This window comes from Maylandia zebra, linkage group LG19 (assembly GCF_041146795.1).
Source record: "Maylandia zebra isolate NMK-2024a linkage group LG19, Mzebra_GT3a, whole genome shotgun sequence".
NCBI lineage: Eukaryota > Metazoa > Chordata > Actinopteri > Cichliformes > Cichlidae > Maylandia > Maylandia zebra.
The window spans coordinates 26,503,399-26,624,511 of record NC_135185.1 but is presented as its reverse complement, the minus strand read 5'-3'; the positions used below and the strand labels follow the sequence as shown (position 1 = coordinate 26,624,511).

At 40.7% G+C, this 121,113-nt stretch overlaps 9 protein-coding genes across 16 annotated transcripts; 4 read left to right on the top strand and 5 right to left on the bottom strand.

Annotated features, from left to right (window-relative positions):
- Window positions 1–12,995: 12,995 nt before the first annotated feature.
- htr1b (5-hydroxytryptamine (serotonin) receptor 1B) lies at window positions 12,996–15,705 on the bottom strand. Its single transcript, XM_004540483.3, has one exon. It carries the CDS (start codon window positions 15,302–15,304, stop codon window positions 14,171–14,173), a length of 1,134 nt encoding a protein of 377 aa, XP_004540540.1. The 5' UTR covers window positions 15,305–15,705; the 3' UTR covers window positions 12,996–14,170.
- An 11,929-nt stretch (window positions 15,706–27,634) lies between these two features.
- LOC101464742 (snake venom 5'-nucleotidase) lies at window positions 27,635–37,680 on the top strand. Its single transcript, XM_004540481.5, has 9 exons — window positions 27,635–28,034; window positions 28,219–28,438; window positions 28,720–28,908; window positions 29,089–29,286; window positions 30,906–31,060; window positions 31,252–31,360; window positions 31,462–31,611; window positions 32,286–32,486; window positions 36,220–37,680. Exons 1-9 carry the CDS (start codon window positions 27,657–27,659, stop codon window positions 36,375–36,377), a joined length of 1,758 nt encoding a protein of 585 aa, XP_004540538.2. The 5' UTR covers window positions 27,635–27,656; the 3' UTR covers window positions 36,378–37,680.
- Window positions 36,767–56,295, bottom strand: LOC101465029 (sorting nexin-14). Of its 5 annotated transcripts, none has more exons than XM_012922164.3 (31): window positions 55,746–56,295; window positions 55,381–55,551; window positions 55,155–55,275; window positions 54,886–54,959; window positions 54,438–54,516; window positions 54,296–54,339; window positions 54,123–54,210; window positions 53,956–54,040; window positions 53,721–53,877; window positions 53,506–53,581; window positions 53,243–53,287; window positions 52,310–52,390; window positions 51,970–52,084; window positions 51,626–51,781; window positions 51,382–51,506; window positions 50,713–50,771; window positions 50,260–50,286; window positions 49,349–49,495; window positions 48,549–48,681; window positions 47,421–47,607; window positions 47,204–47,287; window positions 46,824–46,924; window positions 45,094–45,205; window positions 44,840–44,880; window positions 44,569–44,688; window positions 42,417–42,540; window positions 40,620–40,784; window positions 39,795–39,890; window positions 39,575–39,666; window positions 39,193–39,249; window positions 36,767–38,061 (listed from the first exon to the last, which is right to left on the bottom strand). In XM_012922164.3, exons 2-31 carry the CDS (start codon window positions 55,515–55,517, stop codon window positions 38,020–38,022), a joined length of 2,970 nt encoding a protein of 989 aa, XP_012777618.1. In that variant the 5' UTR covers window positions 55,518–55,551; window positions 55,746–56,295; the 3' UTR covers window positions 36,767–38,019. The 5 variants fall into 5 exon arrangements, with proteins under 5 accessions (XP_012777618.1, XP_012777620.1, XP_012777625.1 ...); XM_012922166.4 differs by having other exon boundaries at window positions 36,767–38,058; XM_012922171.3 differs by lacking the exon at window positions 49,349–49,495 and having other exon boundaries at window positions 55,746–56,294.
- Window positions 56,296–56,923: 628 nt separating this feature from the next.
- On the bottom strand, window positions 56,924–65,947 carry LOC101465316 (heterogeneous nuclear ribonucleoprotein Q). 3 transcript variants are annotated; one of them, XM_004540482.3, is made up of 12 exons: window positions 65,790–65,947; window positions 63,854–64,010; window positions 62,774–62,892; window positions 62,400–62,507; window positions 62,127–62,240; window positions 61,669–61,845; window positions 61,282–61,417; window positions 60,694–60,899; window positions 60,405–60,554; window positions 60,181–60,302; window positions 59,717–60,039; window positions 56,924–59,255 (listed from the first exon to the last, which is right to left on the bottom strand). In XM_004540482.3, exons 2-12 carry the CDS (start codon window positions 63,996–63,998, stop codon window positions 59,227–59,229), a joined length of 1,629 nt encoding a protein of 542 aa, XP_004540539.1. In that variant the 5' UTR covers window positions 63,999–64,010; window positions 65,790–65,947; the 3' UTR covers window positions 56,924–59,226. The 3 variants fall into 3 exon arrangements, with proteins under 3 accessions (XP_004540539.1, XP_012777636.1, XP_012777637.1); XM_012922182.3 differs by having other exon boundaries at window positions 56,924–59,252; XM_012922183.3 differs by lacking the exon at window positions 63,854–64,010 and having other exon boundaries at window positions 65,790–65,927.
- Window positions 65,948–76,463: 10,516 nt separating this feature from the next.
- cga (glycoprotein hormones, alpha polypeptide) lies at window positions 76,464–77,948 on the top strand. Of its 2 annotated transcripts, none has more exons than XM_076877418.1 (4): window positions 76,464–76,539; window positions 76,767–76,878; window positions 77,113–77,297; window positions 77,724–77,948. In XM_076877418.1, exons 1-4 carry the CDS (start codon window positions 76,486–76,488, stop codon window positions 77,796–77,798), a joined length of 426 nt encoding a protein of 141 aa, XP_076733533.1. In that variant the 5' UTR covers window positions 76,464–76,485; the 3' UTR covers window positions 77,799–77,948. The 2 variants fall into 2 exon arrangements, with proteins under 2 accessions (XP_076733533.1, XP_004540537.1); XM_004540480.3 differs by lacking the exon at window positions 76,464–76,539 and adding an exon at window positions 76,590–76,677.
- A 1,861-nt stretch (window positions 77,949–79,809) lies between these two features.
- znf292a (zinc finger protein 292a) lies at window positions 79,810–93,515 on the top strand. Its single transcript, XM_004540873.4, has 8 exons — window positions 79,810–79,974; window positions 81,704–81,858; window positions 85,035–85,113; window positions 85,439–85,574; window positions 85,735–85,937; window positions 86,254–86,390; window positions 86,684–86,825; window positions 86,931–93,515. The coding sequence occupies exons 1-8, from the start codon at window positions 79,825–79,827 to the stop codon at window positions 93,081–93,083; spliced, it is 7,155 nt and encodes a 2,384-aa protein (XP_004540930.2). The 5' UTR covers window positions 79,810–79,824; the 3' UTR covers window positions 93,084–93,515.
- A 1,099-nt stretch (window positions 93,516–94,614) lies between these two features.
- Window positions 94,615–100,742, top strand: orc3 (origin recognition complex, subunit 3). Its single transcript, XM_004540477.3, has 20 exons — window positions 94,615–94,763; window positions 94,870–94,924; window positions 95,017–95,114; window positions 95,495–95,633; window positions 95,786–95,890; window positions 95,980–96,143; window positions 96,239–96,378; window positions 96,507–96,666; window positions 97,125–97,238; window positions 97,348–97,481; window positions 97,670–97,733; window positions 97,828–97,944; window positions 98,081–98,160; window positions 98,509–98,642; window positions 99,146–99,237; window positions 99,344–99,441; window positions 99,526–99,667; window positions 99,802–99,918; window positions 100,160–100,239; window positions 100,544–100,742. The coding sequence occupies exons 1-20, from the start codon at window positions 94,740–94,742 to the stop codon at window positions 100,647–100,649; spliced, it is 2,163 nt and encodes a 720-aa protein (XP_004540534.2). The 5' UTR covers window positions 94,615–94,739; the 3' UTR covers window positions 100,650–100,742.
- A 781-nt stretch (window positions 100,743–101,523) lies between these two features.
- On the bottom strand, window positions 101,524–103,997 carry LOC101463865 (akirin-2). The gene is made up of 6 exons (XM_004540478.3): window positions 103,791–103,997; window positions 103,282–103,455; window positions 102,725–102,868; window positions 102,486–102,635; window positions 102,291–102,362; window positions 101,524–102,143 (listed from the first exon to the last, which is right to left on the bottom strand). The coding sequence occupies exons 2-6, from the start codon at window positions 103,451–103,453 to the stop codon at window positions 102,133–102,135; spliced, it is 549 nt and encodes a 182-aa protein (XP_004540535.1). The 5' UTR covers window positions 103,454–103,455; window positions 103,791–103,997; the 3' UTR covers window positions 101,524–102,132.
- Window positions 103,998–106,156: 2,159 nt separating this feature from the next.
- On the bottom strand, window positions 106,157–109,558 carry LOC101464170 (cannabinoid receptor type 1B-like). The gene is made up of 2 exons (XM_004540479.3): window positions 109,258–109,558; window positions 106,157–108,729 (listed from the first exon to the last, which is right to left on the bottom strand). The coding sequence occupies exon 2, from the start codon at window positions 108,659–108,661 to the stop codon at window positions 107,231–107,233; it is 1,431 nt and encodes a 476-aa protein (XP_004540536.3). The 5' UTR covers window positions 108,662–108,729; window positions 109,258–109,558; the 3' UTR covers window positions 106,157–107,230.
- Window positions 109,559–121,113: the final 11,555 nt, after the last annotated feature.

Below are 121,113 nucleotides of genomic sequence, written 5' to 3'. Positions count from 1 at the left end.
GATGGATGGACAAAATCGAAATGATGGAGAATAAAAAGTTTGGATGAGGAAAACTAATGAATAAATCAAATGAGTTTCATTGTACGAGCTGGGTCAGATGCAGTTTTTATTGAATAGATTTTACATTGGGTTGGGTTTGTCTCACCTAATGCTAATCCAATCACAATGCAACTCAAATCCAATCAATCAGAATATGATAATGATGCAGAAGGATAATTTATTCGAGAAGACAATGATTTCAAACACTGATTACTTCCATCACTGGAGACAATGACAAAATCAGCTCATACACCAGGGAGCACTCTCTCAAATTAGCAATCATTAAGTTATCTGTGATATGTGACAAAATGAACATCATCAATGACCCTTTCAATATCCCGTGTAATTGGAGCTTAAAAAGGCTTGTGGCTTCTTGGGGGAGTTTGTTGACAGGTGGAAGTCTAGAAATTAATTCTTCATGTCTTTTTTCTCATAAGAGGTGCCAGTTTAGATTCCCGTGAGGTTTTCCTCATGCTCTCTTAGTTGGAGAGAAGTGGAAAGCCTACACCCCCGTGTTCTGAGAAGCAGGATGGAACTGTGGCTCCTGGTATCCGGTCTACTGTGTTCCCAGTGAGCAGAAAATATTGAGAAGGGGAAAAAAGATTTACATGGAAGAGTTCAAAAGAACAATAAAGGCCAAAGAGAAAATAAAAAAGGAGGAGGTCAGGTCAAGTAACAGTCCATCAGGGTAAATCTCTGTCCCACAGCAGGATGACACAGGCAGCACGGAAACCATGACTAAATCAACCTCAGAATATAAACGTGCAATATAAAGCTGCATCAGCCACAGGCCAAAACATATATCTGTAGCGCTGTTATGACAGGATTGATTACAGCAGAGTTAAGCATGAAAAGTGACGAAAACATGAATCAAATACAGCGACCGATGCGACTGATGAATTTCACGGCCATCGAAGCAGACATGTGCAGAAGTACGCAGCAAACCCGAGACTGCCGCACAGGTGATGCGCGCTCTTGTTCCCGTGCGCATCTGCTCATTTATGTATGTTTTCGCGTCTCCTCCGAGATTAAGTGGATCAGACATTTTTAATCTTGTCAGGGGAGCTTTACTAGAGAGCTCTTGCTTTGTCTGGAGATCCTCTGCATCTTTCTCAGTGCCTTTGAAATCTTAGTAGCGAAACACGATCTCTTTAACATAAGTAAGAATACACACTTAAAATAGGGCTGACCAAAATGTTAACTGCTAACTGAGCATGAACAGTTTATCATAGCATGTGAGGGGTTTTTATTTCAACGTGCTGTAACAAAAAAAGACCTTTTTAAAATAACCCTTTGATGACATTGATCTTTAGATCACAGCCATGTGTCTTTTTGGTTGTCAAAGCTGTGACTTTACTGGTTAATCTATGTAACAACCTGAGATTTGAATAATAACCTGAATTATTCAGTAAGGAAGCGAAGAGGGAGTACTAGATATAACCTCAGGCTCTTCAAAGAAATACAGCATTACTTTCATTTGATTTGATTTTTCCATTGGCCCACATCTTTCTCCTCTTTGAGACATTTCAAATCGATTATCTACTCACCCATCACAGTCATGAGATGTGTTAAGCAGAAGCAGCGGGGTTCCAATCAGAATTTCTAATGGCAATGTTGCCACTTCCTGCCCCTCTGGACACAAACCACTTGAAATTAGGGTGAAATCTTTTTTTCCCTCCACGGTGGAAGGCCATCGTCAAATCAGGAAGGACCTGCAGCTTCAAAATGTGTAGTTAAGATGAATTTGTGGACCTCAGAGGTTTTTTGTGGACCTCTGAGATAAGGCTGACCTGGAAAAAAGCAACTATGAATGGAAACACACTGCACCCACATCCTACACTGGAGCATGATTTACAGCTATAACATTTCAAGGTGTAGTACTTTATGTTACACATGTTTCAAGTGGGTGTGGGTCAGTCTCCACAGTTTTGACTTCATTTAAACCTGATAGACAAAATTCATCAGTTAGCAGAAATAAAAAAAACTGGAACCTACTAAAACTCTACAAAAAATGTAGCTCCTGAATAAAAACAAGATCATTCCTTTTATCTTTTTGCTTCGAATATCTCAAATTGGAGAACATGATTAATTTGTTGAGATAATATGATAACCACAACACTTTAGAAGTAATCGGTAAAATAATTGAGAAGTGATGCATTTCTAAGTCTACCACTCCAACGATGATTAAAAAGTACTTTTGACTGCCACCTTATACATAAGAAGTCACAACACTGGTATGTTAGATTTTCTCACACAATCCTCAAGGGATTTGTGTCTTCCTCCTCGAAATGAGCCAACAGCTCATTTCGAGGAGGAAATGAATTAATGCTTATGATAGGACACACCATAGATCTGGTCATTTTACATCAGAGGCCTTGGGATGATGGAGTAGAACACCACGTTGACCCGTGCTGCTGTGAGCTTGGACATGCGGATGCTTCGGCTGAATACTCTTATTTGGTCTGAAGCTGGTGGAAAGCTGGGTCAGGCAGAAGCATCGGTTGTACATATAAGGTTGATTAATAAATGTGAACATGCCAGTGAGCAGAATGGAGTTTCAAGGAAGAAACACAGCTGGAAGTCATCCAGAGGTGCACAAGCAGATGATTCAGAGAAGAGATCTGCCAAGTTGAGATTAAGCGTGTTTTTTGCTTTTTATGGGCAGAGCTGAGAAACCCGATTTGGCTCAGTAAGTATATTTTAATCCTTAGGATGATCGCAAAAGATTGGTTTGAAATGGTCAGCTTCTTTTTATCTCCTGAGTATTAAAAAGAAAAATAAAGTCCTAGTTCTTCTTATATACAAGGATGTGTGTCATAGCTACGCAACAGAACTGCTGTCCCGTTCTGCCCTGTCAGTGAAATGAAGAAAGAAACCAAAAGGTCAGTGTGGTCAGACGTTTGCATACACTCATCATGGGCATCGAGGCCATGGTATTTTTGAGATTTTAAGGATTTATTTGAACTGTCCACAACAGTGGAACGATTGTGCAGCATCCATAATGTTTCGTCTTTATTGGATAGTTTGATGCTGAAGATCTGGTATTTGGTCCTTTGCTCACCCACTGAGCTAAAGTGGTGCAAATTCAAATTTATTTCAGATTTTGTCTAATACACACAGGGTCAAAATAATAGAGAGGCTAAAATATATGCATGTAATCACTTAAATATTTTATGGTGCTGAAGGTTCCATAATGTTGTTTAACCAACTAATATTAACTTTATGATTATGACTGACTATAACTGGTAGTTTACAGATTTTTTTTTTTTTTTTTTTGGTAAATGATAAGTGGACATGTTTTTTTTACTTTTCTATCTGAGCACTCAAAGCGATTTACACAACTTGCTGTATTCACCCAAGGACTTTTTCTATGCTCTTTCTATGTAATTGCTTCCTATCTAGCATTAACACACATTCACGCTCCAATGGATACATCGGAGAACAATTTCAGGTTGGTATCTAGCCCAAGGATATTTTTGGCATGCAGACTGGAGGGATCGAACCTTGAACCTGGAGATATAAGCAGAAAAATTGTAGATTTTAAGTTGAGAAAATATCTTGGAGCCTTTATAAACAACTGAAGATTCCAAGATCACCAGTTCAAAAAATTGTATGTAAGTTATTCAGATGTGTCACACTTAGCCGAGGTCTAGAAGAAGACCCAACCTGTGACCCTCAGATGAGAGGTAATTGTTTAGGATGTTCAAAATCAACCCAGGAACCACCAAGACTCAATCCTACCAGAAAATGGAAACTGCTGGAATGCCATAGTGGAGCCAATTTGAAATCGCCATGGACAGGGACACAAAAAAAAAAAAAAAAAAAGAGAAGAAATTGCCATGGACTGTATGTTTGGAGCTGTAAAGATGAGCTTTTCAGAGCTAAGAACGCTATAGCAACCGCATGCATGGTGTTAGCAGCATCATGCTCTTTGGCCGGTTTGCTGCCAGTGGATCAGGTACCCTGCAGAAAGTGGATGGAATAATGGAGAAGCAGAACTACCTCAAAATCCTTCAACTAAACTGCAAGACAGTTGAAACTTGGATACGAGTGTTCCAAGAGGACACGGATCGAACATTAAAACTGGTTTTGTTAAAGAAGGCTGACATCGAACTTCCAAAACAGCCTTCCCAACACCCCAACCTCAACCTTATTGAAAATTTATGGATTATGATTCAAAGCCAGGCCTATGCCGGGAAAGTAACCATTTTAAATGAACGCAGCGTGGCGCAGCGTGTTTTGGGGTTTAAAAGCCACTGAGACCTGGTGTTTAGAAAAAAAGTGGAAGCAGAGCAACTACGGACGAAAGTTTTGGCCTGTCTCAGCAATGCAAAGCCCCCAGCATCCAACATCACCATGGAGGAGAGGAAGGCACTCACATCACTTAGTGATGACAACAACATTATCATCCTTCCGGCAGACAAGGGTAGGTGCACAGTATTGCTAAACCAGAAAGACTATCATGAGAAAATTTTGTCACTACTCAGTGATGAAAATACTTATGAGCCCCTGAAACGAGACCCAGGAAGTGGCTACAGGAAGAGGGTGATAGACTGTCTGAAGCAGTTAGAACAAGACGAGGCTATTGACCGGACCTCATACCACAGGCTATACCCAGGGGAGTCTACACCAAGTCTGTATGGTTTACCAGAAATACATAAACAGGATGCACCTTTAAGACCGATTGTCTGCATGATCAACTCTGTCTCCTATAACATCTCCAAGTTTCTGGCTTTGATCCTCAACCCGCTGGTGGGCAGCTCTGAACACCACATCCAGAACACCCTGGATTTTGTTGAGAAGGTGAGAGATGTTACATCTCTCTTCACTTGCATCCCAGTCACAGAAGCGTTGGAGGTAGTCCGTAAGAGATACAGGATGACACTAACCTCAGCATCAGGACCACTCTCAGCATTGACCAAGTGTGTTTGCTTTTGGAACTGTGTCTTCATTCCACCTGCTTCACACACAAGGGTCAGTTCTACAGGCAGAAACACGGGTGTGCCGTGGGCTCCCCAGTTTCACCCATCGTGGCCAATTTGTACATGGAAGAAGTGGAAAAGAGGGCTTTGCTATCCTACCCTGGGACACCACCAAGCCATTGGTTCAGATATGTGGATGACACCTGGGTGAAAATCAAATCTCAGGACGTACCACAGTTCACGGATCACATTAACTCGGTGGACCGACACATCAAATTCACCAGGGAGGATATGAAAAGTGGCAGGTTAGCCTTCTTAGACTGTGAGATTTCCATCAGGAATGGGGGACATCTAAAAGCTGACGTGTACTGTAAACCTACACATACGGATCAGTATCTAAGGTTTGACTCTCATCATCCACTGGAGCACAAACTGGGTGTCATCAGGACGCTACAACACAGAGCGAACACCATCCCCACAGACACAGCGGCCAGGGAAGCAGAAGAACAGCACATCAAGAAGGCCCTGAGTAAATGTGGTTATCCCAGCTGGACTTTTGTCAAAGCGGGAAAAACACCTAAAGAAAGCTCCAGCCGATCCAGGAGAGAAGGACAACCGCTGCCCGAGCGAAAACCTGCAGTGATCCCGTACGTGTCAGGAGTATCGGAGCAGTTGAGACACATTTTTTCTAAACACCGGGTCTCTGTGGCTTTTAAACCCCAAAACACGCTGCGCCAAAAACTGGTCCACCCCAAGGATCGGGTCCCCCGACACAAACAGAGTAACATAGTGTACGCTGTTAAGTGCCAGGCGGATTGCCAGGATTTATACATCGGGGAAACCAAACAACCTCTGGCGAAGCGAATAGCACAACACAGAAGAGCTACCTCGTCAGGCCAGGACTCTGCAGTCTATTTACACCTACAGGCCAGTGGACACTCTTTCAATGATGAGGATGTACACATCCTGGACAGGGAGGCCATTTACGTGAAAAGGGAAAGACCATCTCTGAATCGAGGAGGGGGCCTAAGGGTACATCTTTCACCATCTTACAATGCTGTGATTGCAGCCATTCCCCAACTCTCTGTGTGTTCTAACACACAGAGAGTGGGTTTTGGTCAGTGGTTGTTGATCAGTGGTCATGAGAATTTGCATAATTATGATTAAGGAACTGACATTGTGCAAATGTACTGTTTATAAGACTGGGGAAACCTGCAGTCAGCTAAGACTGAAGAAGTCACTTGGATGAGTGACGAAACGTTTCTCCCACAAAACGCTACGTCCAGATGAACAGAATCAGCTTTTTGGCCATTTTAAATGAATTCTACCAATTTTGCTATGAAGAGTGATCAGATATCCAGCCAAAATAAGGCTAGTTCATGGCTACCAAAAGCATCTGGTCAAGGTGCAACTTGCTAAGGGACATTGAACCAAATATTAATTGGGGTGTATGTATATATTTGAACTGGTATACATTAAAGAAACTAGTTTCATACTTGTGCATTCAATTCTTGTTTTTTAAAATTAAAAATGTGTGCTGTTCAGTCATTCAACCCCAGAAAGAGAAAAGTTCAAATAAATCATTAAAAGCCCCAAATTACCATGACATATACGCACATGATGAGTGTATGCAAACTAAAGATTAATATAGCTACTTTAAAATAAATGGTCCTTAATTCAGTCTTTTAAATACCAAACCATAGTTTAACACAGGCAGGAGGCTTAACTTAAATGTTTTTGTAAAGAGGATGCTCTTATTCAAGTGTCACAACCTTGGGGGTGTTTGCAGACGAGCAGAAAAAGAGCTGAATTAGGTTATGTCAGGCAAATTTCATGCTAATAGCTCCGGTGACATTTTGCGTTATTATTGCTTATGAAAATGGAAAATTACAAATATGCTACTCAAGTTTCCATCTCAGTGCACCTTCTCATGCTTAATATCAAAAGGTTAATAGACAATATGTAAATGACTCCAGAAGAAAAGGGGAACCCCTCATTTATATTCTTCAAAGTTCTCAGTGAAACTGAAATCCATATGTGGGTGATGGGTGTATTCATCACGGTGTTGGAGAATATGTGACTTGTGTAGCCAAACAAGTATAAGACAAAAACTTACTTGCGTTGTTAATAGTCTTATACAAGCCTCTCCTTGCAAACGAATGCAAATAAAATGGGGATTTTGCACTATGTGATAAAAGAGAGATAAAAAATGACCTTTTTAAGTTGAACTGCCATCTTTGTTGTTGTGGCAGTCTCTGCTCTCTGCCTCTTAACGAGGACTGAATAGAGTGTGGTGAGCTTGACCTCTGAGCAGGGCCATTTCAAGTTCAGCACAAATATCAGCTGAGAACAAGACATCTAACTCCCGCTAGTTCTTTAGGTCTTACACGACAGTTTACTTTCCCCTCTTACTTTTAACTTTGTGTGCCCTGAAAGCCTCGGTAAACAAAGAACACAGTCTGGAGTAATGTCAGTGAACCAAGCCCATCCTGAAAGGAAAATATTCAGATTTACAAATCAAAACTAAGAATGATCAAAAGGCACTTAATACGTAAAGTTAAACTCCTTATAGCATCATAAATAGAACGTCAACAATTCAAGCAGTTGAGATCTACATCTGTGAATGAATAGAATTCATCATTACCCCCACCACAGCCACAAGAGATGCTGGGTGTAGCTACTTGCTACCTAAATTCCTGTCTTTTGTGCCTTATATACACTATATGGACAAAGGTATTGGGCCACACCTCTTAATCTTTGAATCGAGGTGTTTGCAGTCCTATTGCACCGGTGTACAGAACCAAGCACCCAGACATCCAGTCTGCCTTTACAAACATTAGTGAAAGAATGGGTCATTCTGCAGAGCCACAGCTCTGTTTGTGAAATTTCTTCCCTCCTAGATATCAGCTGTATGGTGGTATTATTACCACAGCCAAAGAGGTTATGTTCTTGGTAGTGCTTGCGTGCTTACATATGTGTCCTTCTGTCTGTAAGCACGACAGTTCAGAACAGAAATTCTGATAAATCTTTTTAGGGATGTAGACTTGACGTCCACTGACGTCGCCAACGTCAACTTAATTATTTATTGGTGAAAAAACTGTGATTTTTACAAGTGTGATGTGTATTACCAACATATAGAACGTACCATATAAATATTTTAAAGTATTATGTCACATTTGACCTCTCCTTTAAAGTCAATACTTTGCTATAAAGGTAAAAGTGATAATAATAAAGAGCTGTTTAAAACTATGTTGTTTTTTTGTTTTTGCTATTGTTTGGGCTGAGAATACAGGCATATAGGGAATGGTATATGAGGTTTCTAAATATCACATTACTTTTGACCTCTGATTTATTCTTCAAGGTCAGATAAGTTTTAAATTTTTTAATCTTTAAAATGTCTCTAAATTCTACTGCCTTTGTCTGCATAAGCAAAATTTGGGAAACGACACTGTGGGTTCTAAATATCAAGTAATAGTTTGCATCCAAATGTGTCACATTTTACCTCTGATCTCACTTTTATATTTCACATCTGTGTTTCTTTCAAAGTGAGCTCAAAATGCTGTATTGCCTTAAAGAATTAGAAAGAGAAAGATGAGCTGCCTTAGTGGAAATTTGTGTTCTCGATTCATGTTGTTCAAGTGGAAGTGTTTAGGAAAACCCAGTATTACGCAAAATGTTTAATACGCACACCGGTCCACTGTGTCCATTTCACGCTTTGCCGCTCCAAAACATGAAATGGGCATGCATGCAGAAGCTGCATTACCAGCAGGGGGAGATAATTTATATAAAGCCAAGAAGTTGGTAGTGAGCAAAAAACATACAAAGTGCATTCCAGGGTCCTTAATTGTCTAAATAATTAAGCGAGGTGGCTAACACGAGTTAATGATGTCTGTTTAAACGCTTTCCAATGATTGTTTTCATGTTGGCTTCAAATAAAATATCTCCCTCTGCTGTTACTGCAGCGTACTGCACCTTTTCCATCCTCTTTTCACACTTGGGAGAGGCAAAGAGTACAATGGACACTGTGGACCGTAATGTCTATTACACAGTATCGGGTTTTTAAAGAACCATACCAAGTTGCATACTGCATAAAAGTCTGACTCAGTAATTGCAGAGCACAAAACTTCCTCTGCCGTTAACATCAGTACAGAAACTGTGACCCAGGAGCTTCATGGTATGGGTTTCCATGGCCAAGCATCTCCTGTAGCTCTAATGTGTAGGTGGCCCAGTGCTTTTGTCCACTGGGCCACCAATACATTACAGAAAATACAAAGGGTGTCAGCTCACCTGTTATCTTTACAGCTTCTCCCTGTTTTCCTCCAACAGAAGCAATGGTGGGTCATCAGAGACGTGCCTGAACCTGAGAGGTGGAAGGTATAAAGCCTGGTTCTTCAATTCCTTCTCTCTGGGATGCTTTGTCATGCTGCTTTGTTAGGTTATTTTGTCTCTTGTACCCTTGTTCAGCATCATCCATTCACAGCATATACCGCTGACACCCAACACTGTCATGTGAAACTACATGTTTAGTTATATAAACTGGTTGGCAAATTGGACTGTGCGGATTTGTTATTTGCCAGCCTGAGCCAAGCTGGTAACAATAAACAGAATATTTTCCACTGCAGAAAAATATGTTAATGCTGAAAATTTATACAGCTGATTTGTGTTTGAACATTTACGATGCTGCATGATACAAATAACCAAGAATCATCTCTGCAGAGTCAGAGCTCTGTAGCTTTTTTTATCAGCTTTTTTAGGAAATTGTAAAAGTTTAGAAGAGTTTAATGAAGTTTAAATTGTGCAGAAAGTTACCAGAACTTCTTTATTAAGGATTTAAACACACCCAATATTTTGAATTATGAGATTTTTCAAATGAGAATGAGAAAGTAAATATAGATCACGCTGTTACTAGGTGATAACGGAGCAGCCATTACCAGTGATGCACACACAGTGTAGATGGATGGTTCATAAAGCAACCAATCTTCAGCAGTATGTGAACTTGTTATGTCACTATCTGGCTAATTTGATGATGTATTGCTTGTCAGGTAAAAGCTTATATTAAGTGTGACAGATATGCTAAGCTCTGATAGTAGTCCTACAAGTGTAAACACAGTCACACCACCAGAATGATGACATTATTACAAATACACTACGCCCCAATCTCCTTAATGCAAAATAGATGGCTTGCACAGGTGACTCGTTTTCCTTCCTGCCAAGGTCAATCATTACCACCTTGGAGAGATAATTTATTAATAGCAGATTGCCCTTTGTGCCTCCATTTTTTCAGGTGATGAATGCTTCAAACCTCGTTCAACCTTTGTCAGAAAGAGTGAAACGATAAAGCTGCTAACCAAAACTAGATTCAGTCGAGGAATATTTTACAGGTTCATCATCCATGTGTTCGGCCTCACTAGCTGTTACATCACCGGTGTCCTTCTCTCTACAGGCATATATGTGGCAGATTAGTAATGGAAATAGAAAAAAAGGGTGTGTGTAATTAATGTATTTGCTTCCACAATGCAGTCGTAGCATGTTAATCACAGATGCGTGCTGCTCTGCAACTGGTTTAGCAACTGTACCTACGGTACATGTATCATGCAAAAAAGCTTTTTAAACATCAACAACCAATTGCAAGATAGATTTATGCGATGCATTATGAATCCACTCTACTCTGCATCATTCTGTCCCTCCATTCAGCACTACAGTATGTGGCTTTGTGCTACACTGCACAATGACACAGCAAAAATGTTTAAGGTAATGTGTATGTGAAAAATGCTGCAGGAATCCTGACTTTAGGGGGGAACCACTCATACACGCACATACATGATGGCATTGTAGGTACCAGACTTCTGTAACCTGCTGTTTATCTCTACTTGAGGCTAGCTGCATGGCAGTACATTTGAGCGTCCAATCTGCACTCAGAGGGCACCCAGAGGGCTTTGGGTTGTCAGTTCATCAGGTACATGAGGGCTTCTCACAAACATTATGAGCCCCTTATTCACATACACACACACAGATCAACTTTGTCTGAGGGAAACAGCCACAGGTCACAAAGTTATGGAGTCAAATACAGAGTTAGCAGAGCAAAGCAAAAATCATAAAAAATGGTAATTAAATAAGAATTAAATAGAATTAATTACCATAGTCTAATAGAGTTTAAATAGAAAAAGTAAACCAACTCCAACATTAGCCCATTACTGTATGTCTTCTCCATTCTGAATGGCAGGTGGTCATTAAGTTCCTTGGCCAGTAAGAAAGTGTAAAAGTCTCAAACCTAAAACAGAACGAAAATGTTTTGGAATTGTCCTTTTGAAGTTACGCGACACGTCCCACAGCGCTGTGCCATTCCCACGAATCGCATTTTGAGCCTTTGCAGTCTCTTGCACTCAGCCGCTTTTCAGGTGAAGTCAGTTAAGTCTTTGGGGGTTTAGAGCTTAGGCCTTTGGATGGAGACTGGAATTGGACCTAGTATAACACACTGAAATCTCCAACTTATCTGTCTGCTGTCAGTTCTCATTACGCTCGGTGCCAGTGCCAAGTTTTTGAAATCTTTGCTAGATATTTCTGGCTCCGCTGCATCAATTTTTATACTTTGCATGTATGCTTTGTTAAATTTTTTCACTGGTCTGACAATTGGAAGAATTGTTTCATGCAGACAAGAAAACCAAAAGCTCAACTTGTACTTTGTACTTGATTGCATAACCCCCATTGTGTGCAATTAAATTCCTCTGCACAGTACAAATATACTGTATGCCACAAAGAAAAGCTCATATATGATATATAGCATGCACAGTCGAGCATATCTTACCTTTTCTGCAAAGATCTTTTTCATTAAATGCAGATTGTCTATAATATAATACCTGTGTAAGGCATATATTTGTGTTTTGTCATGCATAATATCCACACTGCACTCAGTTTTGTTTAGAATGTTGCATAATTTGTGTTCAGATGGATGTTTGTCTGATGAAGATCTTGTAGGTTGAAACATTAAAAAACTCCCTTTGGGGACAACATTTTCCTCTGTCCTGCACCCGAACAAGCACGAAAATGTTTCTTATTTTTGTGGCAAAGCTCAACCCAAAGCTCAGCCCTGGTAAAGAGTGTTTCTCAGTTCATTTTATTCAATTTGTTCGTCGTCTTATCCTTAGCTGACCAAAATTTTGAGACTTTTTGTATTTATTATGTGTTTTATAGTCAAATAGTTTCAATAAAAGCATTTATTGTAGAACTGAATAAAGAATATTTATTATTACAACATTAGTTCGTGTTGCTGAAATCTCTGCATGGAGTTAAGACCTCTGATTCCCTTTAGGAAACATAAATAATGTGAAAGTCACAACCACAAGCAAAGTCTTTAAATATATAGATTACAGATATTACATTGTGTCAGTCTTGAACGCACCTGCGTCTGCCTTAGAAAATTGTATAAAATTCTCTGAATGACTTCCTGTTCAAGTGCAATCCTCTGTCAAGTGTTATGGGTCATGTTAAAATTCATATATGGAAAGCCAAAAGATGTCAGCGCGTGTGCTTCCATATGTCCTGACAACATGAGTGCCCCTTTCTGCATACGTGAAGTACACTAGAATAGCATCACTTGCGCTCGCTGTCATGACTTATTGAACTATGAAAGCAAAGACTTGTTCTCCTGCAGGAAGGCGGCAGAGGAAGGGCAGGGAGATGGTGAGGAGATCAAACAGCAGCGAGCTGCAGCGCAACCTTAAAACATGAGGAGGAAGTGATGCGAAACGACACCCTCTTGTCCACATTGATCCGCGCTGTTTAATGCTTTCCCACATCTCCGAGTGCCTCGAGAGGTTGTTGGATTTCAATTTTGATGTCATCATAATGTTTTCTGGCCGTGACTCTAATCTCTCATTAGATTTCAAGGTAACACCTCACAACAGGGAGAAAACTGCAAGTCATCTGCCACAATATAAACATGGCAAAACACAAATGAAAGGACCAGCATGGCTCATCTTTACTAAGAACTGCATTAAAGCTCTTACTCAAAGACAAATATTTGAAAGCCTTTATTACACAGCGCCTCTGAATGAGAACAAATACTAGAGCAACAAACTTTGTTTTCATTTTATGCTGGCAGATCTTCAGCATTTTTTATGTAGCTCTGCAAGCCAGATTCTACAATTCAGATCACTCTATGCGGCCATAAGATGGGGAAACCATGTGACACACGAACAGGACATACTGAAGAAACAGACTGAATGTGGCAGAAAACAGGCCCACCCATGCACAGTTAAACAAGATTAAGTTTGTTCAGCAGAATTGAATTTATTATGAGTGATCATCAGCTTTGCTGCATTAATATCAGCTGCAGATGAAGCTTTTCTTAAAGCCCCAGAAGGAAAGCAGACTTCTCACTCTTCCTTTCAACTGCATGGGTGTGCCTTTCTAAACAAAGATAACCACAGCATCGAGCGGCCCAAGACTATGATCAAAATATAAACCTATGGTTATTTTCAGCATACATAGACATATAACTGAACCGGCAACCTTGCTTTCAGGTATTCACATAATCCCAAAAAAAATTATCCAGGGTCATTTATCCAAAAGGTATTTATGAATTCAAAATCATGTCTGTTGCTCCTGATTTCTGCTGCTTATTCACATTAATGGGTCAGGCATCATGGGAGTAAGTGCTATGCACTGCATTAACATACTTTACCAGCCAAATAGGAATCCACACAGAATAATCCATCACTTAACTGATATGTGAAAGGTTAAAGTGAAGCAGTGTCAAAAAAATTAGAAGTTTCCCACCACCACCCTCAATGTGCAAAATGCCTATCTTCACAAATGATTTCTCTTTGTATTAAATACTAAATCAGGTCTTTTGTAAATAAAAACAAGCTTCTTTTTTTTTTTTTTACTTTTTTCTAAATTGGCATTTCTCCTCATCATGGCTTCATTGAATTAGAATTTTTTTTAATGTATTTAGATAATGGAAATATTTTTTACAACTATGCCTTTTATGTAGAACAATTTCTCACCACTTTTTCTTTTTTTGTTCAATAAAACTGGCATTTTTTTTCATCTCCATCCCGATTCAAATGAAAAAAGTCCCATTTTCACATCCTCATAATGCCTGTGAGTCACAGAGAGCTTATTATTTGAAGGATTCTTGTTTCAGAAGTTCATATAAGAAAATAGACACATAAACAAAAGTTGTCAGTAACCGGAGGTGCTGCAGCTCACAGCCTGCAACATCTGAAGCGCGTGAGTTTGTGAAAAGCTTTTTTGAAGTCCTCGTTTGACATGGTGTATATGATCGGGTTGATGAGGGAATTGAGATATCCCAGCCAGGTGAAAAAGTCAAATAACTCGGGGTTAAAACATGTGTCACATGTTGCCACCAGCAACGTGTAGATGAAAAACGGAAGCCAGCAAATAATATAAGCGCCGAGGATTATCCCCAGAGTCTTCGTCGCTTTTCGTTCTCTTGCTGCTGAAATTCTCTTTTTCTCCAAAACCGCATCGGACAACGTCACTTTCACCTGGTTCTCGCTCGTTGAAGACCCGGTGTCGCTGGACGGAGCGTCGTGTCTCCCGCACTGCAGAGAGCTAGTGGACGCCGCGGACCCAGGGGAGTTGGAGACCAGGTGAGCCGATGTTAGTCTCTTCCCAACCTTCTTCGGGGACTGCTTCAGGATCCTTTTCCGAGCCTCCACGTATATCCGTCCGTAGAGGACAATGAGGAGCAAGGTTGGGATGTAGAAAGCCCCAAAAGTGGAGTAAATGGTGTAGAAAATGTGATCTGTGTTGACGCTACAGCTTGTTAATTCATCCGCTTTCACCTGTCTCCAGAAGAGAGGCGGGAGGGAGATGGAGATGGCGATGACCCAGGCTGTGGCCACCATCCCTGCCGCTCTTCCCGTTGTGCGCTTTTTAGAGTACTCCACTGCGTCAGTGATGGCCCAGTACCTATCCAAAGCGATTACGCACAGATGGAGGATGGACGCAGTGCAACACGTTATGTCCGAGGAGAGCCAGATGTCGCAAACTATTTGTCCGAGCGTCCAAGTGTGGATCACGGTGTACAGGACGCAGATGGGCATCACTAGGATAGACACCAGCAGGTCAGTGACGGCCAGAGAGGCGATCAGAAAGTTTGCGGGAGTTTGCAGCTTCTTCGACTGGGAAATCGTTGCGATGACAAAGGCATTGGATAAAGTGGTGGCGAGTGTGATAATCGAGAGAATCACAGCCAAGCTGATCTGATAGGCGAGACTCTCTGCGCTCTCATCCACAATGGATGAATTTGTAGTAAAACTGTCGTTTGTGGTGTTGACCGGCTGAGTTGGCTCGACTTGACCCGAGAGCTCCATAACTTTTAGTCACTTTTATCATATTTTATTTGCACCCTCTGATGTCTGGCATTGAATGAGCTTTTTCTCGTCGTTAGCGTTGCCTCATCCGTGCCATGCGTTCAGAGTAGTGGCACAGTGGAAACAGAAAAACTCACTCTTTTCTTCTTCATTTTTTCATCTTACATCAGATTTTAATGCGCAGATGTCGAAATATGGAGGCAAGTATCCATTCATCGCAGAAATGAAAACTTCTCCGGGTTTTAGCCATGAAAAGAAAACTTCCTAACTGTGGAAGCACGCAACAAATAAAAAGTATTGTGCATAAATGTTGAGCAGTGCGCCCTGATAACCCAACATCTGGGAGGATGTCACAAATAATCCACATGTAGGGCAGAGGTTCTCGAGAGCTATGCCTTTGCAGGCCCCTTGTGGTTGAATGCTGAGCCAACCCCGAGTCTCGATTTTATACAGACTCTGACATCAAACAAGCGCCACCGATCACAGCTCTCTCTCTCTCTCTCTCTCTGAAGAGTAGACTGCCTTCTGGGTCATAGTGCCCAGTGTTTCCCATTTGCCACATACCCTTCCAGATATATATATATATATATATATATATATATATATATATATATATATATATATATATATATATATATATATATATGATGCCCCCAAGGGTGGTGGAGAATGACCGAGCTAAGATCCTGTGGGACTTCCAGATACAGACGGACAAAATGGTGGTGGCTAACCAACCGGACATAGTGGTGGTAGACAAACAGAAGAAGACGGCCGTAGTGATCGATGTAGCGGTTCCGAATGACAGCAATATCAGGAAGAAGGAACACGAGAAGCTGGAGAAATACCAAGGGCTCAGAGAAGAGCTCGAGAGGATGTGGAGGGTGAAGGTAACGGTGGTCCCCGTGGTAATCGGAGCACTAGGTGCGGTGACTCCCAAGCTAGGCGAGTGGCTCCAGCAGATCCCGGGAACAACATCGGAGATCTCTGTCCAGAAGAGCGCAGTCCTGGGAACAGCTAAGATACTGCGCAGGACCCTCAAGCTCCCAGGCCTCTGGTAGAGGACCCGAGCTTGAAGGATAAACCGCCCGCAGGGGCGTGCTGGGTGTTTATATATATATATATATATATATATATATATATATATATATATATATATATATATATATATATATATATATAAAGAAACATCTTGGATTACAAAAGACAAAATGTGCTGTTGTCACCACACCAACTTTTAACATCCAACTTTGTAAAGCATACAACTATAGGTAATTAATGAACCATTAGAAGTATGAATAAATCTTAAGTCATTAGTATTGAATGTTAATAATTCAATGCGCCAAGTCAGTTAGTGTGCAAAATGCTCTCATTTAACCAACCATATTGGAGTTTTATGCACTGGTTACATTTGAAGTTGTCCATCTTTGTTTAGGGACACAACTTCTAAAACAACTTTGATCAAACATGATATTGATGTAGATGATCCAAAATCCAATTCAACAAAGATTTAAAGTAAGTCCGATTCTTACCCATGGCCTCGCCTTGGAGACCATATTGACCAAGCTGGTGCACCGCAGTATAAGAGGAAGTCTGATCTATTAAAGGAGCACTGCCAAGTCCCATTAAGTCCTTATAGACTGTAAGCATACCATCATTGGATTTGGTGCCAAATGCACTGGCTACATTTCAGTGACTTTTAAATATGGTTATTAATGAGCTGCAACGTTGTGCTGATTTTTTGGATGACGTGCTGGTATATAGTAGTGCCTAGAAAGATCATCTTTACCACATTTGTGTTTTGTGTTTTTACGAATAGCTAAATCTTGCAAAATAACATAACATGTCATCTCTTGGTAAGGTTGTGAGCCAAAGTCATGCGAGACCTGTTGATGCCAAGGTGTTAGCCATCAAGTAGTTCCCTGTTTCTACCACTATAAAGGAGCTTGTAGTTTGTTATTAGCATTATTTTTCCAACAAGGTTTTGACCATGGCATCATCTTTTGACTGATTTGCTAAAAGCCAGCAAAAAGAGCAAAATTGACTTTGTCTACTTTACAGCCAGCTTCTGTTAGCATCAAATCACTGTTGTGCTGTGCTTCTGTTTTGTTTGCACCCCACTTGGATGGACCATTTAAACTGCATGTGGATGAGGCACTCATCCAAGCTGACAAACAAGACCTTGAATGTCCGGTTACAGCTTTCCCCCCCAAGAAGTTCCATTTTTACCAGCTGAATTATTCAACCACAGAACATTTTTTTAATTATTATTTTATTCAGCCTCTGAGCATCCTGATTTTGCTTCTCAATCAAATAGCTTCAAAAACCATGTTTTTAAAGTGCTGTATAAATAAAGGTATCTGCACACTGTTTTCTAGTATTTACGAGGACTTGTGACATCAAGTATTTACGCTGATTTTTCACATTGTGGCGATGCTAATTTTCAATTCATGGATGCAAGATGAAGGGTGAAGAGTTCACACACATTAAGCACTTCCTCTTTTGACACTTCTGATGTGTGAAAGTAGCTGTCATTGATATTGGCACAGAGTCACTGCTGCATGTGAGGCTGTGAACTTCATGCTCTCATTTAGAGCATCATATCAGAGCTTTTCAGTCAGGTCTGGAAATACATAAACTGTACTTTAACACACACACACACACACACACACACACACACACACACACACACACACACACACACACACACACACACACACACACAAGAGCACTGTTAAGTTTCCAAACTGAGAAACTACAATAACTCAAAGCAATGACTCTGCTGTTATATATTCCTTTCTCATCTCAAACTGATGTCACATTCACCCTTCTACACTATTATACATTTTCCTCATCAGAAACTTTTAATTGAAATTGACTTAAGTTCTGCTGGCTGGGTTTCCGATTCACATTAGACCACCTTCGTCTGCAGTTCTCAGGTGGTTTTGTTAGGAGAAGTTCTGGGCCAATATTGTAGTGCAAATAAAGCTTGTGGCATTTTCTTTTTACTACTTTTCCCTAAAACTCATAGACGACGTAACACAACTGATCATGTCTCAGATATTAAAGTGGCATTTTTATGTGAATTAAGTTTAGCAATTAAACCTCTAAACAATATTTAAGTACTTATTTATTTAATATAATAAGGAGGTATTTCATGTGCTAAAATTTCCATTTCTGCTTACTAAGATTGTATGATTGCCTAGAAAGTGACTCATCAGTCACTTTATAAAATAAAAAGTTCAGCTGCAAGATAACACAAATATCTAACCAATCACGTGGCAGCATCTCAGTGCATTTAGGCATGGAGAAATGAGACGACCTGCTGAAGTTCAAGCTGAGCAATAGAATAGGAAAGGGCAGTGAGTTAACTGATTAAGCGACTAAATGATTAGGTGCGGCATGATTATTTGTGCCAGTCTAGCTGATCTACTGGGATTTTCCCACACAGTCTGCCCTAAGGTTTACAGAGAATGGTCCAAAAAAGAAAAAATGTCTAGTGGGCAGCAGTTCTCTGGAGGAAATGGTTTGTTACAGTTTTTGCCCGTTGCTTGAACACTATAAACCCATGCTCAGACTAAAGTAACACAACGTGAAGCTTTTGTTACCATACCTCAAACACATGTACCCATACCTTAAACAAAAGCGCTGCTTTGCACCCCAGTACCAATTATGCAACACTCCTACTCCTTTATGCAACACACCTACCCCTTTATGCAACACACATGGTCCTGCATGCTACACTCTATGTCATACATAAGACACTTCGCTCACAAAATGAAATGTCAGGGTGCCATTCGGAAAACACATGTATCCAAAATACAAAACACATGGGGTAATTGCAACCACGCAAATACACACCTGAAGGCACTTACTTGCAAAACCGAACACCAATTAGCCAACTACAAAAAGCCCTCAGCCTAGCCATTTCAAGAACTTCGCAAGCATGGATGGAGGGAGAGCAAGAGGAAGAGGAAGAGGAAGAGGTAGAGGAGGAAGAGGTAGAGGAGGAGGAGGAAGAGGAGGAGGAGGCCGAAGAGGCCATGCACGGACCCATATTTCCGATGAAATAAGAGCAACTTTGGTGGACCATGTCATCAACCATGGCCTGACTATGAGGGAAGCTGGGCAGAGAGTCCACCCACATCTAAGCCGCTTCACAGTGGCATCTATAATACGAACATTCCGACTAGAAAACAGGTATGTCTTCACCTCCATACCTTCTGCTCTACTCAGATGGTTCCATAGCACTGTTCTACAGTATATCACATTACCATATCAAGTGTACGGGGTGCTAATGCTCCTTTTGCAGCCAAAGTGGCTGATTCCTCATATTGAAGTACAGTGTTGTACAGTGGATGACACAGTACATACAGTAAAGTACTGTATGAAAAATAAGCAAACCGATGACAATATGTGGTTGTATTCCTCCAGAATGACCCGAAGACCTTCTGGGGGTGGACGGCAACGCCTGTTCACACAACAGCAGGAACTTGCCGTTGTGGACCTAGTGAGGGCAGACAATGCCATCCGTCTCCACCAGCTACGACGGACAATACTTGCAGACAGGCAAGTGTTCAGCAACATAGACCATGTGAGCATCACCACCATCAGACGCATCTTGGGTAAACACAGCATCACCATGAAGCAGCTCTACAGAGTCCCATTCGAGAGGAACAGTGACAGGGTCAAAGGACTTCGAGCTGAATATGTACGGGTACGTGTAACTGTCCCTTACATTTACAATAGAGTATTGGTGAAGTCCAGTAGCAGCTGAATATGTACCATATCAGTACCACATGGATCTATTCTGAGAGCTACACAGGTACCTGTGTGATGGGGTGAGGGTGCTGTATGTGTAGCACTGTAGTACAGTGACATGTTCCCCTTTTTTTCAGAGGATCATGGCCATGGATGGAGCTGCACAGCCTCATGAATACATTTTCATTGATGAAGCTGGATTCGACCTGAGCAAAACAAGACGACGGGGTCGTAATGTGATTGGCCACAGGGCAATTGTGCACGTCCCAGGGCAGCGCGGGGGAAACATCACATTATGTGCCGCCATATGCCTTCGAGGACTTCTGCACCATCATGCAATGCTAGGTCCATACAATAGCCAACACATACTCACATTTCTAGATGCTCTCCATAACATAGTTGTACAGAACAGACCAGATCAGCCCAGGTTTGTGGTGATATGGGATAATGTCAGTTTAATGCTCTGGTCCAGGCCTGGTTCACCGACCACAATCAATTTGAAGTGGTATACTTGCCCCCTTACTCACCATTTTTAAACCCTATTGAGGAATTTTTTTCGGCTTGGAGATGGCGAGTATATGACCGCCAACCACATGCCCGCATGCCTCTTCTGCAGGCAATGGAACAGGCCTGCGGCGACATTGAGGTGACAGCGATCCATGGATGGTTTCGGCATGCAAGAGGGTATTTTCCCCGGTGCCTAGCGGGAGAGGACATAGCTTGCGATGTTGATGAGGTCCTGTGGCCAGACCCCAACAGACGGCGGGATCCATGAGCCCACTTATGCACACTTGTCATGGTTTTTTGTGTTTACAGTATAGTGTTTTTTCTATTGCAGTATTATTGTGTTGTGGTTTTTTTTTTTTTTTTGCTTCATCTGAATTCATGGTACTGCGATGTACACTATTGAGTAGGTCTATTTGCGTTTTTGGTTGTTTGGAAATGTGTCTCCTGTAAATGTGCCTTCTGAATACACAATGGAAATCAAGGACTGCAGTGTTTTATGTAAAGAAGACTAGTGTGTTCCCCCTGATCTGTAAGTGTTTGCATATGATGCAAGTATGTGTCATTTTGTCAAAAGAGTTACATTTTGACAGAGGAATGTTAGGTTTTGACAGCAGAGTTTAGGTTTTGGGAGTGGAGTTTCATTTTGGCACAGATGTGTATGGTATATTTCCCAGTGTTGTGTCGTGTTTACTTGTGTTTAGAGTTTTGGCACAATGAGCGACGTTTTGCCAAATGTGTTCAAGCAACGGGCAAAAACTGTAATGCCTGAGGTCAGAGGAGACTGGTCAGACTGCTTCAAGCTGATAGGAAGTTAACAGTGACTTAAATACCCACTCCATACAATAAGGTATGCTTAATGGCATCTCTGAACACTCGTCATGTCAGTCTCTGAAGTGGGTGGATTACAACAGCAGAAAACCAAAAGAGCAAAATCTCTTAGGCATGTTTCCAACACCTTGAAGAATGTATCTGATGAAGAATTAAAGCAGTTAGGAAGGAAAGAGCTGACCGTTTAAGACATGAGCAAAAACAAGTCTAAAGTCTTTGGCCAACGTCATAACATGCATGTAGTGCAAGCCTGGCTCTGCCTGGGGCTTGAATCAAAGATGTTCTTGCTGAGACACAACAGATCATGTATATGAGATGACTGTATAACATTCTAGTTTTGCCGTTGTGTGTGTAGTTAAACTCACAAAATGTATTTTTGCACCAGCGCTCATAGGTCAGTAGGTTGTTCCACTGCACCACACGTGTAGCAAGCTGAGAGAACAAAACAAAAAGCATCTCCACTTAGTGGCTGCGTTACCTAGTTACAGCATTAAGCAGTAAATGCAAATGCTAATGCGGCGCAAGCAATAAATCACTAGCCATTAACCTTGTTAAATATGCAGATTTACCTCCCATCAGAATAAACTATTTCTACAGGGGTAAACACAAATTTTTTTAAGCTTGAGTAATCAATGCAAATACATCGAGTGTCCTGAAAAATACCAAAACAAGAAGTTTTCCACCATCCTTGAAGGTGTGCAAAAATGTAAATAAAAAATAATCTTTTCAATGTCATAAAAAAGGGTCAAGAACGAGCAAAAGCATTTGTGTCAGACACCTGAGCTACATTTAGAGTTTCATATACCGTGACGGTGTCATGAGGTGGAGATAAAGTGTGCATTTGTCTGAATTTACAGGAATTTTAACAACTGATGTATGACGGGGAAAAAAAATAATTATTTATTTTTTGTTGTTGTAATAAAATCTTAATGAGCTTGTAGCAATGTGAGTTTAGTTCTGGGGAGACTGAACATTACCTATCGCTGTTTTTTTTTTACTCCTAAGGCATGCAAACACACCTCTGACACCTTTTCAAACCAAATTCGCAATTTGCATTATTGTGATCCTGATAATTGCTTTTAGTGTTCTTTTTTTTTTATTCAGGGAGAGCTGACTGCATCTGTTAGAGAAAGCCTTTATTTAATTTGCAACAGCGTTGTGATTTCTGGTGTCTAACACTTGAATTCCCCTACAGTACAAGCACTGACAAGCAGCAGGCATTCCTCTGTGTTTGAGCTCTGTAAAGAGTAATCTCAGGCAGCACTCAGTCCAAAACAGACCCTCCTGTGAGTTCATGATTGTACCCCTTCACTGACCATGACTGACTGGCACTGCTAATGCACAGGAACTGGACACAACCCAGCCAGTGTTGTCACTGTTTACACAAAACATGCAGTCTCGTTTTTGCTTTTTTGTGTTTTTCACATACTCACTTTTACCCAAAAATGTGGAGAACTATGTTACCACCAGCTGAGGTGAGGTTGGATCAACCCTCTGGTGAGACTGCAAGCTCTGACTGTGAGATTTATGTAAGGACACTTGGAAATGCTCTATTAAATAAGCAGAAAACACACAGGTGCACTCAAACCTTGTATTTGAACAATGTTACCAGAATCATAAAGCGGTGTATTGTTTGTTTCCTGGTTGATTTTTCTGTGTTAAAAGCCTCCCTGTGGCCCACTTTGACTGCAGCAGCAGTAGCAGCATGGGGGGATTTCTATGACTCTGTTTGTGTTATCTCCTCTCATCTCTAAACGCATGGTAGCACAGCACATCAGAAAGTGTGTTATATTGTGAGGTAAACATCATACAATAATGCAGAAAAACCCTAACAATCAAATTATCACCTAAAAGTAGGCACTTGGCAAGAGCAGGAAGGAAAAACTCCCTTTTAACAGGAAGAAACCTCCAGCTGAACCAGACTCAGGAAGGGGCGGGGCCATCTGCCACAACCAATTGCAGGTGAGGGGAGGGAGACACAACAAAAGACTGAAATTGTCTTTTAAATGAGAAACATTTTCTTCCACTTATCCAATCCAGAGGGCTAGAGCTTATCCCAGCTGTTGTTGGGCAAAAGGTGAAGTACTCCCTGGACAGATAGCCAAATATTTACTTAATTGTTATTTCCTGGAGTGGGCCAGGATACTGACTACATCCTTTAGGTCATGGTGGTGAAGCCCACTGAGGCTGTGATGCCAGGAGCCCTGCTGGAGCGGGGCTGCAGAATTGTTTCCATGGCTGTTTATCTTTAAGATGGAGAAACCTAGTTATTTATTTAGTTATTTTTCTCCAGTTTAACTCTTTACCTTAGCTTGAGTTTGCCTTTAGTTTGACCAACTAATATTCACTGTAACTATGCTGAACAAAACTCCAGCTGTTAAGAAAAAGGGGAATAAAAGAGAGTTTGACTGTTGAACTGTTTAAAAGCTTTTTATTCCTCAGCCATCCTTAACAGACAAAAACCCAAATGAAATTAGCTGGTGGTTAAATGTGTGACACAAAATGTCTATACCAACAGAGATTTAAAAGAAAATCTAGTTGAGTTATTGCAGCAGGAGTGTAGTCTGTGTGATGTCCTTCATGACTGTGTCAAGGAGATGCAACATGGATACAAATAATGAAAGAATTAAAGCTGTGCAGGGACTCGGTAGATTGTATCATCGTCTACATTCATCAAACCTGGTGTCATACCCAAGTTTATTATGTTCATTCAGTAAAGTGCTGCTTGCAATGAACTTGCAGTCACACAAACACCTTTACAGCTGAATGTTTCTCTTAGAAAGATGACCTTGCACAGAGAGAGACATAGAAAGCCAGCAACACAGTTTTTGACTTTCGGCTGGTGACTGTGGCTCCATCCACACATACATGGGTATTTTTTAAGCCAGATTTTCTGCTTTAGCATTGCGTAAGTATTCTAAAGGCCTCACATAATAAATTTTTTGAAACAATATATGAGAGAAGTTTTTTTTTTCATGGGTTTACCTCAGTTTAACTGATTGAACGGTGATACATCCTGACTAGCCAGTTTAAAAATCAACCTCCTGCTGACTAGTACATTTAAGAGAGAATAGCCTTTTTATTGTCATTGTACATGTACAATGAAATTATGGGAGTATGGAATCAGCTATTTTAAAAAAAAAGTCATCTCAAGTCACCAACTTTATCAAACTAACATTTTCTAGTTGGTAGGTACTTTTTGGGTTTGTTTTGTTCTCACTGAAAACAGCTTCCTTCCTCATTTCCTTTCAGAAATGAGTGATCCAACACATACACCCAGAAATGCAAAACAATGGTGTGAAAGACTAAACTGCTCTGAATGGTTGGGGAGGAAAACACAGATTAGTGCAGCTTTAATTGAAATGCTGCAAAAGTAATTGAGAGCAGGCTGTTCTGTCGACCTGCTAAAGACACTTAATTTCACTCTTACATAGTTGCACTTTCTCCATCAAGTCCATCAAGAGCACTTTTTGAGGCAACCGTTTAGTTATTGTGGTCAATTCTTTTTATTCGTGATTAATGACAGCTGTAGCAGCCGAGGCCAAATGGGGCAAACCCGAACCAGGGCAGATCCCTTGTTGTCGTGAGTGTCAACCCTCCCTCTCCACCTACCCAAAATTACTGCTGCGGGGAACTGCTCCTTCTTATCCAAGTGTTTATGACATGAGACACAAGAGAAGTGACCAAGCTGAGCAGCTAGGTCAGCCACGTTTGGAAACTGGAGCCTTAAATAATCCCCAACTGCTGAAGTAAATATACATAGCTCATACAAAGAAGAGCTATTGTATTAAGACCTGATATGCACCGAAGTGCTACATGAATAATACTGAAGTAACCTGAAATCTATTTCCATAAGATAGTTCATCATAAAATGCATATTTTTATACATTTGTACAAACAAAAAATACTTATTTTTCTTATTCTTAGAGATTATGTAACAGATTTATTTGTTATATTGGAATCACATTAGAGTTTCTACTACTCCAAAGAGCATGGCAAAGGAAAAAGAAAGCATCTATATATACAGCACAATATGATCTTATGGATTGAGTCTGCATCATAAATTAGAGAAAAAACAATTAAATATTGCAGAAATAATAATATAATAAAATGATGTGTGCAAGAGTGAAATCTGATGACTTCTTTCACTGCTTTGTATGATCTGAAGGCTGGACTGGAGTACAATGAGAAACTCAAATATAGGACACATGTTGAGCGGCAGAGTGCGTCCCACTGCAGCGTGCTCCAGTCGGGTCTGATGGGATATGGTGCCTTCTGCTCTGCCAATCGGCTCTCGAAGGTCTCCATCTAAAAATGTATTGGGAGAGGTACTATTTACAACTGGAGGTTCGCTAAGCTCAAACTTTCCAAATCCGATGATCATATGAAGGCGTGATCGCCACCATGTAGGGGATTGTGCCACTTTTTAGAGGGATGTGTCCCATTTTTTAGGAGACCCTCGCTGTGCAGATTCTGTAGGTCGCTGAAGTGAAGCATTTCAGCATGCGACTGAGGCAAAAGAGGAAAGAACGTCAGCTCTAAATACACTGTGTAAATCACTTTTTTTATTCCCTTGGAGGAAAATATGACAGGAAAAGAGCTAAGTGGTGATGATAACTGTTGACTGCTAAGGCTGGTGTTACTGTGGTCAGACTCATTTTAGCTGAAGTGGAAGCAGCCAAATCCATTTAAAAACTGAATGTCTAGATAGGGAATTCACTTTGACCAGTAACTGGTTTTATCAGCCCTTTTAAAAGCTGGAACCAGTCCATACTTTTAGCAGGAAAGGTAAGATGCATTTAGAAGTGGTAAAGATTCTGCAGTAAGATGCAGAATAGTATGCACAATGCACATCGTTCTCTTTCATGCCACTACAGTGTCACAGATGGCCTCATTTTAAAATGAAAGGAGGGCTAGCTTGGGAGACAGACTGCAAACATTTTTAAGGGCATGCCGCTCAGAGATATGTGGAGAAGAATAAGACCTTATAATGTAAGTATGTGAGGTGAGATTTACTGGATTTACTGCCTCCTGGAGGTATAGGCTGTCTGATTTTGAGTGTGTATGTTTGCTTACACGCTCTATGTGTGAGGCTTGTGTGGTGAAAGAGACGTGGGGTGACAGCATGAAGAGGTGAGCAGCCTAATCCTCTGTGGGCAGACAAGTGCTAATAGCACACATCAGTGCTGGTGCGGGTGAAGCCTCGGGGAGTGTTAAAACGAGAGGTTATTGAGCAGGACAGACACAGGGTTCATGTTTGGAACAAGCATGGCTAAAATTGCATCAGCTTATCAGCAGTATCTAAAAATCAAGGCTTGGAGAAACGTGCTAGAAATGCAGGATATGTGAACTGGAGCTACACATTTCAGGAACAATGTGCATGAGACTGCATGAACAAAACACTTCTCTGCTCATTTCCAGTGAAGACTCACTTTCATCAAAGAGTATTTGCCCACTCTGAGCTCCAGATCCTGAAAGTTTGCTCGTCATTAAAAAATAAATGATAATTACAAAAAAATGTTATCAGCGATAGATAGATAGATAGATAGAGAGTCACGGTGCTCGTTCGTTCTAACTCATCACTTTTAAATGTTTTTGTCCTTATTTGTCCACTAAGGGGAGCTGGTGGGTGAAGGGCATGTAAGAAATCTGATTTCTTTCACTGCTTTGTATGATCTGAAGGCTGGACTGGAGTACAATGAGAAACTTAAATATAGGACACATGTTGAGCGACATTCAATGGTCAGAATATACAGTTTGCAGTTTGCATAATGTAAGAAGTCATTCACTGCTGGAAAACACTTTAAACAATAGAGTGTGGTTAGTTATGTCATGTTGTGTTATGTGATGTACAAAAGTACAGGATAAAAAACATACTGAAGTCAGTACTACAGAACACAAGAGTAATGTTGTACATGTACAACATTACTCTTGTGTGTACTGGAATGACAGCATGCAGCTTGTGTCTTTGCATAGATGCTGTATGTGACAGCCTGACCCAGTCAAGGATAATGTTAAAAAAACAAGATAATATAGATTTAAAAGTTGATAACTTGACATTGTTTCACCTGGACAGACACACACACACTGCAAACTTTCTAAGCTGTTGTGTTCTGCTAATCAGTACTCAAGTCTAATAAAACGACAAAAGACAAAACGACAGTTTATAAAACTTACAGAACGCTTTCTCTCACTAATTTTCTATGTCGGAATTTCCTGGACTTTTTCCTCCCTCTGTACTAAGCCGACGCCTCCTTCAATGTGCTATACATTCTTGGTCACAAATGCGGTTTTTACGCACGGAGACATCATGGGTTTGCGCGCTCTCTTGACCTCGCTCTGCCTCGTTTTAAACTGCTGGAGCGGAGCGTCGACCTTCGAGCTGACAATACTCCACACCAATGACAACCATGCACGAATCGAGGAGACCGGCAAGGACTCGGGAAAGTGTCGAGCAGAGCGTCCCTGCTTCGCTGGTGTGGCCAGGAGGTTCACGAAAGTGACCGAGATCAGAAAAAAAGAGACGAACGTGGTGTTTCTGGATGCTGGAGACCAATTCCAAGGGACTGTCTGGTTCAACTACTATAATGGCGCTGAAGTCGCACACTTTATGAACAAACTTGGTTATGATGTTATGGCAAGTATTCTTTTAATTTCTATGTTGTTTGGAAACTTTTTGTGTGTTAAAGTGGTTCAAGTTTGTATTTTTCGAAGATAAGTTTCTTTAAAAAGTCAATTATGTGTTCATTTTTAAATTTTAGTAAATCATTATATTTAATGAGTTAATAAAGTAGTTGAAGTTCTTTTTTTTTGTCACATAGGCTTTTGGAAATCACGAGTTTGACAATGGAGTGGAGGGTCTCATTCAACCCTTTCTCCAGAATATAAATTTCTCTGTGGTCAGTGCAAATATTAAACCCGACCAAACCCTGGCAGAGCTTCATAAATACTACAGTCCCTACAAAGTTATCAGTGTGGGCTCAGAGAAAGTAGCTGTGGTTGGCTATACCTCAGCAGAGACGCCATTCTTATCCAGGCCAGGTAAATCTGTTCCAATGATGTCCCGCCCAATGCCCATGCTTTGTTTTTCCAGTTCGTGGATGAAGCTGGATCACAATCAGGATAATATCACTCAAATAAAACTCTCTTTCTTTATAAAGCGTCGCTGATTGTTGGTGTTTTCAGCTACATTACCAGATGTCTTGCCTTGTAATAACAACTTTCAAATTGTTATCCAGTATTTAGACGTTTTATTCACCAGTGTTTTGAAATGTGCACTGCTTGCTTGCACCCATCCGTCCCCTATTTCCTGTGCGTGTTAGGCAAACATCTCAAGTTCAAAGATGAGGTGGAGTCACTTCAAGCTCAAGTAAATAAGCTGGAAAGTCTGGGCTATAATAAAATCATTGCCCTGGGACACTCTGGTTTTGTTGTGGATCAAGACATAGCGAGACGCGTGAGAGGGGTGGATGTTGTTGTTGGAGGGCATACCAACACGTTCCTCTACACAGGTATCTCTATCCTGTTCTATTGTTATTTATTATAGTGTTTATCCATCTGTCTCCAGACACAAAAACTGCCTTTCACACATGCAACAAACCAATTTAAAGGAATGGCATGCTTCTAACCTCACTATAACAGAAAGAAAGAACCACTTAGGCTACAAACCACAACATTTTCTTTCTCTGCAGGAACGCCCCCATCTTCCGAAGTGCCAGCTGGCCCATATCCTTTTATAGTAAAATCCAACCATGGAAGAGACGTGCCAGTGGTCCAGGCTTACGCCTTTGGGAAATATCTTGGACACTTAAAAGTGACTTTTGATGATGCTGGCGATGTCATCAAAGCCGTTGGAAATCCCATCCTAATGGACAGCAGCATACCTCAAGGTAGACTAAAATATCAGATTACACTGTACACATGTTACTGTTTGAAAAGTCGAAACCATTCACTGAACCAAATAAGATTTTATCATGTTAAAATTTCTCAGTGTTCCTGGAAGTGTATTAAGGATTTGGGAAATGAGGCAAAAGTTTTATCTCTGTGAACACAAAAGAAATTGGATATAATCAGAAGCGGCAATGAGACTAAATTACTCTGAAAGAGAGAGAAAACTTTTTTAAAAGCTGGGTAAGCTCTTTAGTAAGCATTCCTGCTCCTGACGCAGAACATGAACTTTAGTGATCATTTCTTATCTCATATTTGTTTACATTACCAGGTAACTTGTTATTACTGGATTTTGATGCACACACCCATCCTTGAGTGGTGGAAAATGTTTGCACATACTTACAGCAAAGTGGGGCAAAATTGCATTGTCCAAGACTCATCACAATATCAACAAATCTTCAGTGTTAAATTCCTTTGCTGACAGTTGAACATCCAGTGGTACATAGAGGTAAAAACTGCTTTAGCTCATTTGTCTCAGTATGAAAAGAATAACAAAAACACAACACAGGACTCAGGCTCTCCCATCACATCCATTTTCTAGTAAAAGTTTACATGTGCTCACACAAATAAGAACTTTAACATTACTTACCTTTTTGAAAGATACTTCTTGTTGTTTAATGAAGTGTATTATACTCATTAAATTAAACTAGTTAGCACCTTATATCTTATATAATCTATGAATATATGTTGCAGCCACTTTCTTGGGTACAACTGCTCACTAACACAAATATCTAATCATCCAATGACTTGTTTTGCTTTTGTTTTGTTTTTTTGTCTGTCCTGTTTGGTTCTTCAGCCGTCAGAATTGATGTCTGAAGGCCAACAAAGATACCCAATGGATTTACTTTACCAAGTGGATCATGACTTGCCGTATTGGTCCATTTGATCGACTTTTGTTGTTATTATTTATTTTATTTTATTTTCAGCTGTTACAAACAGGACAGACATACCTAGGGGATAGGAAAGGGAGAAAGAAAGATGAAGGAGAAGAAAAACAGGGGAAGAGAGACAGTGAGAAAGGTCACTTAAAAAGAAATGCAAATCTGTGCATTTTGACATGTAGACATGGTTAAGATGACCTGCTGAAGTTCTAAGTGAGCACCAGAGTGAAAAAGAAATGTGATTTAAGTGACGTTGAATGTGGGTTGGTTGGCACATGGACTCGGCTGACTATTATAGAAAATGCTGATGTATTGGGATTTTCCCACCTAAGCTTCCTTTCCCGTACAGCCAGGCTTACAGAGACAGAAACAGTAACAATCACCATTTGTTACAACCAAGATCTGCAGGACATGTTGAACCTTGAAGCAGATGGCTACAGCAGCAATATGTCATTCAATATGACATTGTAACTATGATTTGCAATCTCATATTGAAAAAGTGGAGTTGTTCCTTGCTTTACAAATGCAATGTTACCATATTTGTGTAAATTCTTCATTAGAGCTCCAGGATTATCTATTTGCTCTCAGGGATTTACTCAAAATCCAATAATCTAGATTTTTTTTCTCCAACAGTCACGATCTGTGTTTTTTTTCTTCTTCTTTGTTTTGTTTTGTTTCAGATGCGGAGATCCTTGCTGATGTTAATAAGTGGAAAACAGACTTGGCTCAATACTCGACTAAGTATGTGGGCCAAACCTTAGTCTACCTCAACGGGTCATTTGAAGAGTGCCGATTTCGGGAGTGTAACCTGGGAAACCTAATCTGTGATGCCATGGTAAAAGTTACAGGCATTTTTCACTTAGTTAACATGAGTTAAGTGTGAATTAGTGGTTATAAAAGGACTGCGTGATTTTTAAGGAAGGTGATTGATCATAACAGATATTTATGATGATAAAAGGTGACGACAAACAGCCAGAAGCAAAGAGAATTTCTCTGTCATATAATACGTCTCTTTTGCATTTACAGGTGTATCACAATATGAGGCATTCAACTGGGGAGCAGTGGAATCATGTAAGCTTGTGTATGCTGAATAGTGGGGGCATACGGACAGCGATAGACGAACGCTACAGAAATGGTAGATTTTTTTTTTCCTTTGTGCAGAATTGCCGAGTTCTTAATTCACCTTGAAGTGTTTTGTAATCTGCTGTTATTTACCTTTATATGTTGTCCTTTTAGGCTCCATAACAATGGAGGAGATCCTCACCGTGTTACCATTTGGAGGAACCTGTGACTTGGTCCAAATAAAAGGCTCAACAATAAAAAAGGCATTTGAACACTCTGTTCACAGATATGGAGGAAAGACTGGAGAATTTCTTCAGGTCTCAGGTCTGTGCTCCTCTGCTAACACAGAATAGTTTAATAATCTTTTATAACAAAGGGTTAGAAATACATATCTAACATGTGCTTACAAAAGTTGCACTGAAAGCATTGCTCAGCTGCAGGTGTGCCTAGTTTTGTAACAGGACATTAAATAGCATGTTATATGAATCAGTTCCTAAAGTAACCGTAATGCACATGTGTATTTAGTGCAGTGTGAAAACAATAATCAGTGGCTTTATGAGGTAGTTGAGGTAGTGTTTGTTGTCTCATCTTAGTAGACAACCCACTGTCTCCAGCCTTACACTAAACATAAAATGCTGTTGATGTTCTTCCAAAAGTATTTTAATTTGTGTTTTACTAATTCTAAGTAAACAGGACTGTGGTGGGGCGTGGTTCGTGGTGCGGCTGCGGGGTGAGGCTGAGCTCAGTCAGCTCATCACGCCTCCCCTGCATGAAAGAAGAATGAACTGGGTCCTGACGTTGTTGTTGTTGTTGTTGTTGTTTTGTACGTGTGGCTGGAAAGCTGCAGCCGAGAGTTGTAGAGAACAACAAGTGGTAAAAAAGAGAGTGAAACGTGTGAAGAATGTGGTCGAGTTTGTCATTGCATCGCATGCCACAAGGACACACTAGTCTCTTTATATAAATGTAAACACTATGCCATTTTTCCCTTAAATTTCCAGGCATTCATGTGAAGTACGACCTCTCCAAGCCAGTGAACCAGCGTGTAGCATCGCTGTCATTGCTCTGCACAGAGTGCCGCGTGCCCAAGTATGAACCATTAGACCCACAGAAGACATACACCGTGGTCATGCCTTCATACATGGTGGGTGGAGGCGATAACTTTACAATGATTAAGAGGGAGTTACTGAAACATAATTCAGGTGGGTGGCAGACTCTTGTTCTAAATTTATAAGCAGTTTACCTCAGGCACTTAAAAGGACCTTTACTGCATCCAGCACCAGCATCCTCTTAGTCAAAAATCACACTGACCTCATTAAAAAATGACATTTTCAATTCAAAAGGTCAAAGGTCAACCTCACACTAACATCCCTAACATCATAATCAACTCGTAGCAAAGTACCTGGCAGCTGTGAGATCCCTCTACAGTTCCCCTTTCCTTGTTTTGCATAAAGCACAAGTTTTTCTATTTTGGAAAATGAATTACATCTTTTTGTCACGAAACCTTCGTTACTCACCTTGGTTACCGGATACACGTCTTTGGCAAATCGAATGCAAACGTGTTAAGTTTCAGTGCACCTTTGTGAGCTGGATGGATACGCTTACACGCCCTATGGGCTCGCTTTAATGTTCGATGTTGGAAAAGTCACGTTAGCAACTGTTCTGTTGTTTTTCCCTCGCCTTTGTGCATCCATCAAACTGCAGATAATGGTATTTCCACGCAATTGACATAACCGCACTCTTTGCATACATTTTGTTCTTATCGTGAAGCCAAAGTATTTTGGAAAAAAAACACAATCAAAGGATATCTGCATATCTTTATTTTAACATAGTTGTTGTTTCTTTGCATTGCATTGGAGGAGCGTGCATTTTAAATATCACTTTTGTGTAACTGTGGGAAGCAAAGATTGCAATTGAGTTTAAAACTGATGCACGAATAATGATTATTTGTGCATATTTGTGCATCACATTTGTTTTGAGACTATCACTTGTGATACTAAATTTGGGTACTGATTTTTTATATCGTCTTCGCTGCCAGACTGAATACTTGTGTGTTTGAAGCATCCAAGTTTAGACTTCTTCTTTGAAGGTGTTTCTGCTGCTGTGGTCCACTCCATACTCACACTCCCTTTAGAAATACATATAATCTAAATATATAAATAGAACAAAACAGAGGTGTGGACTCGAGTCACATGACTTGGACTCGAGTCAGACTCGAGTCATTAATTTTATGACTTTAGACTTGACTTGAAAAAATGTTCTAAGACTTGTGACTTGACTTGGACTTTTACACCAATGACCTGGGACTTGAATTGGACTTGAACCGGTTTACTTGAAAAGACTTGATATTTCACCCCAAATATAAAATTTAACATGCATATTATATAGAGATTGAAAATGTGACGTCATTCACGGGTAGAACCGCAAAGGATTCTGGGAACTCGTGGCAAGCGGTACTAGCGCACGCAGGCTTTCAATTAAAATCAGTTATACAGCGATAAAAAGAAACACAAAAATGTCAAGAAGCTGTTGTATTATTAACTGCAATAGCCGGTCGCATGACAGCCACGGGAAGCCGACGGGTAAAGAGATCGGTTGTTATCGGATTATGTCGTTGAAGAGAAATTGTTCAATCATGTTTCCGAAGTAACAAAGACGCGACGGGTGGTCTGGATCGCAGCCATTCAAAGATCAAATATAACGTCCCAGAACACTCCAGCTCACAGGTTAGTCTGCTCCAAGCATTTACACGAAGGTCAGTGTTTTTTAGTAGTTAATACGTCATTTTTCTTAACATAATTGGTGATATAGGTTACAAGCAAGTCTGGCGCTGAACAGAAATTGTCGCGCTATGCTCCTGTGTTTATTGTGCATAAATAGTGAATTGTCCTGACACAATATTGCGTTTCGCTTCTGTTATTATGGTACATTGACAAAAACACATACTTTTATTCACAGGATAAAACAGGTTTTTTGTATCACTAATTGCCCAGTACGATTACAGCATACAGTATTATTGTCACTGCTACATTTCTGTGATGCTACCAGAAATGATTTCCACTACTAATTAATTACCGTTGAGCTCAAAGGTCCTATTAATAAACGGTTTAGGAATGTGTATTTATGACGACAATTTGTGAGACTGGTAAACTTATGATACGTACGATGGTCTTTTGTTCTACACGGTGCATTTCAAGGTCCTGTATCCATCCGGCGGTAAGCTGTACCTGGGCTTGTTGCAGTGACCGGAAGTTACTAAATTTCATGAGTGTGTGCACTCACTCCAAGAACCGTATAATTATAAATATGCATATAAATATGCTAAGATGAGATAGCTGACTTCATCTAACTAGCAAATGTTGTCCAGGCTACGTTGGTGATGCAGTTTTTTTAATGTGTATGATATTTTTGTCATGCGATTTTAAAGCCGGTCCTACAACCGCATCCAAGAATAACATGCAGCTTATCTCAGAACTGTCGGTGAAAATTATTCTTGGAGCTAGGTTTAATTGAGCTGCATTTTAAAGAGGTGCAATTTCACAATTTGTGTATATTTTCTAAGTTCACTATTTTGTCATGTGTTGAGAAAAACACAGATTTTAAAATTACATGGTCTAATATTTACATTTAGCATATAACTGCAACATTATTTTTTCATTATTTTTTTTTAAAGACTCGAAAGGACTTGAAATTCAAAGTTTCAGACTTGTGACTTGACTCGGACTTTTACACCAGTGACTTGAGACTCGACTCTGACTTGCCTGACATTACTTGAGACTTGACTTGAGACTTGAGGATAAAGACTTGAGACTTACTTGAGACTTGCAAAACAATGACTTGGTCCCACCTCTGGAACAAAAGAGCTCATTTAGCAATCACTCCAAGACTTGGCAGACTGTTATAAAGGTTTGCAAACTTTAATGTTTCATAGTCATTTGTCCCTTGCTTTTTTTCTCCCTGGTGGAATGCAACCTGAGTCATGACCATTAATGTTTTTTTAAATAAAACATCACAGGAAGGAGCTAGACAGTGCTTTTCATGAATTAACTGGATTGTCTAAAGTGAAATTCTAACATCCTGTCCATGTTAAAATGGATGAATTCATCTGATAATGCCTAAAGTGAGAAACATTTTACGAGCGGACACTGAGAATTAACTGTGGCGCACTTGTCTGTGAAACGCATGGAAATGGGGAAAAACAACATATGGACCACACATGGAAACGCAGCCATATAACATCTGCTCTCAAGAGTTTATTCTGTGACTCAAAGTCCTGCAGTTGTTTTTAAACTTGACAACACACGTTGCAGTAAAATATCTCTGTAGTGGTATAGTGGAAAAGTTTTTGTTATCCTCAAGGCCGCACTAAAGAAGAAAAGAATAGCAGGATGTGGCTTGTGACATTTTCATTTCCAGCATTGCTTTAAGGGTTTTTGGCACTCTGGCACAGTTTATCGAAATGCTGAAACAACCATTGGACAGTTTTGCCGTAGCGCTTTGTATTAACACTTATGATTCTAAGCCTGAAAAGCTGATGATCTGCTGAGGGACATAGAAATCCATTGTTTTTGAGGATGGTTGAAGAACTCATATTAACTGTGGCAAACTTTCACACAGAGGTTGGATTTTTTTTGTTTTGTTTTTTAACTTTTTTTCCCACCCATTATTCAGAGACAGAAATGAACAACAAATCAAAGCCTGCTGTACCTGTAAACTCTTTAGTTCTCGATCTTTACTCTTGGGATTCTCTCCAGCAGGGATGTTTAAATCGTTTAAATATGTTTCTGCAGTTTTCTTTAAATTTTACAAAAATCACTCTTGAAATCGAGAATCGAGCATCATGAAGATGTTATTTATGTATTTTAATGATGTAATATTGATTCATTTAATGCCACTTTGAGATTTTTTTTAAAAAAAATTTGCCTTTTCTTGCAGGTGACTTGGACATTACCGTTTTTTCCAAGTACATCTCTGACATGAAGCGCGTGTTCCCTGCAGTAGAAGGCCGCATCACTTTCAGGAACTCTGCTGTCATTGCTTCATACAGTATTGGCTTGTTGCTGCTGAGTCTGTGTCTGTCTGTGACACTTTGATTGGCTTTTTACACTCTGGTAAACTGTGATAAATTGAAAAGCTCCAGGACTTGGTTAACTGTCTTTTCAGCTCGCTGCCCTCAAAGCTAACTAGAAGACAACAGGATTACAGGTTCAGCCTCGGGGTAGCCAGCATCCAGGTTGAAACTTATTATAACCCACAACGATTCAGCAACCCCCCAAAAAAGCATGAGCGACAGTCTTGTTTACTCAAACCGACACACAAATGTACCAAAAGAAACAACCTAAATATAAAAAGCAAAGTTATATTGAATGATAGAGCTTACTGATTGAAAGACGAGGGAGTGTATGAAGCTTGGTCAATTTTCTGAATGAGATTATTTTACAAAATAACAGTGGATAGTAAAAAGCACACAAAGCAACAACTATTCCAAATGATTTTCTTTAATTACCATTATTCAAATGCCTGAAAAACTGTGGTCAGGCAGAATGCACGTCATCTTTAAAAAGAATGATGTTTTCATCGGGTTACAAACATGAATGCATTACTGTGTAGAAACTGTGAGGACTTGTAAACAAGCCAGTGATTTGTTGTCATGAGGACCTGTTTGATCTGCATATATGCAAAGCTGAAAGATTCATCTGCACTGAGTTCATGAATTTGTCAGTACATCTAAAATTCATATTTACAAAAGTGCTTTTAAAATTCTAAGGATTTTTTTCCTACTTTTATTTTTACACATTGAAAATACCAAAAGAAAATCTATTATTCATTGTGCATTCTGTTCATCTTGTAGTCATTCCAACATAAACTTAACTTTAGTGGGCAAATGATTGTGCTCTTTAATGAAATATTAGTATAGTGATATGTATTTGCTTGCTATGATAACTCCTTTATTAGCAGTCAGCTATTAAGCTTGTAATATTTTACATTTCTCTCAATCAAATGCCATCTTCAAACTGACTGATTAGACATAAACCCAGCCTCAGGTTAGTGCATTCCTAGTGTTCTTCTTAAGCCCAGATAAATAAGTTGGGTTACATCAGGATGGGTATCCCATCTAAAAACTGTGCCAATTTAAATCCACTGTTTGGACCACTTGGAAAATGCAGCTGACAGTGCCTTTGCCTTCCCTCCTTATATTCCTTTCCACAAGTCTTGTCTCCCTATTCCTCCTGTCTGTCCTTTGTGATTATCTACCCACCCTGGTGCCTGCTTATCCCCTATCTGTTGGTCTGCTGCTCATTATTCATACTTCTGGTTTCCCTCAAGTGTAGGTTTTGGATTTTGTGTACTATGGATTTTTCCTTAGCCCAATAAAGGCTTTCCTTTTGCTGTTTATTTCCCTGCCTTGGTCATTTGTGTCCTCTCCACCTCCACCACACCTGACAAAACTGTTAAATCACTGTCTTTTACTGTTAGCTTCTACTGCTAATAATAATACAAAGAAGAAATTGTCAGTTAAATTCTGACTTTTTATTTAGTATATACTTCATGTATGTATTTATTTTACAAATTAATGACAGATGCACCAGGGGAAACCATCTGCCTTTCCTCCTGTTGTGGGAGCAGGTATCCAGATACAGTTACTGTACATGTCAGTTATGAAGGTCTATGCGTTGGATTTAGTCTAGTGTCAGATGAGCTCGGGCATGCCAAGCATGTTGGCTCATGTTTATTTTACATCCATGGAGCCATCACAGACGTCTCCTTCTGCACCTGCTGAGAACACAAGAATGCAGGGTTAACTCAGAAGCAGATGTGTGTTGCTGTGGTTTGGTGTTTGATTTAAAGAAAATGTGAAAAAGCTTTGATTGTGTACAATCACATTTCCATAAAGTTGGGACACTGGGAAGAATAAAAATGGAATGCAGTCACATAAAGCACACCTAATTAAATATAGAAGAACAATTTAAAAAACATAAAGTGTTTATTATGGCTTCTTCTTTGCCTGATAACATGTGATTTCTGGAAGTGTTCCTGAGCACATGCTGTGATTTGCATGACAGATTCTTTCCTGTTTTTAAAGCATTGCCACCTGAGGGTCCAAAGATGCTATATTGATTTTCAGCATTGTCCCTTGCACACAGAGATTTTTCCCAATTCCCTGATCTGTTGATGATATTATGTACTGTAGATGATGAGATATTTAAACCCTTCAAAGTTTTATATTGAGGAACATGATTCTGATATTATTCAACAATTTGTAGGGGCAATGTTTTGCAGACTGGTGAAATTCCGTCTTCTAAATGCTCTTTTTATGCCCAATGGTCTTGCCAAATAACCTCATTAGTTGCTAAATTTTCCTCCAGCTGTTCCTTTCTAGTACCTCTTACGTTTCAAGCCTTTTGTTGCCCTCTAACCTCTGCTCTAACCTAAATGCATCCAATTAAACCATTTTATATATATATATATTCAAAAGCAGAAGAACAGAAATAAATCCAGATATGGGGATAGGGGTAAAACAAATTCAACATCAGAATTATGCTCATAATTTTTGAGATTTTGGTGCGAATCTTCACTCCAATTGCAGAAGCATTACTGTACGACTATCCAGGTAAAGGACTTTGGCATACTTATTAACGAGTGATATGTGTGTATTTCTCCACTAAAAATGCAGTTATTTAATCTTGTATTCATTTAACATTGAACATCATCATGCAGTCTCATTCATTCACTTATGCAACGATTAACAATGATATTGCTGATAGTTATTGACTGCATGTTTTTTCATTTTTCTGTTCATTTTTTGGTATTTGGGGTTTTTTGGGTGTCAGGATATATTCACTCTCCATTCTGCGGAGGATAAGAGCCTATAGATGGGTGGGTGAACAAAAATTAATATGTGTTTACCTTGTTTAGCTCTGGAAAAAGTTCCTGAATGACGATGTCCAGCAGCACATATGTCAGCTGAGGAAGGCAAAGCAAAAAAGGTAGGAACAAGATGAGAAGCATTAAGGTCAGTCGTGTTTAAATAAAGATGGAAACACAACCAATATGCAGAACGGCAGAGGAAACTGTGTTTCAGCAAACTGCATGTTACATTGCGTACCTATTATAAGGTGCGAATGTTACATTCAGAGGTACCCCAAGTCAATTTCATTCATATACCCATCTGTCATATACTAGCACAGCTTTTTTTTCATGTCCTATCACGTTTCCTATCAGCGAAGTGCAAACATTCTGAGAAAGCAGCGAGTGTGTCCTCGCTGTTTGTGCGTGTCTGTCCTTGTACCTGTTTGTTGAGCACTGGCTGCTGTAGTCCATCAAAGAGGAGACGCACTCCTTCATACTTGGCCTCTTCTCCGATACATTTCCCCAGAAAGTCTGAAGATAAATCAAGGACAAGCCCCCAGGCGGCAATTTAAAACTCACCACTTGTCTTGTAGGTTTAGATGCCGACTACAAGTGGTCCATAAATTACAAAAGGCGACTTGGAAGAACTAAATAAATACCTGGAATATAGCTCATCATCTCCTCGAACGTCTTCTTTGCTCTCCTCTGCTTGTCTTGGGCGGGGCGAGGCGGGCTGCTTTCACAGAAAACTGAGTCTATGAGGGCAAAGATTCACTGCATGATTTCACCTCTGTTAGATTGTATTGTTTATTGTCATTTATGCTTAGAAATATTTAACCATATATGCTTAGAGGTGTATAATCGATTGTGTAGTGATAGGATGTGTGATCCTTAATAGTCTGCAAAGGCTTTGTGTGCATTCCAGAGTGTTCTGGCATTCACACCCACATTCTGGGAGCATGGGAGAGGGCATACCTTCTCTTATTGTTTTATGACAGGATAAACGTATCTATATCTGTTTTAGTCTACGTGCCTTTTGTTTAGATGAACTGCTGGACTTCCAGACCAGCCGGTTTAGGGAAGTCATTTATGGGGTCACACTCTGACCCCCCCCCCCCCCCACACACACACACACACACACACACACACAACGCACAGGCAAGGTACTCTTTGTATGTAGACGTCATATGTTAATGAACCTATGTATATTCATGTAACCTCAATAAAAGAGCAGTGTTACGGGAGAGCGGACGAGAGCAACTGGGGTCAAGCGAAGGAACGGCGTTTGTCCGGTTCTCTCCCGTGCACGAGAAACATGAAGAACTTTGCCTACTCGTGTCTTGCTTTGCTGTGTAATTACATTGTCTTCAACGTTTCAGCAAATAGGTTTAAGCTACAAACCTATCAACCTCACTTAGTTTGTTTGTTTAAAGTTCGAGATTCTCACAAACACGCAGACTCTCTTCGGTTCCTTGGCCGTGTACCTCTAAGCAGGGTGATGAGCGAGACTAGCCGGTGCTCCTGGACCACTTGGTTGAGTTTGTACTGAAGATAATAATCTGTGTAGGCCTCCAGTGTGTTCTTGAACAGGATCCTGCCACCCATTAGCAGGTGGTGCAACCAATCAGGGACACGAAAGACGACTCTGCCTAAAAATCAAGAAGAAGAGAGAGAGCACTGATCACCTACATGACCTATCTTTTTAATATACACCAGTCAGGTACAGCATTATGACCATCTGTCTGATATTGTGTTGCTCGCAGCACTTAAACAATCAAAGCATAGACGCTCGTACCAACAAGTCCTATAAGCTGCGAGGTGAAGCCTCCATGGACTGGAGCACATCCCACAGATGCTCAACTGGACTTACATCTGGGGAATTTAGAGGCCAATTCATCACCTCAAACTTCTATACTATACATTTTTCACAGCCGTCAGGGAATACAGTTTCCACACATGTCAAAGTAATATCCACAGCAATGGCAGGACCCAAGGTCTCTCAGCAGAACACTGCCCAAAGCACCACACTGCTTCTGCGAGTTTATACTTGCCTTCTTGCCATAGTGCATCCTGGTGTCCGGTGTTCCCCAGAGAAGCTTCACACATACACGTGATGTGACAGAAAATGTAATTCGTCAGACCACGCCGTCTTCTTCTTACTCCATGGTCCAGTTCTGATCCTCACATGCCCATTGTTGGCACTTTCAGCACTGTACAGGGGTCAGCATGGGCTCCCTGACTGGTCTGCAGCTATGCAGATGCATACACAACAAACTGCAATACTCTGCGTGTTCTTACACATTTCTATCACAACCAGCAGTAACTGTTTCTGCAATTCCAGCTACAGTAGTTCATCTTTGCTCCCCATCAATGAGCCAATGAGCCATGACCCTGTTGCTGACTCACTACTGTTCCTTCCTTCACTGCTTTTGATAAGTATTGAGCGATTCAGACCAGGAACACACCACGAGCTGCAGTTTTGGAGATGCTCCGACCCAGCTGTCTAGCCATCACATTCTGGCCCTTGTCAAACTTTCTCAAATCCTTACGCTTGCCCATTTTTCCTGCTTCTAACACATCGACTTCCAGGACAAAATGTTCACTCACTGTAATTGACGTCACCTGTCAGTGGTCATCGTTATGCCCTATCAGTGTAAACTGTGTGTTTTACAATCTCTCTTTCCTCATCCCCTATTTGCCGACCTTATGGTTTCTCATTTGGTGTAAACTTAACACTGTGGACATTTTTCAATTATTTGACCTAATATTTCTTTTTTAGCAGCATGCACTTTCAGCCATATGTTTCATGGTTCTAGCGTCTGTCAGCTACACAGACCAAGACGGATGAAAGAATAAGACAAGCGGTGGAAATGGGCTTCCTCTGAAGGAAGCGAGGAGAGATAAGAAGAGGAGCTCAGTCATTCAAGAGGGAGTCAGAGTAGAGACGCTGCTTCTCTGCATCAAATGGAAGTAGTTGAGGTGGATATTGTGTCTCTCAGCTGGTTTGGAAATGTCCCTGTGCCTTCAGGGAGACGCCGAGAGAGGGTATCTCTGCTGTGGCACAACCCAGAAGTGGTTTCACAGCAGATCCACAAATGGCACATGTGGAGTATTTCACTTTAGTATTTTACCTCGCAAAACAAGTCCTTTCTGAAACACTTTCCAATAACATTTCAACCTGGTACAAATCTATCCACATCCTATGTTTAAGCATGGAAAGGAAACATCATAAATTGTGTCTGCAGAACAGACTGCAAAAAAAACCCCAAACCTCTACTTACCAACATACATCAAGTAGTCATAGACCCCTTCAATGGTGATCATTTCCATGAAGTAGTTCTGATTGTGTCTCTTCTCTGTCATCTCTGATCGGTTGGCATTGTTTTTGAAGAGGTCATTGAAGAGCTGGGGGTGAGACACTTGCGTCAGATTTTAAGACTGAAGCTCTTTCAAACACCCACTGTCTCTATCTGAGAGCATTTCCAGTTATGAGTGACTCACAAAACTCTGGCAAAGTAAATATGTAACGTCCCTATTCTTTTAGGAATATATTCAGATTTTATGTTAAGTTAAGTGGACGTGTTTGTTTAAGCACCACTTGCAAAAAGCTGTTATGATCTCATCAGTTCAGCCACTGGCAAGTTCTCAGATTAAATGCCCGAGGCCTTTCTTGGCAATGTCAGACCTCATTTAAATTTTGTGAAGTGCTACTTCACAAAATTTGTTGCAAAAATAGCGCATGTGCTGATGTTTTATTCTATTGTGTCTGTAATACTAGAATCACCATTGGCTGATTTTAATCCCATTAAACTTCCTTTTAATTAAAGACAGAGGAATCTAATAAACACTAGAGGAAACAAAATATCAGCATAAACAGTTCCATCAATAGTCAATAAAAATCACTGTCTTTGCTTTAAAAACTTTATTTAGGGGATTATTTAATCCCCTGCTCAATTTGTAAGTTTGCTACAGGGGTAAGAAGTTGCTTGTAGTTGGCACCAGGTTTGCACACATCTCAGGAGGGACTTTGGCCCACTCATCTTTACAGAAATTCTAAATCCTTCACTTTTATTGGCTGCTGCTTGGCAACTCAAAGCTTCAGCTCCCTCTATGGATTTTCTATAAGACTAAAGTCTACAGACCAGCTAAGCCACTCCATGACCCTAATGTGCTTCTTCTTTAGCTGCTCTTTTGGCACCTTGCTGGTATGTCTTGGGTCACTGTGTTGCTAGACGATGACGACGACCCATCTTCAGTGTTCAGGTTGCGGGAAGCAGGTTCTTGTCCAAGCGTGGCCACGTTCATTGGACCCTCAGTGCGGTGAAGACATCCTGTACCCTTAGCAGGAAAACAGCCCCAAAGTATAATGTTTACACTCCATGCTTGACTGTGGGGAATATGGTGGAGGCTTTAGGTCATACTCAGCATTTCTCTTCCTCCAAACACAGTTGATGCCAAAGAGCTTGATTTTGGTTTTATCTTCCAACAGCACTTTCTCCCGACACTCTTCTGAATCATTTTAATGTTCACTGGAAACTTAAGACAGGCTTGTAACTTCTTGAGTGGGGGGACCTTGCAAGAACTACAAGATTTCAATCCATTACGGCGTAGTGTGCTACCAATGTTGTTTTTGTTGACTGTGGTCCCTACTGCCTTCATTAACAAGCTCCTCCCATGTAGGTTGGGACTGATCTACCACCACTCTCATGATCCTCACATCATGAGGCAAGATCTTTCATGGAGCTCCAGACCGAGGGTGATTGATGGTCTTTTTATTTTTATTCTGAACAATCGCACCGGCAGTTGCCACTTCCTTCCACCAAGCTTCCTGCTGATGGTCTTGTAGCTCATTTCAGCCTTATGCAAGTTGACAATCTTGTCCTTGACATCCTTTGACAGCCTTTTTATGTCTTGCCCATTGTGATGGAAATCCATTCGGTTGGCATTTGTGCTTTATATACATAAGTTGAGATCAGAAGTCTCGACAATTGATTTTAATCTGTGTGCCACAAGAGCAGGCAGCCAATCTCTGGGAGGCAAAATTCTGTTTAGGTTGTAGGGGATCAAATACTTTCTCCACTCAACGACATGCAAATCAGTTCATAACTGTTATGCACTATGTTTTTTTCTGGATTTTTGATCAATTTTCTGTCTCGCTCCATTAAAAAGAAATTACCATAATAATTAGAGACTGATTTGTTTCTTTGTAAGTGAGCAAACTCACCAATTCAGCAGAGGCTCTAATAATCTAATTATTTCCCCACTGTATATCTGTAAAGCTCAGCTTGTGGACTTTTGATCAGACAGTTGTAACAGGAACAATTAATTGCAACTGAGCCTTAGGGAGGACTCTACCAGTACTCAGGATTCTCCTCAGGCTACTCTTTTAAACAATGCAGACAGTCAAAAAGCTATAAAGCCTCACTTGCCAACCTTTTTGTCATTCTCTGAGGTGGGACTCAGGATAGTGAGCTCAGGTCGGCTGGGTTTGGGTTTGGGAGATTCACAGGAATTGAAGAAGGACTGGATGAAAGGTTCCAGGTGCTGCCCTTTCTGCCATAAAAAAAAGCACACGTGCAAAATGTATATTGGGTAGTTATGGTTTCAAAAACACAAAGCTGACATTTAAAAACATCTGTATTGTGAAAGATGAGACACAAAGCACATCCTACATATTGTGTCCCAGAATAAATGCATTTCTCACCTCTTTTATCAGTTTGCTGGGGACCGACTTAATGATTTTACCTGTGAAAAATAAAAAACCTTATCTCAGTGATGTATGCTTCTGTCACGTTGTGCCTCTTTTCCAGACACATCTCTTCTCATCCAACCCAAGGTCAGCCTGATCAAACATTTCCACAGGCTGTTTAAACATCATCTATTTTGCACATTTGTTTAAACAAAGCGTCTGTCACATTCTCTGCAGCCAGGTCAGAGAGAATGTGCCTCATACTGTACCGAGGTTCACGTCAGGTAACATCCTGTCCAGGAACTGAGACTCCATGCTATGAGGAGACAGGAAGTCGGCCAGTAGCTGGCTGTTGCTCAGCTCTGGGTGCTGCAGGAGTTTCTGCAAAGTAAACAGATAATGAAAACACAGATTTGTTCTGTAGCTGAAAATCAATCACAGGACTGCAGATTTATTGTGTATGATCAAATGTAAGCAGATACAAGTGCTTTACTCGTTTTTAGAACAAAGCAGACTGTGGATTTTCAAGGGCTTTATGTGGGTTTTTCTTCTTATAAAGCCTCCCAACCAAGTTTGGATTAGTGCTTACTACTTTCCACAGAACATTGCAACTTTTTAAATTAATTCCCAAGCTTTCAAAGCAGCCTCTTGGTGTGCCTTGAAAAAACTTATTTCAAGGTAAGTAATCCATCACAGTGAAAACTTTTACTGCTTTTTGTGTTGTCTCTTGTGATTCTGTACTGATGGTCCTCCAGGTGGGGACCATTTAAAAATCTTTCCTTGCCGAGTTTTGTCATTTTTCTCTATAAATGTTCAACAGTTAAGACTCAAATTTTATTCCTTGAAGTGTTTAAGGACCTTGGCAGCAACTGCAGAGACTGAATTGTGTTTTATTCAGTTTTTTCCTCTGTGTTTTTGAAAAGCTGCTCTTAGAATCACCAAATGAAGCAACGACAAAGATATTTTTCTCTCTTTACAAGAAGTGACTCAACCACTGACTAAGACTGATTAAGATGACTTTAAATGTTTCTTTTTTTCTGAAACCTAATTTGAAGTATTCTTGATAAACGCATACGCACAGAAAACTACACCCAAAAACCTTTCAACAATGTGTGTGTGTGTGCGTACGTATTTCAAGCTAATTTGTTCGTAACCTTCTCACCAACCGCCTCCCCTCAAAGTCATTTTCTTAGTTTTTATTATTTAGTTATTTGAAGACGTTTTCACAGTACAAACCATGATTCAGCAACTTTTAGAATCACCTCTAGCAGCAATAAGTTGAAGTAAACATTTTCTGTATTTTTTTTTTATTTATTTGAGGTTCGTTTTAAAATTACACTTGATGCCCCCAGGTTATATTCATCAATTTTACTATATTTACTCCAAACATCTTATATTAGGAGAATATTCTTTTAATTAATACTAGAAAGTCATCAGGTTCCAATATATATTTTGCAGAAAATGCATAAACTAAATGCATAGTGCTAAATGTCAGGTTTTGCTATTAAAATTAACAATAGGATGCACATTTTTGTATATTATGTTTATGATTATTAGGGTTGGGTACATGTAGACATAAATATATACATACACTACAATCATCATAGTACGATTATATAAAGAAATTATATAGCAAAATGTTAAAAGTGTAGCTACACAGTAATTACTTAAAGCATGAAACTTTTAAAAGTGATTATTGTAGCTGATCAAAACCTGTTATATTGCCTAGGTACAGTATATATTACACCTATCTAAATGCTACCTCATTAAAAAAGCATTTGCATTTCAACATCAGAGATGGTCACACTTACATGATCCTTTCATCAAGTGCATTTGATTGGACTATTATTAGCATCATAATTTCTATGGAAGCAGTAAGGCTGTACTCAATGTTTCACAGCACTTCATGGAGTCCTTTGAAAACTTTCTTTTTCACATGACTGAGTATCGTGCCTAGTGCAATTCAGAAGAAAAGGCCAAGAGAAGCGCAGATATCTACCTGAAGATATTCCTGAAATTCCTCCCTCTTCGATGTCAGAAATTCGTAATTCTTGGGACCAATTATTCTCTTTGAGGGCAGCTGCGCATCTGGAAATGAGCCTGCAAATGGTGTAAGATTTCACAAAGACAAGTGTTAAAAATGTGTCTCTCTTTAACTGGAACATAACAGCCGTGTAGTTTCCAAGTCCCCAAATAAGGCAACAGGCCCATTCAATGTTCTTCGCTTCTAAAATGTAAGTTTACTTGGAAGTAATAATCTGGGATTTTTCTGTGGAGTCGACGACGTCATTTTCATGGGAAAATTCCTTCCTGATGGCCTTGAATGAAAAACAGAGCAGTGCACAGGTGCTCTAAATTAGCATTATGTAGAAAACCTACCATGAAACTCGGTGAGCTTTGACTCTAGGACATAGAACTCCAAATATCTCCTGTACACAGACCAGTGCTCAGTCTCATGTCCGACTGCAGAGAGTAAAACAACAAGGTTTAATTAATGACCCCAAACCAAAACAGCTCGTCACACTAGTTAATGGTTACCTAATAGTATTACAGATTATTTACAAGTACGCTTTAATGAAGGTCCGCACAGCCTCACCTGCCTTCCGGTCATTGCGCTCTACATCAATACAAAACACTGGAATGCGCTCCCTCTTTACGTCGTCATCGTAGAAATCAATGTACGGGATTGTGATGTTCCAGGCTGAGAGGTTTCGCGGGGTGCTCGGGGTGGAGGCCGCCTCCATAGGGGGGTCATCTTCCAGCACCATCATGGCTTCCTCCACCTTGAATAGAAGGAAGTGAGAGTGGTTGAGGTCAAGGCTTTGCAGAGTACACGATAGATGAACAACACGACCACTTTTATGCTGCAAAACACACAAAGGTAGAGGCCTGACTTTGTGTATGTTTTTTTTTTACCTTAACCATATAATCTACTCCTATCAAAATTACTATTAAATTGAACAGCAAATGCGAAGATCAGGGACAACTAAACAAAAAAAAGGTGACTGAGACCTGACCACAAGTAAGGGAAGTGCAACGTATACACAGGATATCCCTTTACAATAAATGCCGAACAAGGAATTAACAGAGTGAAGACAGTAAAGTGCTGTAACAGACTGTGTTTGAAGTCACATCAATATAAATTTACAAAAGCTCTTAAACTAGCGGATTTTCATTCATCTGACACTCTTTTTTTTAAATTTCTTTCATTTAAGGTAGATATTTAGTCATTTTCGCAGGTCATCTTTGTGGTTTCACAGGGAAACTCTTGCTCTTTAAAATCAACACTATCTACTGTAAAACAGGCAAATTCATGGACTCCACCTCAGAAAACGCCAGAACCCAAACATTGGATTTAAATATTGGAAAAATAGACAGATATTTTATTATGCCTGAAGAGATCAGCAAAAAACAAGCTTTGTCAAACTCGGCAGAGTCTGCAAATTGCACTGAAAACCTTGAAGATTTGCCCATAAGGTAGAATTAATAGACTCTGTGGCTTTGTTTTCTTTACTCACCAGCGCCCCCATGTGGGAATCACTTCAGGAGACCCTCAATATGACTTGAAGACTCTGTTTGCAGTTACTTCTAATAAATTTGACACGCTGCTTTAAATTTGACATGCAGTTTAACCCTAAAAAGCAACTATCACCACGTGAGCATTATTTTATACACTATCATCATCTTATAATGAATGTTTAGGACACTTTTAGATGTGCCTTACCATATCATCCTCCCCCTCTACCAGCCCATAGGATGGCAGCATGGCTCCTTCCATCGTTGTGCTCTTGAACACTCCTTTGATCTTACTGCCAATGCGGCTAATCCCAAAGGACTCGCCCCTCTTAGACGTACTCCTGCAGTTCAAACAAGGAGGCTATTAAACACGGAGCAAAGGAGGAGATGCGCTTGGCTTCAGCAAAGCGCATGCAGCTTCAGAGAGGTGACAGAGCAGGGACTGTAGGGAAGAAGAAGCAGCTTACTGTATCTGTATCATGGGAGGTAAAAGCTAATCTAGCCAAACCAATGAGAACGTTTAACTTCACAGTCAACAATAATCAACACAATAAAATGCCTGCGTTATTGGTAAAGCGCTGCAGAGCCACAAAAAACACACACACACACACACACAACAAAGCACTGAGCAGTGATGAACAGATGTGAAGCTTGGAGGGGATATTTTCAGGGTGTAAAAAATGCTGATGATGATCAGTTACCTGACAACCGATAAAAAGCACACAACATCACAGTTGCTCTGTGTGAGTGCCGGTTTGCTCACGTAAAATAAAAATCACCACATGACGCACAGAGATACGCCTACTACACAAGAAGCCGAGCACAGAAAAAGTGGCTGCGGTGTCAAAAACAAGACTGGAGGAAACAAAACGACAAATTAAAACAGGATCCCGTGCATAGACCCCACCATGCAGGCGTCCGGCTGGGACTGGGGTCACATGGGTGTGAAACTGGATAGCATGACATCACACTGAGCGACCTGTGACAGACAGATGGACCCTGACTTACTTGGGTGATGAGTGGCGGTGGGATAGCGAGCCATATGGGAAGTTTGTGAACGTGGACTGGGCATGGAGGGAGTTACAAGATGCAGGTGAAGAGCTGCCAGAGGCGGTGAACAGTGAGGACGGGGACTCGGGGCTCCAGTCCCAGGAGCTATAAGCAGAACAGGGTCACATCCCCACGGGCAAGAGGAGGGAGCGGATCGTGGATCATACCAGGGCAGGCAGTATGGTGGTCACAGAATCAGAGTGGACATACGGTCACAGACACAGGCACGATGGTGGAAATACACAGATGGGCGTAATGGGCAGACAAACGGGCAGAGGTGGAGAAGGTTTCTTAATCGCAGGTATGGAGGAAGGTTAGCCTCGAAACTGGTCACATGTGATTGTGGGCTGCGAAAGCAATTATATGCTATCCCAGCTATCATTTTGAGTGGCGTAATTTATGCTGCTTTGGAAACTGCCTTTATAACAAGTTTGCTTTCAGGTGTTGGAAATGAAACAGAAAATGAGTTTTCCTTCATTTTAATTCTCTCATTTTGGATATAATGCTTTTATTAGCTTTATCTGCTCATAGGCTTACTGGTGACACATGCTATGATTAGCTCATAAAGGTCAGTTTACTCAGTGTTCTCTCTTTTTGCAGCTACAGCACACTCACCAAATAAAACATGTATTTAGGGGTGAAATGAGATGAGTGCTAAAAGATTATATATCATTATCGCAGTATCAGCTAGTGCTTATGAAACTGAAGCCCTCCTTGACGGCTCGGGCCCAGGCAGGGCACAGTGATTCTGTTAAAAAAAAAAGGCAGCACATCTTTAATCTTAAGTATGAAGTGTCTTTTGGAATCTTGCGTGCAGCACTACTCAGCCAGCCACTGTTCTGATCAGCACACTGACGACTTGTACTCACCGAATGTCATCCAAACTGACGCTATTTCTGGAACAATATGCACAAGGAGTTAGTGGCTGGGCCGCGTGGCCACGTACACACCACACCCCGCGATAGAAAACATGACAGTCGATCCATGGCTTCAGCTCAGTTACAGCTATACTGCAGTGGTCTAATATAACTTGCATTACAAGAAAATGGGTTGCTTCTATACAGCTTGGTTACAGTTATGTTTATGTGTGACGCAGCTGGCTCATAGCATATCCAGGGACAGGGATTTATGTACGTTTAATAGGGAAACCAGGAAAACTGGACGTGGAAGAAAACACAGAAATTTACTGTGTGTCTAAAATCTTAGTTAACAGTGAATTTGTGTTTGCGCTGTTTTCTGTTTCTATATTTTCTGAAAGTCCACCTGTGCATCATTATGCTAAACTTTTATGCTGTTACACACAAACATAAAGTGAAACCTACCTGCTCATTTTGGAATTTCTGGCAGGGGACTCGGCCCCTCTGAGAAGCTGCCGAAAGTACTGTGGAAAAAAGGTCACGGGAATCAAACAACACATATGGAAAATCTGGTACAGTATGCAAGCTAAACTCAAGGAACATGCCATATCTATTGACCTCTTAATGCCTAAACAATAATAACCACTGATGCCCAGTTTATTTGGGAGCAAGAACAGGGGTGGCAACTAAGTAGAAAATAACCTCGCATTGTTATCCAGACACTATTCACACAGGGCTATGGCCTGCTCTGAACAATGGCTGAGCTCTGGTCCACCCAGCTGAATTCAATGAAATTGCTTCTGAGGGGTGAAATTCAGCTTGGCAGTTTGGCATAATGCCAGCGCCGGCTCATTGGCCGGTTGCGCGTCTGATATTGATGACAGGGCCGATAGCGGTTGGTAGCTGGGGGGATGGAAAAATGGGTCTGAGTCAACAAATTCCAGTTGAGTTTGAGTTTAAGCATTTTACAGATATCGTTTTGGTACATCTGAGACAATAAAAATACTAAATTTAAGGAATGATCATTCAGTCTCAACTTAAAGACCCATAATTTAGACAGGAAAATGCTTAAATCTGGAAATCAAGCTGGGTGACAATAGGCTTAGTGGTTTCTATTGAGGTGTGGGCGCTAACCTCATCGCTGTGGCAGAACATGGGGGTGAAAACATTCTCCAGAAGAGAGAGGACGTGCTCGTAGGCTTCAAACAAGCACCTCATGGTCTGCAGTTTCACCACCTCCCCATAAGGACCCTCAGCAACTAGGACGTTCAACAAAAACACACAAGCGAGTTAGCATACTACACAGCATGCATACTCATTAAGGCACACCTAGGATGTTTAAGACACTTTAACTTCAATAATGACTCCTGTCACATACTGTTGCGTATTTCTTCCACTATAAAGGGGTCAAAGCGGATTTTGTCAACACTCTCGTCCAAGCAATAGGTCTCGTAGATCTTCTTCACTTCCTTATGGAGCATCATCTTCTCTGAATCCAACAGCTCAGGGCACAGAATCCTGTCGTTGAACTCCTCTGAGAAGTTAAGAGAGTCAGACATCAATACGTCACAGTGATAGGTTAACTCTGCCACCCATGAGTGGTAATTTTTCCTGATAATTTCAGATGGGGTGATGAAAAGCTGTTGACTGACAGAACTGAGTAATTAAGGTAACAACAATGATTAACAACTACTAACAATTTAGAGAAAAAACAATACTTGCCAACTGCGAGACAGAATTGGAGGACATGGACAGCGCCTTCTTGCTTTAGGAAGTTCATAAAGCGAAAGAGAAGGTCTTGCTGTTCTCGAATTTCCTTCAACTCCAGCTTTAGCACCTGATACAAAGGCAGGAAAAAATGGATTAATATACTCTATAAAGCATTGCCTGCTATATTCCTCCTGCTTCTATTAGGCTTACGCTGTCCCATATACCAGCTACACATTGTCACTAGGTTTTTGCTTAATGCCAGATGGCTTTTGTTTCAAAGACGGCTTGCAGTTGAATTTTTGTAGGTTTTTAATGAATTACTTCACTCTCCTAGATGAAAGCAAACACTTACTGAGGGCTTTTTGCTGCGAGTATCAGAGTACTTTTGTAGGAAAGGAACCAGTGTTGAAGTGGGCTCTGTGGCTTCTTCAGGCTGGAGTGAACAAGTCGGGAAAAATTAAATACACGTTTAAAATTCACAGAAGATACACTCACCCTTCATTCTGTTAGGTATGCCTATGCCAGTTCGGAAGAAGAATCAGAACGGAGAAGAAAGGAGATTTAAGTGGATTTCTATGTGGCATGGTTGCTAGTGCTAATACAGGCTGGGCTGAGTATTTCAGAAACTGCTGATCTACTGGGATTTACTCCACACATCCATCTCAAGAAAATGGTCTGAAAAAGAGAAAATATCCCATGAGCAGCAGTTCTCTACATGAAAATGCCTTGTGGACGTCACAGGTCAGAAGACAGTGGCCAGACTTCTGGCTGCTTTGAGCAGACAGGATAGGAGGGCGACAGTAACTCAAATAACCACTCATTATAACCAGGGTATCCAAAACAGCATCTCTGAATGCACAACATGTTGAACACTGAATCAGATGGGCTACAGCAACAGAGGACCACACAAAGATTCACCAAAATTGGACAACAGGAGATTCAAAAGACATTATCTGGTCTGAGTCTGAATTTCTGCTGCGACACTTAAAGGGAAGGGTCAGAATTTAATGTAAAGAGCATGAAAGCATGGATGCATCCTGCCTTATACCAATAACTCAGACAGGTGGTGCTGGTGTAATGGTGTGGGGATATTTTCTTGACACACACTGAGTACTGCTGCTGACCATGTCCATCTTTAATAACCCAGCCAACAAACCTGCTTTATGCCACAAAAATTTGAGTTCAGAAAGCAAAAGATCGACCTGACTTGTTACTAGAAAGGTGAACCAAACAGAGTGACTGGTGAGTGTAAATGACAGCCAGTTACAGTCCAGTATATACTTACAGGTGAGTTGTCAATGAATATCAAAATTAAATGATTCGCTGTGTCCTGAATTAAAAAAAAAACCACACAAAAAAGCAGTCAGTAAGTTTCAAACTCAAGTGTAGCGCTGTAAGTAATGTTTTGATTTGTCTTTTATTTGCATTCTCATAATACTGCACATTAGCACTGGTTAAAGGACTATAAAAGAAATATCCTGTTAGACTGGCAAAGATAAAGACACGTTCAAGGGAAAAAACAGCTTTGGATTTCTACTCTACACTCACAGGATCAGCCAAGTAGTCCATCGAAGGAAGGAAGACAGAACCAGCCAAAACCTCTCTTATCAGGAGTGTAAGAGATCTGAGAGAATGACGAGATACAGAAGCAGGAAGTAAGAGAATGAAGCAATAAAGAATCATGCTGTGCATTCCTGTTGTGACTTAATTGGGTAAATTTATGGTTGCAGTGCATGGGCTTTACTTCCAGAGCAGTCAGTTACCTGCAGTCTGTGGCCTTGGGCGGCAGGATGTAAGGGAACAGTATTTCAGTCAGCTTCCTGAGGTAGAGAAGTTCATCTCTGCGACTGCGAAGAGCCACGTGGAGATCAGGACCATATTCCTCCAGGGCAGCTTGTTGAAGATACTCTATGTTTTTTACTGAAAAGAAACCAAAAAACATTTTTATGATAAAAGAAATAAAAAACAAACTGCTCTGTGTGATTATATCTGCCATACCCTTCTGCCTTGCTTTGCTAATAATTTCAATGTGCTTCATGGAAACTTTAAGGAGCTTTTTTGTGATGAGAGATGCCACATCCACCTAAGAGAGAGAGACAAGTTTATTTAAAAATGATGAAGACCAGTTTAAAAAGTTTTTTGTCTTTATAGAGTCTAAGTTTCACCTTCTGAGTCCGACGAACCAGCACGGCTGCAAAGAAACGCAAGGTCACTCTCAGCTCGTCGACAAACGCCTCGTCGTCTGTGATGTCTCTGAAAGGAAAAAGAAATCTGTCCCCTCACTTCACAGGACACAACACAGTTTGAACTTCGGAGGAAGGATACAAGAAACTCTTACCTATACCAAGGATATACAAAATTTTCCAGAACAAGCTCTAGAATCTAAAATAAAAACAATAGATTTTATTGTGCCATAATTTGATAGATTAATTTAATGTTTATTTAAGAATAATGACGTGTGTAACAAATATGTCTATTACCTCTGAGAGTGAGGCATCCACTTTAGAAGGAATTTTCAGGTCAAGCCATGGCTGATAGTTTTCCAGTAACAGAGTCGGTCTATAAATATGAACGAAATTTTTTTTTAAAAAGGAATGAAATGGAAAAAATTCAGTATCATCAGCAGAGGAAGACAGAAGAATCCAGTCTGGCCACTAGATGGCATTGCTAAATCTCCCATGACCTAATAAGTAGGTAACTTATTGTTGTCAACCCAGTAATGAGGTTATATATATATATGTATAGCATACGTAGTAACACAGTGATATGGACTTGGTCACAGATAATCTGTAAACAACATCAGGCATTAAGCATTTATTATGCTAAATATATAACTGCTGCTGAAATAGTTATAAGGTTTCAATAAAACACAAGTCAGCTTCTGTCCAGTCTACGACCGTTGCACAACAGCATAACCACGTCACTCACCTGTGCCTTTTGCACTTGATTTTTCCACAAACAGCACAGCTGTGGCCCAGCGGAAACAGCTCCTGCTGGTACGACTACAAGATAAAGTCAACAGCAAAGATTATGAACTGCTGCTGCTTTTGTGCCTTTTTATTCATCATCATCAATGTATAAGTAAGCAATGGCATGCTTCCAACAAGTGATAGACATTACATATATTTCTATCAGTTGTGGCACTCAGAGTGTGGAGGCTGTATCCTCCTAATTTGTTCAGTTAAATTCTAACAGACCTTGATTCTTGGTTTAATGGAGACTAAGATGTTAGGCAGCAGAGACTCAGGCCCCAGGGAGCAGTAGAAAGTGACGACTCCAGCCAGGAACGACCAAAACACCATTATAATGTGAATATATCTGTAGTAAAAAGGAGGTGTGAGGTATAAATGAATAAAAACATGGTAAGCTATGAAGTGAAATTGAGTGGGCTGCAGGTTTGCCTATGTAGAGTGAACTAGTTACCTGTTCAAAAGCACAGTGGAGAGAAGCAGGACCAGCAGAAGGAAGCAGAACACTGGATATTGTCGACCAAGCTCTCTGAGCCGGTCCACCTTTACCCTGCGTCTTAATTTCTTCAGATAAGCCCGGATGCATCCCATCTTTGTCTGTCAGCATCCAGCCTACTGCATATTACTGTAAATAAATAAAGGTCGCATTACGAAGTGGCTGCAGGCTACAAATAAATAAGGGCGTGTAGCAGGAAGCAAGAGCTCCTTACTCAAAGTCACAGTATTTTATTTTATTTTTTATTTTTTTTAAATCTATCTATTCCGCTTAACATACGTATCAGGTTGCACTGATTTTAACATATCGACTCAAGCACTTACTGTAAGTGTACGGCGGACGATATGGGCCATTTTTCACTGTAGTTCAGGCGCGACACCATAATGAATTTGCAAAAACAAAATAAATACATAAGCAGGTTGCCTGTGTGCAGGATGAGCGCAGAGAGCAGAGCCGCGCACAGCTGTGAGCCACAGCAGGATTAGTGGCAGTTACACAGCATCATTCGTGCGTGGACCGTCCTAAAACTCTGATAGGTTGCCGTTTTGGTTAATGGCCGCGGTCCTGTCACGGGAATAGCTGTCCATTGAGGAGCAGCAGCAGCGGCGGTGGTTGGTGCCTCGGTTGTCAGCGCTGGAGACGTGTGATGTCACCTCCGCTGCGCTCCCAGCAGCAGTAGCTGCTACTGGCTCCTGTAGTTTAGCTCTGAGGTAACGGACGTGTCCCCCACATATTCCCCTTGAAATGAAACCCACGCCAAGGTGCCCGGATCAAGGAGACGAGTCCCGGAGCGGAGTAGTGCTCACTGGAGCGGCCATTATTTATATTATTGTCACATTTAACGGACTCGAAGCGAAGCACCATTGATTTGTGTGTGTGGTAAACAGCTTACAGTCGTACTTTGATCGAAGAAACTGCACAAGGGAACATGGGAAATTGCGTTTTTTAACGTGGACTTAAATTGGGTTAACCGGCAAATAGCCCTCCTACAGTAGCTCCATCACTCGCGATGACCTACTTTCAGTTAACTGACACAAAGGCGTTTAGAGCTTTTAACATCAGGCTGTAGATTACTGTAATAGTAACTATACTAACGCAGTATTGTTACATTTGACGACTCAATGCAATAAATACTGTTTAATTTATTCAAAGGCACCAATACTGTGCATGTATGCCTGTCCTATGAATCTAATAATATAAGCCTTATAAATCATATACACTATTATACACACACAAAACATACATATATATATATAAAGATGAAAAAAGATACATAAACTGTAGCATATTAGATCTTGTCTATTACACACCCCCACTGCGCTCGTCAACCCGTTTAGGAAAATATTTATTCGAAATCTTGCATTTTAACATGAAACTTTAATGCAAATCTTTTTACATGAAATTTAAAATACCAAAATCCAAAATGATCGACTGCCTCCAGTTAATAAAGTCCTTGCACCTCATGAAGGCTTTTGTTTTAATCAAAAGAGTAAGACACAGATAAAAATCAAAAACTTTATTACAAAAATAAGTTACACTCACCTCCATTTTACAGTATAAAACAATTTATTTGCAGGAATGCAAAAAACGTTGTTGGCCACCAACAATAGTTTAAAACTGCTAACATTTTTTTTTCTCAAAAGGTGGTTGTTATGATTTTACTGAGGGAGTTAACTGTATAGAAAACTGGGATTGAAGAGCAGTTTCCTTTATGCTATACCTGGAAGTAGAAATCGTTCACTGCAGTATCCCTTCTACCACTGTGAGACCATGATCCCTCACCAAATCATAGCAGCTAATGTTAGGCACACATGCTCACTGGCTGGGCAATATGGCAAGTCAGTCATCCAATAAGATTAACTCCAGAGATCTTCTACATAGTTGCTGTACTGGGGAGGGATCATTCGAGATTAACACGATCTTATAAGAGGAAGGATTGGATTAGGCTCTTACATTATTCCGATGCTGTCTGAAAATGTGTTGTATTGATATAAAAACAAACCCACTGGAAGAATACAGTGGCACAAAAGGGACACTGCAGGGCTTTATTTTTGTTTTGTTTTTTTTATTGTTTTTTTTTTAATCAAAGGCAGTTGGATGCCCGTGATCTTGAAGCCTTTACAAAAGTAACATTTTCCGAAAAACTATACAACCAGTAACTACATACTCTGAATAAGCAAGGCAGCTAATTCAGTTCAAAATAAGATAAAAGCAGGGCTTGTTCAGACTCATCATATGAGATTGTTTTGCATGCCCGGTGTGACTGTTTGCAGTCTGCAGAGCTGCAGCTAAAATGACTATATTACATTAAGTACATCGTTTTTGCGCTGCAGCTCTTGTGCATATTTTGTATGAAAACAAGCCCTGCTTTCATCGATATAGTTTCCCTATTTACAGTACAGGCCGGGTAGTTTAGTCCTCTGTACTGAGGTAGTCAACCAACCCTTTAAAGACAAGTTCTGAAAAGAACCACTTTCCTGGAATGCCTGACTTATCCATGCCAGGTGGGTACACCCTAAAACCCTGCAAATGTTCTCTTTCAAACATCCAGATCAAACAATTAAGATTAACATGGATATTCCGACAATAAAAATTCCGATTAGCACAAAAATATACAATAGCATCAAGCTCCTTTGAGCCACTTCAAACCTAAGAACTTAAAAAGTGCAATTTCGTCATTAATTTAAAAAAAAAATTAAAATGGCATGTTCAGGGACAGGGAAGGGGTAGATTGTAAGGGCAATTCATAGGTCCCCGTCTAGGAACAGGGACTCAGCAAAGAGGCTGTGGCAAGTATTCAGACTCCTCCAGTCATTTTATAAGGTGGCAGCTTCAAAACAAAAACAAAAAATGAGCCCTTTTCAGACATGCACTACTCTCCAATAATCTGAACATGGTGGCTTCATTTGCATGAGCACCCAGGTCACTTTTCCATGAAAGTTGCATTGGTAAGCTTACTAGGTTGGACCTAGTAACAAGTCTTTAAACACAGCATAAGGTTGAACTGTACACAGTAACATTAACGGATGGGCACACCCAAGATAGACAGTTCATGTTGACGCTCTAAACCAGGGCTGCCCAATCCCAGTCCTCGAGAGCTACTATCCTGCAGCTTTTAGATGCATCCCTACTCCAACACAGCTGAATCAAATAGTTTGATTACCTCTTCAGCATGCCATCGTGTTTGGCAAAGTCCTGATAACAAGCCATTCATTTGATTCGGGTGTGTGGGAACAAGGATGCATCTAAAAGCTGCATGACGGTAGCTCTCGAGGACCGGGATTGGGCACCCCTGCTCTAAACTGCTCGGCTCACAAAAGAAAGTGTTCAAGAGCAAAACTTGCCCTATGCCCTCTTATCTGTTTGGTTTCCAAATATTAAGACATTTCTTCACGATCCATAAGAGATGCATCTCCTACTCTGCATGGAAAACCTTAACAGCGCAGAGAGCGCAAGCGTTCAAAAACGTGGTTACATTTTGAGTTGATGCTGACAGAATTTGTTGCCATAAAGTAACAATTCTTTTGCATGCATTATCGTAGGCATATCTGAATGATGCCATGATGAATATTAATGTAAAAGTGACCCATGTCTGATTGGCAGAATGACACCACTAAAGAGATTATAGTTATGCATTAACCCATGTCTGAAAAGGGCTAAAGTGAGTTAAAATATAGAGGAGGGGAGATGCTTCTTCTGTAAGGCTGGAATATCATTGGACCTTTTTCTCATGCTTGTTGTTTCGACATCCATTGCAGCTTACGGTGTAACCCCACATATCAAGTCAGTATCCACTGTGACAGGTCAGGACCGCCCTCGGCCCCGTTTCCCTGCTGGACCAATAGGAAAGAAAGATGAAATTAGCACAGGAAACCAATGTTGCACACATTTGCCATAAATCAGACAATTAGAGCAGACATCCGACATTCACACCAGTGGTCTTGCCACTTATGTGGGCATCAGCTGGCCTTAAAAATGCTATGAATGACCCTCTCTGCTGGCAAACAAGCTGACTCAAAGATCCCACCAGAAAACTGGAGCCTTAGAATATGGCCAAGTTCATTTGAAGATAATCGCCCTTAACTTTTCACAACTATAGCTGCTTTCATTTTCTATCCATCAGTCGTTTCATTCACGCCACTGCTCTTAACTTTGTGCTTTAATTTCTGACCCAATGTCAGAATACTTGCTTACAGCAAACCGAGCTTAAATGTATTTTTAAATTTGAAAATAAAAAGCACAAAGTAAAAATGTGGAGGTGGGGTGGGTGGTCACACAGGAAAAAGTCATTAACCTCTGATTGTTCCAAGGCCTCCTCGTTGGGAGAAGCCCACTCGACCCCTTGGGGTGATAGCACCACGGCCCCTGGTCTGATTGGCACCACCACGGACTCCTCTTGCTCCTCTTCCTCTCCCAGATGCTTGGAAGTCCTCATAGCCATAGTACGGGTCATCGTAGCCGCCCCGGTAGTTGTGGTAATTATATCCATAGTAATCGTAATAGTCTTCATATCCATAATAATCAGGCGGATAAGAATAACCTCCTCTACCGCCTCGTCCTCTGCCTCTTGTTGGTGGTGGCATGTGGGGGGGACCGTAATAATAGTAATCATCATACCTGAGAGGGGATACAGAGTTCTCATCAGGAAGCCATCATGCCATATAACATAATTTTAAATTTGACAGTTTTGGCTAAAAAGGTTGTTGGATTAATTACACACAACACAAACCTAGTTGCAATTACAAAGTTCTTGCTTACATTTGTGTTTTAGCGGCTTGTCTCTGGGCTTTACGCTCTTTCCTCTTCTGGTCAGGTGGCTTGGCAAAGACAATTTCAATGTGCTCTCCTTCGAGGTCTTTGCCATTAAGATCAGTCAAAGCCTATGACGTGAAATCGAGACAATAGTGAAATACCATTCATACACAAAAATCCCAACGGGTTAAGTACAAACAGTCTGATTCTGAGACAGTTTCCCCTCATACCTTCACAGCACTTTCTCGTTCCTCAAAGTGTATGAAGGCGTAGTCTTTCAACTTCTTCACTCGCTCCAGCTTGCCGTGTTGGCTAAAGGTCTTTTCAAGTATCTCCTCTGTAACAGTGCTCGCCAAGTTTCTCACAAACAGCACCTTGACCTGGGTAGAGAAGCATGTTTTGTTTATTCCCCATGCAGAAATGCAGTGCAAATCCAAACAAATGCACAAGTCGAAAGAGGTTGTGCGTGCAAATACACTCAAGGTTACATTGCTGAGGACTTTTCGTCCTGTGCCTTACCTTGGCCATGACCTCTGGGTCTGGGTCCTCAATGGGATCAGCCCACTCCACTGTGACCAAATTTCCCCAAACTTTGACCTTGCCACTCATTAGTCGGCGCCGGGCCTGAGCTGCCGTCTTGTGATCTTCATACTCAAGGAAGCAAAAACCTCGATTCTTTTTCTTGTCATCTGGCTGGTGGTACAATATGACATCATTTAGACCCTCTGTAGAGAGAAGAAACAGGAGAGAGAAGTGTAGACAAAGAAGCAGTTAAGTCAAATGTTCTATGGAAAGCATAAACCTAAAGCCATAAATGCTTGATTCAAAACATGAAATGATCAAAATTAGAGAAATAAAATTTGAAAAACGACGTTTTCTGCAGTTTGTGTCCAGTCAGATCTTAGCGGTAAACCATCAGAGTAATGTGAATCACTCAAGTACAGTCATAAGATCATCATTTGGACCAAAAAAAAAGTTTTAAAAATACCTACTGGACAAGCTACACCTGCAAACGTGCAAGGTGTATCCAATCAAATATACAAGCAAAGCGAAACCCATTCCAAGATGGTTAATGGATGGGAAAGGTTAAAAAACAGTTTGACTCACCTGTTACTTTCGCAAATTCTTCAACAATCTGCTCTTTCGTTTTACTCTTGGGGATGGAGCCAACAAACAGTCTATTATTGGCCACAGAGATGCACACTCCAATGTGTTTTCCTGGTCGAATTTCATTGTTGTTGCACTGCAAAAAGACGCAGGAGTATAAGAGGAAAAAATATATAAATAAAATGAGACAGTCAAGTCTAGTTAGGAGAGCTTATTGCAACTGGTGGTGATGCTTTAAGATAATTAGTCGCCATTGACAAACATGAGGCACATGCATGCTGCATAAATATATTCCTTTATTCTTCATTTGAAAAGTCCCCTTTGTTAAAACAAAGCCATAGAATAACTCATTTTCTGGTCATAATTAGAGTATTACAGTAGACCTACCAATTTGACAGCCTGCTGTGCAGCTTCTTTAGTGCAGAAAGTGACAAAGGCATAGCCTCTGTTCAGGCCACTTAGGGGATCCATCATCAGGCGCAAGTCCCATATGGGCCCAGCTTTCTCAAACAGTGGAACCAGTTCATCCTCAAAAAGATCTCTGGGGATTTTTCCTACAAAAATCTGCCAGGTTGACAGGAAAAGGAGGTGTAGCGCGTGAGATCAAAGTACTCATTTAAGATGCGTGGTACAAAGGGTACTAACATTGTGGTAAATGGTATCCAGTCAGGTCTTAGCGGTAAACTATCAGTGTAACCAAAGTTACTACAGCAGTGAATAGTTTCATCATTTGGACACCATAAAATAAATTACTGCACCTCATACAATTAATCTCAGAACACACTAATATATAAAGGTGCAGCATATTAAATGGCTAAATAAAGGGATAAGTGATTGTTTCATACCTCGGTACCAATGGTGGGTTGTGCCCCTGAATGGGCAGACTCTGGTGGGGGACCACCGTACTTCCTCTGTCCTGTTGTCACATCAAGTGTGTAGCCAGTCCTCTCCAGCAAAGCCTAACAATTAAAAAAAAATAAGGGAAAAAAGAAAAAGAGGTGGAGCAGAGACAGAATTATTGCATTTTTTGGGCCCAAAAAACATTCATTATTCAATAGTGTCGAACGAAGCATGAAATCAGTTTTAGAGTGATTTTTAAATGAACCATCAGTTCTCACTTTGATTTTGGCTTCATCTGGTCCTTTGTTGGTGTCTGACACTTTGGTCCCTTGTTTCTCTCTCTGTCTGTACGTCTTCATCACGCCACAAAGAAAGGCACTTTTGTTCTGAAAGACAAACAATTTAAATGGGATCAAACAGTAACTAAAAAAATTATCAATTTCACTGTCAAATATTAATATATGAAATTTACCCTTCAATATATATGAGCAGGCAGAAGGAACAGGAAGCTTAATGACAATTAAGACCTATAGTGTAGTTGCACATTTCAACATAATACTGTTATTTCATTACACTAGCACTCTGATTGTGGCTTTGCATTGAGGTATTCAAAATTATGTAAATAGCACCAGCAGCAGCACCGCATGCATACCTGAACATGTGAGAGGTCGCTGTCCTTGAATTGCAAAAGGACTTGGAGAGCACCTTCCTCGTTGAATTCTTTCAGAGCCTCAATCGCTCGATCATCTAAATCACTGTGTGACACCAAACCTGCAGGTTGAACGACACACACACACACAAATAGTGAGCTACTAATAAGGGGGGAAAAAAATTACAAAAATGATACATAATTGACAAAAGTGCAAGGACCTAAATGAAGTATTTAAACGGGGATTATTTTGTGAAACCAATATAATGAATGAATAATGACTTGTACAATTAGGAGTGAGGAGTGGGACGAGCATAATCTAATAGAGCCGTATTCAGTAGTCGGGCTGTACTTTACTCCTCAACCAGCAAATTTTTGCAGAACTAATCACAACAGATGTGACAGTGCAACTCGATATGCTCATGCCCCTCTATACTGTGGCTGGGAGTTTCTAATGAGCCAGTCTACATTCTCCTTTATGGAGAGGCCGTCACCTGTCCCAGGCAGCCATATACCAGACAGCTGCTGCCATTGTTTCTGCCTCAGTTCCATCTGGCTGAAAAGGCCAGACCAGTACTTTTTCTAGATGTGGCCAACCAAACAAGTCCTAAAATGACCCCCCCCCCCCCCCCCCCCCCCAAAATTTGTCATTACAGTTCATCCCCATTTGATCTTCTACTAAAAATCAACAGTTATTTAAGCTGTAGCTAGTGTCCCATTTAGTCACTGCTCTGCTATAATTTTATGGGATGCAGAGAAACCTCACAGAAATTAATAGCAATACTGAATAGGCTCATCAAAAGACTCCCAGAGAGAGAGAGGGAGAGAATTCATTCGCCCTGACACCAGTGTTCATGCAACCATGTTGGGAATGCAAATGCTGCAATCATTTACACACTCTGGTAATGTGTAATTTAAAATTCTGTAGCACTGCAGTACCCATTTTGGTAGGAAACCACAAAAAGTTGCTTCGGGATCCCAATTCCCCCATTCAAAAATGTGATAAAATGACAATACATGCAAGAAATTGCTAAACATAAAAATTTGCATACTGAATATGCAAGAGTATTCATGGTGCCTTACCTGCTAGGTAAATTTCATCTAGTTTTTCAGCAACTTTCTGTGGTAAACCAGCTTCTAATAAAGTCTGGAAGTGCTCAGAATGGGTAACTGCAGAGGTGTCCATTGGTTCTTCTGGACCATTTCCATTAATATGTTCTGTGGCCATGTCTCCAGAAATCTGTGTAAATGCAATGAGCCAAATTAATCCTGGGTCAAGGGCAACAATTGTGATGTGCTCAAAAGAGTGTGAAGTCTCAGACTTGTCAGGAAAATCATTTGGGGGAAAAATCACTTCACCAATTGTAATGTTTGCTGGAGTGCAACTTTCATACTAATAAAACCCAATTTTAACAAAGGAGATGCTGACATGTGCCGAACCAATTATCATGGTCATGTGCTCCTTCCCAGTCTGGAGACTTTTCACTATCTTGACTTAGCACTCAGCTTGAACTAGAAGCTCAAAAGCCTGATCTAGGCAGTGTGACACTGTGTGCAATACATTGGGTTCAGGACAAGCACATACCAAAGACTTCACCAAAGAATTCACCTCAGCTGCATATTACATATGTATAATAAAAAAAAAGAAGGGGGAAAAGGTTTAACTACGAGGTTCGTGGCCATGTGGCAGTATTTTCATTCTGGTTTGTTCTGAGCTAAAAAAAAAAAAGTTGAGCAAACGGAGCCAAGTTTACGCGCTAACGCCCGAATCTCAGTCTTCTCCTGCCTGCTACGGTCTCTAAATTACATGTTAGCTTACCTTCTCACTACTGACTTCAGCACAGGACAGATAGCTGATACACGTGTTCCATCAGAGAGAGTGAACCCCGGTTTCCGGTGACTGACCAATGAACAACTATGCATACTTTAGCATTTTGTTTATACCTTCAACTATTGTTACACTGAACACAAACACTCCAATAATCGTGTTAATGACCAACCCAAACACTGCCTCTCATTCCTTTGTGTGGATAGATTTTGGGGTACTAACAGCAGCAATCTACCTGCTCACTGGTCACAATGTCTATCCGGCAACGGCAGACTCAGCGAAAACGTGGACGGCAATCTTATGTTTTGGCCTAACATTAACAGAAGCTCGTATTGTCCAGTCGATGTGCTATACTGACTGCTAATCAATCTCGTATCGGTAGGCACGTGCTTTCTCCGTGGCAAAAACCTTTCTACTACGCCAAATGCACGAGTGAAACCCATTTACAAATTGATCTTAAATTTTTAACCTATTCACGTTATCGGTTTTATGGAAATGAATTACCCCCGCAGTCTCCCCTCAAACTTCTACCATAATGTTAGGTTTGGGTTAGGTTTAGCGGGGAGGGACCGACTCGCACACGTTGAAGCTAACTAGCGAGCGGGCTAGTTTGCATGGCTAATGTTTCAGCAATCAAGCTAGGGGCATTAATCGGGACAATAACATGAGGCGCTTGTGTGCATTTACTATGAACACAGCTATAGTTATTCTTTAAGTATGCAATACACACATGTGTTAGTAAAGTACTAAGGGATGATCGCCACTTCTTACCAATATAACCGGCCTTTGCCAGCTAAGTGCTGTTAGCATACAATGACAATGAGCATGTCATTTTCGTGATCTGTCAAAATGGGTTAGCCTATGCTAGCATGCTAATTCGAACGGAATTTCAGTGAGGCCATTGTTACAACGTCATTTGTCGATGAGGACTTAGCCAATTGACAAAGCATAGCTTTTTAAATACAATTAGATCCAACGTGGCCTTGGAAGCTAGAGGATTAGCCTGCTAAATGCGTGGTCTGTCAACGTGCCGCCACATAGGAAGAGTCCATTTTCAAAAAGCCGGTCTGGAGAACTCGTTCCCAACCACCACCAGTTTCCACATTGTTTGAAACAGCACCGCACGATTCACACTTTTTTAGCACTCAATTAAGCAACAATAACGTTATCAATTACAAGCATTCGCCCTACCTGCCGCTGGCACACCAACGTGTATGGTGCTGATTATTTAGGAAGATAAATGTGATACTGAAAAAGAGAGAAAAGTGTAAAACTCCCGGCACTGGTCCGGCTTCAGTCATTCACTCTTGATGATGTAAAATGGCTGCCACGTTCACGCCTCGAGTTTTGTCTCGTCGATGGGGTTTCTTGGACATCCCTGCACGGGCTTGCCTTGTATGCATTTTACAGTAGAGCAGCAGGTCATCTGCAGCATCCGTCATAACTCCAAAAGAGCAGTCGTTTCACCGCGTCGGAATCGTTTATTGATGGTGCAAGTGAACAAAAAAACAAAAGGGTGGCACAAACAGACATCAAATTTAAACACGAAAGTAAATCACGAAACAAGGAATTACACAAATTAAACATATGTGTTGTTTTTAGACTACTTAACTAATAATGTACTGTCAACCCAGTGATAATAGCATTAATAATGAGTGTAAAATGACGGTGAAATCTGGTAAGTATGTCCCACTTTTCACCACACTGTGTCAGTCTTCTCGTAGATATAGCACTTGCCCATTTCGTAAACACAATAAAGAGACTGTGTAGGCTAGTTGAGATCCAACGTATATATACCGAAACAATATGACTATATGTTGCAAAAAAACAAAACAAAACTGTGAGTTATGAGGCTGCACTCTTCTTTATCCATGCAAAGTTGCATCGTAATATTTACTGAGCAGTAATGCGCATAAAAGTGACAAACGACATATGTAAAAAGAGGAAAAGTCACAGATCAAAGTTGATAGCCTATATAAACTCGTACTAAAGCCTTTACTAATAAAGCACTACTCTTGCGTGCATTGGTGTTGCAGAAAAATCAAGTTCGGCACTGTTTTACTTATAAATTTGGGATTCTGCTAACAATTTACCATTATGATCCGAAAGGCATTTATTTCAGTGTTGAGCTTTAATATAACTTAAGTAATTGCTGACGCACAGAGCGTTTATGAGGCTGGAACACTTCAAGGTTGAAGAAATAAAAGTTTGTGGCTGCACAAAAAAAAAGCATTTTCTGTCATGGGTTGTGAAGTGAAGGACCCAAATACAGAAATTAAGCCCAAAAATGTGTTTATTGGATTGTAAGTCAAGGCAAAGTCCACATTGGAAAAAAGCGCAGAACTCAAAATCCATGAGAACTTACACGGATAATATAACAAAGTCTTGGACTATCTGTTCAGTACACCTTGGGGAAACACCTCAGGGAATCAGACACAGTTGTAGGCAATTAAGACAAAGCAAGACACACACAAAAAAAACATACCGCCGATAATTACTAAGCACATCTCTGTTCAGAAAAGCGCAGTCTCAGGAACGGCAAAGATACTGCGCAAGACCCTCAAGCTCCCAGGCCTCCGGTAGGACCCGAGGTTGAAGGATACAGACCGCCCGCAGGGACGAGAGAGGGGATACAGTCCTAAAAACCTATAGATAGGCTACCTTAGCATTTTTGCAATATGCGCAGTTTTTATTTCGCATACTGCAATCGATGTACCCCAGAGAAGTCAACAGGTTAGGTTTATGTCCACTTTGAATTTGTGGAATAGTAAAAAGCTCACTACTAATGCCCAAAACAGGTCACAAATGTAGTTTAAAGCATAATTCAAAAACTGTTGTTTCAAGAGCTACACACACAAAGAGCTCATTAATAAGTCAGACAAACAAAACTTTTTCTCTTGAATTTCTCCTTGAGCTATAAAAATTTTTTATTTTGGCATTAAAAAATGTGTAGATGTCTAAAGCCAGCACCACAGAGCTGTAACATCCACCCAAAAACCAGTCATGGGAGAACTGGAGACTATTGCCTATGACAAAAGTTTAAAGGTGGAGTACAACCAGAATAGGTCACAGATCCACAGGCCGAACTATAACAGCAACATAACATTTCTCTATAAAGATAAATATCTTAATGACTCCAAGCACTCTGATCAGTAGTAATTAATATGTAATTGATGTAGTGATAGTTTTTATGTTATTGTTGTGGTTTATATTTGTTAATATTTTTTTAGTAATACACATGCTCAGGCATATTCAAATAGACACAGGCACTAGGGATATTTCTCATGCTGCCATGTGTCTCTTTTAATCTCCCTTCTGAGGAACTCAGCAAAATTTCTGTTCCTTGCAGTTTTGTGAATCTCCTGTTCTAACACATCCCTAACCGACTGACTTGAGTAGATGCACAGTAGCATCAAAAGGGATCTTTGTACCTAAAAGTGTAACTGAAAGTCCCCTACGAACATCAATTAACAGCACACAGAAAGAGGAATGTAATTTTTTGGCCCCCCATCATTCTCACTCACAGGGGATCAGAAACACATTTCTGTGTTGGATGCTATTGATGGATGCTCAATCATCCAGGTAAGGAAATCCCAGAAAGTTGATTCTGGAGTCCGAGGAATGAGAAATAATATTTGATCTGATATTTCTTGCATGCTGGAGCTCATTTTCATGTTCTCATATATAAAATAAAGGAAAAACTTTTTTTTTTTCTTTTTCTTTTTAAATGACATCAGAAACAGCAGTATGCGACATTACGTGATGGCAGAGCTTCAGTTCATCCTTTGTCTTTTTTTTTTTTTTTTTTTTTTTAAATAAATAGGACAGGGGGAATGAATGAGAGAGAGAGGGGGAGAGAAAGAAAGAAAACCAAAGGGGAGAAGAGACGGTGAGAAGGGGGGGGGGGGGGGAAGAGAGAGAAAAAAAAAAGAACTCCTGGGTCACCTGTATGGAGAAAAAAAAAACAAAAACAAAAACAAAAACAAACAAACAAAAAAAACAAACAGAGGAGACAGCAAACAACAAAGAGCAACATAATAATAGAGAAAACAAAGCACCATCACAATAAACTAGCTAGTCATATATATCAATATTTACTAAATAATAAACGATATTGTGCAGCACGCAAGATAGACAGCGCACAGTGTGCTTTGAGGCAGCAGCCAAGAAAGCTTTAGTCCGCGTCTGTGAATACCCATGTGTGCATACCTGTGTGGATCAGCATGCTTGCATTCCAAAGGTTTCTCCATGTAATGATCTGCTAGGGAGTGTGGGGGGGCCACAGCCCCGTCCTCCAGGGTGTGAAGTGGGTATGGAGGAGATCAAAACTCCAGACATCCAGAGGCCCCCAGAACACAAGAGACCATGGAAGACCAACAGAGGGGCAGCCGCGCCACTGTCCCAGTAAGAGCTGAGGAGAGTCCCAGATGAGGGCTCGCCCAGCAGCCGCGGAGCAGAAGTCAGGGGGAGTTGCAGTGACGCGCCCGTGAGCTCCGTCGGCCCCCAGCTGTGCCTGAGTGACCGAGCCCCAGGCCGAGAGGCCGGGGGCACCCCACCTCCAAAGGGGCCCGAGCGAGCCCCAGGCCCCAGGCCCCGACAAGCGGCCGCCAAGGAGTGAGCCGGTGTGTACCCGGACGCCCACCCCCAGACACAAAGAACCACCAACACACCGACACCTGAGGGAGTCCGCCACCGGCAGGGGAAGTGGTGGTGGGTGGAGATAGGCCTCCAAACCTTGGAGGGCCTGAGGTGTCCCCAGAGAGGTGGCGTCTGATACCCAACCTGACATATAGACACAGACATACAGGCACACACAGACACAAACATCCATTCCCACCCTCATGCTCTCATATGCACTCACTCCACACTCAACCAACGTGGAGACAGACATAAAGAGACGCTGTACACACAATCACACTCCCCAAGCGTACTCTACAAACCGGGTCTAGGTACCCTTGCCCCTGGAGGGGGGAATTGCACCCAGACCCAGGTGGTGTTACCCTTTTCCCTGCGGTGGGGAGAGGCAGACCACCCCGACTCCGCAGCAGCAGGGAGGCCCCACACCCCAGACCGCAGTCGGACGGCCAACTCCTCCTACTAGCCCTCCCGCTCCAGCAGGCCGCAGAGAATGGGGGTGGGAGAAGACTCCAAACCTCCCTCCACCCGCTCATTGTAGTGTTGATGCATATGTGTTCTAAGGTGCAATTAAAACCCAGGAGGGCATGGAGCTACCTGCCAGAGAGCAGCAGGTAAACGCATAGTCCCTCCTGCTAGCCCTCAATGACTAAGTGTATTTAAAATTGAGAGGTGGGCAACGACGTCAGGGGTGAGGTGTACACCCTGATGGAGATTTGGACTCCGTGATTGTGCCCACCCCCAAGATCCTATATGTATGTGTAATGAGAGTGTGAATAATGTGAATGTCTAAGTTGTGGGATAAAATTGAGGCAGAGGCAGCCAGAAGGGGACAGGGGGGGGGGGGGGGGGGGGGGGGGGGGGGTAGCCTCCTCTGCACCCTGGTGACATACCCCCACTCCAAGGCCCTGCATGTGTGGGTGGTTGTGGAGGAGCGGGAAGAGGGAGGCAGCTGGAGATGGGGAGGGAAGGAAGGGAGGGGCAGGTAACCCCTCCCTGGGGCCAGCTCCCCCGCTGACCCCAGTAGGCACTCCCACCCTCCGCGACCCGCCAGGGAAGGGGGGCCCAGGCCCATCAGACCGGGGCCCAGTGCAGTAGCGCCCCCCGGCTCCACAGAGCCCTGGACAGTCCACCCAACCCCACCACAGAGAAAACTGCACCCACCCCACCATCCACACATCTTCCAGACTACATAAGACAATAAACACCCAGGCTGAGATCTTCCTCCACCTCTCCTGTATCTCCCCCTCCTGCAGAGAGTTCCTGAAGAGAAGAAAGCTCCTGCAAGATGTGACCATCCCCCCCACCAGTTGAAGAGCCCCCCAGGCGGCTCGACGCACCGGAGGCACCCTGCTCCAGGGCCGGGCCCCCATGCACCCACCCGCCCACAACCCCGGCAACACACCAACCAGGACCCAAGCCCCCGAGGCCCGGCCTGGGCCCCAGCCCAGAGACGGAGCGCCCCCAGAACCTCACGCCCATCCCGGACCCACCCAGGGGCAGCCAGGTTGCCAGGTCAGTAACCCACGTCCGTCAGCACAGACCCTCCCCTAGCCCCGCTGCACGCAGCCGCGAGGAAACAGTCACCTGAGAGCCAACAGAGCCCCCAACCGGACGTGACCGCTACCCCGGGTTGAGCCCCCCAAGGAAGATGCCTCCGGGGAACCCCCCGACGCCCTAAGCCTGTCCCTACCCCCTCACCAATCACAACAGTGAAGGCGGGACCAAACTATGACCCCCCACCCCCACTAGGTGATGGAGCTGATAAAAGGGGCCCAGAGCAATTGATCTGATGTGGTGGCAGAGGCTGTATCAAAACTAATGTAATCTAATAGATAATTTCTATATTGGTTAGAATTAAGATTATTTTTATTTTTCCAGTTCATGAGGACTGTTTTCTTGGCTATGCATAGGGCAGTGAAGATCATATGGGCTATATTCTTTTCTGAAGTGACATTATCTAAGCTGCCCAGTAGACACACTAAGGGGGAAGTTGGAATGTTACATTTCAGACACTTTGATAAGTCTTCACATATCTCGCGCCAAAACTTTTGCACTGGTGGACAGAACCAAAGAGCGTGGATGTAATTGTCTGGTATATTGCCTTGACAGTGTGAGCAGTTGTTGGAAGATGTAAAGCCCATCTTGAACATCCGATGACCTGTATAGTGCACTCTATGAAGTATTTTGTATTGTATTAATTGCAGACTGGGATTTTTAATTAATTTAAAAGTTTTTAAGCAAATCTGAGACCAGAAGTTTTGGTCTAGGTTGACTGATAAATCTGCTTCCCACTTTGCAGTAGGAAGGGATATTGATTCATCTAATTTAGAAAGTGTTCTGTATATTTTAGATAATAATTTGGGGGATTTAAGAGTAAGAAAATGTGCTGCACTTAGTGGTGTTTGTAATTCAACTTGACTGAGGTTAAATTTCTTTTTTACTATGGATTTAATTTGTTGATATTCTAAAAACCTTGTCTTGTTGATCCCATATTGTTCAACTAGTCTGTCAAATGGAATAAATTCTGTTCCCTCTAATATATGTTCTAAGTATTTAATTCCTTTACAACTCCATTCTGGGAAATTAATCATATTATTGTTTTGTAATATGTCAGGGTTATTCCAGATAGGTGTACGTTTGCATGGGATTAATGAAGACTCCGTTATTTTTAGAAACTCCCACCATGCTGTTAGAGAAAAGCTGATGTTGATACTTTTAAAGCATTCATGTCTTTTGATGTTTGAGCTAATAAATGGTAGGTCTGAAATCTCTAGATCCTTGCATAGTGCCTGTTCAACATCTAGCCAGGGCTCAACTAAGAAGGTATGTTTTAACCATTCTGAGATGAACTGAAGCCTGTTGGCTAAGAAGTATTGGTGAAAATTAGGCAGATCTAATCCTCCTCTATCCTTGGTTCTTTGTAGCGTTTTTAAGCTAATACGCGGGGGTTTATCTTTCCAAAGGAATTTGGAAATATATGAATCCAGAGATCTGAACCAATCTTGTGATGGTTTGTTAGGGATCATCAAAAATAAGTAATTTATTTTTGGCAAGATCATCATTTTTATAGTGGCGACCCTTCCCATGAGTGATATGGGTAAAGATTTCCATCTAGTCAGATCGCCTTCTACTTTCTTTAGAAGTGGGATGTGGTTTAGTTTAGTTAAGTCTGAAAGCTTAGGAGAGACATTAATACCTAAATATTTAATATTTCCGGATTGCAGTGGGGCAGAGGAAGAATTATGGAAGGAGCAGTTAATGGGGAGAACTGTAGATTTTGGCCAGTTAATTGAATAATCTGAAACTCTTGAAAACCAGTTTATTAAAGTAATTACCTCAGAGAGGTTGGTTTGTGTGTTTTGCAGAAAAAGCAACACATCATCCGCATAGAGACTGATTTTATGTTCTATGTTCTTACATTTTATGCCCTTAATTGTTGTAGCCTGTCTAAATGCTGCTGCTAGAGGTTCGATAAAAATTGCAAAAAGTGAAGGGGAGAGTGGGCATCCCTGTCTGGTGCCCCTCAGGAGACAGAAGCTGGAGGATGTCTGGTCATTTGTTCTGATACGAGCCGTTGGGGAATTGTATAATATTCTTATCCAGTTTATGAAAGAGTTTCCAAAACCAAATTTGTGTAAAGTTGCGAATAAAAATTTCCAATTAACTCTGTCAAATGCTTTTTCTGCATCTAGAGATAATATTATGGTTTCGATGTTTTTATCGTATGAGTAGTCTATTAAATTAAGTAATCTACGAGTGTTTGTTGAGGAGTGCCGACCTTTTATGAAACCAGTTTGGTCAGGATGAATTAAGAGGGGGGTCATTTTCTCTAATCTCTTTGAGAGAGCTTTGCAGATTATTTTAAGGTCTACATTTAAAAGAGAAATTGGACGATAGCTTGAGGGAAATAAAGGGTCTTTGCCTGGTTTTAGCAGGAGACTAGCAGAATTCATATTTGGTGGTAGTCTGCCCTTTTCCTCGATTTCCTGCAACATGCTGTGGAATACTGGTGCCAAAATTGTCCAGGAAAAACTTGAACTATTGAGTGGATCTAGTGGCTCTGTTATGCTGTGGTGGAAATTTTTGCTGTAATGGTTTGTATCCACTTGTCCCCACAGTGGAAAGGTTCCCTAGAAATGATTCCAAACTTGATTTGAGTGATCACTTCTATCCTGTTACAAAGCATTTCAATTCTAATCAGAGTAATCTTTTCCAGGATGTCAATATCCCCGTTCGAAAAAGCTAAATGATGTAAATAGTCTTAACCCAATGAATTGAAAATGTAAGATTGTGCTACGACCACTGTGTCCAATCAGCTTTACTTCATGTTATACAACACATTTTCCAGTCTGCTTGGTTAGTTCAAGATTTAATAGAAATTTGTTATCACTAAATATTGCAGTTACCTTGGTAACTAAGAATACATCGTATCTCTTCTACATCCTTATCAACAGTTGTTCTTTTGCCTCTCTTCACTACCACAGCAGATTTTAAATCAAACAACAATGTTATAGCAGACTTCTGAACAAGGGGTTTTTGTTTGTTAAATTTAGCAATAAATATATAGAAATGGCAGCCATTTTTATCCATCTTCTTCAATTTTTTTTTTAATTAACTGACAAGTTGTTTCATAGGCAAATCGATTCCCCTATTATTTCATGACAAACAAAGCAGACATAATAACTGTAGTTTATTCAAAGTGTTGAATTTGTACTTTATAGCTTACATGTGAGATTAAAAAAAAAGAAGAAGAAAAAATGATTTACATAGAAGAAATGCACTGGCCAGTTTCACAACAACAAAGTCCTGAAAAACCATATGTCCTGAAAAACACAAGTGATGATGACAGTTATTTCAATGGTTGAGAAAAGCCGCTTCTTCTACATCATCAACATCTAACCAACTAAAGAGTATTCTCATGGCACGTAACTATGTATACTACAACTTTTGATCCTTGTCCTCATTTTGACAGTGGAATGAGATGATTGTGGACAAGGTAGTAGTTTGAGGCTTTCAAGTGAATCTGCAGAAATGTAACATAATACTTGAGTATAAAAAGCAGAAGACTGTGAAACAGATTAGTGAGAAAGATGAGTGTTTCTATCACTGACTGTTGTTTTCAGTGAACTTTCAGTTAAATCCCTTTAATATGCAGCACCCCTCCTCTGAACTGTCAGTTACTGTAAACATCTCATAACATCTCCACTTCCTTTGACATACTTATTCAGCTCGGCTTCATTACACGAACTCACTCATCAGTGATGATTTGAAGCAGTTATTTTAGACACTGCTGCAAATAGCCAAATATGGTGTTACGTAAGTAACCCAGAAAAAAGCATGAAAGGGTAAAAAAAATAAAATAAATGAATAAAAGCAGTCAAAGAGATGTAGTATTATTCTTTTTTTATGGTTAAAATTAACAGTTTCAATGAAAGGCCTTCTCAGATAGCAGCGCTAATGTGGCCATTATATTTTGATTTGATTGAAATTGGATTTGCCTTCCAGCTATGCAAAGCAACAGCATACAGTCAAATACTTTTTAGCATAATTACTTTATTATGAATGTTAGATTTATAACGCAGTTACATTTCATGCTACAACGACTGATCTGGCATATGGAAAAAAAAATAATCTCTTAACATTTCGGGCCACTGAACATCTTGTCTTCTACACTTAAGCCAAGGATTTATCACCAGCACAACCAAGGACACGAGGGATGGGTTCTTATGTAAACACACAACCAAAATCCAAAATACATTCATATTCATCCTTGACATTTTAGATGTTAGAGGTGGAGACATGGATCCCCCCTAACAACCATCAAACACCAGCTCATTAATTCATAGCTTCTTTTATCTAAATTAATTCTAATCCTTTCTTTAAAAAAAAATGTTTCTCTACTGAGAAACAGATGAAATCTTTTTAGGTTTATTTCTGTAATGCCTGTTTAAAAGTTCACAATAGGAAGTGAGTGAGTTTTACAGAGGAAGACATGCATTATTTTTAGAAGTGCTGAAAATGTACATGAAAATTGATGTCTGCCCGTGAAATAAGATGTATTGGAGTTAGTTTAACACAGCATAAGGTGAAAAGAGGAAGACAAAAATGCTCGACTGAACTATTTCACATCTTACATCTCAGTTTTTACAGAAAGCCACAGTGTTAAAATGAGTCAAAGTGCTGTGAAAAAAGTATTTCCTGCTTTCTTTTTTTTTCTTTGTATATTTCTCACGCTTACATGTTTCTGAACATCGGATACATTTTTACAAATCTGAATATTAGTCAAAGATAACCTAAATACAAAATGCAGTCTTTAAAACATAATATCGTGTATTAGGGTAAATGAATGGTCTTTGTCTAATGTCAACATTTCTTTGATGATCTTGTGAGTGTGAGGGGACAACGAGTTTTTAACAGCTCTATACATGCTCTAAAAAAAATGTATATACAGTATTGATGTAATGTTATAAGCTAACCAGATGCTTTCTTGTCAGTAATACAGAATCCAGTATGAATTTTTCATGTGAGATCATACTTGAAGAGATGGAATAAGTTCTAACTAGTGCCAAAGTATTAAATTAATGGCATAAAATAGGACTGATTTCTGCTAATAACACCCACTGTATGGACTGATAACATCTGACGCGGGTCTTAGTGATGACTGTTTGTGCAACCATTTTTGACTTAGTATTTTGGAGTTACATTTAGTGAGTCAAATGACTTTAAACTCTAGCAGTAAACAAGTACCCATAATGAGAGCACTTGATGCAAAATGAAAAACATCCTGTTTTACAGTTAAACATCCACACATGTGGATTTTTTTTATCACCGCAAACAAAACCATTGACTCGTTCAATGTAAAAGCAAAATCGTGGCTCAAAGAAAGGTAAATCAGAGACCACCGGAGCAGGTCTTTTGTTGTTCTCAGCTGCTGTTCTTAGACGTTTGCATCTATTCGTGTTAGTCCCCGTGGAACCGAGAGCGGTTAAGAAAAGGCAGCAACATTTAGTTTGATGACATCACTTTAATAAATTGTGTATTTCAGCATCGGCCCTTTTTACACACCTCAGAATTCTAAAAAGTCACGAAAACAGTTTTATGCACATTAGCCTTAAAAATGACCTTTGTCCACTAAACCGAAATGCCTAAGATAAATCTCTAATTAATTCCCCCCTTTTTGCTCACCCCTCAGTTACCTAGTAACAAAAATCCGGGGATTAAATGTAACCACCGTCGTCAGAATGGAAGGATGATAATGAAGTATGTTTTGAGTTTCCACTGGGTCACAGAGATCATTGATAAGGTTGGTAAGCTTCACTTAATCCAGGAAACTGCTAGGAAAATGTGTGGGCTATATAATGGGATGGATTAGACTAGAAGTTCTCACTACAAGTAAGTTCTGTACAGAGGCACAGTGAAGGGGACACTTTCTCTCAACATGGTAATACTCTGTCTCTATACTTATGCTTTAACTTTATAGTTCTTTATTTGCATTTACCACTTTCTCTGTATTTGTTTCTATATTTTTAGATAATTGCTACAACCGCCATGGGCTCACTGAAGTCACCTGGACTGTCCCTTCTGCTGTTGTCTTTTCTTCTTTACATAGCTGATTCCTATCCCAACATTGACTTATCAAACAGTAAGAATTGTTTATGATGTAAATACTATTTTAAGTTCATCCAGTGTTTTATAATTGGACTTGAAATTAAATGTAAATGATCTGAGTCTTATGAAAGTCACAATGTTCTGTTCTAAATTTCTTATCACAGAGATTGTGTTTTTAATCTCAGTGTTCAAATGCTGGCACAATATTGCAAACCGTGCAGTTTGGGTTTTTTAGCAATGGTTCCCTTTTCTAAACCACCCTCTCTAGTGGGCTGTGAAGAATGCACGTTGAGAAAGAACAATCTTTTCTCAAGGGAACGTCCGGTTTACCAGTGCATGGGCTGCTGCTTCTCCAGAGCGTACCCGACACCTCTCAGAGCCATGAAGACAATGAATATCCCAAAAAACATCACCTCAGAGGCGACGTGCTGCGTCGCAAGGCACAGCCACGAGGTAGAGGCACAAACACATGACAATGTCAGGCAGCTATTTAACTTTTCTATGAATTTGTGACTTTTTAGCCTAATTTATGTTGGTGTCAGTAAGATTTTAGCAAAACAAATCTTGGAGTTGGATGCTATCGAATAGTTAGGATGTGTATTACATGTAAGCACTTTTTCTGAGTGAATGATTGTGTTATTCATTTCTTTTTATTTTAGGGGATCTTATATAACTTTTAAAGGGTTATTATTATTATCATTATTATTATTATTATTGGAAAAAAATGCACATAAGCTTCTCATATGGTTTTTATTTCAGTTTAAAACACTACTACAGACTATAGAGCAAAATACCATGACAGAACGGTTTAGTGTTATGCCATTTTTGTGTTAATGTTCACCCTTTTCCCCCCTCCTTAATCATCTGTTCCTTTTGCAGATCCTGATAGCTGGCATTTCGGTGAGAAACCACACAGACTGCCATTGCAGCACCTGTTACTTTCATAAGATATGACAGATGGGGACTGGGGACCACTCTGCATCCTTCGGCTTGGCAAACATGTTGTGTTTCTTTTAATATGCACACGCTTTACTCTGTTTTAAAATGCATGTGTTTGTGTTTCCAGAATATATTTCACAGTAATTCTGTGGCTGTGATGTTTCTTTAACCTACTTTTTTTTTTTTTTTTGCCTTATTTGTATTTGAAAAATTGTGGATTTGAAAAACGATTAAAATGTGCAACAAGAGCTTGGATTAAGGAATGAGTCTTATTTTTAAATCCATGCAGAATGATTTGTTACAAGGAGGTTTTCATGAGTGTTTCTTTGGAGAAAGGTGCATTCTTACACAAACTGCACCTCACTAAAAAGTGAGAACTGACTTTCTGGCTGAGACACTCTAATGTCAGTAAGGCGACAGAATAGAACATTTTCAGGAACTAACAGCCAAAATGTGCTTTAATGGCAAATAAATTATAGAAATATAGCTGAATTTTAAGTCAGCGTAGGAAAGATAGAAGTCATTAGAGTGATGATTTAACCACTTCAGTTTGATGACACTTGGATGAGCTCAGACACCTAATAAAGATGTCATTTTTAATACTAAACGTTCATTTAAAGAGAGCTATTAGGATGGGTGGTGATGTACCGTAACTTCGACTTTAACGTTTGTGTTAGGATGCCTGGGTCGTCGACCCAGGGTTTTTGAGTTTTTGATATTATTTATACTTCCTAGTTTTTGGTTTCTTTGAGTTCTGTCTTATGGCTTATGTCTCTAGTTTAAGTTTGTGTTGAGTTTTTTTTAGTTTTGTTATATTTTGAGTATTAAATTAAAGCCTTTTTTGAGTTCACGTCTGTCTCCGGAGTCTGCACCTTGGGTCCTATTCCTGCCTGCACACAGCCACACCTAACAGTTTGTTGAGAGAAATGAAAAACCTTTAATGTGAAGGGTTTTCTAACATATCAACCTATCTGATATATTTTTTCAAATGTTTTATGGCATTATGATAAAACACAAACATAATAAAAACACTTCATTCTTTGCTTAGGGTAACATGTTACAGTTACATCAGTGGTTTTTGTATTTTTCTTTTCTGGCTTGCCCCTCATTCAAAGCCCCTCATCCCACACCCAACACCTTTTCACCAATAAAAAAAGAATTCATGCTGAATTTCCCAGAAATAAAGGTGTGTATCATCTGCTCAGTAGCATCAGAAATCTCATTCTTCTTTATTTATTATAAAAGAAAAAAAAAACATACGCATCCACTTTAGCTTCTCTTCATCTTGCTCTCCTAGTTGGCTGAACTGGCTCCAGCTTGATAACCACTGAGTAACATGTTTCCTGCTGGTCCAGGTAACAAACTAGAGCACCGAGTCTGTTCGTTAATGTTAGAAAGGTTTATTCTGATGTGCTGCTCTGAGCATGGGTGCAGGTAGAAGAGTTCAATTTGAATTCAAATGCTCATTTGGTGTAACATGAATTGTAGATTTATGAAATATACCCTGGTATCCTTTTTTCCCTCGGGCTGCACAGATGTACCTCGAGTATTAATCTGATTTACCTCTAACATCTGGCCTGCTGGAGTGACTCTTAGCATGCGACACTGAATCAGGCCTTTTTCTGCAGCAGACCCAGGGGCACATTCTCAGGATTCATACCTGGAAGATACATAAGGTTTGCGTGGGGACACTGGGAGTAGACTAAAATCATTTTGCACACAGATTTGTGTTATTTTAGGAGATGGCTGGTTCACGCCTCGATGTCACAGCCTGCCTGCGGTATCTTTTTATGTCTTGTACCCTACTATGCAGTGTTGATGGTAACCCACATCAATCACTCTGAGGTTACCGCGTCAGCATATATGTGACCCACAGCTCGTGTGCACAGTGTGATTTTATGCGTAAGGTTGTGGATGCTTTGTTGACATCGGGGTTATGTTGAGCTTATAACAGTACACGCTCCCCTCCCCCTGCGTGCGCGTGCGTGTGCAAGTCTGTCAGCGTAACATCTGTGCGTACGCGGTCGTGATTGTTGTGAAGATGGCGGAGGGGGAGACAGAGAAGGAATATGATACACGGAAAGCTATCGAGGAGCTCCGAGAGCGGTTCCAAGCGTTGACCACAGCTTTGAAAGAAAGTTCTCAGCCCCCGTTGGAAGCCTCCTTGCATTTCTGCCAGGAGTTTTGCCAGGTTAGCTCGTTATCCTGCTGCTCATCCCGGGCTGCCTGCAGCCCCTCTGGTTTCCTGGCCGAGGATGCGCGTCTACGTTTGCTATAACAATGTAGCTAAGGGGTTAGCAGCCTAGCTAGCTCCCTCACATTTCAAGATGGGGAAAAAACCTCCTCAGTGTTTTCCCCCAGGTTTACCAGTGATGTTCGTATGCGGCATGCACTTATTTGCAAAGTCTGACCATCCACGCGGCGAGAAGCCACGCCATCGCGTGCCCGCGCTGCATTAATTACACGTATTTTCCAGGCCAGATAGCTAATAGCAAATGAATGTTGCTAGCTGGTATGCAGGGTCCCCCTGTCTGTGCAGTGGTCATGCTGTGCAAAAACGGATAGCTGTGTTAGCGAGATTTTCCTGAGCGGTTGCATTCATGTGCACCGCTATTTATACTTGTTAAAGGTAATAAAAAAACACAGTGTAAGCGCTGCAAGACTGCACCCATGCTTGTGGGGATTTTAGCTTGGTGTGTATTTAGGTTACTTTTTGTGAAGCTGTTTTTTTTTTTTTTTTTTGTACGGAAAGGGCAGTGATTTTTCCCCCAGTGTGCTAGCCCGGGCCTTTTGCACTAATCAATCCAGCTAACCACATCAGCGCATATGTTTATTACAACGCTTTTATCTATGCCAGCACGAGATGTTCAACTGATGTCATTGTAAAAGCAACCGATTAGCCTGCAGCTGGCTGAGCAGTGATTTGAAGGAGAAAGTGTTCTAGTGGTCACCGACTCCAGTATCCGTCTCATTAATTAGCCATGACCACATAGATGCACATTATGCGATTTCTCCATTTTCCTGCGACACAACGTAGATTATTTTCATGGCACCAAATTGGTGTGAGATTTTAAATTTGACCCAGTGCATCTCTAACCGGCTCTGAAGAATTCATTCAACTTAAAAGTTATGTGAGAGGGAAAAAAAGGGAGAGTCTGGGACTGAATGCACTTTTAGTCGGGGCAGGAATGTATTTAAAAGCGTGTAGCTGCAGGGATAATACACTCACTGAGCATGATAAGCGTTTTTATGCGAGCAGTGTGTTAAAGAAATAAAGTTTTATGGATTAAATTTAGGTTTTAGATTTGCTGAATTTGTATAAAAAAGGATAAAAAAAATACTTTTTTTTTGCACACACTAGATTATTTTTAATGGCTTAGGATACTACTCCTTAACTTAAATGTGTAATAAGTATGTCATGGTATTAAACATAACATTTAATATTGATTGTCCTGATGGCATGGCTTTTTGGCTTATTAAAGGTAGCTGTCTCTTAAATGTAAGCGATAATCAGAAATCTGTAGCTTAATTTACACTGATAGCAGCAAGTTTTACATCATTGAAAGCGGTTCCCGTAAAGAGGAATGAGCAAATTTTGTCTCAACGTTCTTACTGGGTTCCCAACATATTTCTTTACCAGTAAAGCCACATTTCTCTGGCTTTTTCATCTTTATTAGATAGTCTTTCAGTGAAGAGGAGTCACAAAAGCAGGAAGTTAAAAATTGTTACTGTGGTTATTATATCCATCACCCCGAGAGTTTCAGATTGACATAAAAATGTAGAAAAGCAGAAAATCTTGAAAGTCGAGAAGCCTAAAACAGATAATATTCCGCACAACTTTTTGACTATTTGTGCACAGAAGCTTGTAAGTTGTCATTCAGTGCCCTATTTTAACTGAAGTCTTTGTTTTCTTTTCTAAGGTCTTGGTGGAACATGCCAGTCGTTGGAAAACGGATGAAGATCCACTGCCCTTGCTGGAGGTTTACACCGTGGCCATCCTCTGCTTTGCTAAGGCTGCCTCCTGTCTCTCCTCCGAATGTGAAAATGTGCCACTCCTACTTGAAAAGTTGTCACTGTGAGTAGAAAATGAATTCAGTGTCAGTGCAAATGTGTGATAGATATTAATAACATAAACACAAGAGTGCATTAAGTCCAAAGATTAAAGTGGTGATGAGTAGTTCTAGTTCTACTGGTTTGTTTTAAGAGAGAATTTAATCCCTTTGGGCATTTGGAAAGAGGAATAATATGTGACAGTAAAAATAAACAAAACACACCCAAATCTCAGAGGAAACTTGCATGAAAAGTTTTCAAATACTCTATAAACAGTCTACAGGAGCCACTTAGCTATTTGCAGGGTGTGCTCTTATGAAAACAAAGTCCTTGAGGCTGTAATGCAGAGTGGAAGTGGAGGGGATCTCTCAGGGAGCCACAGATTTGGGATGATTTACAGAGGAGGATGCAACGTGTACGCAAAATGAAGTCAGAGACAATAGTTATCAACACCAAGAATGTACATTAGTTCTTAGTCATAAGATGTATTTGAATAATCCAGAACACATCATTATGCCTCTGGAGTGAACAGACGTACCGATGTGTCGAAATCACGCTACCGATTTACGATGATCAAGCAGCAAGACAAAGCCTCCCTTTCAACTTGTGTCTAAAGTTTGGATTTCAAACTATACACCAGTTTTTAATCCTAACAGTACAGCTTTACAGGATTTTATTGACAGTCTGATGCATATAAGTCCCACACCATAAAAATAGATTGAAGCCAGCAAAATAACCATGCCTATGTCGTCTATGTTGTGAACACATCTTACTATGAGTAGCACAGAAGCTTTTTAGATATTCTATGATGTGGTAATGATACCATTAAAGTACGTAAAATAATAAATATAAAAGAAAAGATATTCTGAATCACATTTAGTGTTATATTTTCATCATCTCAATAGCTATTTGGGATATAGGCCTGCAATGGCTGTTGCAGGCAAGCAGCAAAGGGTTGAGGTTAGGACATATCGTGACTTAGACCTCGATTTTGCTCACAGCTAAACTCAACTGCACTGATGAATTTGCACAGGGATCAGGACATTCAGCAGTATACTATAAAGGCCTATTACCACCTTTATTGTAATTGTAAATGCTTTTTGACCACAAAGTGGGCGGCCACTAACTCACTTGACAGTGACCCGATTAGTCATGTTTCTCAAGTAATGATCAGTGCCTAATTATTGGTAATAGGCAGTTGTGGGATATGCATTTTACCTGTGTGGAAAGGTGCAGAAAAAGTATTCCATTCACAGGATGGTTGGATATACTGATGTTTTATCATGCATTCACTGAATCTGTCTTGGTCCTACCTTATTTTAGGTGAATTAGTATATAATTCACCCTAAAGTGATCTCCAACTACTCTCACAATAAGAGATAATACATTTTGGTTTCTCTAAACAACAATGATTTCACAATTACCCTTCCAACAAACCCAAAAGTGACTAGACACCAGTGTTTACAAGTGGCATCTCAAATAAGATGGGATAATACTGTATGACAGCAGGAAACATCTAGATAACTGAAATGTTAGCAAATAAAAACAAACACTGGTATCAGAATGGAAATATATCAAAATTGGACCATATATTATGCCCATAAAGGACATTACAAAAATTCAATTCACTACTGTCTCTAATAATGAAAGAAATAGTTTGAGTTGATGATATGGAGCTAAACAAAAAAATGAACTGCAGCAAATGTTTTAAAACTCAATATATACACCCGTGAGTCAAATGAGTTTATATAAATTGTACCGCAATTTAACTCTTTAAGACCTACCATAGAACCAAGTCCGCCAGAGCTTATCTTTACACGTTTACATGTTGTAGTGCCATTTTTGGGAGCATTTCAAGTTGCTATACATCAATACAACCATTATAGCCCAAATTGTAATAATATGTATGCATTAAGTGCATAGTAACTACATAAATTTCAAAAAAGTGCAATAAACTACAACAAAAATGTTTGGTTTTTTTACATATATTTCTAGTTAGAGAAATTTCAGAGGTTTATCCCTCAAAACTGTAAATACAAAAAAGTTCCAGAAAATAGTTTCCAACAACAGGAAATTTATTTTGAGTGTCTTCATAGTTTTATTTTTGAGATACACCAATTTCTATATACTGCAGCAAAAATAAATATTATAATCCAAATTTGCAAAAACAAACCAGCATGTGCATCAAAAAAAACCTATTTCCAGCAGTGCAATTTGAGTTCTAAGCATCTCAGAAACTATTCAGAAAAGCATAAAGTCAAACATAACTTTTAAAAACACCAGTATAGGCTTATACAGCCCCGAAGGTAAAAAAAACAAAAAACAAAAAAACCCCTACATTTTCCATGAAAATGACGTCACTTACAGTTTCGGGCAAGTAATGGTGGACATGCGATAGTTCGTGCTGAGAGTCTATTCCAATGTAGGAAGTGTTTTGAACAGGTAATCGGATCGGCAAAGCGTGTTTCTGGAATATTATGTTTTTGATGCTGCAAGTGCTTTTTATGCAATTTTTGCAAAGCTATATGTGGAAGGAAACCATGACCTAGGGCAAGCTGGTGGCATAAGATGTAAGTACAACGCCTCCGGTTTGATATGCAAAAAAAATTATCATGCTAGCTTACGTGGTTCCAGTTCTACAGGGATTTAAAAATAGTTACGCAAAACGGAGCGTGCCTACTCCGACCAGTTTTAAAAGGTTAAGAGAGAGGAGAAATCAGCCAGATTAATTTGCATTCTGTCGCTGATTTTGTATCATGCATGATGCAGTAGGGAAGTAAAATAACAAAAATAACACCACGCGTGCACACACAGATATATATATTCTAGATGTTAAGCAGAGCAATGCACTCTCTACCCATCTTATATGCTCTTTCCAGAGCTACTTCTCATCTGGTCACCGTCTTTGCACTCCAAGGTTTAAATACAACTACCACAGGAACTCCTTTGTTCCTTTAGTTGCAACATTTTGTTAATATGAACAACATGAGTGTATGAATGGTATTAATATGTTTCTTTGGACAAGCAGCTGCGCAGTAAAATTAAAAATGTTCCTCAGCTTTATATTTGCAAAATGCCAAACTGACTTTACACTCACACCCTGCAAAAAGCTATTCTTGTATGGTTATCCCCATTTTACGGATTGTGTGCACATCCTTGACCTACATCTGGCTTTAACAAATTGCTGTGTTGGATTCACAGGAGCTGTGCAGAGCTGCTGCTCTTATTGCCCCAGCATGTCCCTGGTGCCTTATGGGAGGAGTTCCAGTCCTCCATGAAGGTCAGTATCTGCAGAGCTACTTGTAGATACTTTTCTTATCATTTTTTCTTATCATTTCAGTGATAAGCAATGAGAAGTTACTTAGTTATTAGAAAACATTTGGTTTAGTTTACTTAAAGGATATGTAAAATGATATGTGGTAAAATACTGCACTGAGGATTTATTATGTGTAAAGAATACATATATCACTTCAATAATTGACTATCGTAACATCGCCATAGCAAATATTTCAGGCATGAGTGAAATGAAAAATGAAATTTCAAAGCACGACTGACTGAAGTTTTAGCAATGTAATCATTACATAGTTGTGCGTCTTCTGTTACAGTTGGCACACGGCCTTTTGCAAGAAAGTGGGAGCACACAGCTCTGCCTGCTCTCAGTACTGGCACAGCAGGACGGCGTCTGGGCCAACACCACATTAAGCAGCATCCTGTCCAATCAAATTCCTCAAACTGAGCAAGGTTAGTCTTCTTTTTTTATACGTCTAGGCTTGCCAACGCACCGCGCTGACTTTTACAGCTGTAATTCTAGGAAATAACTCTCGCTGTGTATAATAGTAAACTTTCTGACTGAATTCTCTCTCATGACCAGTTTCTCAACTTTCTTCTTTCTCCTCCTCAGTCCATGAATTTCTTGAGCTCGAAGGTCCCACGCTTCTCAACATGCGGATAAAACATCTTATCAAAGTGGACAGTATTAATAAAGCAGCTGTCCTTGCAAAGATGTGCTCAGAGTATCCGGGATATGAAGGAAAAGGGAACTTCAAACAGACCTATTTGCTTTGCATTTGTATGACAAAAAGTCAGGAACAGCTAATGGAAGAGGTATGAAAACATTATTTTAAACATTATTTTAAAATAAACTATTTTACTTGATTAAAAATAATATTTCAGCAGGGTTTGTGGCCACTTAAATGTTTTAGAGCCCTCGTAATATGGTATTGTTATTAAAACCACATTTGTTGTTAGATGCTTTTTTGAAACGGACAAACGGACTGTGCCTTTCTTAAACTGTACTGAAGTTGAATCAATCAAATTGACCCTTTGTTTGTTTAGAAGTTTCCTGATATCTGAAATTGACTGATACTGCAACTGGATTTCATTTGAACTGATTTTTTATTTGATCTGTTTTCTCTAATAGATTGCATCAATAGACTGTAAGGATGCCCTTGAAATGATCTGCAACCTGGAGTCTGAGGGAGATGAGAAAGGCGCTCTCTGCATGTGTACTTCCTTTCTCAAAAGACAGCTTCTCCAAGGAGATGTTTACTGTGCCTGGTAAGAGTTGCTATATGTTTCAGACATTTGCAAAGAACAAAAGAGTTGCACAGTCATGGAACAGCAGTAGGCTAAACATGCATGCTTTATATCGTAAGTGCAATTCTTTTTATCGTTAATCATTATTATAGATGCAGCTTATAGATTGGCCAAATGTGAATAAATGAAGGATGCTACAAAGTATAAATTCAACATATTGGTTCCATCAGTGCAGACACAGCCTAATTTGTGTAAAAGTTTACGCACTCTTTCAGTTCAAAACCTTGAACAGTTCCGTTTGTGAACTTTTTCAGGGAACTGACTTTGTTCTGGAGTAAACTGCTCATGCGATTAGAGTCGTCTGCTGATTCCTTTCTGAGCCGCAGCAAAGAGATGGCTCTTCTCTGCAGAAGTGTCTGTCACATTCTGTTTCTCATCAAAGTAATCCAAAACGAGGTAAGGAAAATAGTCTTATGCGTTTACCGTTAATGCAAGAACAGACATAGACATATAAGGCTTTAAAATAAAATCGTTGGCCTTTATGTTTTTCTATTTTCATAGGTTGGGGAGGTGGGGCTTCCAGTGTGCGTAGAAATGTGCATTCAAGCTCTGAAAATGACCTCCAGTGACCATAAAGATAGCAAGTCTACCATCTGCAAGACTATTTCCTGCCTCTTGCCAACTGATCTAGAAGTTAAGCGTGCATGCCAGCTCACAGAGTTCCTACTCCAGCCTACGGTTGACTCATATTATGCTGTGGAATCACTGTACAATGAACCTGACCAAAAACCTGAGGAGGACGGGAGTCTACCAGTGCCCAATTCTTTACGCTGCGAGTTACTGCTGGCCTTGAAGACACAGTGGCCTTTTGATCCGGAGTTCTGGGACTGGAAAACATTGAAACGCAACTGCTTGGCACTGATGGGCGAGGAGGCAGCTATTGTCTCTTCTATTGACACACTCAATGACACAGATGAACAAGAGGTGGAAAGTGCACTTGGCAAACTCCCTGAATACAAAGACCTGGAGGATTTCCTGCTAACCACTACAAATGAACTCAATGAAATCACAGATGAAAGAGAAAAAAATAGAGAGGCTAAAAAACTGCGGGAGCAGGGTTTTGTGTCTGCCCGATTCAGAAATTGGCGAGCTTACATGCAGTATTGTGTTTTGTGTGACAAGGAGTTCTTAGGTCACAGAATTGTTCGTCACGCTCAGAAGCATTTCAAAGACGGAATGTATCTTTGTCCAATATGCGCTGACAGTTTTGAAACTAGGGAGATTTTAGAACCACACGTAGCAACACATGTAAAGCAGTCTTGCAAAGAGAGATTAGCTGCAATGAAAGCTGCAAGAAAAGTAACCAAACCACCTCAGTCCCCTAAAAGTCCATCAAAAATTTCAAAAGTTGCTGCCAAGACAAACACTAGTCCTGTTAAAATTGAATCTCAAATTGGACAACAGCTGGGACCCCCTGTTAAGATAGAACAAACTACATCTGACACACAGATAAGCCAAGACTGTTTCTGCCCTGTGAAAAACTGCACTAAAGCTTTCAAGTTTTTCCGTAACCTCATGGCTCATGTCAGATCTCACAAGAACGACGAAGAGGCCATGAGGTTTTTAGAAATACAAAAGCAGAAAGTGGTTTGCCAGTACTGCAGGAGGCAGTTTGTTAATGTCAGACACCTCAATGATCACCTGCAGATGCACTGTGGCACCCGACCATATATATGCATACAGCTGAATTGCAAGGCCAGCTTTAATTCGAATTCGGAGCTCCTCATGCATAGAAAAATACACCCAGAATTTAAGGCCCAGTGCATGTTTCCTAACTGTGGCGAAGTTTTCAGCGAGGCCTACCTGCTGTATGATCATGAGGCTCAGCATTACCTTACCTACACCTGCCAAACGGACAACTGTGGAAAAATCTTCTACTCACAGTCTCAGTTCTTGTCCCACCAAGAGAATCACAACAATGATGCAGCGAACAGTTTTAACAACGCAAATCAGCTCCCCCCATCCGATGCAAAAGTGCAGCCACCACCACCACAAGAGAGCACCCCAACCCAACAAGACACATGTTCTGCTGCTGTATGCTTTGAAGGGATTAATACAGATATACATATGAAGGAAGCATCAGATGCCAGTGCATCACCATGCACATCGCCAGCCCCCGGTCCCCTGAAAGTGAAACACTCAGTCGAAAATATGCTGAATTCAATTGGACATCCTGAGATAAAAGAACCAGAGAAATGCTACACTCCACTGACCAATCCCACTCCAGCACCAGTTGATGCCACTCAACCACCACAAGCTCCACATGCCCACCAAAATGTGGCTGTGCAAGGTACTGTTCCTCCAGTGTATCCTGTCCCAAGTAATACAGATCCTTTGCCAGGTCAACAGGAAGTAACTGTCAGTGGGACTAATAATGTACCAGGCAATGAGTTTCAGAAAGCAACTCCACAAATAATTTCTCCTGCTCAAATCAAGACAGAAATTCCTTCTTCGCTTCAAGGATATCCTACTAGCACACCTGCAGCTACTGCTGGAAGTGAAGAGAACCTGCATTGCTGCCCATTTAATGATTGCACAAGGGCATACAGTACAAACAAAAGTTTGTCTAGGCATGTGAAGAAGCAACACCCTGAGATATTCGAAGATTGGAAATTGGCGAAAAAATATAGCAAAGTGGCCAAAATTACTGCAAAAAAGACACCCAGTGGACCAGCGTCACAAAGTCAACCTCAGAACCCAGGTGCCAAGCCTCCAAACCAGCCAGGAATACTATGCAACAAACCTGGGATGCAGCAGATGGATTACCTAATGGGATGCTCAAGCTCTCCCGCCCAGTGTTACCCTGGATCGATGGAGCCTGTGCCTATCACTCCAATGATAAACCCCACGGTGTACTCATCCTGGGGAAGCCCAAACAATTCCAGCGGAATGATGCAGTCAGACATGTCTCAGTCTTGGTCTTCACCTCCTATGAATAACTGCTATCCAGATGCCTTTAACATGAACGAGTACCCACCCCGCAACTATCCTCACTGGCAGGCAGACCCCTATCAAGCCACATCGTCTCTCCCATCTGATAGAGATCACTCAGTAGCAGCTATGCACGCTCCCACTATGTCAAACGCTCCTTCAGATTCAAGTTTAATGTCTCAGTATGTGTCGAGTTCTCTGATGCTTGACAATGGAGGCCAAATGCATAACGGAGGACATCAGTATGGACTCATGCATCCTGAGGGTGCAGGAGACAATGTAGATGTGAGAAAAAGCAGTGCAAGTATGACAGGACAGCTGGATAATGGAAACAGTATCTCAACTATTGACAGCCTCCCTGACGGAAGCTACCACACACCATATGCTCAGAGTGAAAACTCTTGTCTCACTCAATGCTCATCAGTTGATATTCCAATGAAATGTTTAACCCCAGAGGCTCCAGCGCCAATAAAATCTACAAGTGAAATAACTGAACCGGAGAGTATGGCACCTCACGGTTATGATCAGATAGACAACTCTGTGGATGGCATGCTCAGCCCACACAACGTGATTCACACTGATTTCCCTTACGATGAGGACTGTGCCAATGCCGACTGTGAGACAAACCCCTCAGATGAAAAGGCAAGTGACCCAGATGTGCAGAAAGGAAAACGCAGCAGGCTGAGCAAGCGTACCAAATGGCCCGCAATCATCAAGGATGGCAAGGTCATCTGCAGGAGATGTTTTAGAGAGTTTACAAGCACCAAATCTCTTGGTGGTCACCTGTCTAAACGCTCACAGTGCAGACCTTTAGATGAAATCGACCTGACAGCTGATCTCCCAACATCATTTCTTGATTTCCTCAATGATCCTCATGTCCCTGACACTAATGGAGCAATATATAACATGCCAAATGGTGACTTCTCACAGGAATCTTGTAGCTTGACCACTTTGACCTCGTCCGTGGTGTTGAAACAGGAGCCCCAGAATACAAATATCATGGACTATCCAAACTCCTTCTCAGTTTCCACTGAAATCCAGCAAGAGAAGGCAGTAGATTTGGCTAATCCAGCTCTTGATGTACCTTATCAGGAGGATCACCTGATGGAAATGTCACATGCCTTTCAAAGGTTGGATTTGATCGAGGCTGCTCAACAGAAGATGCGGAGTGCAATGTCCACAGAGCAAAGTGTTAGTCATTGTGATCCAGCCCCTGTTATTGAAAAGAACAAAACACTGAGTAAAAGTGACGACAAGCCCACTGAAAAGATACCTAAACCTTTCAAATGTGACCAGGAGGATTGTGAGTACTCGTTCATGACAAAGGAAGCATTATTCAAACACTTGAGTAAAATGCACGATTATACTAATGAGATGATAGATGAACTAAAAAGAACGCCATCCAAACTGTCACCATATCCTTGTCAGATCTGTCCAAAAACATTTACAAGAACGACAGGGTTGAGAATTCACTATGAAAAAGTCCATCGCTTGTCAAAGGCAGAAATGCAGAAGCTTAGAATTAGTGCTAGAAATAGACGTGCATTTAGACTTAACAAAGCTGATGCAGTTATTAAACGTCCAAACACCGATTTCAGTAGCGGCCAGATAGCAAAGTCTGCACCTGTAACTCCTGCTATAAAACAGGAACCACTTGATGTTGCAATTGCACCTCAACAAGACGCTGACAACAATCTAGACGTTCCTCAGGTCACTCCAGAAGACGTGTCAAAGCAAAGCGTGACCTCTGAGGTATTGACTGTTACACGACTACCATCACCTCAAAACTACTTGACTGACAGGCCATTTGAGGAAGTGGCACAACCTGCTCCTGAAAAAGCTCCAGAGGAACCTAAAGTGGCTGTTATTAACAACAGTCCAGAAATGACACTGAAATCCAGTTTGAAAGAGAAGCTCAGTCCCGTTGGCAAAGCAAAAATGCCACAAGGAAAATTAGCCGTGAGCCCGAGCAAAGTGAAACAGCTAAAGTCTCCGCCTTCATCTCCTTCATCGTCTCCAGAAAAACCCAGCAGCTCCAAAAGCACACCAACAAAGGAGGAGAAAAAGGAGAAACTTCAGAAGAGGTTAAGCCTCAAAATGTTTGACGCAGACAATGCCTACAGTCCGTACAGACCTTATCGCTGTGTTCATGAGGGATGCACTGCAGCATTCACCATCCAGCACAATTTGATACTCCATTACAAGGCCATGCATCAGGCATCCCTGCCCCCTAACAAAACTGAAGGTGAAACTGAAGCTGAAAAGACTAGTGTTAACACCGGACAGGAGAGCGATCAGACCATAGAAAAAGATAATGAAGTCAGGTGTCAAGTGAAAAATTGCTCAAGGGTGTTCATGGGAATCACACGGCTGGTGCAACATTACCTCTTACTACACAAGTTCACCCGTGACAAAGCCACCGCCATGATGGCCAGTATGAGCATAGGAACTTTTAACTGTGACCGGCCAGAGTGTGCTCTCCCCTTCAGCTCTGTGGAAAAGTACATTGAGCACATTAAGAATTACCACAAGGAAATTGCCATTTCTGAGAGCGGCTCGGTTGATCCAACTTTCCGGTGCGAGTACGATGGATGTGACCGAGTGTACACTACAAAGTCAAACCTGCTCCGTCACCTCATCAAAAAGCACGACTATGTTTATGACCCCAAAATAAGTGATGGAAGAAGGACTAAATCGGTAGGGCTCTTCCCAGGGGTTAGCAATGGGAAAGAGAACGTAGAAAGTAAATTCAGAGTGAAAAAGAAAAACACTAAAAAGAAAGATGGAAAGTCCATTGAACACTGGACTAGTTTTGGAAAGCCTACACTAAAATCTCATGAAGAAGCATCTGCCATGTGCACCAAGAAGTCCTCGCTGCAGTACCCATGCATGATCATAGGTTGCGATGCAGTGGAGTCTGCTGAAAGAAATATATTTAAGCATTACACCACACATGGCCTCACAGAGAGATACATTGAAGATCAGAGGAGCCAGTTCATTTTCTGCAAAAAATACTCACGCGCCAGATGCAAAGATGCAAACAAAGCAGAGGGCACGTCAGCTTCATCTTCTGAGGACATGGAGCCAGAAGAAGTTGAAAAGCCCAGTGACCAGAAAATAGATGAATCGGTAGAAAAAATAGTCCAAGAGGACAGCAAGCTGTCCAACGACGATAGTGCAGAATCTCAAGCTTCCACTGGGACAGAAGGAGGAATTAAAAGAGGCCGTCCCAGAAAACCTGCACATCCCACACCAGCTTGTCCGGAGAGGATACAAACCCTTAGGAACCGCACAACTGTTAACAGTTCAAGAGAGAACTCAAATCCTGGTACCCCTGCAGCCCAAGAACAACGTGATGATGGGGTTATGTCAGCGTCTTTCAAGCCGTTAGGACTTGAGGACTCCTTTCTTAAGTTCTTGGAAACCTCAGAGTCGACCAACTCTTCCAAACGCAAATTAAATGATAAATCTAGTGCTGAACTGCCTTCCAAAAGACAACACACTAACAAACAGAAATCTGCAACCAAAAGTAAAGCAGCTGATGAATTGAAAGGTTGTGAGAGTCTTGTAGACTTCAGAAACCCCCTCAATCTCCAATCAGTGAGTAATGTTAAGATAGTCATGGATAAAACATTATCAGATGGCGCTGATCTTTTGCTAAAGCAGCTACAAGACATGCGGCCCATAGTCATAATAAAAAAATGGATTTATAGCGGATCATAACCCGATATTTTTTGTTTTCAGCTCAGTCTTACTCAGGATTTGAGAAGTTATGCTGCAGAATGGTTTGTTAATGCATCAAATTTCCAACTGTTAACAGTCATGGTCACACTTAATGAAAAAAAGGCCTATTTTGTACCTAATGAAATAACGTCTCGGATGATTTTAAGTATGTATGTTAGTTATAATAACCAGGTAATCTATAGGGCATAGATTTTAGAAACATGTTTGTATTTATGCTTAGTACTGAAGATGTTTTTTTTTTCTTTTGCTAAATGGAGACTTTTAAAGAAAACTGTTTTTATATATCCCTATGGGATTTCAAGTTCTGTTTGTATTTATTTCATCCTTTTACAACACTAGTAGACCTATCTGTAATATTTACATGTCTTCCACAAAGTGTTCAATAAAATGTTACTGGTTCTTTTTATAACATACTGACTGCACACTTTCTATTGTTCTAACTTATATAGTTTACAGTAGCTTCGTTTACGCGCAATCCCAGCTGTGAAATGATGCACATGATTTGGTTTTAAATGAGCTATGGAAACTTGGAATATGGTGGGACAAGGTTGTTGTTAGCAACTGAATAGATGTGGAAACTTTTCATATTTGTGGACGGAAAGCTTCCCAAAGGAGCCTGGAAAATGTACAGTTTTTAAAACTTTTTCCATGAAGGGAATGCCAGCAATCTAATGTCAGTTTAAAACACCTTAAATTGGGCATACTGACATGAAAAATACCAATAGTATAAATAAATCAGTGCATTAAAACACATTTACATATTAAACATATTATGGAAGCTTGTTTCTTTCTCTCAGTGTTTCCCCCATTCGGACTTCAAAATTCCAACTTGCTCAGAAACTCCAAATTTTGAAACGATACGATGAAAATTAACTTAGCCTGCTTTTTTTCTCCTTTTTTAATTGCAGAAATAAGCCTCCATAGTTCATGGAAAAGTACTTTTAACATCAACAAAAATATATATTGAGCTTATTTCTACAATTAAACATACTGTTCACTTTTTTTTGTGCATACATTTTTGGCTTGTTTTTACATATTTTATCTTAAGGTTATGTAAAACTTTAATTTATTGCAACATATTTCCTCCACACAATACACAATGGGAATTAACTCGGCTAAAGAAAAACTATATATATATATATATATCTATGAAGAAGTAGGTGTATATATGCACTGATTTGAGACTTTAATGGCTTTTATAGAGCTTTATGATGGTTATTGCGTCATTATTTTAAGAGTTGCCAGCTGTAACGCAAAATGGACCTGAAGGACTAACGGGACACCGGAGATGCTGTTGGGGAACGTTCAAGATCAGCAATGTTAGAAAGCGTTCACAGCAGTGATCTAACGGGGAAAAAAACTTTCGTTCCTTCTTTTAAATTATTTATCTGGTGTATTTTATGTTAGTTTAGAAAAATGGGTTGTGGTTGGATAACTTAAAACAACTTGACAAAAGTATGAACGCACTCACGCTTGAAGCTGTTTATCAGCTGAACACAACCTTTTCCGTATACGTCACTTTGGCGGGAAGTAGATACCCAGCAAGGCTACAGGCATCCGTCATTTTAAATGCACATAGAACCTCCAGCTCAGGGTACAGGCCGGGCTGTTCACTGCGGACCCGTGTAGCGAAAGATGGCTACTTCATCCGTGTCAAAGGTAAAGTCTTATATATGTTGCGCTTCATGCATATTTGATTAAAACTTATTAATTTACTGGCAGTCGTCATACAATGTGAAATGAGACTATTTGTCAACGTTTTTAGGGCTGCTTTGTTTTCAAGCCCAGCGCTAAGAAAAAGAAGAAGACGCTCAGTCTGGGTGAGATACGCGAGTGTTTATACAACATTTGTCTTCCCGAGCTGTCGGTGGATTTAGTGGTATTAAGTTGCTGATGTCATTTTTCGCCACAGAGAGTTACTTCGTTCAGGGCTGCGAGGATGCTGAGAGCAGTGAAACACGATTCAGGTTATGTCAGGAACTGTGGGACAAAATCAAAACAGACACAGAGGTGAGGACAGATGTTCAGCAGGAAGACCAGACAGTAGACTGTAGAAAATATGTGCTCATAGTTGATTGAACTGAGAAAACAGTTAATTGCCTCTAATTTGTAATGTATGCAAGCATATACATGCATACATTAAAAATATACCATACATGGCTTTATTGTTGTATATGCAAGCATGCTTTTATTGTGTTTTAAATTTGAATATATAGTGACAAAAACAGGAGATGCTTCAGGAGTACTGTATTAATGTGATTTTTTTTTTAAGTCGTTAATTTAGCCATGTTAGTTTGATTTTTACTGAGCAGACCCCTTTTTTTCTTCTACATAATACAATACAATAATACAAATACATTTTACATACATATGTACTTTTTGCTTCTTAGGTTTTACAAGATGAACTCAACAGGAAAATCTTGGACAGTTTGCTGGACTTTACGAGGAAATGCTCCTCCACACGTCAAAACAGCGACTGGGCATCACAGATGAGGGCCAGTGAAATCCCCACAGCAGCTCTAATGCTCGGTATGTTGGTTATAAGGCAGTAATATCTGATGTTTGAGTTAAAAAAAACATATGTGGCTCTCACAGCTATGTATAATCTAGTAGAAATAATCAATTTACATTACATACTGTCATCTCTACCTAATCTCAACTTCCTTTGATGTCCACTCTAGGTGTGAACATCCCAGATCACGACATGACCTTTCAGAGTCTGTCTGACATGCTAAAGCAGTCTGTCAGCCCTCACGTGGCCTCTGTGCAGGCCAAAGAGTGTGGAGGTAAGGGGTTAAGACATCAGTCAGAAATCCTTTTGTGTTCCCCTCATAGGCTTTGCTTTAAATGGTATGTGTTTCGTTTATGATTTCAGCACTGAAGCATTTGATGAAGAAGGTGCTCGAGCGGTTGATGGATACAGTTGTGGTTGTGGATGATGAAGATGAGGAGGAGAATGTGGAGACGAGCCCTCGGGTCCACAGGAGCGTGCACTGCTCTCTCGGGATACTTTGTGATTGGTACGCTGCAAGAACAAAGGTGGGTGCACAAACCACTGTTGGCGTGCATACAGAGACTTGGATTGTAAGTGATATGTATCATATATGTTTTTATTTTGTTTTTGTGTTTTTCAGAAATCTGCCACTGGTACTCCAGGGAAAAAACGTAGCTCCCAAGTCAGAGATGAGCAGCAGCAGCCTCCTGTTGTAATCATTTTCAAAGATTTGGAGGCTTTTAACCCAAGAGTCCTTCAGGACTTCATCCTCATCTGCAGGTAAATGAAGACTCTTGAGTTGAATCGCTTTCTTATTTTTACGGCTGCACATAATACACAAATAATTGCTAATGCATTTTGGATTTGCAAGCTGGGCAAGTCTCTGCTAAACAAACTCTGCTCCACAGTCAGTACATTGACCGCCTTCCACTGACATTCATCTTTGGGATCGCTACATCACCCAGTACCATCCAGCACATGCTTCCCCACTCTGTGTCCTCCCTGCTCTGTATCGAGCTCTTCCAGTCGCTGTCATGCATGCAACACCTGGCTACAGTCATTGACAAGGTAAGTTCAACCTGACCAAAGAATAAAAAAAACATAAAAACACTGATCTGTGCAAGCCTCCAGATGGGAAAACCTTCCTGATATCTATGAGTCCATGTGTACATTTAGCTTTCCAATCTGAAGACTGTTGCATGCTTAAACATATCTAACATCTTCTTTTTGAAAGCGATTTCCTGAGTGTAAGTTACATTTTAAACCTCCTGACACCACCAGGTTGCAGACGAGCAGGCTCTGGTTAGAGGCATGTTTTCCAGGAATTAGATGGTACATTTATTATAAATTGTCCTACATTTATAACATTAGTTTCTGTTTTCCATTTCAGTGCCTCAAAAAGGATGCATTTGTTTTTGAGCGAGCCATAGCTGTCACACTAACCCTAACTGCAGATGATCAGTGGCCTGGAGGATGTAAAGAAATTAAATAAAAGTAGTTAAATGTTCTTTCTTTTATTATTTCAGTTGATCCTGACATCACACATTGCTTTTAAACTCAACGGGAAAGTGATGCAGGTCCTCATCGGCGTCTTCCTCTACCATGATTTCTCAGTGAGAAACTTCATTAAGGGACTGCAGGTATGGAGCATCCTCTGACAGTCTCCTCAAGTCTGTCATCCTCCTCTTTTCTGTGTAATTCAAATACAGAAATATGTGAGTTTAAAGTTTCTGTTTGGTCTTTGTGCAGCTGGCTCTGCTCGAGCACTTTCACTCTCAGCCTCTCAGTGTTCTGTGTTGCAAGAAAAAGAAGGCTCTGTTCAACGTCACACAGCTCAGCAAACCCAACTTGGACAGGATAAGACAGCTGCCGTCGTTCAAAAGGTACTCAAACTTGTTTCTTTCTCCAATCATCCCACCCGTGTGAGTCAAAAATGCAAATGCAGCACTTATTTAGCTGCAAAAAGTGATGGTAGGTGACTTGGCATGTTATTAATTTGTGTATTTGTGTTTACCTTTTTTCAAATGTGAAAGCAAGACTTTGAATTGTTTTAATGTGTGTGTTTCGCTAGATATGTAGAGAAGCAGGAAGCACAGGAACAGGTCAATCTGATGACCGATGACTCTCACTTAAAGGTACATTCTCATCATCTGAAATGCTGAACGCGCACGTTTTCAGATCTTGTAATGTCTGAGGTTTTTGAACAAGACCTGCTTGGTCGGTTTTTAGGAGGTGTGTCAACAACTGATAAAGGATCTCCACAAATACCACAAGAACTATTATCCCATCCTGAGGTGTCTCCACACTCTGACCTCATCGTTACCTCGATATCCTCTCGGAAAACAGGCAAGAGTTCACAGTTTTAATGCCTAAGCATCCCACTATTTCTGACCTCCTGTAGGTCTAAGCTATATCTTCTTTATTACCAAAGTACTGCTGTTTAATCTGCCATGACATAACAGTGGATTAATTTGCATTACAGATCAGGGAGCTCCATTTAATATGTCTGGCGAACAATGTATGGGAGAATGAGGACTACCAGTCAGCCATGAAGCTTGTAAAGTAAGCGTGATTTGCTGGCACATAGTAAAAAGTTGGTAACATGAACAGTCTGCTAAAAACTGACTTAAATTTTAGGCACACCTAGTATTTTAAGATGGATTATTTGTACTAATCGACAGTAAATAATTAAAAAAACTACTTGAGCAGATGAGATTGGAATATTTCACCACCAGATGGCAGCATATTCATGGTTGATCAGAAGGTTATTGTGCCTCCTGGTGGCCAAATTACTATTCATAGACAACAAACGAATGCTGTGCCTTTGTTGGATGTCTTTTTTTTTGTTTTGTTTTTTTTCTCTTTGACCCTAAAATAACCACTTGAGGTGCTAACGTGTTTTCCTTTTAGGATGCTGGCAAAAGGCGAGTTGGTTTCTTTGCTACAGAAGTGTGTGGAGATACTGCAGCTCAGCAAGTCAAAGAAGATGAAGAATGCTCTCGTCCAGCTGGAGGAACTACTTGCCAGATTCAAGCAGCTGGACAGTAAGTTGAAGATATGATTTTGTGTGATCTCGATTCAAGAAGAGATCGCTAGCAGATGGTATAACAGAGAAGGCGGTGGAGTTTTAAACCAGACTGTTTAACATAATCTCGGCGATTGAGAGGAAGCCTCAGGAATGGAGGAGAAATGTACTGGTAGCAACTTTCAGTAACAAGGGTGATGAGCAGAGGGATAAACTTGATGAGTCATTCCGTGAAGCTAGAGGAAAGAGTTTTTGAAACTAGGCTAGGGTTAGAGGTGATGATCAGCAGAGCAGCAGTGTGGCTGGATGCCAAGAAAGAGCACTACAGATGGAATTGAGTGTTGATGGAAAAGTATTGAGAAAAGGAGGTTCGTGAATGCAGTGAAGGCGGACAAGCAGAGGGCTGGTGTGACAGAGGAGGATGCTAGGCTCACGATCCACTGTGGTGACCCCATAAAAGGAGCAAGAAAATGAGTCCAGTCCCTTCTTTCCAAATGTACAAGTTTTTATCTTGTATTTCAGCTGCTACTGAAATGACTACAACTGTGGAAGCCTCTATCGCCTCTCCAATAAAAAATCTTCGGAAGAAAACAGATCTGTTCCAGCTGCAGAAGGTAACTGACCACTTAAATTGTAGTTTTTGTCTTTTGTTTCTCCAGAGGGGTTCTCCGCCTCTTTAAAACTGCTGTTTTGCTGTTGCTTAAACTATCGTTTTCACAGACGCTGCTGGAGATGAACGAGTCTCGGAGAGCCAAGCGACTGAGTCCATTTGAAAACCTCAGGAACGAAGCGCTCGAGTTTATCGACAATTTAGTAAAGTAAGACAAATGAGACTCTGGTTCCCCCAAATACAACTCGCATCACTGCAAACACTCTGCAGCTAATGATTTTATTCCACCCAGGAGCCATCTGTCCCCCCCAGAGTCACAGCCTCTTTATGAGGTCTGCTACTACAGTTCATCTGCCACAGTGAGACGCCACCTCAATGCCACACCTCGTACCTCCATTCAGGCTGCGCTCAGCAATCCTTACCACTATCTTCAGGTACACCTGCTTCAGCTTGTTACCTCCCTTATAAGCAGGAGGAAGTGAAAGTGAAGAAAGTTCTTCTTTTGGTGTACAACCACTAATGTGCAGCGACGTTCTAAAAACACGTGACAACTTCGACTTTCTTTTAGAACGACAGCCTGAAGAGCGAGGATGGGACGGTGTCCAACGCTGCTCCCGACATCTGTATCGCTTACAAGCTCCACTTGGAGTGCGGAAGGCTGATCAACCTCTACGACTGGCTGGAAGTGAGTTTATAAACTAAGACATTTAATAGTGAACTCATTACCTGTAATGGACCAAGGTTAAACTTCCACAGCTTCCCACTTTGCTTCATAAACTTTCTTTAGCTGGAAGCTTTTGTTTTTCTCAGTGTAAGAGAGGCTTTATTGATCCCGAGGGGCCCACGTGTCACATTATCAGTCTGAGGATTAATTATTGGCCCAGAATGACTCGGACGGTGACATGAATGAAAACATTTATTTTCAGGCGTACTCCACCGTGGTTTTGGCTGCTGAGGGTAACGATCCGGATTCTGAACATTTTGGGAAAGTGGATGAAGTCAAACAGTATCCTTCCAGGAAAAAAAAAGTATTTCTCACAGATCATTTTGTGCTGCTGCTGTTTGTGTTTTGCTCAGTGAGTGAAAATGAGTAATGAGACAACAGTAAAGCAGCTACTCCTCAGTTATGTCTTTGTTTGAGTGTCATGATTGGATAAGACAGTTGAGGTAATTCTAGTTTTGTAAGCAACCCAAATACTTGGGGAGTTATAATGAAAGTTAAGAGCTGAAGAACACAAACACGACTGCTGAAATATGCCATTTACTTTTAACTTGAGTAAAGACTTTTTGTTCCTTAACTCGTCCTTTAGCGCTCGTTTCATCCGCGCTGTATCAGAGCTCGAATTTCTGGGCTTCATCAAGTCTACCAAGCAGAAGACCGACCATGTGGCTCGACTCACCTGGGGAGGCTGCTAACCACAATTGTGATGAGAAACATTTTTTTTTTAACATCTGTAGAAATTAATTTCAGATTTGTATTTTTCACTCTAATAAAAGACGTGCAAATTACACCTGCTTCTTTAAATAATAGACCGATGTCAGGTGCTGTAGATCTTTTCTGCAATGACTGGTACACCTGGGCCAATATGCTGTTACACTGAAGCACAACTCAAACTAATTAAGACATTATAATATACTGAGGTTTCTCACACATTACTTGAAATTTGACCATGATGTCAGGCATGATACAACAGCTAGGGAAAAATATGCATTGTCCATTTAGTTGGCAGTGGTTCATGGAGGCTGCTGACTCTCGCTGAGAGAAATGTCTTGTAAAGTTGTACCAAAAACCTCGAAGTGATTTTTTTTTTTCTTTTCAAACAGTTACGGTTGCCTGTGGAGGTTTTGTTTGTCTGCAAACACCTGCTAACGAGCAGCGGTAAAAAAAAAAAACTCACGGTGGAGAAGGCAGGCTAGCCCTGAAAATCATCCTTTATCTTCATGTTTAACTCTGATCTGGACCATTTTCATTCAAATGAAAATGATGTACTAAATAAAGTCTTGAAAGCAGCATTATAGTTTTACAGATAGAGTGAGCTGAGGGATGCTATTCCTATGCAGTTCTATATAATCCAACTTACTACTGTAATCAAAGCAGTCACCCCTTACTGGACGTGAGAAAGATTGCAGGTTTAAGGCACTTCCATATTCCATCTTTCACTTACAGTTTGAGAGTAATTTAAGCACTAAATTGACAGCAGTCCCAATGCTGTTTATCACAGCACTCGATCACATAAGTTTACTTGTATTTATTAAGCTATTCCTGATATAGTTTGACGCATCAAACCAGTTTTCAACTCTTAAAAGATGTTTATTGTTTTTAATAAGTACATTGGTTTCAAAGTGATACCAGCAGAACAAAACTCAATAAATAAAACACTGGTGGTGGGAGGGGGTGGGAGCAAATTAGCCCACTTTATGCTCAGTTTAAAAAGCAGTGAACAAACAGCAAACATACTCTTTCTGTTTAAACTTGCGTTTCTTCCACATTCTTTCAGACCGACCTGCCAACCTTGTGTAAAACTCAATGCCTGCTTTATTGTATTTACATGTAACAAAACAGAAACAAGTGACAAAGCCTGGAATGCTGGGAATCAATACAAAAGTGAGATAACTGTAGATGCACGTACAGCTGGAGGAACGTAGGCCACTGGTAGAAATAGGGTCCATTTACATGAGGAAGCACCTAGTTGCTTACAACAGAGTGGTAACAACTGACAACAGCTTCATATAAACCTTTGCCCAAAGACAGATATATGGCACAGTAAGAAAAGTTTCCTTTAAACTAGCTAAACTTAATCTCTTACAATGATGAGTTTTTTTTCGCTTCTCTTCCTCGAGATATCACGTGATAGCTTGCAGCGTGGGAAGGCCGTCTTGCAAAAATTCTGTGCCACACTCAGGAAACATCTGGAGAGAAGGGAGGTGAAATATAAATAAAGTAACCAGAAGTGCCAGTTTAAATTTAAAATCGTAGAGTTCGAAGTGAAAGCCGAGGCTTTGTCCTTTACATCGAATGTGGAAATAAGGTGGGATTAAAAATAAAAAGGAACTCACAGCTTGCAGGTTGCTCCCCAAATCGTCGCATTAACTGATCATGTGTGAACTTCACAAAGGTGTCATATTGTTCTGAAATCAAAGTCAACCAGTTAAAACATTTTACTTCACAACTATTGTTTGCTAGTTGGGGAAAATATGTGGCTAACATTTGCTGGTTCAGTTTTTTTAAACACATTAGCATTGGGTACCAACCGGCCAACTTCGAAGTCATGGTCTCCTCGTATTCCTCCCGAACCTTCTCTTCCCTTTCTTTCAGCAGGCGTTCGCAGATCATTCCAACTTGTCTGAGGGTGAATAATGGCTGTTCTTTTCTAGATGGAGAGACGCCTCCAGAGGATGTTCCTGTATAAATAAATAACAACCAAACCTTAAAACCGCACTGTAGAATGGGCTTTATGATTATTTGAGCTTAACCTTGCGCCTTTGCCCACCTGCCATGCTGGAAGCATTCATAGTAGACGACTGGGATGGGGATTCTGGCGAATAGCAGCACTCTGACTGTTGGTAGCCTCCATCTAGATGCTTTCTCTTTTGAATGCGTTTGTACTCCTGTTTGATGCTGTTGAGGATTTGTTCTAGTGGGGTAAACAGACAAGCAGGGCGTCCATTAGTAACAGCTGTCATGTTTTCACCTTTGGGGCGACCGTGGCTCAGGGGGTTGGGAAGCGGGCTCTCTGTCCTGGTCGTTGTGTCCTTGGGCAAGACACTTTACCCTACTTGCCTACTGGTGTTGGCCAGAGGGGCCGATGGCGCGATATGGCAGCCTCGCTTCTGTCAGTCTGCCCCAGGGCAGCTGTGGCTACAACCGTAGCTTGCCTCCACCAGTGTGTGAATGTGAGAGTGAATGAATAGTAGCATTGTAAAGCGCTTTGGGTGCCTTGAAAAGCGCTATATAAATCCAATCCATTATTTGACACAGAGTGACTCAACATGTTGTTGTTGCCCCCCTCCAGATAGTAAACAAGCAGGCCAACTTAGCCAGCATTACCTGCACTAAGTCTTGATGAAGACTCCCCGAATGGCGAAGGCTCCATGCTGAGATATTTCCTAGGGGATGAGGATGACGGGGACACGGGGATGCATCTTCGTCTTTTGGGGGATGTAGGACTCATGAGCGGATCGAAATCCATGGTCCTCTTCAAAGTGGCTCCACACGCCATGACTTCAGTTTGTTAAAAGGGAGAGATTGCACGTAAAAACACCGAAACAAGGCAATAACGAGGAGATGACATCAACTATTTTGGACAGCTGCTAACCGAGCCTAATTTTTTACACAACTAGCTAATTGTTAGGTTCAAATCAGTTTCCTTTGTCGATGGATAAAACTACGAGCATACTGCGCAGCTCCGGCTTTAAATGTCTGCTAGCGAACTAGCGTTAGCTACTCCTGCTAGCCAATAATAAAAATAAAAAAAACAAAGCTAACGTTAGCTGTGGCTGCCGCTGGCGTGAGCGTGTGTCCTGGTTAACATTTGTATAAAGCTGTTTTTATGTTACCTTCTGGGGAGGGGGGAAGTTGGCCTGCAGCACCGCGCTCACCAGCTCGTGTTGTTAAAGTTGTTTCTCAAAAGTTGAAGTGACGATCAGCCAGCTGCAGGCCAACTGTCTGCTGTTAGATAGGGGGGCTAGCTAGCACAACTTAGCTGCCTGTTTTTGATGCGATGTTGTCGCTGTCGGCTTCTCTGGTTAGTGACGTCACGTCTAAAACCCCCCCCCCCCCCCCCCAACAATCTCAAAACGCGTTGAATTCTGGATTATGTAGTGAACCATGAAGCGTAAACCAATGACAAAACATGACAGCGCATCAAAAGTCAAAAAGTATGGGTCATAAACCCCGTTTAATTTAATTGATAATTGGTTTAATTTTAGCTTTGAGGAATAAACTTCACATTTGACAGTTTGTTGTGATTCTTTTCTCTCCGCATCCTGTATTTCTACTCTTAATACACTCGTTTGTTTTAATATTGGAGTAAATATTGGAGTAACTGATGAAAACAATGCAGAGGCTCAGCTATTATAGCCTATTATGAAACCTGCAGCTGTTTTAGTGACAACGCTGAAGGCAAAATGTCAAACCATTACATACAGAGCCTCTGTGCTTTGCCCGAGGATGATGGACATTCCTTCTAACATCATATTACTAATTTCCGTGTGGAGTTTTTCATGTTCTCCTCGTGTCTGCGTGCGTTCTCACCGGCTTTCTCCCACAGTCCGAAGACTTACTGTTAGTGGGGTTAGGTTAGCTGGTGATTCTAAATTGGCCATCAGTGTGAATGTGAATACGAATGAGTCTCTCTGTGTCTGTCTGATTCTCTCTGTGTTAGCTCTGCGACAGACTGGTGATCTGTTCAGCATGCACCCTGTCTCTTGCCCGGAGGTAGGTGGGACAGGCTTCAGCCCCCCGCAAGCAGAAGAGAATGGATGGAACATTTTTTTTAGCTTAAAAAAGGAATAAAATACAGCAGGTATTATTACAAAGCAATAAAAGGCCCTTTTTAAAAAAATGGGATAAAAACATGAAGGATATTACAGGGGGACATGAGTGCCTAAATGAATTAAAGAAATACATAATTAAATAAGTAATTACATTTGTCATTAATAAATTAAAATGAGAAAGAATTAATAATCAAACATATAAATAATTAATTACACAAGTTCATTTCATTAAATTATTTAATCAATTATTTATTTGAAATTTCAATTAAAATCACATCTAAACGATTATTTAATGATCTTATTATTGAATTTTTTTCAATTCATTTTGGCCCTTGTGGCGCTCCGCATAAAGCTTTCTTCTTCAGCGTGTAGAGATGGCTTCACTCAGCTGATGTGTACAGCTCTAAGCATGCCTCTAAAGGCAACAGATATTAGTAATTCCATTCTTAAAATGCTGATACAGATATCTATAATTGGATTTCAGCATGTTGACTTGGGATTATCAGTAGTGGAAATGTCATTTCCCAATTCAGCTATCAACTAATGCATTTCACACTTCTCAGCAAATCATTTTGGGACATGTTTGCCTAATTAGCTAATTTTTAGATTACGTGATTACGTGTATATGTGTTGCTTAAATGATTGACAATGTCTGACTAATGTGCATTTGTTTTTTATTGCCATATGTAATTGCGACAGATACCATTATCCGATGATCTAAAAATCTGATATTCCATAGCTTATTTTTTTACTCTTTCAAACACACACAAAATCAGAATTACCAACCATGTGTTTGTGAGGTTCCAAACACTTGTTCCCAACAGGGAAGTTGCAGAGTACCATCTGGTGGACAAACTATGCAACGTCAGCACTTAAGAATTTGTTGGTTGCTGTTTCTCAACTTTTTAAAATTTACAAATTGCATCTGTAATATGGGATTGCCACTAGTGAGAATTTAACTGTTGATGTCAGCAAATTCTGATGAACTGAGCTGTAAATATCATTATTTACAACTGGAACTTGTCAGCATTGCATCACGAATGTGGCGACTTGGAATTAGAAAAAGTCTAAGTTGAACTGACATTTTTCTATCAGTATTTTTTGTTTGACTCGGTGTCAAACAGCAAAAGTTGAAAAAGTAGTAATTTAAGTTACTGACATCAATGGACATTTCAACTAGTGATAAATAAATACGAATGTTAAAAGGAAGAACAGTCAAAAAGCATCAAATATAGTTCAAATGTGAAGATAATTATCACCACATGAGGGCAGTGTTACACAAAAAGACACATAGGAGTTTATTCTTCTACTAACTCCTAAAAAGTACCAAGGGGTCACAAGGCGAAAGGTTAAAGAAAGGAAAGATGACACTTTCATGACTCTGAAATATTTACATTAATAGCTTTTGTCTTGTTTCTGAAAAAGTAAAATATCTTACTTTAAGGCCAATCACACTCAAAACTCACCTTTACTTGTAGAACATGTGACACTCCAATACCCCAGATAGTGACATACATTTTTGACTTTGAAAAGGAAAGAAAAAAAACCGTATTGTGCGTGTGTGCGCAGTAAGTTTAGGTACCGATAAGCTGATTTTCACCATTTTATTGAAAAAGATACCAGGCATGTTGACAAAGTTATGATAAAAATAGACAAATTTCACATTTTCGAGCACATTCTTCCATTTACACACAGGAATGAGACACAGTGGCACAAAGTATGCTTCACAGGAATATGACAGTGTAGATTTGTACAAAAGATGCTCTTTTTTTTGTAAGCCGGTGTGAAAAAAAGCAGCTAAGCAACACTCCCAAAACACCACAGGCTATAGTTTTGATCTGATCAAAAGGCCATTCATAGTTCAACACTTTGCTTTTCAAAATAAATAAATAAGGTACTGACAAACTTCACAATATCATGGACTTACAAAATCATCAATAGTCACTTGAAAATTATTAATGAAATGCTTTTACTTACAGCAATGTTCTGTTATTCCAAACTGCTATTTTGTATGAGGATGGACACATTTTCACCTTGCATGACTGCCACAATGTTGCCGTATAATGTAATGTGAAAATCTTCAAATGCAGTTTGTCTTTACTGCTAAATCTGTAAAAAAAAATCAGACAACAGCAAAGATAACAAAGCATAGCATTTGCTTTGTAACAATGGAGAGAAATGCCCTTTTTTCTTACACCTATAATATTTATTGAATTATTCTTCATAAAATTGCCATTGTCAGTCAGACAACTCATTTTTCGCAAAAATGAGAACATAATGAAATAAGTACAGCCCTCATTAGACTAATCACACTCCACTCTACAGGGATCCAGTTTTATAACATTACAGATTAAAAAACAACAACAAAAACTTGCTTTCAGTTCTGTTTGTCAGTCATTTTGGCACATTTCACAGTCACAGAAGAGTGCACTAGGAGGATGGGGGCTATTCTACACTATCCTGACTTCACAGTTGTCTTGAGCAGATTGGACCGTCTTTTATTAGACCGGCTCTGCAGCAGAAGTGTCAGTCCCTCCAGAAACTGTAACCTGGGCTACTTTAATTCGAGTCTTTGCACAGTTTCCTCCATCTATCCCCGCCCTGCCTGCTGTGGCTCTCACGCTCTTGATGTTCCAGTCACTCTCAGCGCTGCTGTCCAGAGTCTGCGTTGCTCCCCGGCACATATGGCAAATGTTGAGGAAGGCCCTGCGCAGGTCCTTGCTCCTCATGGCGTAGATCACAGGGTTCACGGTGGAGTTGAGCAGGCAGAGCATGCTGCAAAAGGCAAAAATGGTCTTGATGAAGTCGTTCACCTTCCCAAAGAGGTCGTAAACCATGATGGCTAGGAGTGGACCCCAGCAGATGATGAGGGCCACCAGGATCAAGACCAGGGTTTTAGCCAGACGGAGGTCCATACGGGCTTGGTCAGGCCTTACCGTCTGCACTTTAGCCCCCTCTGCGGTGTAGACAATCACGCTTCTCTGAGAGGTGCGGCTTAGCATGCGGACTGCGTGGTGATGAGACTTCCAGAGGATGAACATATAGGCGTAGATGATGAATAAGAGCAAAATGCTCGTCATCCCAATCCAAAACATCAGGTACTTTTGGTCAATTAGAGGGAAAATGTCAGAGCAGACTGACCCGAGACGCTTGCAGTTCCAGCCCAGCAGCGGCAGCAGTGAGATGATGATGGAGATGGTCCACATCATGCTGAATGCAATGACAGCTTTAGTCTTTGTGATGATTCGCTTGTACGCCATAGGCCTGTGGATGGAGACGTAGCGGTCTATTGCAGTGAGAAACAAGCTGCCCACAGAGGCAGTGAAGGAGGCAATAACCCCAGCCAGCTTGAAGAGGAAAATATTAGGGCTGTCCTTTCGGTGGAGGACATGGAAGTCCAAGAAGCTGTAAACAAAGATGATGCTTCCTATTAGATCAGCCACAGCCAAGCTGCCAATGAAGTGGTATGAAGGGCGGGATCGAAGGGTCTGGGAGTGCAGGATCACGCACAGCACCACGAGGTTCTCCAGCACAGTAAATGTACCCAGAGTGAGTGCCAAGATGGCAACCGCGAGCTGCTGGCCGGGAGTGAGGATCATAAAACACTCCATATTGTCTGCTAAGTTCTCAGCGCACTGTGGCGCTCCTCCACTCTCCACAGCGGTAGCATTACCCAGCAGCAAGTCTGAGACATTGGTGGGAAAAATGGGAGAGAGGGCGCTGAAAATGACCTCCTTGCTTCCAGAGACAATCCCGGGAAAGGAGCTGCTGATGGGAGCAGAGTGAGTTTTCTCATAGTGGAATCCATTCTTGATCAGCCTCGAGTCTGCTGAGGGGTCGTCGTAGATGGCATCATTGGAGCCGAAATACTGGACACCTGTTGTTAAGGTGCTCACCGTGGTGCCTGCTATCCTGTGCAAAGCCAGCTTCATGGTTTTTGAGGCTGTAGAGATGCTCAGTGGAGAGGTATGTGAGGTATTAGGAGTGTAGAAGAGCACATCTATGAAGAAAAATGCAATTATTTATTAGAACACAAGAAAGTACCTCTTGTTACATCACATTAAAACATATTCAATACAGGAGATAGTGCCAGCTCTTATTTAAAGATTAATATAGTGGAAGATGAATTTGTTACTAGGAGTTATTCTGTGTATCGACCAGCTGACTCCACAACAGATGCATCCCAGACAATAGTGGGAAACTGAACAGTTGATGACAAACCTGTGCAGCCTCGGGGGAAATCACTGCATTAAGAATGTAGGACATAGAGGGATTTCTTATTAATTAAAGAAGGTCATTAAGCATTACGATATTTTGCAGCAATCACTGGACTAATTAGACATCAAGGGAGGGACACGATGAAGAGCGAGTGTATCTGTCCGATGGATCATTTACATTGTAATGTCGGTAATGATGGTATTAATTATTAACAGTTTTTCAAAAGGCGAGAGCGCGATAGTAGTATGGAAGCTACCAGCAGCACTCACAAGAACAAATAAAGAAAAACAAAACTGCGAAAAACGCTTACCTTGATTTTCTCGCTACAAATACCCAGCACGGATCCATTACGCGAAAAAAATAAATAAATAAAAAATAGAAATAAAAACAATTCAGTTACACTGGGAGTAAACCGGTCTGCTGTTTCTGCCTTCACTCCTGACCAACATTTAAAGTAACTGAAAACCCAAAAACTGGAAGCGAGAATAAAAATCTGTTGGTTGTTGTTCTTGCTTTGGTGGTTTAATAATCACGAGCTGACTCCTCGGATACTGCTAGTGTCAAACATACAGTAAAGCCAAGCAGGCAGCCGGTGGGGTGTGTGGGTTTGCCGGAGCAGGCGGTTATAAAGGCTGCGCTTTGTGCGCCTGCTAGTCACGTGATCTGAGGTGTTGGAGCGCAGTGGGAAGCGCATCATCCACGACCAGCATCATCCAATACCTTGGTTATTTACACAGCGATGGAACCCAGCTGTGTTACTGTTGAGTTATTTCATCACATAGCAAGGAATTTCAACTACACACCAAAAACAACTAAAAAAATGCGCAGTTTTAGCTCTTTTATTGTCACTTTTTCATGTTTCAGATCAAATTTTAGTATTAGATAAAATATTACAAACAAAAAGACGCAGTTCTTAAATGATGATGTCATTTATTAAGAGAAAAGGGTTCGCCGAACCTAAAAAACTTTTTCTCATCTCTGGAGAAATTTTTGCCCACTGTTCTTTTAAGGATTGTTTTAAATCAGTCACATTGGAGGGATTTTGAGCATGAATGGCAAAATCAAAGTCCAGACTTGAGGAGGGCACACTCTTTTTCTTTTCCATTCATTGATAGACTTGTTGGTTTGTTTTGGATCATTGTCCTGCTGCATAACCCCAAGTGTTCTTGAGTTTCGGGGCAGGACATGATGGGTGGATATTCTCCTTCAGGATTTTCTGGTAGAGAGCAGAATTCATTGCTCAGTCGATACAGCAAGTCGTCCAGGTCCCGACGCAGCAAAGCAGCCCGAAGCCATCACAAGCTGTTACCTTGTACCCCAGTGTAGAACAAACAGATACTTCATACCATCATTACTTTGGCTGTATTCACTTTGTTTTCTTCCTTGAACTTATTTCTTGTTATTCTGTGCCTTGACATGCAACACTGATTGTGATTCTTGTTTAAAAGCTGTAGGTTGTGTCAGTTTGTGAGTAGCATGTGTGGTTAAGCAGCAAACAGTTTGCCATTTTGGGGGATTAATAAAGTAACCTGAACCAGAATCTAAAATGTGAGATGGGCCTCTGTGTTCTTTTAGGTCAGCAGTGATTTTTCCTCATGGATGCCTCTTTAATCATGAGACAAGTGATGACTGAAGTTCTTTAGATGTTGTTCTGGGTTCTTTTGTGACCCCCTGGATGAGCCATTCATGCGCTTTTGGAGTATTTTTGATAGACTGCTCCTGGGAAGGTTCACCGCTGCTTTCCCAGTATGTGTCCCAAAAGCTCATAAAAGACATTTTTTTGCAACCCTTTTCAGAGGATCTCTCGGCTGTTTCTTTAGATCATGACGCAATATGTTGCTTTCTGACGTCTCTTAGCCAAGCAAATGTGTCAAATACATCAAGAGAGAAGTCCGGAGGACATTCTAGGAAGTTCTCTTCTCCATGAGCATGAGCATTTCCCCTCTCCTTTTCTTATGAAAAGGAAAGCTGTGAAGACAACACTTCTTCTCATCTTACAATTGGAAATCAATTACAGTGTTGCATGTGATTTTAATGGTGTGTAAGTGAGGGCATTTATGGGATTTATGGCCTGCAGTAGAAGTATTTGTGGTTCTTTTTAAACTTTAATGCTTTTCTTTATGTACTTGTTGCTGATATGTGTGAAATGTAGTTTCACGACCCTCTCATTGTTGTGTTTTAGCTGAAGTTTTTATGCTGACGTTCACTTTCATGTGAACATTTTTTTCTTTGTGGTGGCTTGTGATTACAATCATCTCAAGCTAATTTTAAAAAATGGACCATGATGTGTATTTTTAGTGCAGTGTTCAAGCTACTAAATCTATTCTGAACACTATTCATCTATTTATTTACTGTAGACGGGAGTCACATTCACACCATTAGGAGTCCTTTTCCTGTCCTGCACAGCTGCGCAATTATTTCCACTATGCACTCCCAGTAGAGCCATCTCCCAAATTACATGTATCTTGTTGTGGAAAATACATGACATTTGGCGATTCAACATTATGGGAGAACAATAAAAGACACTGCGCGCGATGCCAGTGCCTCCAGATTTGGCAGAACAAAAGAGGCTGAGGAGTCATCCAAGTAATTGCTCAACGCTTGCTAAGCTGAGATTGATTCAGATTCTAGCAGCCGCTGATCACTCGCGGCGGGACAGTATATCCAAGACAGACAGTGTAAGCGAAACATCAACGAGTAATAAATGGCGTTTGTGGAATTCATCTGTAGTTGTGACTTCCATTCAGACTGCTTGTTCGTTCATGTTTGGAACAAAGTTTTAACGTGGCGTCAATCCACTCCCAAAGCAGTGGGCAGACACTTGCGACACACATCAATCATAATAATTATCATGGTTATTTCAGTCACCGAGGGCGGGATTTTAAAGACAGACTTGTCTGTGAAGACAAAAGGCCTCTTTATGACTCTATCATCAACTTGTAGAAGCTCATTTTTTTCTAAATCCTCTGCACTGGAAGGCTGCTGCCATTGTCACATCCATCTGGCTTCGTGGATGAACATTGCAAAGTGATTTAGAGCGATTGATTTTATAAGGAGTCCGCGTTAAAGCATCATAATGCACCCCCCCCTCAGCCAATATTGATCCTTCTCCAGTTACAGCCAATTGTCATCTGAGCAGTTGCCTACATTTTGGAGTCATTGTTTTCAGTCCACGCCGAGCAAAAGTCTCTCAAAACAGACGCAGAATAACATGCGAAGTAAGATTTGTTTCATTTATTGCACATCAAGAGACTCGTTCCCATTTTTGTGAAATCAGAGAGAGCAAGACGGATTTGGAGACTGAAAATATAGTGATTACACACACAGCATGTTAGCAGACGAGTCTCCAAAGCAGGCTGTCTGTCTCTGATGTGTTTGTTTCGATGGGAGCGTGCGAGGAGGCACGAGAAAGCAGGGAGGAAGGGCGGGGGAGCAGGAAAAGATGCATAAATAGAGACCCGCTCAGAACTAACGGTTCTTAACTGTTTCCTAATCTGCCACTTCTATACTCTGTTCCTCCCCAGCTGGAGACACTTCATGCCATAGTCGACGCAGCGCTGCAAAATAAATTGAATTTACATCAAATTAGTTCAACTGGCAGAAGAAGTAAAAAAAAAAATCCCAAATTTAATGTTTACTAAATCGACTCGAGGAGTTCTTTACTTGTTTTTCCAGCTCAGCGTCAGGCGCATCCTCATTATTCACTTCATCAAGCAATTACACGTAGCAACCTGACTTCATTAGGCAAATCAAAGGTGCTTGTTGATCAGTTTCCCAAAGACTTGTGATTGAACAGCCAGCTCCACACTCTGAAAGTAATATCAGAGAAATAAACAGGCAGGATCAAAGTCTGCGAGCTCACTCTCGCAGGGAACAACACAGCACAACAGAAAGTCTCCAAAAGTTGTGAGTTTATGCCTTCTGTGAGTCAGTTTCCTCTTCTTGGATAGAGACCAGGACACAAAAATAAGAGGACGTGTGATGCATGTGTTTAATAAAGAATAAATACATAAAATTAGAGATATTATTTTCTTTCATTTATCTGAAGAAGTTTAAGTCAGTCACTGTTAACACTGCATCACATACCACTGCAGAGATGGGAGGGTTTTTTTGGTGCAGTGGAGAGGCAAACAGCGTATGGTCAGTGGGTAGAATCTCCTTCATGCACCATTTAGTCATGTAAAGACCTTTTTTTTCTAATCTCTGCAGAGCAGAGTGGTAATCAGAAGACTTAGCAGGTGGTTCAGTGAATGCTCACTTGCGCAAACACTATGCAAATGAATGCTACAGGCACAGATGAATTACACAGTCAGCAGTGCGAAGCTCCAACTCACAGCCCAGTCAAGCTCTTGGTGTTATCCTTCATGGATTTGAAAAACAACAGCGATACAAGATTGTCCTTCTTCTGCAACAAAAGAGGTTTTTGGAGCGAGACTCGCTCACCCAACAATCTTTTGAACTCTATAACAGAACCTAATCTGGAGCATCCTCATAGTGCAACTGGGTGATTCGCAGCCAGATAATCATTTATTTTCCATGGGCCCAGCTGCAGAGCTTCACCCAAAGACGAAAAACACCCCCACACAAATGGGCCTGATTGCCATGACACCAGCAGTCAGTTTACCTACAATCACACGACCCTTTTCTGTCAAGAAGAAGAGGAGTTGTGAAATTGGATTTTTATTTTTAACTCGTCACCAGTCCCCATTTCTGATCCAGATTTTTGAGTCATTTTGTGCAGGGAGAAAAAAAAAAGATATTTAAAGCTCATTTTGTGGATGTGTGGGGGCTTCGAACACAAGTCACAAATACAAGTTAAGTTTAGGAAGCAGTTGCGTTTTTGTCACTGAGCAGATAAAGAGCAGCTTTAGAAATCATCATGCTTGTGGGATGGAGTCCAATTTTCACTTTATTTTTAGATCTAATTTATGGTTCCTTAAGCTGCTAAATAAAATAACATGTTTATGTTATTTTAAATTTATACCACGTTAACTACCTGAATTCTGTATAGCTGATTTAAGCACTTCGTGTATTGCCAATGCTGGAAAAATGCAATATTATGATAAGGCGTATAGACATAAACAATAAATTAGCACTAAGTGCAGCACTTCAGGGAATATATGTTGTCCTTAAAGGAATCGCACTGCGAGCTCGATTCCAGCTGTTCCATGAAAACATTTCTAACCCACCGCACTACTTATCTATTCTCATTCTGCTCACTCCATCTTGTTTATTCACCCATTACTGGCAAACGCATCCAGCGAGCAATTTCAGAGTGCTCTCACATCCCGGAAGAGCTCTTTCATCACACACAGACTTTGTGTAATGGCTTTTAGCGTCATCACAAAAGACAAGACAAGACAACAAGTGAATAAGCTGACATTAAAGAACAAGCAGTTTAAATTTGGTTCAGGATCTGTTTTTATTTGGTTCCTGGACAGCGCTGTGGGAGAGGCAGGACTTCTGGAACAAGTCCATATAAGAGATTATTTAACTTTTTTGAAATTCCACACTGCAGTCTTGACATCAAGGCTGGTTTACAGCACAAAGGGTTAAAATGTGGATTAAAACATGCTCGTGCATCTGCTTGAATATGTATGGAAAAATGGAAACCTTCAAGTCTAAACCACACCATCAATACAAATGCATTTGCAGTAAGCAGTAAAAAGTCATGTGACATCAGTTGTACATGAAGCATTAGTACTGACAGTTGGTGAAAAGTAATTTTCATGTGAAATCAAAACAAAATGTTCAACGAAAGGAGAATTCAAGCCTCAGCTTCACACTGACTTTCTATTACTTTGTTTCCATTTGTATCCTTGAACCTGAGTCTGGAAAGCAATTTGAGATTCTTACGTACAATCATTTGTGAGACAATAAATATATTTCACTCGAGCACAGTCCTATAGGCAGTATAGCAAGCCACAGGAGAGTTTGTGGCACTGCTGTGATGTTATTGAAGCTCAGAGTTTTTTTTATTGTGACCTTAGTCACAGTTTGTCTGTATTCTTCAGTGGAGTGTTTCTTACTCCATAGATTAGACCAGGAGAGTGGGCTGACCAGTCAAGCACAATAATAACATGGTCAGCAAACCATTTGATAGCAATTCTGGCAATATGAGCTTGTCAGCAGATGGAAGAATGAAGTGCTCTAAAATCTCCTCTAGACGACTGTGTTGACTTTGGACTTGATAAAAACACAGTGGCTCAACTGCCACCAACACCCGCAGATGACATGGCACCCCAAATCATCACAGACTGAGGAAAATTCAGACTGGATTTCAAACACCTTGGATTTACTGCCTCTCCGCCCTTCCTCCAGAGTCCAGGACCCTGATTTTCAAATAAAATGCAAAACTTACTTTCATTTAAAAAGACTACGTTGGACCACTACTTCTTCTCCTTATCCTAGGTAAGATGCTCCTGATGATTTCTCAGGTTCAGGAGGGCTTGATAGTAAGAACGCAACAGCTGTAGCCTCAATGTCATGAAAACGTATGTCTGCGGCTGCTGATCCGCTGATACCAGACTTAAAGTGGACATGAAACACTACCTCACTACCCTGCTCTTAGAAACAGACATAGATTTAACACTCTCTGTGACGCTAAATATAAGAAATAAGCTCTTAAAGCTAAAGTTAGAACATGTTCAGCGCCATCTTGTGCCAGTACAGAATGTGATGTCACCAGGTTGGTTGGTTGGCTGATAAGGCTAACAGACTAGCAACACTGATAACTCACTGGAAAACAGGGGGACTAAAACTATACACAAGTCTAAGGGGGTCACTTTTGTACAGCCCCTGCCTGCAATAATGAGAAACCAAGGATATGCTGTCCACTTCCACTCTGTGTCTCTTAAGCAGTAAGTGGTTCTTCATTGTTTGGCTAGCTGCACTGAAATGAGAAAACCCACCTGTTAGCTGTGATGTTCAGGTTTGTTAAGCACTTTATAAATGATGACTGTGTGGACTTGAAAATGCAGTCATCCCCGGCTGGGTTGCTGTTTATTATAACTGTTTTATTTATTATAACACTAAAAGGAAATGTATTAAATCTGACAGATTATATTGACCAAATAATGCATGAGCAAAATGTAAGTGGAGGAGCACGTTATGAAAAACGATGGCGCATAAAGACAGATTTCATTGTAATCCTTGTCAGGTAGCTCATATCTCTCTCTCCTAAAGCAATCACAGCCATCTGGGCTGTAAAATAGATCGACCGCTACAGAGAATAAACAACCGTGCTGGCAGACAGCCACCAGCCAAACACAGATGATTCCTTCACATCACCCGAGCCCCCCCACCCATCCACCCCCGACTACTTTTATAACACTTCACAGCTTGTGGCCTAATTGACTTCAGGCTTACACGTATGTGGACCAAACTTTGAATCATCTGTGAGTTATCACACTGCGACAGCAGTGTATTATAGAGTCAGTAGCAGTACATGAAGGAAAGGAAATGATCACTGATGAGTTTTCCTATTTTAGCACCTTTTGGCTTTTTTATGTTTATAGTTCTGATAATGAATATTCAGCTCGGTTTGCTCTCCGTTTATACCTGTTTTTCCTCATTCATTGCCGCAGCTATTCATTTCTTATTAAATTCAGGAGTAATACCAGCCGAGGACCACAGGAAATTTGTTTTGTGTTTAGTCAAAGACAATTATCTGACAGAAAAGATTTTAAAAGCTGCACTGTACCTTTGTGAGATTTTCAGGTGCATCACCATGGAGACTCTGCTTCACCACAACCGCTCAAGGTCACCTGGCCTGCAGCAATGTTGTATTGTGTGTGTGTGTGTGTGTTTTTGTGCTGTCTGTGCAAGGGCGATTCTTTGGTATGAACGTTTGTATCTCTGCAGTGATGCAACCAGAGCGATTCATTTTAAAAAAAAAAACTGCAGATAACCAAGTTTTGCTCCATTATTACTTGGGGACTTTAATCAGATCCAGATTTTGGGATTTGTTTTCAAGTGATTTGTTGTATTCCTTTTGTAATGCACTGTCACATGCTTACCAGTTAGCTACGTAAACCTTAGGATACACTCTCACACACTGAAACATGTCCCTAACCTGATGAAGACACAAATACATCTTTCTTTTGGTATTTAAGTATGAAAACTCAACCAAAGGAGAATTCAAAGAAGTCACATGTACAGGTAGAAATGCAAGCCGCAGTGCTGCAAGCCTGGCTGCCCATCGCTGCCTTTGTTACATGCTGAAGGTCAGGCTGTGGCTGCTGTGCAGGGGTTGGGATACACACAGCTTTAGCATCGCTATTGTTAAAGCTGTGTGTATTAGCACAAGGTCTGTGCAGATGCTTGCAAAGAGGAGATGTTAGCAGTGTAGTGCAATAATTCCTGTCCTGTCCTGGACACAGTTTGTGCTATATAAAGTAATGTTCATATCTCCACCCAACACTGATTTGCAGCATTACTAATGAAATTACCTTACATGCCTGGCTTTACATTTTTCTGTGAATTTTGACAAGCTCACACTTTTCATTGTATCACTCGTGTGTAATATGTTGTAGTATTTCAGTCAGCGGCTCATCTTTGGAGCTCGTGTGGCTTTAAACCATCTCCAGGAGATTCTGAAAGATACATAAAAGTGGCATATTCATGCTTGTCATTTCATGAGACACTATGGGTTCTTCAAAAGGTCTTTACCCAAGGTCACAGCGACTCGTTGCTTTAATAATTCACAAAAAAATGTTCAAATACTGCAAATTCTTTGTTTCTGTGAGTGTTATGCACTGAGAGCTGGAAAAAAAAGCAAATTAATTGCCCACATGCTGTGATTATTGCATTTATTGGCTTGGATGTGCAAACTCATCCCCAAGCTTTTATTTTTTGCCAATAATCTTAATATTAGACATAAATACGCACTGCTTACACCACACGTTCACCATGTAAAGCTTGCACACATATAACGATGATATGCCAGTGTTTTTTATTTGTATCTTATTTCTTTGGACTCAGCACGCTGATAAATCTGTCAATGTAGGTTTGAAGAAGGATAAATAATTTTCTAAAAATAAGCCCTGTAGCTTCTGGTGACAGATGCTGGAGTAAACAGTCCAATTAGCCGGGCTGGAGATTTAAGGAAGCTGACTGGTGTATCTGGGACTGAATATGAAATAACAGAGCCATGTTCATTATGACAAAGGAATAAATCAATGAGGGAGCAGAATATGGATCAGACTGTGGATGAACAGACACTAGTTAGTTGGATTTATTGTTTTCATGCTGGTTTTAACTGAATTTGTCGCATAAATATAATAAAAAAACATGTAAAGCGTCGCCCATTTGCTTGCCCTTTCATCATTTGAGCAATGTGTCTCATTGGAGAAACATCATATCAGTTTTGGCTCATTGGTTTAACCCATTTTTGGCTAAACGCAGGTTCGACCCTCATAAATCATTCTAAAAATACAGGTTCGTGGCTGAGGTCAAAGGTCATGACCAGCAGTGCTGGGAGATCATTGTTAAGTTCTGATTGATTGATGATGTGTCACGCAGCGGCACCTGTTTCCACAATGAAATCAACATATTATCTGCTCCGTTCCCTGATCATTTTCATTTCAGATACGCTGAGTACAAGGTGTCACCATTACCCCTGACTACACCACGAAAATCTCAGTTTGCTTTGCCAAGAGTGAGAGTGTTTGTTAATGTGTTAATGCGTAAGAGAGTCAGCGTGTGAAGGTCTCTGGCATCAGAGAAGGTGTCGAAATTATTTCTTTGATGTATGAGCTCTGGGAGCTTGAGGCAGACAGCCTGATATTACATTATCAAAGCCAGTTCTTGACCACAGCCATTAGAAAATGGAATTTATGTGAAATCGTACGTGTGCTTTAAACATATTAGCAACGATTTGTTTTCCATTTCATCTTCTGAGCCATCTGCTTCTTTTATTTGCGTAAAATATCAAAGGCATGATCCTTTAATCTGTAAAATAGGCTTCATTTTCAGCTGGAGCCAATGGAAATAATTTTTTATTGTTTTTTTAAGGATACTGCCACTGAGGTATACATCTGCTTTCTGGTGCGTGGGGTTGGACTGAGATAGGACTGTGCAGTCAGCCACACGATCACAGCCGTGATCAAACAAGAATGATATATTTCTTTGTAATAAATAAATGTGTATGTGCTGAAACCACACACGCACGCACACAGATACAACCCAATCAGGCACAGTGTTGAAAAAAGATAAATATGCGGGAGTATGGGCTGGATGAAAGGCAGAATTTGAAAGCTTCACATTTTTCTTTTTCTTGTCTCTTTTATTTTTTTTAATTATTTTACCTTGAGGTTGAAGAAATAAAGGAGGACTGCAGGCTGTAACAAATGAGGCTACACTGTTGCATCATCTAGCCATTCATTTTTTTAACTGCTTATCTAACTTGGCAGCTGACATAAATACAGGGTGCACTCTGGACAGGTTGCATGTCCATCACAGGGCTAACACAGAGAGACAGACAGTCACACACTCTCACAGTGACACCTACAGCCTATTTTGAATCACCAATTAACCTAACAAGCATGTCTTTGCACTGTGGGAGGAAACTACACCACCCGGAGGAAACACATGCAGGGCGAGGGAGAAGATGTGAGGCAACGGTGCTTATCACTGCATCATTAAGATCAAAAGAATTACTCTCCTCCTTTGTGAGGTTGAGGTTAATGTAAAGCAAATAGCACATGTAATAATTAAAAAAGAAATGTTGATTCAGTGGAAGGTGTTTGATAAATGGGAATCTTCTTATTCTACACTTACCATTCACTTTGTTAAGAATGCCTGAATTCTTCACAGATTCATCAACGTGCTCATGTTCCTGTTTTTAGGATGAGTGGCACTCTGTGTGGTCTTCTGCTGCTGTGGCCAATCTGTTTTCAAGGTTCTTAGTACTAGGCATTCAGAGATGCTCTTCTGCATATCTTGGTCGCGATCAACAGCTTCTGAAATACTCAGACCCATACCATTTAAATCAGCTTTCTTCCTCATTCTGATTGAGTTTCTGCCATGTACCTGGCTGATTAGATTTTTTTTTTGCATTAACAAGCAGCTGGAAAGGATATACCAAATAAAGTGTGTATGTGGTATGTCCTTTGTGGTAAAAATGGAAACATTTTCCCTGATGACTGCACTAGAATAGAAGTTTTATAACCAAAATTATGACTCAAAGTTACATTTTGAAGCCTCAACTATATTTGCCGAGGACCTGGGGGAGTAGTCAGCTAATGCTAGTCCTAGCGAGCTAGCTCATTTAGCAATGCACATCTATATTTTAACATTCACTAGCAAAAACCCAAACCTACAACAACATGTACTAGAAAATTTAAGACCCAACTGCTTAGGGGGAGATTACTAGGTTGTGGATGCAGATACAGGATGAGTATAAGGTTTATCTCTGATTTAAAGCTGAGGCTTTTTAACATGAGCTCCTATAGGAGCGGTCCCCAACCTTTTTTGCAACATGGACCGCTTTATGTCCGACAATATTTTCACAGACCTACCTTTGATAATTACAACAAAAGGAAAACAGTACTGGCACAAAAAAAAAGAAGATGTATTCATAACAAACGGGAAAAGACAAGGGGAAACTGAGTTAATGATAAAAACGATTAAAAAAACCCCAATAAAAAACCTGAAAACCACAAATTTCACACCCAAGTCTCAACTCAAACGACTCACAGTCCGTGGCCCGGGGGCTGGGGGCCGCTGGCCTATAGTGACTGGTTTTATTTTGAAGCCAGCCTTGGATAACCACTGAATAAATTCAGTACATTTTTTCAGCAAGTGGCCTGTTGATCTGTATGCAACCTGTCTGCATTAGACAACCATTTGGAAGGAAACTCAATACTGTCTAGATTACATTTTAATGTTGTTGATAACATAATGGATTTGACAATGTGCATACAATTCTTGTGGGAAATGTAAGCCTAACCAAAAATGTTTAGAGATGCAAGCAACAGCAAACCACCTTTGTTTAAGGAGAAATCTGACATGTAAGTTTGAGAAATTAGTCAAATATCTTGTTTGATTTTCTTTGAACGCTACACATCATGTTCACATGATGTCAAATTCACATGAATCATGTTGTCTAATTCACATGACTCAAACATGATTCATGTGAACATGAGCTGTTGAAAACACTACCAAA

Excerpts from the sequence above, each read along its gene's own strand:
- LOC101465316 (XM_004540482.3), bottom strand. The coding sequence starts at position 63,998 with ATGGCCACAGAACATATTAATGGAAATGGTCCAGAAGAACCAATGGAC. Across the intron at positions 62,241-62,399 it reads CAGATGAAGCCAAAATCAAA|GCTTTGCTGGAGAGGACTGG; the intron begins GTGAGAACTGAT and ends TTTAATTGTTAG. Across the intron at positions 60,040-60,180 it reads CAAGCCGCTAAAACACAAAT|GTATGATGATTACTATTATT; the intron begins GTAAGCAAGAAC and ends ATCCCCTCTCAG.
- htr1b (XM_004540483.3), bottom strand. The coding sequence starts at position 15,304 with ATGGAGCTCTCGGGTCAAGTCGAGCCAACTCAGCCGGTCAACACCACA.
- LOC101464170 (XM_004540479.3), bottom strand. The coding sequence starts at position 108,661 with ATGAAGCTGGCTTTGCACAGGATAGCAGGCACCACGGTGAGCACCTTA.
- orc3 (XM_004540477.3), top strand. The coding sequence starts at position 94,740 with ATGGCTACTTCATCCGTGTCAAAG. Across the intron at positions 99,442-99,525 it reads TTTATCGACAATTTAGTAAA|GAGCCATCTGTCCCCCCCAG; the intron begins GTAAGACAAATG and ends TATTCCACCCAG. Across the intron at positions 99,668-99,801 it reads ATCCTTACCACTATCTTCAG|AACGACAGCCTGAAGAGCGA; the intron begins GTACACCTGCTT and ends ACTTTCTTTTAG.
- LOC101463865 (XM_004540478.3), bottom strand. The coding sequence starts at position 103,453 with ATGGCGTGTGGAGCCACTTTGAAGAGGACCATGGATTTCGATCCGCTC. Across the intron at positions 102,869-103,281 it reads TTCATCAAGACTTAGTGCAG|AACAAATCCTCAACAGCATC; the intron begins GTAATGCTGGCT and ends TTACCCCACTAG. Across the intron at positions 102,363-102,485 it reads CATGACTTCGAAGTTGGCCG|AACAATATGACACCTTTGTG; the intron begins GTTGGTACCCAA and ends CTTTGATTTCAG.
- cga (XM_076877418.1), top strand. The coding sequence starts at position 76,486 with ATGATAATGAAGTATGTTTTGAGTTTCCACTGGGTCACAGAGATCATT. Across the intron at positions 76,540-76,766 it reads TCACAGAGATCATTGATAAG|ATAATTGCTACAACCGCCAT; the intron begins GTTGGTAAGCTT and ends CTATATTTTTAG. Across the intron at positions 77,298-77,723 it reads TCGCAAGGCACAGCCACGAG|ATCCTGATAGCTGGCATTTC; the intron begins GTAGAGGCACAA and ends TTCCTTTTGCAG.
- znf292a (XM_004540873.4), top strand. The coding sequence starts at position 79,825 with ATGGCGGAGGGGGAGACAGAGAAGGAATATGATACACGGAAAGCTATC. Across the intron at positions 79,975-81,703 it reads TCTGCCAGGAGTTTTGCCAG|GTCTTGGTGGAACATGCCAG; the intron begins GTTAGCTCGTTA and ends TTCTTTTCTAAG. Across the intron at positions 85,114-85,438 it reads AGTTCCAGTCCTCCATGAAG|TTGGCACACGGCCTTTTGCA; the intron begins GTCAGTATCTGC and ends CTTCTGTTACAG.
- LOC101465029 (XM_012922164.3), bottom strand. The coding sequence starts at position 55,517 with ATGGGATGCATCCGGGCTTATCTGAAGAAATTAAGACGCAGGGTAAAG. Across the intron at positions 55,276-55,380 it reads TCCACTGTGCTTTTGAACAG|ATATATTCACATTATAATGG; the intron begins GTAACTAGTTCA and ends TTTTTACTACAG. Across the intron at positions 54,211-54,295 it reads TTTGTATATCCTTGGTATAG|AGACATCACAGACGACGAGG; the intron begins GTAAGAGTTTCT and ends TTTTCCTTTCAG.
- LOC101464742 (XM_004540481.5), top strand. The coding sequence starts at position 27,657 with ATGTGCTATACATTCTTGGTCACAAATGCGGTTTTTACGCACGGAGAC. Across the intron at positions 28,909-29,088 it reads CAACACGTTCCTCTACACAG|GAACGCCCCCATCTTCCGAA; the intron begins GTATCTCTATCC and ends CTTTCTCTGCAG. Across the intron at positions 32,487-36,219 it reads GTTACTGAAACATAATTCAG|GTGACTTGGACATTACCGTT; the intron begins GTGGGTGGCAGA and ends CTTTTCTTGCAG.